This window comes from Rattus norvegicus, chromosome 15, assembly GCF_021556685.1.
Source record: "Rattus norvegicus strain SHRSP/BbbUtx chromosome 15, alternate assembly SHRSP_T2T, whole genome shotgun sequence".
Classification (NCBI taxonomy): domain Eukaryota; kingdom Metazoa; phylum Chordata; class Mammalia; order Rodentia; family Muridae; genus Rattus; species Rattus norvegicus.
The window spans coordinates 7094103-7237695 of NC_141548.1; the positions used below are offsets into that span (position 1 = coordinate 7094103).

The window sequence follows — 143593 nt, forward strand, 5'->3', positions numbered from 1 at the left end:
AGCTGAAAGGCTCAGCAAGAGGAATGGGTGCCATGGAAGGTCCTGGCCCCAAATCAGGGACCGAGAGAAGCTGCCAAGGGTGTAAACAACTTCTGGCCATAGTAGGCTGAAAGGCACAGCGAGGGGGAAGGGAAACACTCCAAGGTAGGGCCCAACAGGCTAATATAAATATATATTGGAAAAACTAAAACACTGTATATGAAGAAAAATAATTAAAAAGTGCTACATATCTAAGCATAACATTCATAATAAAAGAAACTCAAATGACAGAAATTCATAAGAAATATTCATCATCCTTCCACATCACGCAAATGCAAATCAAAATTACTCTGAGATCACTTTTCACACTTGTCAGTATGACTAAGGTTAATAACACGTGTGACAACTCAAGCTGACTGGGTTATGGAGCAAGGGGAACATTCATACTCTCCTGGTGGAAAGGCAAACTTCTACAGCAACTTCGGAGATCAGTATGATGGTTCTTCAGGAAGGTGAAAATTGTTGTACCTTAAGATACAACTCCAGGTCTCATGTCCAGATGTTGATTCATCCTAGAATACAGACCCTTGCTCAACCATGTTCAGTGAAGCTCATTTATAATGCTTAGAATTTGGAAATATTTAAGTTGTCCCTTAACGGATGAATGCATAAAGAAAAGGTGGTGCATTTACACACTGCATTGCTGCTTAACAATTACAAAAGGCAAAAAGGAAGCATGCACTATGCAGGACAATGAATGGATCTAGTAAAAGTCATTCTGGATGAGGCAATCCAGACTGAAAGAGACAAATGGGATACATATTCACTGAAATGTGGGTGTGGGTGTTAGCTGTTGATTCTTCAATCTGTGTGACTGTATGATCAGTTTAGTGTGAGGGTCTAGGGACGTGGGCCAGACTGTCCTCATTTAGGGAAGTACAAGTTCACTCATGGATGGCTGAGGGACACTATCAGGGATAGGAATGTGAAATGTGAAGAGACAGGGAGAGGGCAGCAATGGAGGGAACATAGAGAGGGACAGTAAAATGAGGCGCTGTATCGAAGCCTAAGAGAGTAGAAACCCTAATTGCTTTTTAAATTGTTTTATAAAGGTAACTAATGATTTATTATGGGTGCAAGGAGAGAAGTTAAAATGTTGATTGTGTTCATCTATGTGAAATTTCAATAATAAGTAAGTCACAACAGTTATGGATTTTGACTTTCAATGAACCTGTTACAGAAAATGAATATCTAGTCCTTATGGAGACGTCTGTTACCATCTATTATACACTAGTCATTTTATTTGTTTACATTTCAAATGTCATCCCCATCATTGGTCTCTCCACTTTGAACCCCCATACCCTCCCAATCCTCTTTGTTTCTAAGAGGGCACTCCTCCACCTACCCACCCACTTCCACTTCACCCCTCTAGCATCCCCCTTCTCTGGGACATCAAGTTTCTACAGGGCCAGTTGCCTCCCATCCCAGAGATGTCAGATGAGCCAGTTGTTGCTACACATGCTCTACACTATATGTATCAGGAGCCATAGCCGGGACCATATATCCTCTTTAGTTGGTAGTTTAGTCCCGAGGAACTCTGAAGGCCCCAGTTAATTGATATTGTTGTTCTTCATATTGGGTTCCAATCCCCTTCATCTCCTTCAGGCTTTTCCCTAACTCTTTCATTGTGGTCCCCAGGCTTAGTCCAATGGTTGGCTGTGAATATCTGCATCTATGTCTTGAACAGAGGCACATGCGAGGCTAGAAGGAAGCCTCAGACTCCAAAGTAAGGTAATAGGATGTAATTCTGTATTTTCCCAGAAGATGGCGACATAGGATCCTTTTCACAAACTTGTTTCTCACTAACCTCTTAGTTCTGTCCAGCCTGTCAGGTAAGTTCTGCAATGTGCTCTGTGACTGAAGATCCTTCTGCTTGCTGGAACTCGATCCGCTGCGTGGAATACTCTCGACCGGCGATGGGCGTCTGGGTCGGTGGACGCAAAGACTCCAGGAATTGTGAATGAATGGACTGAGTTGAGCAGACATTGAATTCATCTGAGGGGTTGGCATCTCCAGAACCTGCAGCTTAGCATCCATGGATCCAGGAGAGCACAGTGTGCAGGGCTGAAATCAGATTCTGTAATGGAGAGGCGGAAGAAACTATGGTTTTGAAGTATTTGTTCTTTTTGAAAGCACAAAGTGGGAGATCAGTCAGTTATCCTCTTTTTGCAACATCTTACTCTGAGCTGCAGGACATATCCTGGGGGATATTGCTTTCCATATTCAATGGGCTTTTCAGAAATTCCAGTTTCCTGAAACGGCATGGCCCTACTTTGGTGGACTGACTGGTAGGAAGTGGAAAGGTTCTCTGAGGGGCAGATGAGGAAAGGCCAAAAGAAGAGGAAAGAGACAGCTATGAAAGGGCTGCTGGTGGGTACAAGGAAACAACAAGCACATTTCTCAAAGCCATATTTTACTATAGCATTGTGCGAAGCATAACCAAAGCTGACAGAAACAAATTGTTAAAATAAACAATGCATTCGTTCCCATCCCCCAAACTACTCCGTTTTTAACCACCAAGGTCAATAGAAATTTAAGCCTCAAGTACACCTTCTCTTAAGGTTCCATACCTCAGCAGGCTGAAAAATCTGCCAACAGGCCTTGACCTACCTTGACTATGCCTAGCAGGCAGACCTTCTCTCTCTTTCTTTTCCTCTGTTTGAGAGCAGGAGCAAATGACTTTATACTGTGGGAGGATTTCCATTATCAACAAACATGAATTTTTCGAAGTCATTAAAGCTAGAAGGCCAATCATTGATGGGCAGGTGTGGTCAGGTCACTCTACCTAAACTATCCCATGGAGAAAAGTAAAAGTGACAGCCATACCTGTGTTTAGGAAACAAGATGTCACAGGTGATTTGAGTATGGGTGCTGTGTGGGAGAGAGGAGGTCATGAATCTAGCTGGAAAAGCCCACTCCACTTTTACATGTGTTTTGAAAGACATATAATAGAAATTTAACTGCAACAAAATTTTGTCAGCAAATGTGCTCTAATGATAGGTGGTTAGGTTTTGGGGGTCATATTGACACAGAAACTGGATTAGTGGTAATATCTTGGGAAGTAGCTTGTGTTACAAGGAGAACTTCAGTTATCCCTTGCCTAGGCCATCTACTGTCTTCTCTTCTCTTTTTCCTCGTTCACTCTTCTATCTGGGCTGATGTAGCAAAAGGCTCTTCCCAGAGACAAGTCAAAGGAGAATTAAGGTGACATCTTTAGCCTGTTTTCTTATAGACACATTGGACTGCGAAGGCTGTGAGGGAACCAGGCGGGAGGAGTGTGCAAAAGGCAGAAGGAAGCAGTGACTGCACTGGTCGTGTTTCCCATTCTGTCACAGAAGCATTTTAAGAAAGGAGGGTTCCATTGGCTCAGAGTCGGGAAGCACAGACTCCATCCTAGAAGGGGTGAGTGTAGCTGTGAGAGGTGCAGTTGGTAGAAGTGGACTGGCTGGCAGGATGTGAATGAGACTCTTACCATGTGGGTGGAGCAGGGAGCAGAAATAGGGAAATTCTAGCTCTTAGCCTCCTCTCTGTGCCATTCAGTGCAGGCACCTGGCCTGAGAGTTATGGTGTTACCACCATTCAGAGTGAGCTTTAAGTCGATTCTCTCCCCAAAACCCCTCAGAGCGACATTCAAAGGCCTGCTTCACTAACACACTAGGCAATTTTTACCTTCCTCAAGTTGTCAGTGACCAGCAGCAGAGCAAGGCAAGAAGGTTGCACGGCCATTTAGAGGGAGGAATCAAGGAGTGGTATCCGTGCAAGCCAGAAGAGACCTACAGGAAAGCTGGACATCAAAGAGCCACACACATTCTCTCATGGATTCTCATGGTTTTCCCAGGGTGAGATTCAGATGCATGTGGTAGCTAAAGGCATTTCTGGCTGAAGCCGGGTTTCCTATGTGACATTAGGAAACAGTTGTAATAAAAGAAAGTTTCAAACAGCAAACTGTTCTGATTCTGATGGACACAAGTCTGATACTAGGCTGGAATTCTCTTCATAACTTTCGATACTTTTGAAAATAAAGGATAGATAGTATAATGTACTCGAATCCTAAAATACTGTGAAGTATGCATTTCATAAATATGCATTACATGATATTCAGTTGAAATTGCTGGGAATTGTACTTTCTTCTATCCCTATAACCACTTGGCTCTGGACAGAATTACTAAAGAATATGATGACTTGGGCTGTGTGTGTCTCTGTGTGTCTTTGTGTGTTCTGTGCGTGTGTTTATGTGTGTCTCTGTGTTTCTTTAGGTATTTATGTGTTTATATATTTATGTGAAAATGGAGGCTCTGTCAACTTATGGTATTTTTCACAGTAGCTATTGTCCACAGTGTTTTATGAGATGAAGTCTTCATTATGGCAGATGGAGTCAGAGAGACTACAGAAAGATCAAAGTATGGGGTTGGGGATTTAGCTCAGTTGTAGACGCTTGCCTAGAAACCGCAAGGCCCTGGATTCGGGTCCCCAGCTCCGGAAAAGAAAAAAAAAAAGAAAGAAAGATCAAAGTATAGAGGAAGGGGCAGGGAAGATATCACAGCAGTTGAAATCACTTACTGTTCTTCCAGAGGATCTGGAATTGGTCCCTGGTAACCATACAAAGACTAACACCAACCTCGATAGGCAAAGCTGTCTCCCAGATTCTGCCCACACTTGACAACCTCGTGATCCACCCATACAAAAGGCAAAACGCAGATCCGGGTCTAGCGGCTAAGAGTGACATTGACTATCTAATCCGGAGGGGAGGAGGGTGGCGGCCAGCAGCAGGGCAGCGACAGGGGCGTCCAGAACACTCCAGGCCACCTCCCTCCCCACCCACCACTTGTTTGGGCGGCCTTAAAGAGTTGAGTAAAATCAAGCTGGTAACCAACCATGACTGAAGGAGGATTTGATCCCTGTGAATGTATTTACTCTCATGAACGCGCTATGAGAAGACTCATCAATCTGCTCCGGCAGTCCCAGTCCTATTGTACCAACACAGAATGCCTTCGGGAATTGCCAGGGCCCTCCGGTGACAGTGGCATCAGCATCACTGTGATCTTGATGGCCTGGATGGTGATCGCTGTGCTCCTCTTTCTACTGAGGCCTCCTAACCTGAGAGGCTTCAGCCTTCCTGGAAAGCCCTCCAGTCCTCACAGTGGACAGGTCCCGCCAGCCCCTCCTGTGGGCTAACATCCTGGTGTGGGAAGCAGCGATTGTTTGACACCCTGCACGACCGAACGACTGCAGAGAACCTGGCACTACCTGTCTCTCCTTTTCCATCTGCAGTTTGGATGGTATTGTTTTCATGAGCTTCTAGAAGTTTCACTTGCCAACTGCCTTTGTTTCCTGTGTTGCCACAGTCCTTGTTTACAGTATACCTGAGTAAACGATTTCTTTGAAAAGTCGAGGGCTATGTTGGTTGGCCTAAGCTTAAACATTCCACTCGTTCTCCCTGGAACACTGACCATAGCGACTGTGGTGGTTTCTGGCCCAACTGAAGGAAAATTAAGGTTTCTGCATTTAAGTATTTTAAGTGGTTTGGATAGATTTTAATTCTTTTTATAAGGTATTTATTCTGGGTTGTCTGGTATGAATGACAGAACCATGCTGTAGTCACTTTACTGTGGCAGTTTACCTGTGGGTGGCAGTTTTCTGTAGTCCTTGACACTGATGCTTTAGATCATTTTCCTTACAAAGTCCAGCTGGCTTATATGGCTAGAATAGGAAAATCGATTTGGTTGTTTAATGATTTTTTAAAATAATTCCCATTAAAAATTTCTGATGTTAATACTTTAAATAAACATGATTGATTAATATTTTTAAAAGAGGTAAAACACTCAGAGACCTAGAAAACCATGGATGGCTTCCTCTTTAGTCAACTGGAGCCACAAAAATGTCAGAATCACAGAGCCAATCAGAATTCACCTGAAACCAGACACTACAGAAATGATCTCATTTATATAGAAAGAATTGGCTGATAGGAAAGGATAAGCAAAGTTGCTCACCACAACCATGAAAGGACTCTTCACAACTGGGCATAGTGACTCAAAGTGCCAATTTCAGTGCTTGGGTACATTCCTACAGGATCAAGCCCACCCTGCTCCATCCAGTAAGTCCATGACATTTAGGTCTGCCAGATTAAACTGAGAAGTCCTATTTTTCCTTTTTTTTTTTTAGTATATAATATCTACTTGTGAGTACATTGTAGTTATCTTCAAACACACCAGAAGAGTGTATCAGATCACATTGCAGAGTTCTGTAAGTACCCATGTGGTTGTTGGGATTTGAACTCAGGATCTCTGGGAGAGCAATTGATACTCTTAATCCGTGAAGCATCTCTCCAACCCCTGACAGATCCTGTGGCAACATACTGACTAAAATTCTCTGTACATTCATTCAAAGAGTTAATATTTCCAGGCTTGAATGACAATGGTACATTTATAACTTAAATGAAGTATTTCATAAGTGACACTGGTCTCAGATATTGAAGTGGTGGGTGAACTATCAGAAATAGAAGGATGCTGCAGGCCCCTGTATATCTATGCAGGATAGCAGTAGATGTAATTGCACTTTTTATATATAATACACATAGCTTTCCAAACCTATTTATTTTTATTTTAGTTTGTTTAAGATTTATGACGTATAGAGCATTCTGCCTGCATGCATGCTTGCAGACCAGAAGAGGGCGCCAGATCTCACTTTAGATGGTTGTGAGCCACTATGTGGTTGCTGGGAATTGAACTCAGGACCGCTGGAAGAGTAGCTAGTATTAACTGTGGAACTACCTCTCCGGCACCATTACTTCTATTCTAATCTGCCTGGTGTCTCCAGCAATTTTCTTGTGGATGTTCTCTTGGCATGATAAAGTTTGATTTTAACCTGTGCGCTCAGAAGGGACACACATCTGCAATGACATGTTCATTTGGGGTTTTGTATTTGTAATCCAAGATCTTTTTGTTTGTATTTAGCATGGAACTATCTATGTAAACAAGGATGTTCTACTCCCTGCCTCTGCCCTCCTGCTTGAACTCTTGAAGTAACAGTGGACCACCACCATGAAAAATCACAAAAAATCCACAAAAAAGCAATTAAGTACCTACTAGGGCGTTATGAAATATACTATCACCTTAGATGATTCACAGCATGGCGTATAGATTAACAACTTGTAGCTGGGTATTTCGAGGCATTGTTCCATTGGACTAGACAGAAGACTCTGGCATGAATTTTCTAATGGCACTAAGTGCCCTTTCATTTTTCTGAAAGTCTTTTGGACTTACGCCAGAGTGAGGGATGTGCACGAATCTCACTGGATATTAAGTGTCCATTTCCTTTAAAGCTGAGGTTGGGTTTCTTTCGAGAGAGGAGTGCTTGTGACTGGGATGATTCAGGTCTCCTCCAGCCAAGGCAACTGTGGGAGAAGACATCACTCAGGTGCACTAAATTCTCACTTCCACAAGCTGGCACCCCATACCTAGCAAAACATATCCTCATTTCTTCAGGACAAACATGTAACACCATTTGGGTAGAAGGGGTCAGAACAAGACCACTCTTCTGTTTCCCTTTTATTTATTAAGTGGTGATCACCCTTATAGACAGCAGACTGCTGTGGTCAGAATGGAGGAAGGTGATAATTTAAGGCCCGTCACTATAGGAATTAAAAGTTGACATTTTTATCCACAGATAGTATACTAACATTTATGAAAATTCCAAGGATATAATCATTAAGGAAAATTTGCAAGCTGATTGCCCATTAATTATTATATATCAATTGTATAAAAAAATCAAAGAAAAGCTATTGCTAAGGAGTACTGATCAAAAAGACTGCATATTTTTATTTTTTCATTTTAACTTGGTTTCAAATGGCGTGTGTGTGTTCCTACATTTTAAATTGATGTCAACAACGAGAAACTGTCCAGAGGGATAAAAAGAAATGATAGAAGAGGTGAGGAAAGGAAGGACAATGGTATTGAGAGGCAGAGATTGGCGCAATATATGGTGTATACATATATGAAAATTAGACACACACACAAACACACAGACACACACACTCACACACACACTTGTGCAATAGCAGCAAGGTCCTTAGCAGGTAAAAGAACTTGCTACCCTAGTATGATATTCTGAGTTCAATACCTGGGACCCATGGTACAAACATGGACTGAATATGTGGCACATATGTGCACAGACACACACATATCCACTGGCAAAGAAAACTTTGAAAATTCATAAGCATTTGACTTTAGAGGCACAAGGATCAGGAGTTGGGAATGAGGTCACCCCAACATTCACTTACCTCAGAAAACCCAAGAACTGAAATTGAGCTAAGCTAATGAGTCCGATTAAAGTGTGGCAAATGCAAGAAAAAAGAGTTTTAATGTGCAAATATGCATGGCATAAACCACAGCAAATATTAGGTTAGAAATATCAAATTGCTGGTCCTTTATATTAGTTGATAGAAAGAAAGTAACAAAGAAACAAAAAAGAGAGAAAAGAAACTAAACGACAAACTTATGAAGGGAAGTAGAAGCCATCAAAATAAAGGCAGGGAATGAAAGAAAATGGGCTGGGGTGCCATGCTTGAAGGAGGAAAAGACTTTAGACTCTCTGCTCTGATGAAGCTGACTAAGGTGGTGCCTGCGGGTCCTTCACAGGCGCTTTTGCGCTGCCTGCTCAGCTTGGGCACAGTTGTTTGTCCTCGTGTATTCTGTGCGGTTTCCAGGTAAGGCAGGCAGTGGGAGAGCCAGGTCTCCAGCTAACTGGCTAAGCTGCTGTGCTTCAGAGCACAGGGTGCTTTGTTGCAGCTTGAGCAGGAGCTCCTGAGTCTGCACAGCCGCTGCCACAATGTTTCCACCACACTCCTGCTTTCCTCCCCTGAGAAATCCCCTCCGGAGTCAGGTTTGCTGCTTGCTGTTGTCCTGAACTGCTGCCAAAGGAAAACAAGCTCGTTCCTGAAGAACTATTGCTGAACAGGTCCTCTTCCCCCATATCCTAATAACTTTTCTCTTCCATTACCTATGATGTGGGCTACTTATTAAAAGTAGTTTGCAAAAAACTTTGCCTCCATCCTGCTGTAGTAGAAATAAGGAAAAAGGAAGCAGGTCCTTTTGTACAAAATACTTTATCAGAGGTCTTAAGCTCCTCAGGCTTCCTCAAAGAAGCTCTGAAGGCAATTTTAGGAAGTATCTAATAATATTGTATGTGATTAAAGAAGGGAGGCCCTTGGGTCAACAAAAATCCAACTTTATTAGTCTGGTCTCTTAGTCTTCGGTGAATCTATCCAGGCTCTTCTGGCTTTTAGAGTCTCTGGGAGAAGTAATGTGTGATTCTCATAGGAGGACTGACTTTGTATGTTACCAGTACTTTTTCCCTTGCAGCTTTTATTACACTTATTTGTTCTCCATGTTTACTGTCTTAGGTAATATATGCCCAGGGGAATTTCTTTTCCACTCCAGTCTATTTCATACTGTGTGCTCCTTTTACTTTGATGAGTCTCTTGTTTAAGTTAAGGACATTTTCTTCTATGATTTTGTTGATAATTTTTGTTTGTTTGTTTGTTTGTTTTTGTTTTTGTTTTTTGTTTTATTTGCCTTTGACCCAAGTTTATTTTCATCCTTCCTATATACTTTATTGTCTTTATTATATTTGTTATTTTGCAGAAAAATCCTGTCTATTTCTTGGATGTTTTCTTCCAGGATTGACTTCCTTCCTTCCTTCCTTCCCTCCCTCCCTCCTTCCTTCCTTCCTTTCTTCCTTTGCTTTTCCTTTATTCCTTTCCCCCTCCACTCTTTTCCTCCCTTTGGATTTAAGATTTCCTCTATCTACGTATCCATTCCTTCTATCATCTCTTCAATGCCTGAGGTTCTCTATTCCATCTGTTGGAGTCTGTTATTAATGTCTGCCTCTGAGAGACTATTTGAGTTCCTACATTTTACTCATCCACATCTCTCTGTTTAGGATTTCTTTATTCATTTCCTTCCACAGTTATTGTTTTCACACATTTCTTTACTTTCTCTTTAAAGGCCTCTCCCATATGTGCAAATGCTGTTTTACAGTCTGTTTTATTCTTGTTCTTCAATCATGTTGACATATTCAGGGCCTTCTGTCATAGTGTTGATGGGCTCTAATAGAGATTTGAACGCCCTGGCTGTTACTGGTTGTGTTTCTATGCTGGTCTGTAGTTATCTGGGGTTGGGAAGATTGTAATTCTAGGTGCTGAATCTGGTTTTGTGTGTAGAAAGTATTTGATCCCAACCATGGATTTCTGCCCATCCTTTGCCCAGTTAGTTTCTGGATAAAAGATTCACACTAGCTTTATATCTATGATAATCCTTAATTAGCACAAGAACTGGGCAGATAGCTATCCTCTATACTATTATGCATATTTTTCCAATAATTCTGTTATATAATTTGCCATGGTTTTGTCTGGGATGCTTTTCACTCCAATTAGCCCACTCACATGTCCATTATTTAAAGATTCTTACCTCATGGTGGCTTCTCCTCTATTTATGTTCTTCTTTCTACCCCGTCTGTCATGGTCTCCCACCCCCAATTGGAACCACCAGGGAACACCTATCTTAATTCTGCACAGCTTTTGACTATAGGCATTTTAATTTACAATTCAGAAATAACTTGGAGGTAAGGTCACATAAGAGTATGCATTGGTGTTTTCTTTCTTTCGTTTGTTGTTGTTATTGTTGCTGCTGCTCCTGTTTTTATTTTGTCTTTTTTTTTTCAGAGCTGAGAACCATATCGAGGGCCTTACGCTTGTTAGGCAAGTGCTCTACCACTGAGCTAAATCCCCAACCCCGTTGCTGCTGTTTTTAATTTGTCTTTGTTGGTTTGGTTGGTTGGTTGGTTTTTGAGACAGTGTTTTTCTGCTGTACTAGCATTTTCAAAAGCCAGTTGCTTGATTAAGATATCTGGGGTCAGAGAAAGGCCTGAGTGTTAGTATTCTGCTAGCAGCCTTCTGATGGAGAACTCACAACTCCTACAGCACCACACCTGCTTAGAGGGTGACACGTCCCCACCTTAAAGATATTGAACTAAACATCTGAACCTATAAGCCAGCCCCAATTAAATGTTGTCCTTTATAAAACTTACTTTGGTCATGCTATATGTTCTCAGCAGTAAAACCCTAACTTCATGGTCCTGTGAAGGATAATTTCCCCAATGTAGGGGACTGCCAGGGTGTTGAGGGCACATAATTTAGGGCAAACATAGTCATGAGCCTATTGAGTAGCGCTGACCTTAAGTATTAAATTATCATTTTCAGTTCTGTAATAGCTGCCAACTGTAGGCTGGATACAACGGGGGCTAGAATGCCATATACATCTAGTATAGGGCAAAGGGAAGGAGCATCATCCAGTCTCTAAGGCTAATTTAGTTAAGGTCTAATTTAGAGTTCTATTTATCCTTTCTACCTGCCCTTAACTGTGGGGATGATATGCATAATGAAGCTTCCAATTTGTCCCCAAGATCTTAGTTAGTCACTGACATTTCTGAAATATGAAGGCAGGCCCATTATCTGGTCCTATTACTTTAGGTGCTTCAAATCTGGGAAAATCTCTTCTAGTATCTCTATCCGTCTATCCAGGAGGAAATGTCCACAAAAACCAGCAGGTATTTTGAGCCATGTCTTTCTTCCTTAATCTCTATAAAATCAATTTTCCCAGTAGAGGCCTCCAGGCTCTTACCTCTCAGTCAGGAGTTTGGATATTTGGGGTGACTGGGAGTGTTGCTCAGCTGATAAGCTTTAAAGTTTGTCATTCGTTTTACTCCCAAGTGAGTGACTCTGTGGATCTTTCTGAGAAAAGTTCTTGTTAAAGAGATGGATAATATTAGCTTACATTCAGTCGATCATCACCATCCCATTTAATTTCTTTTTCTCCATATATCAGTTGATCTAGGTGGTTCAGATAGAACAGTATCCAATCTAGAGATGCTGTTTTCTTTAAGACTATGTCCTTAGCGGCCTTGTTAGCCCATGTGTTATCTCTAGCCATTGGTTTCTTTTTCCATGATGAGGGCTTGTGTTAATGTTATTAGCTTGGCCCTTTGAATTCAAGTGTCTGGAGGAACAGACTGAGTCCAGACTACCTCCATTTCCAGTGTCACCACTGCCCCTGATCTCCTCTGACCCTCATGGGTAAAGCTGCTTTTGTTAATAAACCAGATCTGTTCTGTCTCTGGCAGAGGAGAATCACTTTGATGGAGTGGACAGTCCAAGTCAGGGTCGGGCAGCAGAAATGCACGGTTCGGGGAAACAGGTGGCTGGAAAATATGTAAGCCATGGTAAATTGAGAAAGTCTGAAAATGAAGCCTGTAGGCATTACTGAACAACAATCAGAATTTTGTGTGTGTGTGTGTGTGTGTGTGTGTGTGTGTGTGTGTGTGTGTGTGATGAGTCGCAAAGTTAACTTATCTGCATCTTTATCCAACAGTGCTGTGGCAACAATAATAAGCAGGCAATCCTGCTGTCACTGAGTCCAGTTTCTATGATAAATAAGCCATTGGCCATTTCTATGGTAGTCTTTTCTCCTGGATCCAGGGCTTTGTTGGCTAGAGGGGCTCTAATTCATTCTTCTTGTCTAATGTGCACTCTTCTATAATCTTTGCAACTTTTATTAGCTTGTATCTGTAACTTTTATCTAATATTTGGCACTAACTAATTGAAGAACGCCCTGTACTAGAGTTCTCTGTTTTCTCTTATTTCATATCATATCTAAACACTGGCCAATTATTGTTTAAACCTGCTTGCAGAGCCTGGTGGCAAATCTGGAGGAGATCCCTAACCCTTACACCCATTAAATAACCAATCTGGGTGGGTTCCCTGTGGGCCCAAGGGCCAGTTTCTTGGCCTATGTCTGTGGTGAAGAGAACCTGTAAGAACTTTTTGGGGGAGTTGGTGTCATGTCCTGAATACAGTTTATTCTACATTATGCCATCCGGTGGCTGGTCCCTCAGGGGAAGAGAGGCCTCAACATGAGCCTACCAGAGGCATCCCCTTTCTTTATATAAAATAAATCTTTTTCATCTTAAAAACTCAGAGACCATATTTACTTGGACAGGGAGCATGCATTTCTCTTGGCAAGAAGGATATTCATTTACTGAACAAAAGATGTGAGCAGGAGTCAGTTGCAAACTCTGTTAATGGATACATATGACCACTTGGGGCCTCTCCTGTCATGGACCCTGGATGCCAGACTGCACTGTGTCTGCCCTAGGCAGAAGGAGAGGGGAAGAGGGGATAAACCGGTGAGAAATGTAAAACCTGGAGCTGGTCCTGAGGGAAAAAGAAACTCAACAAATGACTGCTGAGAATTGAACTCAGGACATCTGGAAGAGCAGTCAGTGTTCTTAACCACCGAGCCATCTCTCCAGCCCCAAAGCTAACACTGTCAACAAGGATGGAGCTAACTGCTAGGCTGGACTCAGATTTTGTTCACGTTGACAAAGAAGTGTTAGCAGGGAGGAGGAGGGAAAACTTCTGAAACACTATATCCTCTACTGCTGACACCTTGGGAAGGTCCTGTGGCCATTTAACATCAAAAGCAGGCCACTCTAAGTTATATTAAGTGATCATTAGTCCTAAGAACCTGTCCCATGTCAAAAAATTTCATCAGTCCAAGTCCAAGAACACAGAAAACAAAAGAACAACTAACACAAAGTACCCTCTTTCGCAGCTGAAGTACACAGACCAGCCTGTTCATGCCACGGACAGGATATCTCAGGCCTTCTGCTCCAGCCACTGGCCAGATCAAAGTCCTGTTACTGAGGCTGTCCGAGCCCTCCTTAAGCTTGCACATATGAATCTAACCAAAAGCAGAACACAAAGAAGCTAGATAGAGGAGACGTAGACAACTGTGGTACATCGCTCAGGCTGTCACTTCCCCAATTCACCACTCTCCTGTGGGTCTCCTCCAAGAGGTGAGTTTACTGGCCAATACACAAAATATGAGGTACAAATTGAACCACTACCTGAACCTCCTGAAATGTCACTCACAGAGGAGGAAATCTATGTAAAGGCAAGAGTTTAGTCATTCCAAAATATCAGGGTCATCCCATTTCAAAGAGAGAAGTCCCTGAGCAGAGTCTACCAGGGAGTTATATACTTGCAATTAGGGTAGAATTCAAACAATTGGGGCAGAATTTGGACAAAGGTAACTATATAGGGTACAATCAGGGGGGAGAGGCAACCTCCGAATAGACTGGCAGTCAGTGGGCTGTTCTGGGACTTTCTGAGGGAGTCGGATGGGGAGTCACAGGAGGCTTTTTCAACAGTCTGGTTTGCAGCTGTTGCAGGAACTACACTAGCTCTACTCCTCCTGGAAGGGAGGGGTCCTTCTGTGCTCAGAGGTTGGTGGTGGAATTTTCCCACTGGCCTCAGATTTGTTCCAACTCGTGCTCTTTCATGGGGACTTTGGATTTGGAAAGCTGTGGAAATGCTTTAAATAGGGCTTAATGGGCTATCCTAGAACAAATATGGAAGACTTTGTTGCTGAAAGTGGTTTAAATTGTGTGACTCTGTCCCAAGCATACTGTGAAGAATTTCAATATTTGCTTAGAGACTCTTTGGGGAGATTTTATGGTAAAGAATGTGGCTACCTTTTGCACTTGTCTGAAGATTCTGCATGAGACCTAGATTAAGAAAATCAGATAAATTGAATTTAAAAAGAAGTCTCAGAAACACCACTATGTGGCCCCCATAGTCTCATAGGTTTGAAGAAGCCTCTGGAAGCCTCAGAGTGGAATGAGGTTTGTATATGCTTGGCCCAGGGAGCGGTACTATTATCAGGTATGGCTCCTTTGGAGTAGGTATTTCCTTGTTGGGTCAGGTGTTTCGCTGTGGGTCTGGGCTTTAAGACCCTCATCCTAGCTGCCTGAAACTGAGTATTCTGCTAGCAAACATCAGATGAAGATGTAGAACTCTCAGCTCCTACAGCACCATATCTGCTTAGATGCTGCCAGGCTCCCACCTTGATGATAAGGAACTGAAGATCTGAACCTTTAAGCCAGTTCCAATTAAATGCTGTCCTTCATAACATTTGTCTTAGTCATGGTATCTGTTCACAGCAGTGAAACCCTAACATAAAAACTTCACATAGATGCCTGGAAGTTTAGATAATTAGCATGCATACCCCATAAATGTGTCCCTACATATCTCAAGAAACACTTTATTCAGGTGTGATCCATTGCAACTAATAAGGAACACGATGAAGGACAAACGTCCACGGTAGGGGCTGGAGAGATGGCTCATCATTTGAGAATTTGTTTCTCAAAAGGCCTGCAGGGCACCTAACAATCCTCTGTCACTTAAGTTCCAGGTGAAACCCAATGACCTCTTCTGGCCTTTGGGGAACAGCATGCACAGACCTACAGAAGGCAAAACACTCATAAATGTAAAATAAATCAACAACAACAACAAACAAAAACAAAAGCACCCAAAGGAGGGAAAACCAAAGGAGAAAACTCAAGGGCACCTTTGCCTGGATATTTTGTCCAGCTTTTAAAGAAATCTAGAAACTGAATTGTAAACTATGTGGTCTGCTTGAGTTGAAATCCCAAATGGAACATAGTACATTGTCAAGAACAAAAGTCATCATCCTAATCAAGAACAAGAAAACAACCAACCATAAAAACCCTATCCCCTGAAAGGTCTTGCAATTTATTATCTCTTCTGTGCAGTTATAATTGATATCATGTTTGAAGGAAACCAAAAGCAAGCAATTCTGTTTCATGACTGCTTCTATACTCCCTATAATATTGTTTTATTTCCTGGGAGATACCTCAGAACACCTGATGAATATTCCATTAATATGTTCAACACTCTCATCCACAAAAGAGTATATTTTAGCGGTCGCTAAATATTTGATAAGGATACAGCATTGATAATTTTTTCATCATGAAGCTGGTATTCAGAGTTGGACACACAATCTACACTGAAAGTATAATTGTCTTTGTATCTCAGTCTGACTGGGAAGTAATTATGATGCCCAATCCCTGTGAGAATGCAGAGATCCATCCCTGCCTGAGAGCTGTGGGATTTCAGATGGTTACATCACACTTCAATAAAGAAGGTTCTTAAGAGTGACGAGTTCGAGATCACTGTTTGATTCACAAGGATACATTCGATTTACTCAAAAGTAACAGGACACAAGGATCCAATATCTGCGGTGTAGATGGTCTTGCTGGCCTCCTCACAGAACCTCTTTCCCATTCTCATCTCACAGGATGCTTGCAGTTCAGTCTGCTCCACCAGCAGTTTTCTGTTCTCATTCATCAAAATCCTTACATTCTTCTTCAATTCATTGCATTCTCTCAGGAGGTGGAAGTTTCTGATGCTGAATCAAAAACAAATAATGGTAAATCCCAGGCAGTTTCTGTTTGCCTGCCACTCCTGCAAGTACAATCATCCCTTCAAGGGCCCCATCCCCAGGCATCTCCAGAATAGAGCCACCGTTTGCATGTTAGCACCAATTAGAGGCAGGTCAAATCCCGATCCGCATTCCACGGGAATCAAAGTACTTCAGAAAATCCTGACACTAGAGGGTATATATACATCAAAGCAGAGGAAATGGTGCATATGGGTGCTTATGTGTTCATGGTATTCTAAAGCCATTGGCAGGTGGAGGGCCAATCCCCTCTGAGGGATGATAGAAGACCCAGCAGCTATACAAATTTTCCATGTGTTTCTCAGGGATCCCAGATCTTTTTTCAAAGTCATAGCTGGACAGAAGTATTCCCTGCCTAGTGCTGGGGTCTCCTTTCTGTCAGTGACTCACCGGTAGGAATTATTTTCTTGTGTGAGCTCCTTGTACTTCTCCATGGCATCACTTATCCAGTTGGTCATCTTATGCATATCCATCGTTCTCATCTCATGTTGGGATTTAAGCATTGGCAATTCAACACTCAGCCTGTGTTAGAACATGACCCAAGGAACAAATAACTGTCTGAACTCTTGATTTCAGAATTAGATGAAGTGTAAATAAAAAATAGCCAATAAAAAATTCAAATTCAAGGAATGGGTGCTAGGGAAGAAAGTGGAAAACTCAAAGACCACAGCAAAAACACAACAGTGAGACTCAAACCATCACTCTCCCATAGAAAATATTTCTCTGCAAATCAGCACACATTTGTTTTGAAATAAGGGCTCCTTAAAAGGCTGGTGAGATAAGGTCCTACAAAGACCCTCTGTATAGGAGGGGGAATGCCTGAGAGCTGCATGTTTGGGAATATCAAGTGCCAAGAATTTATTCCCACAGTGACCTTTTCTAGGTCAAAATAAAACATCCTTGGATAGTTAAAAAAAGAAAAGAAAGTTCAAAGCAGGAAAATAAATAAATAAATAAATAAATAAATAAATAAATAAATAAATAAATAAATGAAATCAGACTGTTCTCTGGACTACCTAAGCCCATTTATATAACACAAACTTGCTCCTTCCAATGGTGCTGGTTAAACTAATTATCCTGGGCATTGGACGGCAGAGCCAGGGGACCAAATGTAGGGAGCAGACCTTCAAGATCTGGCCAGGTAAGCATGAAGGAATTGAACAGTTGTGTAAGAAGTATAAGATGTTTCCTCCAGTCTGTGCCATAGCCTTGGGTCCAGCAGAAAGATGTGATGACATTTCTCTTGTTTTGAATGCAGAGATTCTCAATCCTTGTTACATGACTCCCAGAGGCCATAACTACTTTTTACAGGGAAGAGGATTCATAACACCTCCTCCCCTCAGGAGAGTCCTATGTGCCAGCAAGGTAAACAGAAGGAGCAAAGTGCTCTGTTGATCAATGACGGCCTCCACAGACTTATCACTATCATGACCTGCAAACCGTTCATCAAACAAATCCTCAGACCCAATCAAAGGTCCCAGACTCCCTGATCCTGAGCAAAACACACACAAATACTTTCACATCCATCCATACATCCCAACCCATATACAAACATAATTAGAATGCCAACTTTATCGTGGAGGTGCCATAGAATCAGTGTATAACGACCAAAATCACAGTAAGAGTGAGGACATTCAGGCATTTCATTCACACACTTAGATGCAGCAAGTGTGACCAGGTCCTTCCAGCTGTTGAAAAAGACCAATCCAACTCCAAGGAGCTCAGGGTCAAGTACAAGAGAGGTTGACCCTAAACACACAGCACCTAGCTTCTCTCACAGGCCAGCACCTGCCAAGGCTCCTTAAAGTCCAGGATGAGAGGTGAAACACTTTCTTGATGTCTCTTGGCTTAGCAGAGAGAGCACAAGACAGTCAGTAGGTTACAGGACATAATGACTACCTGTAGTTCAAACCATCATTGACATAAAGGTCCAGGATTCGAGAAAGTTCATCCCGCTCAATTTTACACTTCTGGATTTCAAGTTTTAGTTCCTCCAATTTCTTTATACGCTTTTCATGGTTACTGATGAAATTTTCTGATGATGCCTTCCGAATAAACCCTGTAGATAGATAAACACAAGTGAATGTACATATTTGATAGCCCATGGGTAGAAAAGACCATTCTGAGTCTCAAAAAGGAGGTTGAGGAAGAGGAAAGGCTGGAGACTTGTTGAATCCCTGAAAGAGAAGAAACGCTATCCTTAATGTGGACTCTTAAGCTATTTCCCTCTTCCCAACCTCCATTGCCATACATAAGCCTCACTCACTATTACATGATCCCTCATACTGAAAGATAGAATCTACCTCAGACATAAAGATTTGGGACATTGTCAGCAGATATCAGACGTGCAGCAGGTAAATCCTGGAGTTCACAGCACCATCAAACCCTAATCGTGTGTTCAAGCTTAAAGTGTCTGCGACCTCAATTCATGACTAGGGGGTTCATCCTTCCTTGTTGTTGTCACCACAGACTTAGTAACCTACAGTAATCTAGAGGATGAAGTGCTTCAGCACCCAACCATGAATGGGCACATTGTTATCCTCATAGGGCTTCCTCCTGGCATTCCTTGGCAGTAGAAATTAAAAAGCTCATAGAAAAGAAACTGCAGGCCTGCCAATTCCTGGCCCTCTGTCAAATTAATCATCAGGACTCTTGACTCTTGGTCTGCAATTGACAAATTCCAAGGCTCCTGCTTGTAAGGCCGACTCCTGAAAGGCACAGCTCAAACCTACCTCCTGGAGGAAGTTCCCTGACTCTACCCAGTACTCACTGTGCCTTCCCCAGAATGATTTCATTCTTCCATACTTACAAGACAGGAGGCCAGCTTTCTTCTGCCTCAGTCTGGTCTCTCCTTGGTCTCCCCTCTCCTTCTGAACTAGCTTGAGCAGCTGATGAAACATGCCTGTTTGTGAACCCAAAAGGCACTGAGGGAATCCCACAGGCAGTTGGTGTCACCACAACACTGGTGACGTCACAGAAGATTCTAGTGCTCTCTTAGATACAAGAGATTGTCCAAGGAAGAAATTACTGATGATGTCACTGGGAAGTTCTATGGCCTCCCTGCTACCCAGCTCTCCCAAAAGCAACCAATTTCTATGGGGCCCTTTTCTGCAGCCTCTCCTGTGACCCAGGGAATATCCTTTGGCAACTTCTCCTCCAAAGTTAGATATTTCTCTCTGCTTCATCGGATGTCATCAATGCTCTTGATGGGGAGAGTTGGTTACAACCCTGAATTGGATAAGAGATTTTTGTTAGCACCCAAATCTCTAGGGACCACAAATGAGGACGATTTATATCAATAATAAATCTACACCTGAGACGATGCACATACATACAGTCCAATTCCCAAAGTTTCCCTGTTTCCTAGAGGCCAATATATTTCTCCTGTAATTTTAATTTTATAAAACCTGAATAATATTTGCTTATTGTGCATTCCTTGATAGCCAGGACTATTTCCACATACACGTCCATGTATTTCACAAAGTCAATGTTAATAATCCTACTTCTTGCAATAAAAACTCCCTTTTCTTCGGAATATAGGGGATCAACTACAGGGCAAATATAAAATCATAAATTTATGTCCATTCTTTTACATATTAAGTAGGACATCATTCCTTTCTCAAATATAGCCAGACAATTAAATTGCTCATCAGTGAGTAAAGGTCAACCTGGACTGCGTGTTCCTACATTGTAGCCCGACAGCCATCACTTGTCCAATATCTGTCTTCCTTAATTTCCAAGTCCAGGCATGAGGATATTGGGGGTTGCCCCTTGATACTTTATTCCTAACAAACATAAGAATCAGCAGGATGGGCAGGGAGTCGATTGGCCTGAGGTCAGGTTAAACCTCAATTTTAGTGGGCCCATAAGTTCAGGGGAAAGTCCATTTGGCATTGTCATCTGTGGCTTCTGTGTTCTTATCCTAGGTGTGCTCAATCTGTGCTATGACACCTCCTAACCTCACAGACATAAGAGTCTAAAACACGTCTGTCTTCTCTGGGAAGGGCTCTGCCTCTGACTCCCACCTGGAGTTGGACAACATCGCTATACAAAGCTCAAAACAGAGGAGTGGAGATGATGGATGCTTCAGAAGTTTAGGGTCATTTCTTCCAAATAAGGCACATATTTTTCCAATGTAATTTTTCCTTTGTTCTTTCACTCATGGTGGCTGGCTTCTTTCCTGGCCTGAAGTATACTGGAGTCCAATCTTTTGGATGACTGAAGCATCTTTTTTTGAGATGAAGGCCCACCAAGGGGCCTGCTGCATACAGGCTCCTATCACCAAGGAAGTTGTTGCTACAGAATCATAGCATGGTGGTAGCAGCACATGGTCTCTCACAGTCTTCTCTGCTGCAATTGCTAAAAGAATAATAGGGTTGTTTGTTTTTTAATATTTTATTGGAAATACCTACAATGCTGGTCAGAGTTGATACATGCCTTTAATCCCAGCACCCATAAAGTTTTTTTTTTCTTTTTTCTCTTCATTTTTTGCAATTGTTGTTAGAATTCCTGTTGTTTTCTTTGGTAATTCCCTCTATTTGCTCTGTACCTAGAATGTTAAGTCCACACTCTTCATGGCCCTATTCTTCATGGTAAAGATTTTGCTCATACCACCCACACCACACATGATCACATTATTTACTTTCAAAAAAGGAAAACAGGCATGAAGAAGAGAGTTAACGTGTATGGTCTCAGGTAATCAACACATCACGAGTGCAGGATGGCATCCTAGGGTTTTGGATTACCCAAGCTTCTGGTTTTGAGATTGACAGGCCTCTGCAGAAGTCTCCAGTTGAGTAGCAGAGAGTCTGGAAAGGCTGAAATAATGGCTTCCCATGCATGGAAAAGGCTGCCCTTCAGTGCCTCTGCAGCCTGAGGCAGAGGTCTGCCAAGAGCACAAGGGCACTTGACCAGAGCTGGTAAGGGACTGCCTTTTGGATGATCCGTGAGACCTGGATGAACAGAGGCCTCCAGAGTCCTGATAAAGGGAAGGAGAGTCACGTAGATGTGCTGGAAACAATCGATCTTTGGGCTGCAAGTCGTGCATTTATCTTTGCTGTGTAAATAGTATTTGTAAGTGACAAAGGCATCCTACTTTATCATGTCTAGTCACTCTAGTTGTTAAAGTGTTTGCTAGTGTAAACATAGTAGAGTTAGTACAACAATACACTGTGTCCCATTTTGTTAAAGAACTTTATTCTATTTTTTATTTATACATATTTTACTTATTCACATTGCATGCTGCACACTGCCCCCCAACACCCGGTTACTCTCTCCCACAATCCTTCCACAAATCTCCTAGTATATTCTTCTCTGGGTATATGAGGGCCAGCTATCACAGTAGATCCCTTCTTCCACCAAAGACAATTTACCCATCCTGGGGCAGGTGCCGAGGATGCTGGTAATGGATGCCTTGGGCTTTCTTCATGCTCCAATTTGCTGGCTTTGGGAAGTTCATGCAGATCTGTCTGTGAACTTGGTACTTCATATAGACAGCACACAAGAAGCACTGATTTGGATAATGTTCTTGAGAGTATATTTCAACAAACTTACCCCCACTAATATTCTAACAATGACAATGGTAATGGGACACTATACATCTATTCCAGGAGTTTCCATTTCTGAGAGCAGCAGAATAGAAGCCCACAAATTGGCAAAGCTAAGTGAGGTCACACAGGGGACCTAAGAGCACACTGCTGCTTTCCTAGAGTGTATCCTAGAGGCTTATGATATCTATACACCCACAGATCGATATGCACTGGGCACCAGGCTAATTCATTGCTTTTGTCACTCAGTTTGCCACTAATATTAGGAATCCCAAAAGTCAGAGAAATTTGGAGGTATGAATAAGTCCCAGGGGCTGGAGTAAGCTCAAAAAGTTGTGACAACAAAGCACTGATTAAGAATCAGAGAAACAAGATGCTCACCAAGACCATAGTCGTATCCCATTAAGAAAATATGAATAATAAGCCACCAGGTGAAAATATAAAGTAGGAGGTCAGAGCCCTAGAAGGTCTATCCTTTGCCCTCAGGGAAGCAACCATTCTTTCAGCCATTCCCGGTCCTCTGCCACACAATCAGAGACTTCCCCCAACAACTCACTGACCTTTTTCAAAGACCTATCTGGGCTTCTCCCTGTAGAATAGGACATGCAGAGTCCTTGAGGAGCCGCCAAGAGGTCTCCTCCACACAGGCTCCTTGTGGGCAAAGGAAAATGTTCCTGCGGAATCTGCCATGGCAGCAGGAGTTTCAACCAGGCTGCTCTTCCTTCCAGCTCACTGGATGCAGGCCTGAGGCCATGGGGTGTCTTGGAAAGGAAGAAGCACACACTACCTCACTGCTCTCTCTGCTGGCGAATGCTAGAACTGTGATAGGACGTGTGTGTTTATTAGAAGCATCCACAAAGCTGATCAAAGTCAGCACACGCATTAATCCCAGGATTCAAAATTTATGTTAATCGTTGATGTTCTTGTTTTTTGTTTGGTTTTTGTTTTTAATCCCCCCTCCACAGCTAATTGCTCTATACCTAGAATATTAAGCACATGCTCTGGAGGGACCTATTCATGTTAGGCAATGCTTTTTTTCTTACTAACCACTCCACAGATGATCCCATTATTTACTTTCAAATAAGAAGACAGTCATAGAGAAGTGACTTAACCAGTATGCTCTCACAGAAGAAACACATCACGACTATGGAATGGCACCCCAATCTTTTGCATTTGTTATGCCTTTTAATTTTTTTCATTCTTTATTTGTTTTTAGTTACATTCAAATGTTATAGCCTTTCTCTGTTTCACACCCATATCCCCCTACCCCATCCCCCTCACCCTTTTCTCTGAGGGTGTTCTCCCCCCCACCCAACCCTTCCTGCCACCCTTCCCTGACATTCTCCTACACTGGGGCATAGAGCCTTCGCAGGACCAAGGGCTTCTTCTCTCATTGACGCCCAACAAGCCAATCTTTTTCTACACATGCTGCTGGAGCCCTGGGTCTGTCCATGTGTACCATTTGAATGATGGTTTTGTCTCCTGGAGCTGTAGTTGGTTGGTATTATTGTTGTTATGGGGTTGCAAACCCCTTCAGCTCCTTCAATCCTTTCTCTGCCTCCTCCATTGTTCTCAGTTCAATGGTTGACTCCAAACATCCGCCTCTGTATTTGTCATGCTCTGGCAGTGCCTTTCAGAAGACAGCTATATCAGGCTCCTGTCAGCTCGCACTTCTTGGCATCACCAATATTGTCTGGGTTGGTGGATGTATATAGACTGGATCCCCAGTTAGGGCAGTCCCTGGGTAGCCTTTCCTCAGTCTCTGCTCCAAACTTCATCTCCACACTTCCTCCTGTGAGTATTTTTGTTCCCCCTTCTGAGAGGGACTGAAGCTTCCACACTTTGGTCATCCTTCTTGAGCTTCATGTGGTCTGTGGATTGCATCTTGGGTAATCTGAGATTTTGGGCTAATGTCCACTTATCAGTGAGTGCATATGATGTGTGCTTTCTTGTGATTGGGTTACCTCACTCAGGATGATATTTTCTAGTTCGTTCCATGGCCGTAAGATTTCTATTAAGTCTTTGTTCTTAATAGCTGAGTACTACTCCACTGTGTAAATGTACCACATATTCTGTATCCATTCCTCTGTTGAAGGGCATCTGTGTTTTCCCAGCTTCTGGCTCTTATGAATACAGCTGCTATGAACATAGTGGAGCATGTGTCTTTGTTGTATGTTGGAGCATCTTTTGGGTATATGCCCAGGAGAGGTATAGCTGGGTCCTCAGGCAGTGCAATGTTCAATTTTTGAGGAAACTCCAGACTGATTTCCAGAGAGGTTGTCCAGTTTGCAATCCAATCAACAGTGGAGGAGTGTTCCTCTTTCTCCGCATTCTCGCCAGCATCTGCTAACACCTGAGTTTTTGATCATAGCCATTCTGACTGGTGTGAGGTGGAATCTCAGAGTTGTTTTGATTTGCATTTCCCTGATGACTGAGGATTTTGAACATAACAGAAAGCCTTTTAAGAAACAACGCTACCCTAACTGGTGGTCTGCATGTGGTTGAGTGCCAATTGATCCATTTCTATCTCTTTCTACAAAGTTCAAGTCCAAGTGAATCAAGGAAATCCACATAAAACCAAACATGCAGAAGCTAATAGAAGGGAAAGTGTCGCAAAGTGCCTAGAACACATTTGCACAGGAGAAAGTTGTCAGAACAGAATACCAAAGGGTCAGGCTCTAAGATCAACAGTAAATGTATGAAATCTCAACAATCTGAAAACTTTCTTTAAAGCAAAGGACACTGCCAATAGGTAAAACAGCAAGCTACAGATTCGGAGAAGAGTTTTACCAACCCTATATCTGAGAGAGTGCCAAAATTCCAAATATACAAAGTACTCAAAAAGATAAACTCCCAGACAACCAAATAACCCAACTTTTACACTGGGACAGAGAGCTAAACCAAGAATGTTCAACTGCGGTATCTCAATGCCTGAGAAACACAACAAGAAATGTTGGACATCCTTACTTATCAGAAAAAGGCAAATCAAAACGAACCTGAGATTCTTCATTACACCAATCAGAATGGCTAAGATAAAAAACTGAGGCAGTAGCAGATTGGGCTGGGATGTAGAGAAAGTGGAACACTCCTCCATTGCTGGTGCGATTACTAGCTGTATAGCCACTCTGGATATCAATGTGGAGGATCAGGGAACATTGCAAATAGCTTTACCTGAAGACCCAGCTTTACCACTCACTTCAGGCATATACTCAAACATGATCCACATATGACAAGGACGTGTGGATGAATATGTTCATAGCAGCGTTACTTATATTAGTCAAATGCTGGAAACAACCACGATAGACCTCAACTCAACTGAGGAATGAATGTAGAATGTGTGCTCTATTTAAACAGAGGAACAGTACTCGGGTATCAAAGATGAATACACCAAGAACTTTGTAGGCAAAGGGATGGAACTGGAAAACAGTGAAATAACAGAGATTGAAAAGGACATAACATGGGATGTATTTAGTGACAAATGGATGTTAGCCCAAAAGTTCAGAAGACTCACTATACAAATCATTGATCACATGAAGGGTAACATGTTAGAAGGCCAAATTGTGGATGCTTGAAACCCACTTAGAAGGGGGAACAACATAATCATGGGAGGCAGAGGGATGGAGGGACCTAGGTAGAGGCAGGGAAGGATGGACAAGGAGGGTGGGGGAGTAGTAACAATGAAAAGAGACAAGAGAGAAACCCAGAGGAAAAGTGGGATAAATAACAATAAGCATCAGTGGTGGGTGGTGAACTTGGGTAACCCAAATGAAAAATGAAGAAGTCAAAATCTTCTCATTTGCAGATGGCGTGATACTATTTTAAAAACTCTAAAAATGTATCACCGTCTCTTAAGACTGATAAATACATTCATAAAAGCACAATACAATGGGAACACACAAAATTTCTTAGCCTTCCTTTATGCCAATCCAAATCATACCATGAGAAAATCTGGGAAAAATTTCCCTTATACTAATCTGAAAATATAAAATTAAATAATGTGGAGTAAAATACTTGAAATGCAAAGACAAATATGAATTAGTTAGAGGTGATCCTAAATAGAGACAACCTGTCTCTAAAAACTTAAGTTTCTTAAAGCTGAAAATACATTCATAAAAGTAGTAGAATGCAAAATTAACCCACAAAACTCATTACCTTTCCTGTATACCCAAAACAAACCATGGGAAAGAAATCAGGGAAATATTCTACTCCAAATAGTCTTAAAATATATAACAAAACACCCTTGATAAGCACACTTATAAAGCATACTATTAGTAAGAAGACATATGAAGTACCCACAATCCATCCTGAATACATATAAGAACTTTCCAGCTGATGTTCTGAAAGACATTAAAGACTTGAATAAATCAAAGCTTTTATATTTTTATGGATAAGTAGATAATATAATAAGGTCAGTTTTTGGTGAATTAATAAAATTAATACAATATATAGTGATTAGAAATTTTACTGCAATAAATCACCCCCTTTATAAAACTCATGAATTTGACTATAAATATTCTACTATGGGACAAAGGACAACTTTTAAAGTACAAAGAGCTAACATATTTAGAGAGATAGCTTTAAAGAGAACAAAACATGGAGGAAAAAATGTCATGTGAAAAAAATTTAATAGTTACCTAAGCAGTGTCATGTGGTTGGCAGAGCGAATATTTCAACAGTTTAGAGTGTCCAGGAACTGTGTTTATTGATTTAAAAACTGAGGTTCCATACCTGCAGGAGGAGGGACTATCAGAGCAGATCTCAAAAAAATTCCGATTGTTCAAGTTAGTTTCCTATTGTCATAGGAAACATAAAAATGCCAATGTGGGAAAGTGAAGGTTTTATTCACCCCATAAGTTACAGTTCATCATCAGTGGAATACAAGAAAAGAACAAAAGGCAGCAGCTTGACAACAGAGAGGAACTCTGCTTACTCATCTGCTCAGCTACCTTTCTCTATGACCTCTCCTCCCCTTACTAGGGCTGGTACCACCCACAGTGGGCTAAGTCCCCATACATCAACTGCCATCAAGAAAATGCCAAAGACACAGTCTGCCAGCCATTCTGATGGCGTCAATTGCTCCAGAATGCATCATTTAGACAACTACAATTAGCCATCACAGCAAGGTATAAAAGGAAAATACAAACCTTAGCCTGCTCCAGATAAAAGTAACACTTCATGAATAGAATTTGAGGTCAAAAGTGAAGTTTCATGTGAGGAAGAAATTAGAAGGAATTATGACAGAAATTGCACTTTATTTAAAATAAAAAGTGACAACAAGCTGAAGCCACAAATAAAATGTTGGTAACTTTGACTTCTTGAAACCTCTTCTGGAGGCTGCAGGGTGGATGCAGGGCATGGTTGTTGGCTGGCACCACCATGGACCATCCAGAGTTTTGGTGGAGGATTTTCCATCAGAAGCCTTAGCCTTACTACAGAGGCCAGGTCCCAGGTACAAACCATAGTCACTCAATTGGATGACAGATCTTGTGCTCCAAAGACATGGAGGAATCCATTTAGCCTTGACTTGGGGACGGCTCTAACTAACTTCAGAGTCATAGATATCGCAAGCATCTAGAACACCACAAGACCCATTGTCTAACACCAGTATTCTCTGCTGTGCCCTCAGTCACCACGGTAATAATCAGTGGTGAGCTCTATAGTATTATTTGTTCCAGTTTCCTGGTGGTGCTGCCTCCAAACCCTGTTTCTTTGACCCAGACAGAAGCTTCAAGTAAAATAATAAATACTTTTTGCATTGAAAGCCATTGGTAGCTTGTAGTTGTAGTTAACAATGAAGACCTCAAGCAATCTTCCCTCAGTCCTCCTGTTTTAGCAAGGGTTTTTTTTTTTTTTGCTTTTGCTTTTGCAGTTTGTTTCGTTTTGGTTGTTTTCTATTTTATTTTGTTTTATTTTGTTTTGTTTTCCTTTTTGTTCTATTCTTCTTAGGGTGCATGGAGTGGTCAAGAAGTGGTTGGAAAAAGGTCAAGTACAAATTCAGATGCACAGAAAGACCCCAGTCTTTCTGGCAGGTCCACTGTGTTTGCTGCATTAGGGCTTTTTCCTTTTGCCTTACATGTTACTCATTTTCACTCTCTTGGAGGCTTTTATCCAGTCATAATTAGTAACATATCTATCATAATTATTTGAATTTCAATTATCCAATTCTAACTACTCTATCTCCTATCCCAAACCAGAGAAAGGCGTTGAGTCCTGTAGGGTGTGGTTTTGATGCTTAGATCAGGAATCTTCCTGTGAACACTGATCCCTGATAGTTCAATAATGATGCTGTTGGCCAACCAGCTGGGTGGCATAGTCAGGTCTTCTAGTTTTCCTCCAGGCAGGCAAGGAGACACAAGGGAGGAGAAGGGATTTAATACTTCAGAGGGAGTAAGAACTACCAGCCATTTGAGATCTAGGGCTGAGTGGCAATTGGTGGCCTCCCAGATGGGCTTGGTGTAGCAGGCAGGAGGTTAGAAACACAATAAGCTGAGAGCAGATTTGGGTGCTGAGCTATGACTAAAGGACACTGAACAACTGAGCTGAGGGCAGATTTAGAGGTGCTGAGCTGGGAGTAAAAAGGAGGGCATCCTATTTGGAGGAGACTTAGAAGAACCTGGCCACTGAGCCATCTCATCGAAAGTATCTTAATGTATGTGTCTTTTATGTGCAATCCAAAGAGACCTGGGCAGGGTTGATAGCTTGGTCTGCCTAGAGCTTAAAGTGAGGCAGTAGAAACAACACTCTACAGAGTCCTATGTGAGCAATCCATGGGCATTAAGGAGCGAATCCAAAGTCACCTTGACTAAGAGAGTTAGAGCTGACCCAGATGTAGCTTTTCACTATAACCATCCCTTCCTTTTGATCTTTTAGTGTGCCATTTGTTCAAGAATATTAGTGAGGAAGAGAATATGACTCTAAAGGTTATTCTTGGTTGTTAAATTGTCTTCATCTGAGATTACCAAACCACAAAAGTAGAGGGGAAATCTGTGAGGGATTTCTGTTTATTGTAAATTCAAATTTACTTCTAATCTGGATATTTGATGTAGGAAGTCACACCTTAAACCCAGAACTTTAATCCTGATCTTCTTTTTTCTTTTTTAGTCATCTACAGATCCATCATTATTAGGAATGTGTCCTTCTCACTGGAGACCAGAGAAGAGACCTACAGTTCCATGATACTTAAATGTCATAGCAAGACATCAAAACAAAATGTCAAAGTGTGAATGGAGGAAATTATTTAGGACAGTGTTTTGCAAACAAGTTTTGATACAGATATTCTTGGAAGGAGAGCTCTGCAATTTTGCATTTCATATTTGACTTTGCTGGTACTCTGACTAGGATCAACATAAAACTTCTTGGGATTTTCTTAATCTCCTTTACGAATAGAGATCAATGAACCATCAGCTCTGTCGTCTATGTTATTATGGCTACAGTGAGGACCAAGTATGCTAAAGCTCTTCATCTGATTTTTCAAACAGCGTCCTCATACGAGTGTGGACTTCTGTGGGTTGTGGGAGGGCAAGGTTGAGAACACTGGCTGAGAGCTGTGAATGGAGAAGTGGGACGGTGCATGCAGGAGGGAGGGAAAGGCCTGAGTGTGGCTCATGAACAAATTCACAATATCCATTGATTTAATAACCATTCAGGAAGTGGACTTCTGCAAAATGACTTCAGCTGACCAGCATGGCAGGAAACCAGAAACAGATTCAATGGGGATTTAGATCAACTGGATGGGAAACATGGGCTTAGAGGCAGAGACGTGTCAGCACATGATGAATGGAAAATCAAGCCAGTGTTGTCTGTTAAGCTTCTCAGCCCCATGGTTAGAGGCAAACAGCAACAAGTTTTAGCACTGAGGAAAAGAAGAAATAAAAGCCAATTTGTTGAAAATCCCCATCACCAAAAAGTAGTGACATCCTCTGTGATGCACATCATCTCTCAGGGGTACTGGCCGTCGGAATGGCTGGATGATGGCTCTCGGCATGGCCTCTGCCTGCACCCCTTTTCCTAACTTCAGAGCTCAAATCTGCTTCAGCCGGGTCATCAGCTCCCCATTCTGTTGCATGGAGATCAGATCGCTGCGTCTGCCTATGCAGTCTTTCTTTACCTATGAAGACCTGAAGAACTGTTCTCCATCCAGTGAGCTGTTGTAAATAATCTTGAATCTCATTGGTGTTGTTAGTGGCTGTGATGTTCACAGATTCCAGAAGACCATGTTTGGAAGGCAGTTGACTGAGGATTTCTTGGGTCTTTCTGCAATAGGGGCAGGTGGGCTGGATGAACACGACCACCTTCCCAGATGGGAACTTGCAGTTCACAAACCACTGAGCCACGCTGACAGGCTGCAGCTTTCCAGGAAGGAACATTCGGTTGAAGGTACTGGTCCCGTGTCAAATAGGATTGGAAAACCAGATGTCTTTACTTCTGTGGACTAAGATCTGGAAAAACCCAACTACATAAAAATCTGAGGACAAGTTGTGAGGGGTTTGTTCTTTCCTTCAATCATGTAGGTCCTAGGGAAGGAGCTCAGGTGTAGGAAGTTGGCAACAATTACCTTTATCTGCTGAGCCATCTCACCTGCTGAATCCCTCATTCATGGAACTGAAGAAACTCTGTATCCATCAGGTATTCTGTGTATGTATCTATGTATCATTCGCAGAGTAGATACTTTTGTCTCTTGGTTGGAAAGCACTAGTCTGGAGGGCTCTTGGTTGGTCTCAGTAGTCCAGTCCAGGAGCTGCTTTACAAGAATCACTCACTGATCTGGAAGAAACTCTTTTTAGAGGCAGTGAGATCTTCTGGAACAATATCAACCATCCTTCTCCCTTCCCAGTTTTGAACTGAATCATTCTCCACCAAAGGCCTGTGGTCTCTGCTGCAGGCTGCATCCCCCCATGCTGTCTGAAGCTTGCTCATAGCAGTGCATTTATGGTACAGCAACATGATTTCCTTACCACTTCACCCCCAGGAAAGTCTTTCAATTCTTTATTTAATCTGATGGGTCTAATGTACATCGTCACCCAGGATGAGATGGGGGAGTTCTGCTCAACCCTTACAGTAAGAGATGCTGAGATATGATGTTGTACCCACTAATGCCCTACCTGGACGCCTGGCAGTTTAGACAATAAGCATGGCTATCCAATATGTGTGTTCCTACTGGTCTCTAGAAAGAGAGACTGAGAAAATATGCCTTGTACATATGAAGCCAGAAAAGAATTTGTGGATCTAGAAGACAAGGTACGAAGGACTGCGTGTAAATCCCAGTAACTGAGAAAGCAGCCTGGAGCCAGTTGTGTTATTGAGACTTCAGACAGCTTGGCCTTTACACATGTGACACAGCAGACTCCCATGAGCAAATTCTTAGCCTGGAAGATGTAGTTATGGTAGCCAAGAAAACAAACACAGAACTGTCCCCTCTGCCTGCCTCTTACTACTCTGATCTCCCACATCACGGGAGGCTGAATGGTCTTCCGCATACCCTGAGATGCAGCTCACAAGGGACAGCACCTGTCTTCAACAGAGCTTCATCTGAGCCTGCCCTTGGCCTGTGGTGGATGTGCAGGAAGTGAGCTGACAGGTGAAACGTAGCCTGGCTGGGTCTCAAAGTGCAGCTTGAGACTCACCCACTGTGATTGCCAACACTTCCATGTCTCCATTGGGAGGGCAGTGTCACAAGGTCCTCCTACTGTCTTCTCACTCCATTCACATGCTTCGTGTGACACAAGCTCATTCACAGTTCACAGGATGCAGCACAGCTTCAGAGCCCTCATGTCTGGGCACAGAAGCCAAGAGAGCAATGTCACAGTTCACAGTGACAATGTAGATATGCCAGGGCCTTTCCTCCAAGTTTTACTTTCAAGTGTATCCTTTTATTGCAGTTTACGCTACTCTGTCAAGAAGGCCACGTTACAGGAGAGCATTTGGATGACGTCACCGGGAACTGCCAGGGCCTCCTGCTAACCAGCTTTCCTTATGGTGACCAGATTCTGAGGTGCCATCTCCAGGAGGCTCTCCAGTGACACACTGGAACCCTTTCCATATCTCCTCCCTCTAAAGCTAGAGATTTCTCTTTGCTCCATTAGTAGTTACCTGCTCTGAAAGGGCAGATTGCGTCAGGGGCTTGCGTGGGGAGAAAGATCAAGGGACACAGGGTGGAAGATTCTTCTGCATAATAATTTTATTCCCAGATCCAGTCCTGTGACATACATTCCAATTTCCTAGGTTTTCCTGGTTTCCCAAAAGTCAGTATTTCCCTCCAGACCTTTAATTTATTGGATATTGGATTTCATTTTCTTATTGTGCATTCCTTCAAAGCCGGCTTTCTTTACATATATTCGTGGACGTGTACTCACGAAGTCTCTGTTTCGCAATTCCTTTGTTGCAATGATCTTGGTAACATAGTGAACCCAGTTACACAGTGAATATACAACTTTAAATGTTGTGCACCTACTTCAGATGATAAACTTCTGGATCCTTTCTCAAAAAAAATAACCAGATATCAGTGAGCAAAGGACAACGTGGACGGAGATTGGTCCTCTGCAGTTCCATTAGACGTCACTTCTCTAGTGTCCACCTTCCTGAGTTCCCAGGGACAGGCCTGAGGGTGTTAGAGTTTGGACCATGATCCTGTATTCATGCCAAATGTAAGATCCAGGAGGTTGGACAGGGAGTGGAAGGGCTTGAGGTCAGGTGAAAGCTCAACTTTAATAGGTCCAGAAGTTCTGGAGGGAGTCTATTTGGCATTGTCATCTGTGGCTTCTACGTTCTTGACCTAGTTGTGAGGAATCCATGTTAAAATTCCACCTAAACTCATAACTGTAAGAGTGTAAAACATCGCCACGTAGGTCCTTTGCAAATTGCTTTCATTGTCCTTTTCGATGCCCACTTGGCTCATGCAGTTTCACTACCACCAGGTCCAAATTAGGGGATATTGTTGATAGATTTAGAGGTTTACTGGGTCTCTCTGATAGTCAAAGTAATAGACTTTACAGAGAACTGGACGGACAGGATTTCAAGAATAAAATAGTTGAAGAATTCTGCCAAGTGCTGATCTCTAAGACTTAGAAGCAATGGGGGGTGTATTCTAAACATAATATTCTATGGTTCAATCCCTCCTTGTATGGAGTACAGCAGGCCCAAAATAAGAAAAGAGCCTTTCCACCCTTCCTGGACTCTAATGAAAGTTTCCATAGTGTTTCCTTTAACATCTTGTTCATTATTTCCACCTGCCCAGAATTCTGCACAACAAAGACTCCAAACTATGCATAAATCTTTGACTGTTCTTTACAGGCTTTGGCCGTGAGAGCTGGGCTATTATATGGCAGCATTCCTAGTGAGTGGCAAAATTAGCGGGAAAGTTCCTAGCAGAGCTTTCTAGTTGCTCTATGATCAGTTTCAGTCTGGTGTAGTGAGTTTCTACTCACCCAGAAAAGGTATCAATAAAACAAGCAGGTACTTTTATCTTACTCTAGGAGGCCATGTGTCAGTTAATTCAGGTTCCCATAATTTATCAGAGCATTGGCTACCTGTATGCAATCCTCTCTGGGTAAATGATCTCTGTTTTTTATTTACATAGGTGTAAATGTGACATCTGGCTTTGACATCTCCTTCTACACTGTCCAGTGTATGTGGGTATAACATACCTTGCTGATGGCAACTGAGAGAGTTCTGTGGACCCAAACAAGTAGTCTGGTAAAGCTGAATTACCAGAAACCTGCCAATTGTCTCTGGAAGAATGATCTTTCCCTCTGGTGTTCACCACCAACCTCTGGCGTCAAGCTATTCATTTGATTCTTTTGCATCCTCGCCTCTTGGTTATACTCGAAATACACAAGATCTAAGGCACAAACCACATGAAAATCAGGAAGGATGAGCAAAATGTGGATGCTTCACTCCTTCTTTAAAGGGGGAACAAAATATCCATAGGAGGGGATAGGGAGGCAAATTTTAGAGCAGAGAATGAAGGAACGCCATTCAGAGCCTGCCCCACATGTGGTCCATATCTATCTATGTATATATCTACTATATCTATATCTATCTATATCTATCTATATCTATCTATATCTATCTATATCTATCTATATCTATATCTATATCTATATCTATATCTATATCTATATCTATATCTATATCTATATCTATATCTATACCTATATCTATATCTATATCTATATCTATATCTATATCTCTATCTCCACCAAAACTTGATAAGATGGATGAAGCTAAGAAGTACATGCTGACATGAACCGGATATAGATCTCTCCTGAAAGACACAGCCAGAACATGTCAAATACAGAGTCAAATGCCAGAAGGAAACCACTGAACTGAGAACGGGACACCCATTGGAGGAATTAGGGAAAGGACTGAAGGAGCTGAAGGGGCTTGCAACCCCATAAGAACCAACCAGAGCTTCCAGGGACCAAACCACTACCCAAAGACTACACATGGACTGACCCTGCGTAGGTAACAGTAAATAGCATTGTTGGGGCAACAGTGGAAGGGGAAGCCTTTGGTACTACCAAGGTTGAACCTCCAGTGTAGGGAATGTTGGAGAGGGCAGTAATGGGGGTTGGACGGGGAGGGTACACCCATTTAGATCGGGAAGGGGAGGGGCTAAGGGGCTGATGGACAGGAAACTGGGAAAAGGAATAACATTTGAAATGTAAATAAGAAATGCCCAATTTAATAAAAATGGGAGAAAAAGAATAACAACAAACAAACCAACAAAACAATAAAGAAAATGTTCCAGGAGCAGTGCAGGGGAATAGTGGTGAACAATAAGGGGGATGTATAGGGGATACACATATGGGGTAGGGAGAGGGAAGGGAATGGGGGCTTAAGGAAGGAAACAAGGGAGGGGAATAATGTTTAAAATGTAATAAAGAACTGTATCTAATAAAAATTTTAAAAGTATCGTTCCTCCAAAATTGCTGGAATTCAATAAATCTGCAGTCATAACCGATGCTGTATTAAAAGGAATGCAGAGGCATACAGCTCCATGTGTCCTGATCGCTTTTTATATTCCCATACTGAATGGTTTTATTTCCTCTAAGGTATTAGAGAAATACTTCTCTGTTTCTCCTTTGTTTGTCATTATAAAGGAAGCTAAATTTGTGAGCACAAGGATAAAGCAAGGATATTTTTCATCATGAAAGTGGGTTCCACAGAGCATGACAAACTGTCTACATCAAGAGCACAGGTTCCTGTGCAGCTCTGGCTGGCTGTGAACTGATGATGAAGCCTAAGCTGCATGAGACTTGCAGAACACCACTGTTGCCTTACACTTGTGCTGCTACAGGAGGAAGAACCACAGACGACTCAGGACGGTCTTGTGAGTGAAGGGTTAAAGGTCACATTTTTATTTATAGGCAAGCATTAATTTATTCAAGAACATTTTAAAGTGGGGAGTCAATGAGTTCAATGTATATAGCATTAGGAATATAGCATATTAATTAAAAAACTAAAGTTAACAAATAAATAACAAAACTTCAAACTTAAACAAATAAAACCAAATGCATAAAACCAAACTTCAAACTAAATATCAAATATAACAAGTAAATTAGTCAGCATTCAATTGCTACACAGTTTTCAACATATAACTCCAGCCTGTTGCTGGCCTTGCAAACACAGCAGAACGGCAGGTAAGATGGTAAAAATCTCCTCAAGATGAATGTAGACGCCTCATTCCGGGTGGTTGGTTGTTGATGGACAAGTCGTCAAAAGGTTAAATGTGAGGCGTGTTCCAGGCCACATCTCAAGGTCTTTCAAATGCAGCCCAAGATTGCTATGGTTACAAGGACTGAGATGGGGGAGGTGGTGTCAATCTTTGCACCCTCTGTGCTCCTGGTGGACAGTCCTGTCTCTGAGAGCTGTAGTCCTGCTCTGTGCCCTGGGAAACCTTCTGCTGCAGTGTTCAGACCTAGGGGTGGAAAAGACCTGGTGAGGACCTGCCATGTCACTTATCCCATACACAGCAGCACAATTCAGCAGGATAATCCAGGATGATCTTTCATCTGAGGTCATTCTCTCATGCCCAAGAGAGAAGGGGAAGAGATCCCACAGGCCTGCATATTTTCTCAGCTTTTAAAACTGCTAAAAATTGAACAGTGGAGAGCAGATAAATCCAATCATACATATACATTATATTTTCATATCATGTAGCAATGGCTAAATGTCAGTTGAGGAGAGATATGAACAACCTAGAAAACAATAGGAAGGCCTTGGAAACCCGGCCATCTCTGAAATGAAGACTATTATTATTCCTCCAGTGCAGGAATATGCCTGGGGTCCACTTGACAACCTCAATATCAGCAAAGACCCAGAGAAACAATATCGCAAGAAGTACATGCACACTGAAGTGATATTATATTTGGCAAGAATATGCGGCATGGAAATCTTGCCGAGGGTAGGCATTGAACTCTAAAGCACATATTCATGCAGACAATAAACTATACCACTCCTTTGTTTATGGGTATCGTAAAACTATTTGTGGGGAGACTTAAAGGCACTGGGCTCAGATAATACTAGAGAGCTCAGACTGGAGGGATCAGTACACAATAGCCAGAATCTCTATGGATCACATACACTTCATGGACGGAATGTCTTTTAAAATGGACAAGAATAATATTCTGATCTGCTCCTAGCTGACAGATGCTGAGAACTATGGAGAAAGTCACACACCCAATAAGACAGTTTATAAGTACAGGGAATCTACTTGGGTCCTCTCATCCTGTGCTTTCAAACCATCTCAGTGACACCGAAATGATGCTGCATCTTCTCAGACAAGGCCTTTTGCTCAGTGACCAGTTTTTGCTGATTCAGGGGCTCCTGCAGACTTTCCTCCATGCTCTCCTCATCCTGGTCATTAGAAGATTATATTGCCCATGGAGGCATGCATGTATACAGACACAGACAGACAGATACCCAGACATACACACTTTTGAACTCACCCAATTATATTTGTTCACACATACAAGCAGAGTATTTTGCAGAATGTGGTTAGTTTCCCAGTTAATGGTAATAGAAGAGATCACCCAGTCTACTATTGTGGCATAAGAAAAAAAAACCTGGAATGGGGTAAGTACACAGTGAGCATAGCCTAAAGACAGCTCAGCCAATAAAGTGTATTCCCATGAAAATCAGAAATTAGAAATGTGACATCTAGGCCTGTTAGCCAAGCCTCCTTAGCAAGGTCACAAGGCTGTGCACAGGAGGCTGATTTCAGGCAACAGAGCACTGGGTGGGGGCAGGTGAGCCTCTTCAGTCCTCTGCTCACTGTTTCCCAGTGCATGCAAAGTGAGCTGCATTTTTCAATATGAGGTCCCTTTACCATACAGTACCTGACAGGGGAGCCAAACTACCAGCACAAACAGCTAGGAAATCTCCATAACCACAATCCAAGGTAAAACTTGTACTGGGATGCTATCAGATATAATTCGAGTAAGAGAAGGCTAATTCAAAGCCAAATGCTGGCAGGTATAATCAAACTCAGCCACAGTCCATGGAAGGGTGGACAACATTGTACCTTTTCACTTTCTGACTGGTGGACATCTGCATAATTTTACTTCATGGCTGCTCTGAGGTGAACCCCTACAACACTAATGTGCCACAGTTTCTCTGCTCACACCTACTTCTTCTTCTGGAACCCTGTGTCAAAAGGTTGAACTTTCACAAGAGTTGTACATGGTGTCTCACAGGGCTACCCATTTGATACCTCCAGCAATGTCTGAGGGTCTCACTGTTCTAAACCCTCCTTACAGATGATTTTCACTCAGATCAAATGATTTTGAATAACAATGGTTAAGAGTGCCACAGACCCAACACAGGGTGAGTGCTGTGGACTATTTTGAGCCTCAGTTTCTGTCTGAGGCAAAGATGTGATTCCACCTCAGCATAACTCCTGGACATCTTGTGCTGCAGATTCAACTCTAAGCAAATTAATCTTTCAAATAACAAATTCCAGGCCAAACTCCAAAGCCAAGGTATATTCAACCAAGTTTAGGCCAATCTGGAAAGAAAGTGGTGGCAGGAAATGATTAACATAACCAGGATGTTGAGAAGACACAACAAGCCACATGACCTTCCATTGTTACTATACACCGAGAGCAAAGAAGGCAGAAGAGCCCTCAGTCATCAGTTTCCACACTCAGGTACATGGATTTCACACAGCAGCCTCTCCTCACATCCCTGTACCCTATTCCTGAGTTTTTCTCCAAGTAATGTCAATGTTGATGAATAGTTTTCCCAGTTTAAATAGTTTGAATAGTGATCAAGACCCCATTAAGAACAGTTTAAAATGTAATTGGAAAGATTAGGTTTTCTCTTCTTCTCTCTCTCTCAGAGTGTTTGTGTGTGTGTGTGTGTGTGTGTGTGTGTGTGTGTGTGTATACTTTTACATGTTTCTAAATATGTACATATAGACTTATACAATATATATAAATACATGTATATGTGTCTGCGTTCAGAAACTTGATGAGTTCACACACACATGCGAAAAAACACACATATACACACACTTCTATATATAAGACACCCATATCACAAACAATTAAAACAAACAACTTCCAAAGTACAATATGCATCATAGCCATAAACATGATCACACATGTATGTGCCCACAGACACAAACACACAAAAAAACACCCCCCCACACACACAGAGTCAGAGAGAGATGGAGAGGGGAAGGGAGAGAGAGAGAGAGAGAGAGAGAGAGAGAGAGAGAGAGAGAGAGAGAGAGAGAGACAGAAATCATAAGTGAGAAGCAGAAAAGAATGGGGAGGCCATCAGGCTGGAAGAACAGTTGTTGAATACAGATTAGGCAAAGGAAATGTGTCAAGTGAGAGCTTAGACACTGCTATCCCTCCCTTATAGAGTAAACCTGTGTAGAGAATGCACTTCTTGGGCACACTAGGTTGAGAGAGCTGGACAAAAAATCCCTCTAATCCTCACATATCTCACACAAACCCTCACCCTGAGAGAAGTCTTTCCTACATCCCTGTTCATCCAGTCAGCTCCAGGACATAAGCCACAGGAAAGAACACTAAAACACTGACATAAAACAGGACGGACAAACTGCTTCTCAAGCTCTGTCACTAGAAATCACGATTTGGACAGGCAGGAGGGACCATTTTCAATGTACGGGGAAAAGGAGAGAAAGTCCACAAGCCCCATCATAATTGACAATGAGAGCCATTCTTTTGGCAATTGAACTGAACTCTAATCAGTTCTGTGCACTACAAAGATGGCTACCTCATGGCATCCCTCTAGCATAATGGCATGTAAGTGTGCAGTGTGTGATCAACAGATCCCCCTTAAGGAAATGCATTTTCTAGTTGAGCAGGAGGATTTGGTTGTCAATCCTCCAGTTTCTTGCATGAAGCTAACATCACAGAGAGTTTTGTAAATGTTCAAAGAGATGAACAACTGGATGAGACCTAGGAGAGTGTCTGGATAAGGTGGAGAAGGTTAAACTGGTTTGACTTGGTTTATGCTTAGATATCAGGAAAACCTGCCCTTGATGCTTCATTCATCCTACCTGAGGCTGCTTGTTACACGGATTTTCATACTGGCTTCCCCACAGAACCTTGTTGTTTCCTTAATAGACTCTTTCAGTGCAATCTGTTCCCATAGAAGCTCCCTGTTCTCATGCCGTGCTCTCTGGGCATTGTTCTTCAGCTCAAACAACTCAGTTAGGAGGGGGCAGAAGCTGCGGCTGAGACACAAAGAAAAAATGGTGACTCCCAGCCAGTCTCCAACTTCCTCCCACGTCTCCAAGTCCATTACTCCTTCTAGGGTCCTGATCTGAAGAGAGCCCCAGATTATAGTCCAAGTCCACAGTAGCCATGGAGCATGACCTAGAGACAGGTCAAATGGAGAAAAGAGCCACATTCCAGAAGACTCAGGGCACTTCTCAAAAACCTGACACCATTGATTCAAGTTTTTCCCAGAAGAGGACTTAATCCCCATGTGTGCTTATTTGTCCATTTTATTAGAATGTCGCTTGGAGGCCAATCTTTCTGTGTCCTGTGTGTCCTAGAGCCTTCCTTAGACACAGGCTTCCTTGTCTGCTTCAAACACTAAAAAGCCTGATCCTCATTTTACTTCAAAGATAAGAATGGACTGACACATGCTGTGCCCTGTGCTGTTGTCACAACCTTGTAAGTTACTCACCAGTACCAGTCATTTTCCAGTGTGAGGTGTGTACATTTGACCAAAGCTCTATTGACCTGCTCACTCATTTTCTTCATGTCGGTCATCACTTCCTGGTGCTGCATCGTGAGCATCTCAGACTCAAAGTTGTTCCTGTGGTAAGGCATGGTCCAAGGATGAAATAACATTATGAATGAAGGATTCAAGAATTACATGAATTCAGACTGAATCCTGAACTACCCCAGCCTAGGACATGCCACGCCCTTGCTTCTTGGTACTGGGTCATTTGATATTTATTAAGTTTATTATTGTGAACACGGAGACAGCAGTGCCAGGAAACAGAAGGAGGGAGCTGATTTGCTTGAGCTCCCTGAGGGGGTTTGAAGGAATAGACTAGCTTGCCAAGAACATTCGAGGACCCTGTGTCACAATCCAGGCTCCAACTTAAGCCCATGAAGACTATTCTCCTGTTCTTAGGTAACAATTCTCAATCATAGAATCTATTGCTACATGAAAACCCAAAGGAATATGAACAGTATTTACAGGGAAAAGAATTTATAACACGCACCAGGAGATTCCCATGTGCGTCCACCTGAGCAGATGTGAAATGTTCTACTGCTCACAGTGAGGCTCTCACCCTCATCATTATCATGCCATGGAAATTGACACAGGATAATTCTCAGGCCAAATCAGTACATAGAATACCCAGATCTTAAGTGATACACACAAACACACTCACACATGCATACACACACACAAACTCACACAAAACACACTCTCTCTCTCTCTCTCTCTCTCAAATACAATTAGAATGCCAATTAAATATAAGGATGTGGCATTATCTCCAAATACAATGAATAAAACCAGAGAAAACCAATGATCCCCTGTTGTCAGTCCAGTCACACACTGTGAGGCAGCAAGTGGGATTGGGTCCCTCCAGCTCTTCACAGGAACTATTGAACCCAAAGCACCTCCAAGTCAATTACAACAATGATTGGTCATAATCAGAGCACCTAGAAATTCCCACTAGCCAACACCTGTCCAGTCTCCTTAAACCACACAATGAGAGCTCACACACTACTACCCTCACTCCCAGACTGTGATTCAATCAGGCCACAGGCTATGATTTCCGTTTGTAGGAATTAAAATAGCCTGTGCCACCATCCCATTCCCATCTGAACTTCACATTCTGATGCAATCAGGAAAGTGATTTTGACCATGAGGACACCCTGGAGTTGTAGCCTACTGTGATGTGAGGAAATGTGGATTTAACAGAACTTGCATTGTGACTACCTGTCATTTAAATTCTTTCTCGGGTAATCGGCCAGGATTCTCCTGAGTTCATCTCTCTCCTTCTGCATCTTCTGGAGAGCAATTTTGATGTTCTCCAAACGCTTCATTCTCTCCTCTTCAACAGGTGTCGTGGAGGGTTGGGACGATGCCTTCTGATCAAACTCTGTAGGTAGATAAACACCAGTAAACAGGCATATATGTGGACACAGTGTCAAGAAAAACTATGCTTACTCTAAACAGAAGTCTGAGGATGAACAGTTCTACAGATACAGTGAATCCCTGACAGAGCAAGAAAGCTATCTTTAAGCTGAACTCAGCTAGTTCCCTTTTCCCACCATCATAGCCATATGATGACATATGCCATCATAGATATAGACCACACCTCCTAAAGCCATTCCTCTGTCACTGAAATTCTAAAGCTGGCCTAAACAAGAAGAATTGGAGGACCTTCTCAGCTAATGTCTGATGTGAGGCAGGTAAGTCCTTGAGTTCAAACTGCTTAACATCTTGAATCCCTAATCATGTGTGTTCAAGGACAAAGTAACTGAGACCTTGATATATGACCAGGAGAGTATCCCTCTTGGCATCAATTACCCAAGTAATCTACAGGACACTGCTGAGAATGAAGTGTTTCAACAGCCGATCCTGGAAGAGACACTTTGTTATTCTTATAAAGGCTCATCCTGGTATTCTTTGACACTGCCCAGGACACTAAAGACATCCAAGGAAAGCCCCTTGACATATAACAGTTGTTGGTTTTCTGTCAAACTAATGATCAGAAATTATTGTGTCTGGGTCAGCCATTAGGAAGACTGAGGCTCTAAATCATACGTCCTACTCCTGGAAGGACCAACACAAACCAACCTCCTCCAGGGAGCTCCCCTTGCCCTGCCCAGTACTCACTTGACCTCCTCAAGGACCTTTCCATTCGTCTTCTTCTCCAACATGATAGAAGGCTGGCCTCCCTCTGCCTTGGTCTGGTGCCTGAATGGATATGATTGTCCCTCCGAAAGAGACTGAGGATCCTGGAGAACATGCCTCCTCGGGAACCCATTAGGAAATGAAGGGAAATCGCTCAGGCAGTTGGTGTCACCACAACACTGCTGACATCACAGAACATTCTAGTGTCTCCTGGATACAAGAGAATTTCCAGGGAAGACACTACCGGTGATGTCACTGGGAAATGCCATAGCTTACCTGCTAACTACCTCCACCCAGACTGACCAGTTTCTGCAGTGGCTTTTCCAGAGACTCACTTTTGAGCCAGGAACACCCATTCGCTCACTCTCCTTCCAGAGCTTCAGAGTTCTCACTCCTTCATTACAACTCAGTTGCTGAGGAGAGGGAGAGTTGTATCAGACCTTGAAATGGATAGAACATCTTTGTTAACAGCCAAAGGTCTAAAGACCGTGGATGAGGGATATTCTTCTTCCTGAAATGTATAAACCCAGGGTCCATGCATGTGACATATAGTCCAATTTCTACAGGTGTTACTGTTCCCCAGAGGCCAATATTTTTTTCCTTCACCTTTAAATGTATGCAAGTTGGAGTATGTTGTTTCATGGAGTGTGCCTTGAGAGGGGTCATGGTTTCAATATATTCACCCATGTTTTTTCCTGAAATCTCTGTCTTACCATCCCATTTTGTGCAATGGAAACTCCCTTTTCCTGGCAAAAAAGCTTCTCAGGTATAGAGCAAACATCAAATTGTAAACTTTCTGTCCATTCTTAAAGTTAAAATCCCCAAAAGTGAGGGAGGAACTGAGACCCAAGCGAGAGCCATGGAGGGGCAGAATGCAGAGGTGCTGCTGGCCAAGGAAGAGCAGGAGGAAGCAGAGAAGCTGTAGCACATCATGGTGCACTGGGAGCTAGAATTGGAGTTCGACCTGGGCAACCTGCTGGCTTCACTCTGAGGACCTACAGGGTGCTTAACCATCATTTATAACTCAGTATCTGGTGTCTCTCTGGCCACCGTTGGAACTGCATTCAGAGGAACCACAGACAAAAGTCATCCAAAGAACAATTCACCAAAATAAATAAAAATTAGTACATTTTTCTTTCAAAAAGGCATACAAATGTATGGTCAAGTCAAACAAAACCCAAGGAAACACAAGAAATGAAATATTTTACAACAACCCAAGAGTGCAAGAAACAGTATAAAAACAATCTCTTAGGGGTTGGGAATTTAGCTCAGTGGTAGAGCAAGGCCCCGGGTCGGTCCCCAGCACCAAAAAAAAAAAAAAAACAAAAAAACAAAAAAAAAAAAAGAAAAGAAAAGGAAAGAAAAAAAAGACCAATCTTTTAAATCTATAATAATTCTATATGTATTTCTTGAAATAGCAGTTGGAGGAAGCAGGCTGTCATGCTCTTATAAGTTCCATAGCCTCATCAACCCTTGTGACAATCTCCACCTGTTTGATTTTTTCTTAAGCACAGATATGTGTGAGTTAGAATCCCGAGTCTGTCTGGGATCAGACTGTAAACTGTAGTCAATGTAACACTGGCAATCATTAGCCACAATCTTTAAGTTTCCCTTGTAACATCAGAGCACAGCCATATCTTTGGAAAGCAAAACTCACCCTCCACCAAACTATCCTCCAAAATCCAGTCTCTCCAAAACACCAAGTCCATTCCTCATGCTATAAAGTATGACGGCCAAGCCTTGCATATGAAGGATCGATATTGCAGGCTCTAATACCTCACCAAAGAGACATTGCCCTAAATTCTTTTACAAGTCCGGTTTCCATGATAAGAGTTATATTAAAATATTATCCCAATCTAGACCTGTTTCCCTGGGTTGGCACATGCCACGTGTTTTCTCGAATGACTCCTTTTTTAAGCCAACATTCTATTACAAATATTACAAATTTTCAACCATACCCAATAACTTAAAAGCCAGTCACCTATAGCCAAGACATGTAAAGCTTATTATACATTTAAAACCAAACAGAAAAAAATGAAGTGACTACACATATCTTTAGTACTTAGATCAAACACCATTTTTACTTCTTTAGCTGTCATTTTAAAAGAAGCACCTTGTTACCTGTTGATTCCAAATATCACAGTCAAAGATTTCTCTAAGAGAAACAGCTAACAGCTCCATTACCATAGAAGCTTTGAAGCTGCTGGCACCTTTAAGGCCAGCTAGTGTAGACATTGAGCCAGCCCCCTGGGGAGCTTCCCCAGTGGACAGACCTAGGCTCCTAGCTACATTCCTCCATTGAGGCAGGATTCAGTCAGAGACACACATGACAGTTAACACCAGAGATAACCAGTTATCTAGGATGCTGGGCTCCAAAGGTCAATTGAAACTGTTTTATTTATTTGTTCCTTTCTTGAAAGGACTTAAAACTAAATCAAGGGGAATCAACCAGCATTTAAAGTTTTCACCATTTTTTCTTTTAAACATAAAACACAAAACATTCAAGCAACAAGAAGCACAACCCAGACATACATTGACATCCATGGACAGTTTGGTGCAACAAGGACAGACAATAGACATAGAGGGAAGGAGCTAGATGGTGTCCCACCAAAAGGACTCAGATAACCTACCTAAAGGACATAGAACCAGAAATAAGCACTTCTCCAATAGGAGCCAGCAAGGAGGCAGGATGTCCCTAGGAGAGCTCTTAAAAAGCTTAATCTCACTTTCCTTCTTTTGCCAAAGGATCTGGAGAGTCTGGGAGGAATGTTTTTCTCAAACCATTTTCTCTCTTGTCTAGGGTGTAAACTGTCTCTAATCAGGGTCCAAAGACTAAAAGCATCTATGAGAATTAACTTTGCTTCTCTAGATTTTAGCATAACTCTAAAAGAACACGTACACAAAAACATTTGACCATTATTACCTTGTCCCTTTTTACAAGGTTTACTCACCAGTACCCCAAATCTTTATTTTTCTTTGCAAGTGCTTTCAATGCCCACGGTGCTTCTGTATCCTGCTTACTGGGACTTTTCCTGGCCCATTTTCCCCAATACGTCCCTCCTTCACTGGCCGGCTTCCTGGGACCATCTTGTCAGGTTGTCCTCTCTTTTCCAATCTTGGTGGGACCTCCATTTGATGATGCCTGTGTCATCAGGACACTCAGAACCGGGCATAGGCCTATAAGAGTTAAGAAGAAACACACACTCGGGTCATTCGTGTTAAAAGAAGGCTGTCCACGCTTTACTGAGATCTCCTTATATACCAGAGGCAAAAGCCGTGGAAAAACAATAAAGCAGGTGAAAACCCCAACCAGGAAAATAGGAAAACAGGAAAAATCTGCATCGTGGCAAGTCCCGGCCCCAACACAGGGGCGTAAACAACTTCTTAACATCAATAAGCTGAAAGGCTCAGCAAGAGGAATGGGTGCCATGGAAGGTCCTGGCCCCAAATCAGGGACCGAGAGAAGCTGCCAAGGGTGTAAACAACTTCTGGCCATAGTAGGCTGAAAGGCACAGCGAGGGGGAAGGGAAACACTCCAAGGTAGGGCCCAACAGGCTAATATAAATATATATTGGAAAAACTAAAACACTGTATATGAAGAAAAATAATTAAAAAGTGCTACATATCTAAGCATAACATTCATAATAAAAGAAACTCAAATGACAGAAATTCATAAGAAATATTCATCATCCTTCCACATCACGCAAATGCAAATAAAAATTACTCTGAGATCACTTTTCACACTTGTCAGTATGACTAAAGTTAATAACACATGTGACAACTCAAGCTGACTGGGTTATGGAGCAAGGGGAACATTCATACTCTCCTGGTGGAAAGGCAAACTTCTACAGCAACTTCGGAGATCAGTATGATGGTTCTTCAGGAAGGTGAAAATTGTTGTACCTTAAGATACAACTCCAGGTCTCATGTCCAGATGTTGATTCATCCTAGAATACAGACCCTTGCTCAACCATGTTCAGTGAAGCTCATTTATAATGCTTAGAATTTGGAAATATTTAAGTTGTCCCTTAACGGATGAATGCATAAAGAAAACGTGGTGCATTTACAGACTGCATTGCTGCTTAACAATTACAAAAGGCAAAAAGGAAGCATGCACTATGCAGGACAATGAATGGATCTAGTAAAAGTCATTCTGGATGAGGCAATCCAGACTGAAAGAGACAAATGGGATACATATTCACTGAAATGTGGGTGTGGGTGTTAGCTGTTGATTCTTCAATCTGTGTGACTGTATGATCAGTTTAGTGTGAGGGTCTAGGGACGTGGGCCAGACTGTCCTCATTTAGGGAAGTACAAGTTCACTCATGGATGGCTGAGGGACACTGTCAGGGATAGGAATGTGAAATGTGAAGAGACAGGGAGAGGGCAGCAATGGAGGGAACATAGAGAGGGACAGTAAAATGAGCGCTGTATCAAAGCCTAAGAGAGTAGAAACCCTAATTGCTTTTTAAATTGTTTTATAAAGGTAACTAATGATTTATTATGGGTGCAAGGAGAGAAGTTAAAATGTTGATTGTGTTCATCTATGTGAAATTTCAATAATAAGTAAGTCACAACAGTTATGGATTTTGACTTTCAATGAACCTGTTACAGATAATGAATATCTAGTCCTTATGGAGACGTCTGTTACCATCTATTATACACTAGTCATTTTATTTGTTTACATTTCAAATGTCATCCCCATCATTGGTCTCTCCATTTTGAACCCCCATACCCTCCCAATCCTCTTTGTTTCTAAGAGGGCACTCCTCCATCTACCCACCCACTTCCACTTCACCCCTCTAGCATCCCCCTTCTCTGGGACATCAAGTTTCTACAGGGCCAGTTGTCTCCCTTCCCAGAGATGTCAGATGAGCCAGTTGTTGCTACACATGCTCTACACTATATGTATCAGGAGCCATAGCCGGGACCATATATCCTCTTTAGTTGGTAGTTTATTCCCGAGGAACTCCTAAGGCTCCAGTTAATTGATATTGTTGTTCTTCATATTGGGTTCCAATCCCCTTCATCTCCTTCAGGCTTTTCCCTAACTCTTTCATTGTGGTCCCCAGGCTTAGTCCAATGGTTGGCTGTGAATATCTGCATCTATTCTTGAACAGAGGCACATGGGAGGCTAGAAGGAAGCCTCAGACTCCAAAGTAAGGTAATAGGATGTAATTCTGTATTTGCCCAGAAGATGGCGACATAGGATCCTTTTCACAAACTTGTTTCTCACTAACCTCTTAGTTCTGTCCAGCATGTCAGGAAAGTTCCGCAATGTGCTCTGTGACTGAAGATCCTTCTGCTTGCTGGAACTCGATCCGCTGCGTGGAATACTCTCGATCGGCGATGGGCGTCTGGGTCGGTGGACGCAAAGACTCCAGGAATTGTGAATGAATGGACTGAGTTGAGCAGACATTGAATTCATCTGAGGGGTTGGCATCTCCAGAACCTGCAGCTTAGCATCCATGGATCCAGGAGAGCACAGTGTGCAGGGCTGAAATCAGATTCTGTAATGGAGAGGCGGAAGAAACTATGGTTTTGAAGTATTTGTTCTTTTTGAAAGCACAAAGTGGGAGATCAGTCAGTTATCCTCTTTTTGCAACATCTTACTCTGAGCTGCAGGACATATCCTGGGGGATATTGCTTTCCATATTCAATGGGCTTTTCAGAAATTCCAGTTTCCTGAAACGGCATGGCCCTACTTTGGTGGACTGACTGGTAGGAAGTGGAAAGGTTCTCTGAGGGGCAGATGAGGAAAGGCCAAAAGAAGAGGAAAGAGACAGCTATGAAAGGGCTGCTGGTGGGTACAAGGAAACAACAAGCACATTTCTCAAAGCCCTATTTTACTATAGCACTCTGGGAAGCATAACCACAAGCTGACAGAAACAAATTGTTAAAATAAACAATGCATTCGTTCCCATCCCCCAAACTACTCTGTTTTTAACCACCAAGGTCAATAGAAATTTAAGCCTCAAGTACACCTTCTCTTAAGGTTCCATACCTCAGCAGGCTGAAAAATCTGCCAACAGGCCTTGACCTACCTTGACTATGCCTAGCAGGCAGACCTTCTCTCTCTTTCTTTTCCTCTGTTTGAGAGCAGGAGCAAATGACTTTATACTGTGGGAGGATTTCCATTATCAACAAACATAAATTTTTCGAAGTCATTAAAGCTAGAAGGCCAATCATTGATTGGCAGGTGTGGTCAGGTCACTCTACCTAAACTATCCCATGGAGAAAAGTAAAAGTGACAGCCATACCTGTGTTTAGGAAACAAGATGTCACAGGTGATTTGAGTATGGGTGCTGTGTGGGAGAGAGGAGGTCATGAATCTAGCTGGAAAAGCCCACTCCACTTTTAGATGTGTTTTGAAAGACATATAATAGAAATTTAACTGCAACAAAATTTTGTCAGCAAATGTGCTCTAATGATAGGTGGTTAGGTTTTGGGGGTCATATTGACACAGAAACTGGATTAATGGTAATATCTTGGGAAGTAGCTTGTGTTACAAGGAGAACTTCAGTTATCCCTTGCCTAGGCCATCTACTGTCTTCTCTTCTCTTTTTCCTCTTTCACTCTTCTATCTGGGCTGTTGTAGCAAAAGGCTCTTCCCAGAGACAAGTCAAAGGAGAATTAAGGTGACATTTTTAGCCTGTTTTCTTATAGACACATTGGACTGCGAAGGCTGTGAGGGAACCAGGCGGGAGGAGTGTGCAAAAGGCAGAAGGAAGCAGTGACTGCACTGGTCGTGTTTCCCATTCTGTCACAGAAGCATTTTAAGAAAGGAGGGTTCCATTGGCTCAGAGTCGGGAAGCACAGACTCCATCCTAGAAGGGGTGAGTGTAGCTGTGAGAGGTGCAGTTGGTAGAAGTGGACTGGCTGGCAGGATGTGAATGAGACTCTTTCCATGTGGGTGGAGCAGGGAGCAGAAATAGGGAAATTCTACCTCTTAGCTTCCTCTCTGTGCCATTCAGTGAAGGCACCTGGCCTGAGAGTTATGGTGTTACCACCATTCAGAGTGAGCTTTAAGTCGATTCTCTCCCCAAAACCCCTCAGAGCGACATTCAAAGGCCTGCTTCACTAACACACTAGGCAATTTTTACCTTCCTCAAGTTGTCAGTGACCAGCAGCAGAGCAAGGCAAGAAGGTTGCACGGCCATTTAGAGGGTGGAATCAAGGAGTGGTATCCGTGCAAGCCAGAAGAGACCTACAGGAAAGCTGGACATCAAAGAGCCACACACATTCTCTCATGGATTCTCATGGTTTTCCCAGGGTGAGATTCAGATGCATGTGGTAGCTAAAGGCATTTCTGGCTGAAGCCGGTTTTCCTATGTGACATTAGGAAACAGTTGTAATAAAAGAAAGTTTCAAACAGCAAACTGTTCTGATTCTGATGGACACAAGTCTGAACTAGTCCTGAATTCTCTTCATAACTTTCGATACTTTTGAAAATAAAGGATAGATAGTATAATGTACTCGAATCCTAAAATACTGTGAAGTATGCATTTCATAAATATGCATTACATGATATTCAGTTGCAATTGCTGGGAATTGTACTTTCTTCTATCCCTATAACCACTTGGCTCTGGTCAGAATTACTAAAGAATATGATGACTTGGGCTGTGTGTGTCTCTGTGTGTCTTTGTGTGTTCTGTGCGTGTGTTTATGTGTGTCTCTGTGTTTCTTTAGGTATTTATGTGTTTATATATTTATGTGAAAATGGAGGCTCTGTCAACTTATGGTATTTTTCACAGTAGCTATTGTCCACAGTGTTTTATGAGATGAAGTCTTCATTATGGCAGATGGAGTCAGAGAGACTACAGAAAGATCAAAGTATGGGGTTGGGGATTTAGCTTAGTTGTAGACGCTTGCCTAGAAACCGCAAGGCCCTGGATTCGGGTCCCCAGCTCCGGAAAAGAAAAAAAAAAAAAAGAAAGATCAAAGTATAGAGGAAGGGGCAGGGAAGATATCACAGCAGTTGAAATCACTTACTGTTCTTCCAGAGGATCTGGAATTGGTTCCTGGTAACCATACAAAGACTAACACCAACCTCGATAGGCAAAGCTGTCTCCCAGATTCTGCCCACACTTGACAACCTCGTGATCCACCCACCCATACAAAAGGCAAAACACAGATACGGGTCTAGCGGCTAAGAGTGACATGGCCTATCTAATCCGGAGGGGAGGAGGGTGGCGGCCAGCAGCAGCGGCAGCCACAGGGGCGTCCAGAACACTCCAGACCACCTCCCTCCCCACCCACCACTTGTTTGGGTGGCTTTAAAGAGTTGAGTAAAGTCAAGCTGGTAACCAACCATGACTGAAGGAGGATTTGATCCCTGTGAATGTATTTGCTCTCATGAACGCACTATGAGAAGACTCATCAATCTGCTCCGGCAGTCCCGGGCCTATTGTACCAACACAGAATGCCTTCGGGAATTGCCAGGGCCCTCCGGTGACAGTGGCATCAGCATCACTGTGATCTTGATGGCCTGGATGGTGATCGCTGTGCTCCTCTTTCTACTGAGGCCTCCTAACCTGAGAGGCTTCAGCCTTCCTGGAAAGCCCTCCAGTCCTCACAGTGGACAGGTCCCGCCAGCCCCTCCTGTGGGCTAACATCCTGGTGTGGGAAGCAGCGATTGTTTGACACCCTGCACGACCGAACGACTGCAGAGAACCTGGCACTACCTGTCTCTCCTTTTCCATCTGCAGTTTGGATGGTATTGTTTTCATGAGCTTCTAGAAGTTTCACTTGCCAACTGCCTTTGTTTCCTGTGTTGCCACAGTCCTTGTTTACAGTATACCTGAGTAAACGATTTCTTTGAAAAGTCGAGGGCTATGTTGGTTGGCCTAAGATTAAACATTCCACTCGTTCTCCCTGGAACACTGACCATAGCGACTGTGGTGGTTTCTGGCCCAACTGAAGGAAAATTAAGGTTTCTGCATTTAAGTATTTTAAGTGGTTTGGATAGATTTTAATTCTTTTTATAAGGTATTTATTCTGGGTTGTCTGGTATGAATGACAGAACCATGCTGTAGTCACTTTACTGTGGCAGTTTACCTGTGGGTGGCAGTTTTCTGTAGTCCTTGACACTGATGCTTTAGATCATTTTCCTTACAAAGTCCAGCTGGCTTATATGGCTAGAATAGGAAAATCGATTTGGTTGTTTAATGATTTTTTAAAATAATTCCCATTAAAAATTTCTGATGTTAATACTTTAAATAAACATGATTGATTAATATTTTTAAAAGAGGTAAAACACTCAGAGACCTAGAAAACCATGGATGGCTTCCTCTTTAGTCAACTGGAGCCACAAAAATGTCAGAATCACAGAGCCAATCAGAATTCACCTGAAACCAGACACTACAGAAATGATCTCATTTATATAGAAAGAATTGGCTGATAGGAAAGGATAAGCAAAGTTGCTCACCACAACCATGAAAGGACTCTTCACAACTGGGCATAGTGACTCAAAGTGCCAATTTCAGTGCTTGGGTACATTCCTACAGGATCAAGCCCACCCTGCTCCATCCAGTAAGTCCATGACATTTAGGTCTGCCAGATTAAACTGAGAAGTCCTATTTTTCCTTTTTTTTTAGTATATAATATCTACTTGTGAGTACATTGTAGTTATCTTCAAACACACCAGAAGAGTGTATCAGATCACATTGCAGAGTTCTGTAAGTACCCATGTGGTTGTTGGGATTTGAACTCAGGATCTCTGGGAGAGCAATTGGTACTCTTAATCCGTGAAGCATCTCTCCAACCCCTGACAGATCCTGTGGCAACATACTGACTAAAATTCTCTGTACATTCATTCAAAGAGTTAATATTTCCAGGCTTGAATGACAATGGTACATTTATAACTTAAATGAAGTATTTCATAAGTGACACTGGTCTCAGATATTGAAGTGGTGGGTGAACTATCAGAAATAGAAGGATGCTGCAGGCCCCTGTATATCTATGCAGGATAGCAGTAGATGTAATTGCACTTTTTATATATAATACACATAGCTTTCCAAACCTATTTATTTTTATTTTAGTTTGTTTAAGATTTATGACGTATAGAGCATTCTGCCTGCATGCATGCTTGCAGACCAGAAGAGGGTGCCAGATCTCACTGTAGATGGTTGTGAGCCACTATGTGGTTGCTGGGAATTGAACTCAGGACCTCTGGAAGAGTAGCTAGTATTAACTGTGGAACTACCTCTCCAGCACCATTACTTCTATTCTAATCTGCCTGGTGTCTCCAGCAATTTTCTTGTGGATGTTCTCTTGGCATGATAAAGTTTGATTTTAACCTGTGCCCTCAGAAGGGACACACATCTGCAATGACATGTTCATTTGGGGTTTTGTATTTGTAATCCAAGATCTTTTTGTTTGTATTTAGCATGGAACTATCTATGTAAACAAGGATGTTCTACTCCCTGCCTCTGCCCTCCTGCTTGAACTCTTGAAGTAACAGTGGACCACCACCATGAAAAATCACAAAAAATCCACAAAAAAGCAATTAAGTGCCTACTAGGGCATTATGAAATATACTATCACCTTAGATGATTCACGGCATGGCGTATAGATTAACAACTTGTAGCTGGGTATTTCGAGGCATTGTTCCATTGGACTAGACAGAAGACTCTGGCATGAATTTTCTAATGGCGCTAAGTGCCCTTTCATTTTTCTGAAAGTCTTTTGGACTTATGCAAGAGTGAGGGATGTGCACGAATCTCACTGGATATTAAGTGTCCATTTCCTTTAAAGCTGAGGTTGGGTTTCTTTCGAGAGAGGAGTGCTTGTGACTGGGATGATTCAGGTCTCCTCCAGCCAAGGCAACTGTGGGAGAAGACATCACTCAGGTGCACTAAATTCTCACTTCCACAAGCTGGCACCCCATACCTAGCAAAACATATCCTCATTTCTTCAGGACAAACATGTAACACCATTTGGGTAGAAGGGGTCAGAACAAGACCACTCTTCTGTTTCCCTTTTATTTATTAAGTGGTGATCACCCTTATAGACAGCAGACTGCTGTGGTCAGAATGGAGGAAGGTGATAATTTAAGGCCAGTCACTAGTAGGAATTAAAAGTTGACATTTTTATCCACAGATAGTATACTAACATTTATGAAAATTCCAAGGATATAATCATTAAGGAAAATTTGCAAGCTGATTGCCCATTAATTATTATATATCAATTGTATAAAAAATCAAAGAAAAGCTATTGCTAAGGAGTACTGATCAAAAAGACTGCATATTTTTATTTTTTCATTTTAACTTGGTTTCAAATGGCGTGTGTGTGTTCCTACATTTTAAATTGATGTCAACAACGAGAAACTGTCCAGAGGGATAAAAAGAAATGATAGCAGAGGTGAGGAAAGGAAGGACAATGGTATTGAGAGGCAGAGATTGGCGCAATATATGGTGTATACATATATGAAAATTAGACACACACACAAACACACAGACACACACACACACACACACACACTTGTGCAATAGCAGCAAGGTCCTTAGCAGGTAAAAGAACTTGCTGCACTAGTGTGATTATCTGAGTTCAATACCTGGGACCCATGGTACAAACATGGACTGAATATTGTGGCACATATGTGCACAGACACACACATATCCACTGGCAAAGAAAACCTTGAAAATTCATAAGCATTTGACTTTAGAGGCACAAGGATCAGGAGTTGGGAATGAGGTCACCCCAACATTCACTTACCTCAGAAAACCCAAGAACCGAAATTGAGCTAAGCTAATGAGTCCGATTAAAGTGTGCCAAATGCAAGAAAAAAGAGTTTTAATGTGCAAATATGTACGGCATAACCACAACAAATATTAGGTTAGAAATATCAAATTGCTGGTCCTTTATATTAGTTGATAGAAAGAAAGTAACAAAGATAGAAAAAAGAGAGAAAAGAAACTAAACGACAAACTTATGAAGGGAAGTAGAAGCCATCAAAATAAAGGCAGGGAATGAAAGAAAATGGGCTGGGGTGCCATGCTTGAAGGAGGAAAAGACTTTAGACTCTCTGCTCCGATGAAGCTTTCTAAGGTGGTGCCTGCGGGTCCTTCACAGGCGCTTTTGTGCTGCCTGCTCAGCTTGGGCACAGTTGTTTGTCCTCGTGTATTCTGTGCGGTTTCCAGGTAAGGCAGGCAGTGGGAGAGCCAGGTCTCCAGCTAACTGGCTAAGCTGCTCTGCTTCAGAGCACAGGGTGCTTTGTTGCAGCTTGAGCAGGAGCTCCTGAGTCTGCACAGCCGCTGCCACAATGTTTCCACCTCACTCCTGCTTTCCTCCCCTGAGAAATCCCCTCCGGAGTCAGGTTTGCTGCTTGCTGTTGTCCTGACCTGCTGCCAAAGGAAAACAAGCTCCTTCCTGAAGAACTATTGCTGAACAGGTCCTCTTCCCCCATATCCTAATAACTTTTCTCTTCCATTACCTATGATGTGGGCTACTTATTAAAAGTAGTTTGCAAAAAACTTTGCCTCCATCCTGCTGTAGTAGAAATAAGGAAAAAGGAAGCAGGTCCTTTTGTACAAAATACTTTATCAGAGGTCTTAAGCTCCTCAGGCTTCCTCAAAGAAGCTCTGAAGGCAATTTTAGGAAGTATCTAATAATATTGTATGTGATAAAAGAAGGGAGGCCCTTGGGTCAACAAAAATCCAACTTTATTAGTCTGGTCTCTTAGTCTTCGGTGAATCTATCCAGGCTCTTCTGGCTTTTAGAGTCTCTGGGAGAAGTAATGTGTGATTCTCATAGGAGGACTGACTTTGTATGTTGCCAGTACTTTTTCCCTTGCAGCTTTTATTACACTTATTTGTTCTCCATGTTTACTGTCTTAGGTAATATATGCCCAGGGGAATTTCTTTTCCACTCCAGTCTATTTCATACTGTGTGCTCCTTTTACTTTGATGAGTCTCTTGTTTAAGTTAAGGACATTTTCTTCTATGATTTTGTTGAGAATTTTTGTTTGTTTGTTTGTTTGTTGGTTTTTGTTTTTGTTTTTTGTTTTATTTGCCTTTGACCCAAGTTTATTTTCATCCTTCCTATATACTTTATTGTCTTTATCATTATTATATTTGTTATTTTGCAGAAAAATCCTGTCTATTTCTTGGATGTTTTCTTCCAGGATTGACTTCCTTCCTTCCTTTCTTCCTTTGCTTTTCCTTTATTCCTTTCCCCCTCCACTCTTTTCCTCCCTTTGGATTTAAGATTTCCTCTATCTACGTATCCATTCCTTCTATCATCTCTTCAATGCCTGAGGTTCTCTATTCCATCTGTTGGAGTCTGTTATTAAGGTCTGCCTCTGAGAGACTATTTGAGTTCCTACATTTTACTCATCCACATCTCTCTGTTTAGGATTTCTTTATTCATTTCCTTCCACAGTTATTGTTTTCACACATTTCTTTACTTTCTCTTTAAAGGCCTCTCCCATATGTGCAAATGCTGTTTTACAGTCTATTTTATTCTTGTTCTTCAATCATGTTGACATATTCAGGGCCTTCTGTCATAGTGTTGATGGGCTCTAATAGAGATTTGAATGCCCTGGCTGTTACTGGTTGTGTTTCTATGCTGGTCTGTAGTTATCTGGGCTTGGGAAGATTGTAATTCTAGGTGCTGAATCTGGTTTTGTGTGTAGAAAGTATTTGATCCCAACCATGGATTTCTGCCCATCCTTTGCCCAGTTAGTTTCTGGATAAAAGATTCACACTAGCTTTATATCTATGATAATCCTTAATTAGCACAAGAACTGGGCAGATAGCTATCCTCTATACTATTATGCATATTTTTCCAATAATTCTGTTATATAATTTGCCATGGTTTTGTCTGGGATGCTTTTCACTCCAATTAGCCCACTCACATGTCCATTATTTAAAGATTCTTACCTCATGGTGGCTTCTCCTCTATTTATGTTCTTCTTTCTACCCCGTCTGTCATGGTCTCCCACCCCCAATTGGAACCACCAGGGAACACCTATCTTAATTCTGCACAGCTTTTGACTATAGGCATTTTTATTTATAATTCAGAAATAACTTGGAGGTAAGGTCACATAAGAGTATGCATTGGTGTTTTCTTTCTTTCGTTTGTTGTTGTTATTGTTGCTGCTGCTCCTGTTTTTATTTTGTCTTTTTTTTTTCAGAGCTGAGAACCACATCCAGGGCCTTACGCTTGTTAGGCAAGTGCTCTACCACTGAGCTAAATCCCCAACCCCGTTGCTGCTGTTTTTAATTTGTCTTTGTTGGTTTGGTTGGTTGGTTGGTTTTTGAGACAGTGTTTTTCTACTGTACTAGCATTTTCAAAAGCCAGTTGCTTGATTAAGATATCTGGGGTCAGAGAAATGCCTGAGTGTTAGTATTCTGCTAGCAGCCTTCTGATGGAGAACTCACAACTCCTACAGCACCACACCTGCTTAGAGGGTGACACGTCCCCACCTAAAGATATTGAACTAAACATCTGAACCTATAAGCCAGCCCCAATTAAATGTTGTCCTTTATAAGACTTACTTTGGTCATGCTATATGTTCTCAGCAGTAAAACCCTAACTTCATGGTCCTGTGAAGGATAATTTCCCCAATGTAGGGGACTGCCAGGGTGTTGAGGGCACATAATTTAGGGCAAACATAGTCATGAGCCTATTGAGTAGCGCTGACCTTAAGTATTAAATTATCATTTTCAGTTCTGTAATAGCTGCCAACTGTAGGCTGGATACAATGGGGGCTAGAATGCCATATACATCTAGTATAGGGCAAAGGGAAGGAGCATCATCCAGTCCCACCAGTCTCTAAGGCTAATTTAGTTAAGGTCTAATTTAGAGTTCTATTTATCCTTTCTACCTGCCCTTAGCGGTGGGGATGATATGCATAATGAAGCTTCCAATTTGTCGCCAAGATCTTAGTCAGTCACTGACATTTCTGAAATATGAAGGCAGGCCCATTATCTTGTCCTATTACTTTAGGTGCTTCAAATCTGGGAAAATCTCTTCTAGTATCTCTATCCGTCTATCCAGGAGGAAATGTCCACAAAAACCAGCAGGTATTTTGAGCCATGTCTTTCTTCCTTAATCTCTATAAAATCAATTTTCCCAGTAGAGGCCTCCAGGCTCTTACCTCTCAGTCAGGAGTTTGGATATTTGGGGTGACTGGGAGTGTTGCTCAGCTGATAAGCTTTAAAGTTTGTCATTCGTTTTACTCCCAAGTGAGTGACTCTGTGGATCTTTCTGAGAAGAGTTCTTGTTAAAGAGATGGATAATATTAGCTTACATTCAGTCGATCATCACCATCCCATTTAATTACTTTTTCTCCATATATCAGTTGATCTAGGTGGTTCAGATAGAACAGTATCCAATCTAGAGATGCTGTTTTCTTTAAGACTATGTCCTTAGCGGCCTTGTTAGCCCATGTGTTATCTCTAGCCATTGGTTTCTTTTTCCATGATGAGGGCTTGTGTTAATGTTATTAGCTTGGCCCTTTGAATTGAAGTGTCTGGAGGAACAGACTTAGTCCAGACTACCTCCATTTCCAGTGTCACCACTGCCCCTGCTCTCCTCTGACCCTCATGGGTAAAGCTGCTTTTGTTAATAAACCAGATCTGTTCTGTCTCTGGCAGAGGAGAATCACTTTGATGGAGTGGACAGTCCAAGTCAGGGTCGGGCAGCAGAAATGCACGGTTCGGGGAAACAGGTGGCTGGAAAATATGTAAGCCATGGTAAATTGAGAAAGTCTGAAAATGAAGCCTGTAGGCATTACTGAACAACAATCAGAATTTTGTGTGTGTGTGTGTGTGTGTGTGTGTGTGTGTGTGTGTGTGTGATGAGTCGCAAAGTTAACTTATCTGCATCTTTATCCAACAGTGCTGTGGCAACAATAATAAGCAGGCAATCCTGCTGTCACTGAGTCCAGTTTCTATGATAAATAAGCCATTGGCCATTTCTATGGTAGTCTTTTCTCCTGGATCCAGGGCTTTGTTGGCTAGAGGGGCTCTAATTCATTCTTCTTGTCTAATCTGCACTCTTCTATAATCTTTGCAACTTTTATTAGCTTGTATCTGTAACTTTTATCTAATATTTGGCACTAACTAATTGAAGAACGCCCTGTACTATAGTTCTCTGTTTTCTCTTATTTCATATCATATCTAAACACTGGCCAATTATTGTTTAAACCTGCTTGTAGAGCCTGGTGGCAAATCTGGAGGAGATCCCTAACCCTTACACCCATTAAATAACCAACCTGGGTGGGTTCCCTGTGGGCCCAAGGGCCAGTTTCTTGGCCTATGTCTGTGGTGAAGAGAATGTAAGAACTTTTCGGGGGAGTTGGTGTCATGTCCTGAATACAGTTTACTCTACATTATGCCATCTTGTGGCTGGTCCCTCAGGGGAAGAGATGCCTCAACATGAGCCTACCAGAGGCATCCCCTTTCTTTATATAAAATAAATCTTTTTCATCTTAAAAACTCAGAGACCACATTTACTCGGACAGGGAGCATGCATTTCTCTTGGCAAGAAGGATATTCATTTACTGAACAAAAGATGTGAGCAGGAGTCAGTTGCAAACTCTGTTAATGGATACATATGACCACTTGGGGCCTCTCCTGTCATGGACCCTGGATGCCAGACTGCACTGTGTCTGCCCTAGGCAGAAGGAGAGGGGAAGAGGGGATAAACCGGTGAGAAATGTAAAACCTGGAGCTGGTCCTGAGGGAAAAAGAAACTCAACAAATGACTGCTGAGAATTGAACTCAGGACATCTGGAAGAGCAGTCAGTGTTCTTAACCATTGAGCCATCTCTCTAGCCCCAAAGCTAACACTGTCAACAAGGATGGAGCTAACCGCTAGGCTGGACTCAGATTTTGTTCCCGTTGACAAAGAAGTGTTAGCAGGAAGGAGGAGGGAAAACTTCTGAAACACTATATCCTCTACTGCTGACACCTTGGGGGGGGGTCCTGTGGCCATTTAACATCAAAAGCAGGCCACTCTAAGTTACATTAAGTGGTCATTAGTCCTAAAAACCTGTCCCATGTCAAAAAATTTCATCAGTCCAAGTCCAAGAACACAGAAAACAAAAGAACAACTAACACAAAGCGCCCTCTTTCGCAGCTGAAGTACACAGACCAGCCTGTCCATGCCACGGACAGGATAACTCAGGCCTTCTGCTCCAGCCACTGGCCAGATCAAAGTCCTGTTACTGAGGCTGTCCGAGCCCTCCTTAAGCTTGCACATATGAATCTAACCAAAAGCAGAACACATGGAAGCTAGATAGAGGAGAAGTAGACAACTGTGTTACATTGCTCAAGTTGTCACTTCCCCGATTCACCACTCTCCTGTGGGTCTCCTCCAAGAGGTGAGTTTACTGGCCAATACACAAAATATGAGGTACAAATTGAACCACTACCTGAACCTCCTGAAATGTCACTCACAGAGGAGGAAATCTATGTAAAGGCAAGAGTTTAGTCATTCCAAAATATCGGGGTCATCCCATTCAGAGAGAGAAGTCCCTGAGCAGAGTCTACCAGGGAGTTATATACTTACAATTAGGGTAGAATTCAAACAATTGGGGCAGAATTTGGACAATGGTAACTATATAGGGTACAATCAGGGGGGAGAGGCAACCTCCAAATAGACTGGCAGTCAGTGGGCTGTTCTGGGACTTTCTGAGGGAGTCGGATGGGGAGTCACAGGAGGCTTTTTCAACAGTCTGGTTTGCAGCTGTTGCAGGAACTACACTAGCTCTACTCCTCCTGGAAGGGAGGGGTCCTTCTGTGCTCAGAGGTTGGTGGTGGAATTTTCCCGCTGGCCTCAGATTTGTTCCAACTCGGGCTCTTTCATGGGGACTTTGGATTTGGAAAGCTGTGGAAATGCTTTAAATAGGGCTTAATGGGCTATCCTAGAACAAATATGGAAGACTTTGTTACTGAAAGTGGTTTAAATTGTGTGACTCTGTCCCAAGCGTTTTGTGAAGAATTTCAATATTTGCTTAGAGACTCTTTGGGGAGATTTTATGGTAAAGAATGTGGCTACCTTTTGCACTTCTCTGAAGATTCTGCGTAAGACCTAGATTAAGAAAATCAGATAAATTGAATTGAAAAAGGAAGTCTCAGAAACACCACTATGTGCCCCCCATAGTCTCATATGTTTGAAGAAGCCCCTGGAAGCCTCAGAGTGGAATGTGAAGGTTTGTATATGCTTGGCCCAGGGAGTGGTACTATTATACGGTACGGCTCCTTTGGAGTAGGTATTTCCTTGTTGGGTCAGGTGTTTCGCTGTGGGTCTAGGCTTTAAGACCCTCATCCTAGCTGCCTGAAACTGAGGATTCTGCTAGCAAACATCAGATGAAGATGTAGAACTCTCAGCTCCTACAGGACCATATCTGCTTAGATGCTGCCAGGCTCCCACCTTGATGATAAAGAACTGAAGATCTGAATCTTTAAGCCAGCTCCAATTAAATGCTGTCCTTTATAACATTTGTCTTAGTCATGGTATCTGTTCTCGGCAGTGAAACCCTAACTAAAAACTTCACATAGATGCCTGGAAGTTTAGATAATTAGCATGCATACCCCATGAATGTATCCCTACATATCTCAAGAAACACTTTGTTCAGGTATGATCCATTGCAACTAATAAGGAACACGATGAAGGACAAACGTCCATGGTAGGGGCTGGAGAGATGGCTCATCATTTGAGAATTTGTTTCTCAAAAGGCACCTAACAATCCTCTGTCATTTAAGTTCCAGGTGAAACACAATGACCTCTTCTGGCCTTTGGGGAACAGCATGCACAGACCTACAGAAGGCAAAACACTCATAAATGTAAAATAAATCAACAACAACAACAAACAAAAACAAAAGCACCCAAAGGAGGGAAAACCAAAGGAGAAAACTCATAGGGCACCTTTGCCTGGATATTTTGTCCAGCTTTTAAAGAAATCTAGAAACTGAATTGTAAACTATGTGGTCTGCTTGAGTTGAAATCCCAAATGGAACATAGTACATTGTCAAGAACAAAAGTCATCATCCTAATCAAGAACAAGAAAACAACCAACCATAAAAACCCTATCCCCTGAAAGGTCTTGCAATTTATTATCTCTTCTGTGCAGTTATAATTGATATCATGTTTGAAGGAAACCAAAACCAAGCAATTCTGTTTCATGACTGCTTCTATACTCGCTATAATATTGTTTTATTTCCTGGGATATACTACAGAAAGCCTGATGAATATTCCATTAATATGTTCAACACTCTCATCCACAAAAGAGTATATTTTAGCGGTCGCTAAATATTTGATAAGGATACAGCATTGATAATTTTTTCATCATGAAGTTGGTATTCAGAGTTGGACACACAATCTACACTGAAAGTACAATTTTCTTTGTATCTCAGTCTGACTGGGAAGTAATTATGATGCCCAATCCCTGTGAGAATGCAGGGTCCATCTCTGCCTGAGAGCTGTGGGATTTCAGATGGTTACATCACACTTCAATAAAGAAGGTTCTTAAGAGTGACGAGTTCGAGATCACTGTTTGATTCACAAGGATACATTCGATTTACTCAAAAGTAACAGGACACAAGGATCCAATATCTGCGGTGTAGATGGTCTTGCTGGCCTCCTCACAGAACCTCTTTCCCTCCTCACAGGATGCTTGCAGTTCAGTCTGCTCCACCAGCAGTTTTCTGTTCTCATTCATCAAAATCCTTACATTCTTCTTCAATTCATTGCGTTCATTCAGGAGGTGGAAGTTTCTGATGCTGAATCAAAAACAAATAATGGTAAATCCCAGGCAGTTTCTATTTGCCTGCCACTCCTGCAAGTACAATCATCCCTTCAAGGGCCCCATCCCCAGGCATCTCCAGAATAGAGCCACGGTTTGCATGTTAGCACCAATTAGAGGCAGGTCAAATCCCGAGTCCGCACTCCATGGGAATCAAAGTACTTCAGAAAATCCTGACACTAAGAGGGTATGTGCACATCAAAGAAGAGGAAATGGTGCATATGGGTGCTTATGTGTTCATGGTATTCTAAAACCATTGGCAGGTGAAGGGCCAATCCCCTCTGAGGGCTGATAGAAGACTCAGCAGCTATACAAACTTTCCATGTGTTTCTCATGGACCACAGATCTTTTTTCAAAGTCATAGCTGGACAGAAGTATTTCCCGCCTAGTGCTGGGGTCTCCTTTCTGTCAGTGACTCACCGGTAGGAATTGTTCTCTTGCATGAGCTCCTTGTACTTCTCCATGGCATCACTTATCCAGTTGGTCATCTTATGCATATCCATCGTTCTCATCTCATGTTGGGATTTAAGCATTGGCAATTCAACACTCAGCCTGTGTTAGAACATGACCCAAGGAACAAATAACTGTCTGAACTCATGATTTCAGAATTAGATGAAGTGTAAATAAAAAATACCCAATAAAAAATTCAAATTCAAGGAATGGGGGCTAGGGAAGAAAGTGGAAAACTCAAAGACCACAGCAAAAACACAACAGTGAGACTCAAACCATCACTCTCCCATAGAAAATATTTCTCTGCAAATCAGCACACATTTGTTTTGAAATAAGGGCTCCTTAAAAGGCTGGTGAGATACGGTCCTACAAAGACCCTCTGTAAAAGAGGGGGGAAAGTCTGAGAGCTGCATGTTTGGGAATAACAAGTGCCAAGAATTTATTCCCACAGTGACCTTTTCTAGGTCACAATAAACCATTCTTGGATAATTAGAAAAAAGAAAATAAAGTTCAAAGCAGGAAAATAAATAAATAAATAAATAAATAAATAAATAAATAAATAAATGAAATCAGAGTGTTCTCTGGACTACCTAAGCCCATTTATATAACACAAACTTGCTCCTTCCTATTGGTGCTGGTTAAACTCATTATCCTGGGCATTGGACGGCAGAGCCAGGGGACCAAATGGAGGGAGCTGACCTTCAAGATCTGGCCAGGTAAGCATGGAGGAATTGAACAGTTGTGTAAGAAATATAAGATGTTTCCTCCAGTCTGTGCCACAGCCTTGGGTCCAACAGAAAGATGTGTGATGACTTTCTCTTGTTTTGAAAGCAGAGATTCTCAATCCTTGTTACATGACTCCCAGAGGCCGTAACTACTTTTTACAGGGAAGAGGATTCATAACACCTCCTCCCCTCAGGAGAGCCCTATGTGCCAGCAAGGTAAACAGAAGGAGCAAAGTGCTCTGTTGATCAATGACGGCCTCCACGGACTCATCACTATCATGACCTGCAAACTGTTCATCAAACAAATCCTCAGACCCAATCAAAGGTCCCAGACTCCCTGATCCTGAGCAAAACACACACAAATACTTTCACATCCATCCATACATACCAACCCATATACAAACATAATTAGAATGCCAACTTTATCATAGAGGTGCCATAGAATCAGTGTATAAGGCCCAAAATCAGAGTAAGAGTGATGACATTCAGGCATTTCATTCACACACTTAGATGCAGCAAGTGTGACCAGGTCCTTCCAGCTGTTGAAAAAAATCCAATCCAACTCCAAGGAGATCAGGGTCAAGTACAAGAGAGGTTGACCCTAAACACACAGCACCTAGCTTCTCTCACAGGCCAGCACCTGCCAAGGCTCCTTAAAGTCCAGGATGAGAGGTGAAACACTTTCTGGATGTGAGGAAATCTTGGCTTAGCAGAGAGAGCACAAGACAGTCAGTAGGTTACAGGGCATAATGACTACCTGTAGTTCAAACCATCATTGACATAAAGGTCCAGGATTTGAGAAAGTTCATCCCGCTCGATTTTACACTTCTGGATTTCAGATTTTAGTTCCTCCAAATTCTTTATACGCTTTTCATGGTTACGGATGAAATTTTCTGATGATGCCTTCCGAATAAACCCTGTAGATAGATAAACACAAGTGAATGTACATATTTAATAGCCCATGGGCAGAAAAGACCATTCTGAATCTCAAAAAGGAGGTTGAGGAAGAAGAAAGGCTGGAGACTTGTTGAATCCCTGAAAGAGAAGAAAAGCTATCTCTAATGTGGACTCTTAAGCTATTTCCCTCTTCCCAACCTCCAGTGCCATACATAAGCCTCACTCACTATTACATGATCCCTCATACTGAAAGATAGAATCTACCTCAGACATAAAGATTTGGGACATTTTCAGCAGATATCAGTTGTGGAGCAGGTCAATCCTGGAGTTCACAGCACCATCAAACCCTAATCGTGTGTTCAAGCTTAAAGTGTCTGCGACCTCAATTTATGACTAGGGGGTTCATCCTTCCTTGTTGTTGTCACCACAGGCTTAGTAACCTACAGGAATCTAGAGGATGAAGTGCTTCAGCACCCAACCATGAATGGGCACATTGTTATCCTCATAGGGCTTCCTCCTGGCATTCCTTGGCAGTAGAAATTAAAAAGCTCATAGAAAAGAAGCTGCAGGCCTGCCAATTCCTGGCTCTCTGTCAAATTAATCATCAGAACTCTTGACTCTTGGTCTGCAATTGACAATTTCCAAGGCTCCAGCTTGTAAGGCCGACTCCTGAAAGGCACAGCTCAAACCTACCTCCTGGAGGAAGTTCCCTGACTCTACCCAGTACTCACTGTGCCTTCCCCAGAATGATTTCATTCTTCCATACTTACAAGACAGAAGGCCAGCTTTCTTCTGCCTCGGTCTGGTCTCTCCTTGGTCTCCCCCCTCCTTCTGAAGGAGCTTGAGCAGCTGGTGAAACATGCCTGTTTGTGAACCCAAAAGGCACTGAGGGAATCCCACAGGCAGTTGGTGTCACCACAACACTGGTGACATCACAGAAGATTCTAGTGCTCGCTTAGATACAAGAGATTGTCCAAGGAAGACATTACTGATGACGTCACTGGGAAGTTCTATGGCCTCCCTGCTACCCAGCTCTCCTAAAAGCAACCAATTTCTATGGGGCCCTTTTCTGCAGCCTCTCCTGTGACCCAGGGAATATCCTTTGGCAACTTCTCCTCCAAAGTTAGATATGTCTCTCTGCTTCATCGGATGTCATCAATGCTTTTGATGGGGAGAGTTGGTTACAACCCTGAATTGGAGAAGAGATTTTTGTTAGCACCCAAATCTCTAGGGACCACAAATGAGGACGATTTCTATCAATAATAAATCTACACCTGAGACGATGCTCATACATACAGTCTAATTCCCAAAGTTTCCCTGTTTCCTAGAGGCCAATATATTTCTCCTATAATTTTAATTTTATAAAACCTGAATAATATTTGCTTATTGTGCATTCCTTGATGGCCAGGACTATTTCCACATACATGTCCATGTATTTCACAAAGTCAATGTTAATAATCCTACTTTTTGCAATAAAAACTCCCTTTTCTTCGGAATATAGGGGATCAACTACAGGGCAAATATAAAATCATAAATTTCTGTCCCTTCTTTTACACATTAAGTAGGACATCATTCCTTTCTCAAATATAGCCAGATAATTAAATTGGTCATCAGTGAGTAAAGGTCAACCTGGACTGCGTGTTCCTCCATTGTAGCCCGACAGCCATCACTTCTCCAATATCTGTCTTCCTTAATTTCCAAGTCCAGGCATGAGGATATTGGGGGTTGCCCCTTGATACTTTACTCCTAGCAAACATAAGAATCAGCAGGATGGGCAGGGAGTCGAATGGCCTGAGGTCAGGTTAAACCTCAATTTTAGTGGGTCCATAAGTTCAGGGGAAAGTCCATTTGGCATTGTCATGTGTGGCGTCTGTGTTCTTCTCCTAGGTGCGCTCAGTCTGTGCTATGACGCCTCCTAACCTCACAGAGTGAAAATCACGTCTGTCTATTCTGGGAAGGGCTCTGCCTCTGACTCTCACCTGGAGTTGGACAACATCGCTATACAAAGCTCAAAACAGAGGAGTGGAGATGATGGATGCTTCAGAAGTTTAGGGTCATTTCTTCCAAATAAGGCACATATTTTTCCAATGTAATTTTTCCTTTCTTCTTTCACCCATGGTAGCTGGCTTCTTTCCTGGCCTGAAGTATACTGGAGTCCAATCTTTTGGATGACTGAAGCATCTTTTTTTGAGATGACAGGCCCACCAAGGGGCCTGCTGCATACAGGCTCCTATCACCAAGGAAGTTGTTGCTACAGAATCATAGCATGGTGGTAGCAGCACATGATCTCTCACAGTCTTCTCTGCTGCACTTGCTAAAAGAATAATCGGGTTGTTTGTTTTTTAATATTTTATTGGAAATACCTACAATGCTGGTCAGAATTGATACATGCCTTTAATCCCAGCACCCATAAAGTTTTTTTTTCTTTTTTCTCTTCTTTTTTTTTGCAATTGTTAGAATTCCTGTTGTTTTCTTTGGTAATTCCCTCTATTTGCTCTGTACCTAGAATGTTAAGTCCACACTCTTCATGGCCCTATTCTTCATGGTAAAGATTTTGCTCATACCACCCACACCACACATGATCACATTATTTACTTTCAAAGAAGGAAAACAGGCATGAAGAAGAGAGTTAACGTGTATGGTCTCAGATAATCAACACATCATGAGTGCAGGATGGCATCCTAGGGTTTTGGATTGACAAGCTTCTGGTTTTGAGATCGACAGGCCTCTGCAGAAGTCTCCAGTTGGGTAGCAGAGAGTCTGGAAAGGCTGACATAATGGCTTCCCACGCATGGAAAAGGCTGGCCCTTCAGTGCCTCTGCAGCCTGAGCAGAGGTCTGCCAAGAGCACAAGGGCACTTGATCAGAGCTGGTAAGGGACTGCCTTTTGGATGATCCGTGAGACCTGGATGAACAGAGGCCTCCAGAGTCCTGATAAAGGGAAGGAGAGTCACATAGATGTGCTGGGAACAATCGATCTTTGGGCTGCAAGTCGTGCATTTATCTTTGCTGTGTAAATAGTATTTGTAAGTGACAGAGGCATCCTACTTTATCATGTCTAGTCACTCTAGTTGTTAAAGTGTTCGCTAGTGTAAACATAGTATAGTTACTACAACATTACACTGTGTCCCATTTTGTTAAAGAACTTTATTTTATTTTTTATTTATACATATTTCACTTATTCACATTGCATGCTGCTCACTGCCCACTGACACCCGGTTACTCTCTCCCACAATCCTTCCCCAACTCTCCTAGTATATTCTTCTCTGGGTGTATGAGGGCCAGCTATCACAGTAGATCCCTTCTTCCACCAAAGCCAATTTACCCTGTCCTGGGGCAGGTGCTGAGGATGCTGGTAATGGATGCCTTGGGCTTTCTTCATGCTCCAATTTGCTGGCTTTGGGAAGTTCATGCAGATCTGTCTGTGAACTTGGTACTTCATATAGACAGCACACAAGAAGCACTGATTTGGATAATGTTCTTGAGAGTATATTTCAATCAAACTTACTCCCACTAATACCCTAAGAATGACAAAGGTAATGGGACACTATACATCTATTCCAGGAGTTTCCATTTCTGAGAGCAGCAGAATAGAAGCCCACAAATTGGCGAAGTTAAGTGAGGTCACACAGGGGACCTAAGAGCACACTGCTGCTTTCCCAGAGTGTATCCTAGAGGCTTATGATATCTATACACCCACAGATCCATATGCACTGAACACCAGGCTATTCATTGCTTTTGTCACTCAGTTTGCCACAAATATTAGAAATCCCAAAAGTCAGAGAAATTTGGAGGTATGAATAAGTCCCAGGGGCTGGAGTAAGCTCAAAAAGTCTGTGACAACAAAGAACTGATTGAGAATCAGAGAATCAAGATGCTCACCAAGACCATAGTCGTATCCCATTAAGAAAATATGAATAAGAAGCGACCAGGTGAAAATATAAAGTAGGAGGTCAGAGCCCTAGAAGGTCTATCCTTTGCCCTCAGGGAAGCAACCATTCTTTCAGCCATTCCAGGCCCTTGGCCACACAATCAGAGACTTCCCCCAACAACTCACTGACCTTTCTCAAAGACCCATCTGGGCTTCTCCCTGTAGAATAGGACATGCAGAGTCCTTGAGGACCCCGCCAAAAGGTCCCCTCCACACAGGCTCCTTGTGGGCAAAGGAAAATGTTCCTGCGAATCTGCCATGGCAGCAGGAGTTTCAACCAGGCTGCTCTTAGTTCCAGCTCACTGGATGCAGGCCTGAGGCCATGGGGTGTCTTGGAAAGGAAGAAGCACACACTACCTCACAGCTCCCTCTGCTGGCGACTGCTAGAACTGTGATAGGACGTGTGTGTTTATTAGAAGCATCCACAAAGCTGATCAAAGTCAGCACACGCATTAATCCCAGGATTCAAAATTTATGTTAATCGTTGATGTTCTTGTTTTTTGTTTGGTTTTTGTTTTTAATCCCCCCTCCACAGCTAATTGCTCTATACCTAGAATATTAAGCATATGCTCTGGAGGGACCTATTCATGTTAGGCAATGCTTTTTTTCTTACTAACCACTCCACAGATGATCCCATTATTTACTTTCAAATAAGAAGACAGTCATAGAGAAGTGACAACCAGTATGCTCTCACAGAAGAAACACATCACGACTATGGAATGGCACCCCAATCTTTTGCATTTGTTATGCCTTTTAATTTTTTTCATTCTTTGTTTTTAGTTACATTCAAATGTTATAGGCTTTCTCTGTTTCACACCCATATCCCCCTACTCCATCCTCCTCACCCTGTTTCTCTGAGGGTGTTCTCCCCCCCACCCAACCCTTCCTGCCACCCTGCCCTGACATTCTCCTACACTGGGGCATAGAGCCTCGCAGGACCAAGGGCTTCTTCTCTCATTGATGCCCAACAAGCCAATCCTTTTCTACACATGCTGCTGGAGCCCTGGGTCTGTCCATGTGTACCATTTGAATGATGGTTTAGTCTCCTGGAGCTGTAGTTGGTTGGTATTATTGTTGTTATGGGGTTGCAAACCCCTTCAGCTCCTTCAATCCTTTCTCTGCGTCCTCCATTGTTCTCAGTTCAATGGTTGACTCCAAACATCCGCCTCTGTATTTGTCATGCTCTGGCAGTGCCTTTCAGAAGACAGCTATATCAGGCTCCTGTCAGCTTGCACTTCTTGGTATCACCAATATTGTCTGAGGTTGGTGGATGTATATAGACTGGATCCCCAGTTAGGGCAGTCCCTGGGTAGCCTTTCCTCCAGTCTCTGCTCCAGACTTCATCTCCACACTTCCTCCTGTGAGTATTTTCGTTCCCCCTTCTGAGAGGGACTGAAGCTTCCACACTTTGGTCATCCATCTTCACCTTCATGTGGTCTGTGGATTGGATCTTGGGTAATCTGAGATTTTGGGCTAATATCCACTTATCAGTGAGTGCATACCATGTGTCTTTTCTTGTGATTGGGTTACCTCACTCAGGATGATATTTTCTAGTTCCTTCCATTGCCGTAAGATTTCTATTAAGTCTTTGTTCTTAATAGCTGAGTAGTATTCACTGTGTAAATGTACCCCATTTTCTGTATCCATTCCTCTGTTGAAGGGCATCTGTGTTTTCCCAGCTTCTGGCTCTTATGAATACGGCTGCTATGAACATAGTGGAGCATGTGTTTTTGCTGTATGTTGGAGCATCTTTTGGGTATTGCCCAGGAGAGGTATAGCTGGGTCCTCAGGCAGTGCAATGTTCAATTTTTGAGGAAACTCCAGACTGATTTCCAGAGAGGTTGTCCAGTTTGCAATCCTACCAACAGTGGAGGAGTGTTCCTCTTTCTCCACATTCTCACCAGTATCTGCTAACACCTGAGTTTTTGGTCTTAGCCATTCTCACTGGTGTGAGGTGAAATCTCAGGGTTGTTTTGATTTGCATTTCCCTGATGACTGAGGACTTTGAACATAACAGAAGACATTTTAAGAAATGATGCTACCCTAACTGGTGGTCTGCATGTAGTTGAGTGCCAATTGATCCATTTCTCTCTCTTTCTACAAAGTTCAAGTCCAAGTGAATCAAGGAAATCCACATAAAACCAAACATGCAGATGCTAATAGAAGAGAAAATGTCACAAAGTTTCTAGAACACATTTGCAGAGGAGAAAGTTTTCAGAACAGAATACCAAAGGGTCAGGTTCTAAGATCAACAGTAAATGTATGAAATCTCAACAATCTGAAAACTTTCTTTAAAGCAAAGGACACTGCCAGTAGGACAAATCAGCAAGCTACAGATTCGGAGAAGGGTTTTACCAACCCTATATCTGAGAGAGTGCCAACATTCAAAATAAACAAAATACTCAAAAAGGTAAACTCCCAGACTAACAAATAACCCGACTTTTACACTGGGACAGAGAGCTAAACCAGAAATTCTCAACTGAGGATCTCAGTGCCTAAGAAACTCATCATGAAATGTTCGACATCCTTAGTTATCAGAAAAAGGCAAATCAAAACGAACCTGAGATCCTTCATTACACCAATCAGAATGGCTAAGATAAAAACTGAGGCAGCAGCAGAGTGGGCTGGGATGTAGAGGAAGGGGAACGCTCCTCCATTGCTGGTGCGATTACTAGCTGTATAGCCACTCTGGATATCAATGTGGAGGATGATGGGAACAATGCAAATAGCTTTACCTGAAGACCCAGCTTTACCACTCACTTCAGCCCATATACTCAAACATGATCCACATATGACAAGGACGTGTGGATGAATATGTTCATAGCAGCCTTACTTATATTAGTCAAATGCTGGAAACAACCACGATAGACTTCAACTCAACTGAGGAATGAATAGAGAAAGTGCGCTCTATTCAAACAGAGGAACAGTACTCGGGTATCAAAAATGAATACACCAAGAACTTTGTAGGCAAAGGGATGGAACTGGAAAATAGTGAAGTAACAGAGATCAAAAGGATATGAAATGGGATGTATTTAGTGACAAATAGATGTCAAAAGTTCCAGAAGACCCACTATACAATTCATTGATCACCTGAAGGGTAACATGTCAGAAGGCCAAATTGTGGATGCTTGAAACCCACTTAGAAGGGGGGACAACATAATCATGGGAGGCAGAGGGATGGAGGGACCTAGGTAGAGGCAGGGAAGGATGGACAAAGGGGGGAAGAGAGTAGCAATAATGAAAAGAGACAAGAGAGAAACCCAGAGGAAAAGTGGAAAAAATAACAATAAGCATCAGTGGTGGGTGGTGAACTTGGGTAACCCAAATGAAAAATGAAGAAGTCAAAATGTTCTCATTTGCAGAAGACATGATACTATTTTAAAAACTCTAAAAATGTATCACCGTCTCTTAAGACTGATAAATACATACATAAAAGCACAATACAATGTGAACACATAAAATTTCTTAGCCTTCCTTTATGCCAATCTAAATCATACCGTGAGAAAATCTGGGAAAAATTCCCCTCATAATAATCTGAAAATATTAAATAAAATAATGTGGATTAATATATTTAAAATGCAAAGACAACCATGAATTAGCTAGAGGTGATGCTAAATAGAGACAATTTGTCTCTAAAAAATGTTCTTAAATCTGAAAATACATTCATAAAAGTAGTAGAATGCAAAATAGCACACAAAACTCTTTATCTTTCCTGTATACCAATAAAAAACCATGGGAAAGAAATCAGGGAAATATTCTACTCAAAATACTCTTAAAATATATAACAAAATACTGTGGATTAGCTTACTTATAAAGCATACTATTAGTAAGAAGACATATGAAGTACCCACGATCCATCCTGAATACATTTAAGAACTTTCCGGCTGATGTTCTGAAAGACCTTAAAGACTTGAATAAATCAAAGCTTTTATATTTTTATGGATAAGTAGATAATATATTAAGGTCAGTTTTTGATGAATTAATAAAATTAATACAATAAATAATGATTAGAAAATTTTACTGCAATAAATCACCCACTTTTATGAAATGCATGAATGTAACTATAAATATTCTACTATGGGACAAAAGACAACTTTTAAAGTACAAAGAGCTAACATGTCTAGAGAGATAATTTTAAAGAGAAAAAAAAAGGAGGAAAAAATGTAATGAGATAAAAAATGTAATAGTTACCTAAGCAGTGTGATGCGGTTGGCAGAGCGAATATTTCAACAGTTTAGAGTGTCCAGGAACTGTGTTTATTGATTTAAAAACTGAGGTTCCATACCTGCAGGAGGAGGGACTATCAGAGCAGATCTCAAGAAAATCCCGAATGTTCAAGTTAGTTTCCTATTGTTATAGGAAACATAAAAATGCCAATGTGGGAAAGTGAAGGTTTTATTCACCCCATAAGTTACAGTTCATCATCAATGGAATACGAGATAAGAACACAAGGCAGCAGCTTGACAACAGATAGGAACTCTGATTATTCATCTGCTCAGCTACCTTTCTCTATGACCTCTCCTCCCCTTACTAGGGCTGGTTCCACCCACAGTGGGCTAAGTCCCCATACATCAACCAACCATCAAGAAAATGCCAAAGACACAAGCCTGCCAGCCATTCTGATGGCCTCAATTGCTCAACAGTGCACCATTTAGACAGCTACAATTAGCCATCACAGTAAGGTATAAAAGGAAAATACAAACCTTACCCTACTCCAGATAAAAGTAACACTTCATGAATAGAATTTGCGGTCAAAAGTGAAGTTTCATGTGAGGAAGAAATTAGAAGGAATTATGCCAGAAATTACACAGTATTTAAAATAAAATGTGATATCAAGTCAAAGCCACAAATAAAATGTTGGGAACTTTGACTTCTTGAAACGACTTCTGGAGGCTGCAGGGTGGACTCAGGGCATGGTTGTTTGCTGGCACCACCATGGACCATCCAGAGTTTTGGTGAAGGATTTTCCATCAGAAGCCTTAGCCTTACTACAGAGGCCAGGTCCCAGATACAAACCATAGTCAGTCAATTGGATGACAGATCTTGTGCTCCAAAGAAATGGAGGAGTCCATTTAGTCATGATTTCAGGGTGGCTCTAACACATTTCAGAGTCATAAATATCGCAAGCATCCAGAACACCACAAGACCCATTGTCTCACACCAGTATTCTCTGCTGTGCCCTCAGTCACCACGGTAATATCAGTGGTGAGCTCTATAGTATTATTTGTTCCAGTTTCCTGGTGGTGCTGCCCCCAAACCCTGTTTCTTTGACCCAGAGAGAAGCTTCAAATAAAATAATAAATAATTTTTGCATTGAAAGCCATTGGTAGTTGTAGTTGTAGTTAACAATGAAGACCTCAAGCAATCTTCCCTCAGTCCTCCTGTTTTAGCAAGGGTTTTTTGTTTGTTTGTTTGTTTGTTTTGTTTTGGTTTGGTTTTTTGTTTGTTTGTTTCTTGTGCTTTTGGTTTTACTTTTTGTTTTGTTTTGGTGGTTTTGTATTTTATTTTGTTTTTTTTTTTGCTTTGTTTTTGTTTTTGGTCTATTCTTAGGATGCATGGAGTGATCAAGAAGTTGTCGAAAGAAGTTCAAGTACAAACCCCAGTCTTTCTGGCAGGTCCACTGTGTTTGCTGCATTAGGATTTTTTCCCTTTTGCCTTAAATGTTACCAATTTTCACTCTCTTGGAGGCTTTTATCCAGGCGTAATTAGTAACATATCTATCATAATTATTTGAATTTCAATGATCCAATTCTAACTACTCTATCTCCCACTCCAAACCAGAGACAGGCGTTGAGTTCTGTAGGGTGTGGTTTTGATGCTTAGAATCTTCCTGTGAACACTGATTCTTGATAGTTCAATAATGATGCTGTTGGCCAAGCAGCTGGGTGGCATAGGCAGGTCTTCTATTCCCTGCAGGCAGGCTATTATAAACAAGGGAGGAGAAGGGATTTAAACTTCAGAGGGAATAAGAGCTACCAGCCATTTGATATCTAGGATTCAGTGGCCATTGATGGCCTCCCAGACTGGGCTTGGTGTAGCAGGCAGGAGGCTATAAACACAATAAGCTGAGAGCAGACTTGGGGTGCTGAGCTATGACTAAAGGCAACTGAGCGACTGAGCTGTAAAAAGGAGGGCATCCCAATTCGAGGAGACTTAGAAGAACCTGTCCACTGAGCCGTCTCATCAAAAGTATCTTAATGTATGTGTCTTTTATGTGCAATCCAAAGAAACCTGGGCAGGGTTGATAGCTTGGTCTGCCTAGAGCTTAAAGTGAGGCAGTAGAAACAGCACTCTACAGAGTCCTATGTGAGCAATCCATGGGCATTAAGGAGCGAATCCAAAGTCACCTTGACTAAGAGAGTTAGAGCTGACCCAGATGTTGCTTTTGATTATAACCATCCCTTCCTTTTGGTCTTTTAGTGTTCCATTTGCTCAAGAATATTAGTGAGGAGGGGCATATGAGTCTAAAGGTTGTTCTTGGTTGTTAAATTGTCTTCATCTGAGATTAACCAAACCACAAAAGTAGAGGGAAAATCTGTGAGGAATTTCTGCTTAATATAAAGTCAAATTTACTTCTAATATTTGAGGTGGGAAGTCACACCTATAACCCAGAACTTTAATCCTGATCTTTTTTTTTTCCTTTTTAGTCATCTACAGATACATCATTATTAGGAATGAGTCCTTCTCACTGGAGACCAGAGAAGAGACCTACAGTTCCATGATAATTAAATGTCATAGCAAGACATCAAAGCAAAATGTCAAAGTGTGAATGGAAGAAATTATTTAGGATAGTGTTTTGCAAACAAGTTTTGATACAGATATTCTTGGTAGGAGAGCTCTGCAATTTTGCATTTCATATTTGACTTTGCTGGTACTCTGACTAGGACCAACATAAAACTTCTTGGGATTTTCTTAATCTCCTTTACGAATAGAGATGAATGTACCATCTGCTCTGTCGTCTATGTTATTATGGCTACAGTGAGGACCAAGTATGCTAAAGCTCTTCATCTGATTTTCCAAACAGCGTCCTCATACGAGTGTGGACTTCTGTGGGTTGTGGGAGGGCAAGGTTGAGAACACTGGCTGAGAGCTGTGAACGCAGAAGTGGGACGGTGCATGCAGGAGGGAGGGAAAGGCCTGAGTGTGGCTCATGAACAAATTCACAATATCCATTGATTTAATAACCATTCAGGAAGCAGACTTCTGAAAAATGACTTCAGCTGACCAGCATGGCAGGAAACCAGAGACAGATTCAATGGGGATTTAGATCAACTGGATGAGAAACATGGGCTTAGAGGCAGAGACATGTCAGCACATGAAGAGTGGAAAAGCCAGTGTTGTCTGTTAAGCTGCTCACCCCCATGGTTAAAGGCAAACGGCAACAGGTTTTAGCACTGAGGAAAAGAAGAAATAAAAGCCAATTTGTTGAAAATCCCCATCACCAAAAAGTAGTGACATCCTCTGTGATGCACATCATCTCTCAGGGGCACTGGCCGTCGGAATGGCTGGATGATGGCTCTCGGCATGGGCTCTGCCTGCACCCCTTTCCTAACTGCAGAGCTCAAATCTGCTTCAGCCAGGTTATCACCTCTCCATTCTGTTGCATGTAGATCAGATCGCTGTGTCTGCCTATGCAGTCTTTCTTTACCTATGAAGACCTGAGGAACTGTTCTCCATCCAGTGAGCTGTTGTAATTAATCTTGAATCTCATTGGTGTTGTTAGTGGCTGTGATGTTCACAGATTCCAGAAGACCAGGTTTGAAAGGCAGTTGACTGACGATTTCTTGGGTCTTTCTGCAATAGGGGTAGGTGGGCTGGGTGAACACGACCACCTTCCCAGACAGACACTTGCAGTTCACAAACCACTGAGCCACGCTGACAGGCTGCAGCTTTCCAGGAAGGAACATTCGGTTGAAGGTACTGGTCCCGTGTCAAATGGAATTGGAAAACCTGATGTCTTTGCTTCTGTGAACCAAGACCTGGAAAAGGCAACTACATAAAAATCTGAGGACAAGTTGTGAGGGGTTTGTTCTTTCCTCCAATCATGTAGGTCCTAGGAAGGAGCTCAGGTGTAGGAAGTTGGCAACAATTACCTTTATCTGCTGAGCCATCTCATCTGCTGAATCCCTCATTCATGGAACTGAAGAAACTCTGTATCCATCCTGGTATTCTGTGTATATATCTAAGTATCATTCTCAGAGTGGATACTTTTGTCTGTTGGTTGGAAAGCACCAGTCTGGAGGGCTCATGGTTGGTCTCAGTAGTCCAGTCCAGGAGCTGCTTTACAAGAATCACTCACTGATCTGGAAGAAACTCTTTTTATAGGCAGTGAGATGTACTGGAACAATATCAACCATCCTTCTCCCTTCCCAGTTTTGAACTGAATCATTCTCCACCAAAGACCTGTGGTCTCGGCTGCAGGCTGCATCCCCCCAGGCTGTCTGAAGCTTGCTCATAGCAGTGCATTTATGGGATGGCAACATGATTTCCTTACCACTTTACCCCCAGGAAAGTCTTTCAATTCTTTATTTAATCTGCTGGGTCTAATCTACATCATCACCCAGGATGAGATAGGGGAGTTCTACTCAACCCTTACAGTAAGAGATGCTGAGATATGATGCTGTACCCACTAATGCCCTACATGGACACCTGGCAGTTTAGACAATAAGCATGGCTATCCAATAAATGTGTTCCTACTGGTCTCTAGAAAGAGAGAGTGAGAAAATATGCCTTGTACACATGAAGCCAGAAAAGAATTTGTGGATCTAGAAGACAAGGTACGAAGGACTGCGTGTAAATCCCAGTAACTGAGAAAGCAGCCTGGAGCCAGTTGTGTTACTGAGACTTGAGACAGCTTGGCCTTTACAAAAGTGACACAGCAGACTTCCATGAGCAAATCCTTAGCCTGGAAGATGTAGTTATGGTAGCCCAGAAGAACTAACACAGAACTGTCTCCTCTGTCTGCCTCTTACTACTCTGATCTCCCACATCACAGGAGGCTGAATGGTCTTCCGCATACCCTGAGACCCAGCTCACAAGGGACAGCGCCTGTCTTCAACAGAGCTTCATCTGAGCCTGCCCTTGGCCTGTGGTGGATGTGCAGGAAGTGAGCTGACAGGTGAAACGTAGCCTGGCTGGGTCTCAAAGTGCAGCTTGAGACTCACCCACTGTGATTGTCAACACTTCCATGTCTCCATTGGGGGGCAGTGTCACAATGTCCTCCTACTGTCTTCTCACTGCATTCATATGCTTTGTGTGACACAAGCACATTCACAGTTCACAGGAGGCAGCATAGCTTCAGAGCCCTCATGTCGGGCCACAGAAGCCAAGAGAGCAATGTCACAGTTCACAGTGACAATGTAGATAAGCCAGGGCCTTTCCTCCAAGTTTTACTTTCAAGTGTATCCTTTTATTGCAGTTTACTCTACTCTGTCAAGAAGGCCACGTTACAGGAGATCATTTGGATGACGTCACCGGGAACTGCCAGGGCCTCCTGCTAACCAGCTTTCCTTATGGTGACCAGATTCTGAGGTGCCATCTCCAGGAGGCTCTCCAGTGACACACTGGAACCCTTTCCATATCTCCTCCCTCTAAAGCTAGAGATTTCTCTTTGCTCCATTAGTAGTTACCTGCTCTGAAAGGGCAGATTGCGTCAGGGGCTTGGCATGGGGAGAAAGATCAAGGGACATGGGGTGGAAGATTCTTCTGCATAATAATTTTATTCCCAGATCCAGTCCTGTGACATACATTCCAATTTCCTAGGTTTTCCTGTTTCCCAAAAGGCAGTATTTCCCTCCAGACCTTTAATTTATTGGATATTGGATTTCATTTTCTTATTGTGCATTCCTTCAAAGCGGGCTTTCTTTATATATATTCATGGATGTGTACTCACAAAGTCTCTGTTTTGCATCCCTCTGTTGCAATGATCTTGGTAACATAGTGAACCCAGTTACACAGTGAATATACAACTTTAAATGTTGTGCACCTACTTCAGATGATAAACTTCCAAATCCTTTCTCCAAAAAATAACCAGATATCAGTGAGCAAAGGACAACGTGGACGGAGATTGGTCCTCTGCAGTTCCATTAGACGTCACTTCTCTAGTGTCCACCTTCCTGAGGTCCCAGGGCCAGGCCTGAGGGTGTTAGAGTTTGGACCATGATCCTGTATTCATGCCAAATGTAAGATCCAGGAGGTTGGGCAGGGAGTGGAAGGGCTTGAGGTCAGGTGAAAGCTCAACTTTAATAGGTCCAGAAGTTCTGGAGGGAGTCTATTTGGCATTGTCATCTGTGGCTTCTACGTTCTTGACCTAGTTGTGAGGAATCCATGTTAAAATTCCACCTAACCTCATAGCTGTAAGAGTGTAAAACATCGCCACGTACGTCCTTTGCCAATTGCTTTCATTGTCCTTTTCGTTGCCCACTACCACCAGGTCCAAATTAGGGGATATTGTAGATAGATTTAGAGGTTCACTGGGTCTCTCTGATAGTCAAAGTAATAGACTTTACAGAGAACTGGACAGACAGGATTTCAAGAATAAAATAGTTGAAGAATTCTGCCAAGTGCTGATCTCTAAGACTTAGAAGCAATGGGGCGTGTATTCTAAACATAATATTATAGGGTTCAATCCCTCCTTGTATGGAGTACAGCAGGCCCAAAATAAGAAAAGAGCCTTTCCACCTTTCCTGGACTCTAATGAGAGTTTTCTTAGTGTCTCCTTTAATGTCTTGTTCATTATTTCCACCTACCCAGAATTCTGCACAACAAAGACTCCAAACTATTCATACATCTTTGACTGTTATTCATAGGCTTTGGCCGTGAGAGCTGGGCTATTATAGGACAGCATTCCTAGTAAGTGGCAAAATTAGGAGGAAAGTTCCTAGCAGAGCTTTCTAGTTGCTCTATGATCAGTTTCAGTCCGATGTAGTGAGCTTCTACTCACCCAGAAAGGGTATCAATAAAAACAAGCAGGTACTTTTATCTGACTCTAGGAGGCCATGTGTCAGTTAATTCAGGTTCCCATAATTTATCATAGCGTTGGCTACCTGTATGCAATCCTTTCTGGGTAAATGATTTCTGTTTTTTATTTACCTAGGTGTAAATGTGACATCTGGCTTTGACATCTCCTTCTACACTGTCCAGTGTATGTAGGTGTAACATACCTTGGTGTTGGCAACTCAGAGTGTTCTGTGGACCCAAGACAAGTAGTCTGGTAAAGCTGAGTTACCAGAAGCCTGCCAATTCTTTCTGGAAGAATGATCTTTCCCTCTGGTGTTCACCACTAACCTCTGGCCTCAAGCTATTCATTTGATTCTTTTGCATCCTCGCCTCTTAGTTATACTCGAAATACACAAGATCTAAGGCACAAACCACATGAAACTCAAGAAGGATGATGAAAATGTGGATGCTTCACTCCTTCTTTAAGGGGGGAACAAAAATATTCACAGGAGGGGATAGGGAGGAAAATTTTAGGGCAGAGAATAAAGGAACGGCCATTCAGAGCCTGCCCCACATGTGGTCCATATAGGTAGATAGATAGATAGATGTATAGATAGATAGATAGATAGATGATAGATATATAGATATATAGATATAGATATAGATATAGATATAGATATAGATATAGATATAGATATAGATATAGATATAGATATAGATATAGATATGGATATATATCCACCAAAACTAGATAAGACGGATGAAGCTAAGAAGTGCATGCTGACATCAACTGGATATAGATCTCTCCTGAAAGACACAGCCAGAACATGTCAAATACAGAGTCAAATGCCTGAAGCGAACCACTGAACTGAGAACGGGACACCCATTGGAGGAACTAGGGAAAGGACTGAAGGAGCTGAAGGGGTTTGCAACCCCATAAAAACCAACCAGAGCTTCCAGGGACCAAACCACAGCCCAAAGACTACACATGGACTGACCCTGCGTAGGTAGCAGTAAATAACATTGTTGGGGCAACAGTGGAAGGGGAAGCCCTTGGTACTACCAAGGTTGAACCCCCAGTGTAGGGAATGTTGGGGAGGGCAGTAATGGGGGTTGGACAGGGAGGGGACACCCATTTAGAACGGGAAGGGGAGGGGTTAGGGGGCTGATGGACAGGAAACCGGGAAAAGGAATAACATTTGAAATGTAAATAAGAAATGCCCAATTTAATAAAAATGGGAGAAAAAGAATAACAACAAACAAACCAATAAAACAATAAAGAAAATGTTCCAGGGGCAGTGCAGGGGAATATGGGTGAACAATAAGGGGGATGTATAGGGGATACACATATGGAGAAGGGAGAGGGAACGGAATGGGGGCTTAAGGAAGGAAATAAGGATGGGGAATAACGTTTGAAATGTAAGTAAAGAAATATATCTAATAAAAAATTTAAAAATATCGTTCCTCCAAAATTGCTGGAATTCAATAAATGTGCAGTTATAACCGATGCTTTATTATAAGGAATGCAGAGGCATACAGCTCTGTGTGTCCTGATCGCTTTTTATATTCCTATACTGAATGGTTTTATTTCCTCTAATGTATTAGAGAAATCCTTCTGTTTCTCCTTTGTCTGTCAGTATAAAGGAAGCTAAATTTGTGAGCACAAGGATAAAGCAAGGATAATTTTCGTCATGTATGTGGGATCCACAGAGCACGATACACTGTCTACATCAAGAGCACAGTTTCCTGTGCAGTTCTGGCTGGCTGTGAACTGATGGTGAAGCCTAAGCTGCATGAGACTTGTAGAACACCACTGTTGCCTTACACTTGTGCTGTTACAGGAGGAAGAACCACACACGACTCAGGACGGTCTGGTGAGTGAAGGGTTAAAGGTCACATTTTTATTTATTGGCAAAAATTAATTTATTCGAGAACATTTTAAAGTGGGGAGTCAATGAGTTCAATGTATATAGCCTTAAGAATATAGCATATTAATTAAAAAACTAAAGTTAACAAATAAATAACAAAACTTCAAACGTAAACAAATAAAACCAAATGCATAAAACCAAACTTCAAACTAAAAACAAATATAACAAGTAAATTAGTCAGCATTCAATTCCTGCTGATTCTTCAACATATAACTCCAGCCTGTTGCTGGCCTTGCAAACACAGCAGAACGGCAGGTAAGATGGTAAAAATCTCCTCAAGATGAATGTAGACCTCCCTCACTCGGAGTGGTTGGTTGTTGATGGACAAGTCGTCAAAAGGTTAAACGTGAGGCGTGTTCCAGGTCACATCTCAAGGTCTTTCAAATTCAGCCCAGGATTGGTATGGTTACAAGGACTGAGATGCGGGAGGTGGTGTCAATTTTTGCACCCTCAGTGCTCCTGGTGGACAGTCCTGTCTCTGAGAGCTGTAGTCCTGGTCTGGGCCCTGGGAAAGCTTCTGCTGCAGTGTTCAGACCTAGGGGTGGAAAAGACCTGGTGAGGACCTGCCATGTCACTTATCCCATACACAGCAGCACAATTCAGCAGGATAATCCAGGATGATCTTTCATCTGAGGTCATTCTCTCATGCCCAAGAGAGAAGGGTAAGAGATCCCACAGGCCTGCATATTTTCCCAGCTTTTAAAACTGCTAAAAATTAAACAGTGAACAGCAGATAATTCCAATCATACGTATACATTATATTTTAATATCATGTAGCAATGTCTCAATGTCAGATGAGGAGAGATATGAACAAACTAGAAAACAATAGGAAGGCCTTGGAAGTCTGGCCATCACTGAAATGAAGACTATTATTATTCCTCCAGTGCAGGAATATGCCTGGGGTCCACATGACAACCTCAAAATCTGCAAAGATCCAGAGAAACAATATCTCAAGAAGTACATGCACACTGAAGTGATATTATACTTGGCAAGAATATGCTGCATGGAAATCTTGCCGAGGGTAGGCATTGAAGTCCAAAGGAGATACTCATGCAGAAAATAAACTATACCACTCCTTTGTTTATGTGTATCGTAAAACTATTTGTGGGGAGACCTAAAGGCACTGGGCTCAGATAATACAAGAGAGCACAGACTGGAGGGATCAGTACACAATATCCAGAATCTCTATGGATCACATACACTTCATGGACGGAATTTCTTTTAAAATGGACAAGAAAAATATTCTGAGCTGCTCCTAGGTGACAGGTGCTGAGAACTATGGAGAAAGCCACACACCCAATAAGACAGTTTATAAGTACAGGGAATCTACTTGGGTCCTCTCATCCTGTGCTTTCAAATCCTCTCAGTGACACCGAAATGATGCTGCATCTTCTCAGAAAAGGCCTTTTGCTCAGTGACCAGTTTTTGCTGATTCAGGGGGTCCTGCAGACTTTCCTCCATTCTCTCCTCATCCTGGTCATTAGAAGATTATATTGTCCATGGAGACATACATGTATACAGACACAGACAGACAGACACCCAGACATACACACTTTTGAACTCACCCAAATATATTTGTTCACATATACAAGCAGAGTATTTTGCAGAATGTGGTTAGTTTCCCAGTTAATGGTAATAGAAGGGATCACCCAGTCTACTATTGTGGCATAAGAAAAAAAAAACCTGGAGTGGAGTAAGTACACCATGAGCATAGCCTAAAGACAGCTCAGCCAATAAAGTGTATTCCCCTGAAAATCAGAAATTAGAAATGTGACATCTAGGCCTGTTAGCCAAGCCTGTTTAGCAAGGTCACAAGGCCGTGCACAGGAGGCTGATTTCAGGAATCAGAGCACTGGGGGGGGGGGGGGGGGGCAGCTGAGCCTCTTCAGTCCTCTGCTCACTGTTTCCCAGTGCATGCAAAGTGAGCTGCATTTTTCAATATGAGGTCCCTTTACCATACAGTACCTGACAGGGGAAACAAACTACCAGCACAAACAGCTAGGAAATCTCCATAACCACAATCCAAGGTAAAACTTGTACTGGGATGCTATCAGATATAATTCCAGTAAGATAAGGCTGACTAATTCAAAGCCAAATGCTGGCAGGTATAATCAAACTCAGCCGCAGTCCATGGAAGGGCTGGACAACATTGTACCTTTTCACTTTCTGACTGATGGACATCTGGGTAATTTTGCTTCATGGCTGCTCTGAGGTGAACCACTAAACACTAATGTGCCACAGTTTCTCTGCTCACACCTACTTCTTGTTCTGGAATCGCTGTGTCAAAAGGTTGAACTTTGACAAGAGTTGTACACTGCTTCTCACAGGGCTACCCATTTGACACCTCCAGCAATGTCTGAGGGTCATCACTGTTCTAAACCCTCCTTACAGATGATTTTCACTCAGATCAAATGATTTTGAATAACAATGGTTAAGATTGCCACAACACAACACAGGGTGAGTGCTTTGGACGATTTTGAGCCTAAGTTTCTGTCTGAGGCAAAGATGTGATTCCACCTCAGCATAACTCCTGGACATCTTCTGCTTGCAGATTCAACTCTAAGCAAATTAATCTTCCAATTAACAAATTCCAGGCCAAACTCCAAAGCCAAGGTATATTCAACCAATTAGGCCAATCTGGAAAGAAAGTGGTGGCAGGTAACGATTAACATAACCAGGATGTTGAGAAGACACAACAAGCCACATGACCTTCCAGTGTTACTATACACCGAGAGCAAAGAAGGCAGAAGAGCTCTGAGTCATCAGTTTCTATACTGAGGTATATAGATTTCACACAGCAGCCTCTCCTCACATCCCTGTACCCTATTCCTGAGTTTTCTCCAAGTAATATCAATGTTTATGAATAGTTTTCCCAGTGTAAATAGTTTGAATAGTGATCAAGACCCCATTAAGAACAGTTTAAAATGTAATTGGAAAGATTATGTTTTCTCTTCTTCTTTCTCTCTCAGAGTGTTTGTGGTGTGTGTGTGTGTGTGTGTGTGTGTGTGTGTGTGTGTGTGTGTATACTTTTACATGTTTCTAAATATGCACATATAGACTTATACAATATATATAAATATATATATGTGTCTGTGTTCAGAAACTTGATGACTTCACACACACATGTGAAAAAGCACACATATACACACACTTATATATATAAGACCCCCATATCACAAACAATTAAAACAAACAACTTCCAAAGTACAATATGCACCATAGTCATAAACATGATCACACATATATGTACCCACAAACACACAAAAAACACCACCCCACACACAGAGTCAGAAAGAGATGGAGAGAGGGGGGGGGAGAGAGAGAGAGAGAGAGAGAGAGAGAGAGAGAGAGAACAGAAATCATAAGTGAGAAGCAGAAAAGAATGGGGAGGCCATCATGCTGGAAGAACAGTTTTTGAATGCAGATTAGGCAAAGGAAATGTGTCAAGTGAGAGCTTAGACACTGCTATCCATCCCTTATAGAGTAAACCTGTGTAGGGAATGCACTTCTTGGGCACACTAGGTTGAGAGAGCTGGACAAAAATATCCCTCTAATCCTCACATATCTCACACAAACCCTCACCCTGAGAGAAGTCTTTCCTACATCCCTGTTCATCCAGTCAGCTCCAGGACATAAGCCACAGGAAAGAACACTAAAACACTGACATAAAACAGGACGGACAAAACCGCTTCTCAAGCTCTGTCACTAGAAACCACGATTTGGACAGGCAGGAGGGACCATTTTCAATGTACGGGGAAAAGGAGAGAAAGTCCACAAGCCCCATCATAATTGACAATGAGAGCCATTCTTTTGGCAATTGAACTGAACTCTAATCAGTTCTGTGCACTACAAAGACGGCTACCTCATGGCATCCCTCTAGCATAATGGCATGTAAGTGTGCAGTGTGTGATCAACAGATCCCCCTTAAGGAAATGCATTTTCTAGTTGAGCAGGAGGATTTGGTTGTCAATCCTCCAGTTTCTTGCATGAAGCTAACATCACAGAAAGTTTTGTAATTGTTCAAAGAGATGAAAAACTGGATGAGACCTAGGAGAGTGTCTGGATAAGGTGGAGAAAGGTTAAACTGGTTTGACTTGGTTTATGCTTAGATATCAGGAAAACCTGCCCTTGATGCTTCATTCATCCTACCTGAGGCTGCTTGTTACACGGATTTTCATACTGGCTTCCCCACAGAACCTTGTTGTTTCCTTAATAGACTCTTCCAGTGCAATCTGTTCCCATAGAAGCTCCCTGTTCTCATGCCGTGCTCTCTGGGCATTGTTCTTCAGCTCAAACAACTCAGTTAGGAGGGGGCAGAAGCTGCGGCTGAGACACAAAGAAAAAATGGTGACTCCCAGCCAGTCTCCAACTTCCTCCCACGTCTCCAAGTCCATTACTCCTTCTAGGGTCCTGATCTGAAGAGAGTCCCAGATTATAGTCCAAGTCCACAGTAGCCATGGAGCATGACCTAGAGACAGGTCAAATGGAGAAAAGAGCCACATTCCAGAAGACTCAGGGCACTTCTCAAAAACCTGACACCATTGATTCAAGTTTTTCCCAGAAGAGGACTTAATCCCCATGTGTGCTTATTTGTCCATTTTATTAGAATGTCGCTTGGAGGCCAATCTTTCTGTGTCCTGTGTGTCCTAGAGCCTTCCTTAGACACAGGCTTCCTGGTCTGCTTCAAACACTAAAAAGCCTGATCCTCACTTTACTTCAAAGATAAGAATGGGCTGACACATGCTGTGCCCTGTGCTGGGGTCACAACCTTGTAAGTTACTCACCAGTACCAGTCATTTTCCAGTGTTAGGTGTGTACATTTGACCAAAGCTCTATTGACCTGCTCGCTCATTTTCTTCATGTCGGTCATCACTTCCTGGTGCTGCATCGTGAGCATTTCAGACTCAAAGTTGTTCCTGTGGTAAGGCATGGTCCAAGGATGAAATAACATTATGAATGAAGGATTCAAGAATTACATGAATTCAGACTGAATCCTGAACTACCCCAGCCTAGGACATGCCACGCCCTTGCTTCTTGGTACTGGGTCATTTGATATTTATTAAGTTTATTATTGTGAACACGGAGACAGCAGTGCCAGGAAACAGAAGGAGGGAGCTGATTTGCTTGAGCTCCCTGAGGGGGTTTGAAGGAATAGACTAGCTTGCCAAGAACATTCGAGGACCCTGTGTCACAATCCAGGCTCCAACTTAAGCCCATGAAGACTATTCTCCTGTTCTTAGGTAACAATTCTCAATCATAGAATCTATTGCTACATGAAAACACAAAGGAACATGAACAGTATTTACAGGGAAAAGAATTTATAACACGCACCAGGAGATTCCCATGTGCGTCCACCTGAGCAGATGTGAAATGTTCTACTGCTCACAGTGAGGCTCTCACCCTCATCATTATCATGCCATGGAAATTGACACAGGATAATTCTCAGGCCAAATCAGTACATAGAATACCCAGATCTTAAGTGATACACACAAACACACTCACACATGCCTACACACACACAAACTCACACAAAACACACACACTCTCTCTCTCTCTCAAATACAATTAGAATGCCAATTAAATATAAGGATGTGGCATTATCTCCAAATACAATGAATAAAATCAGAGAAAACCAGTGATCCCCTGTTGTCAGTCCAGTCACACACTGTGAGGCAGCAAGTGGGATTGGGCCCCTCCAGCTCTTCACAGGACCTATTGAACCCAAAGCACCTCCACGTCAATTACAACAATGATTGGTCATAATCAGAGCACCTAGAAATTCCCACAAGCCAACACCTGTCCAGTCTCCTTAAACCACACAATGAGAGCTCACACACTACTACCCTCACTCCCAGACTGTGATTCAATCAGGCCACAGGCTATGATTTCCGTTTGTAGGAATTAAAATAGCCTGTGCCACCATCCCATTCCCATCTGAACTTCACATTCTGATGCAATCAGGAAAGTGATTTTGACCATGAGGACACCCTGGAGCTGTAGCCTACTGTGATGTGAGGAAATGTGGATTTAACAGAACTTGCATTGTGACTACCTGTCATTTAAATTCTTTCCTGGGTAATCGGCCAGGATACTCCTGAGTTCATCTCTCTCCTTCTGCATCTTCTGGAGAGCAATTTTGATGTTCTCCAAACGCTTCATTCTCTCCTCTTCAACAGGTGTCGTAGAGGGTTGGGACGATGCCTTCTGATCAAACTCTGTAGGTAGATAAATACCAGTAAACAGGCATATATGTGGACACAGTGTCAAGAAAAACTATGCTTACTCTAAACAGAAGTCTGAGGATGAACAGTTCTACAGATACAGTGAATCCCTGACAGAGCAAGAAAGCTATCTTTAAGCTGAACTCAGCTAGTTCCCTGTTCCCACCATCAGAGCCATATGATGACATATGCCATCATAGATATAGACCACACCTCCTAAAGCCATTCCTCTGTCACTGAAATTCTAAAGCTGGCCTAAACAAGAAGAATTGGAGGACCTTCTCAGCTAATGTCTGATGTGAGGCAGGTAAGTCCTTGAGTTCAAACTGCTTAACATCTTGAATCCCTAATCATGTGTGTTCAAGGACAAAGTAACTGAGACCTTGATATATGACCAGGAGAGTATCCCTCTTGGCATCAATTACCCAAGTAATCTACAGGACACTGCTGAGAATGAAGTGTTTCAACAGCCGATCGTGGAAGAGACACTTTGTTATTCTTATAAAGGCTCATCCTGGTATTCTTTGACACTGCCCAGGACACTAAAGAGATCCAAGGAAAGCCCCTTGACATATAACAGTTCTTGGTTTTCTGTCAAACTAATGATCAGAAATTATTGTGTCTGGGTCAGCCATTAGGAAGACTGAGGCTCTAAATCATACGTCCTACTCCTGGAAGGAACAACACAAGCCAACCTCCTCCAGGGAGCTCCCCTTGCCCTGCCCAGTACTCACTTGACCTCCTCAAGGACATTTCCATTCGTCTTCTTCTCCAACATGATAGAAGGCTGGCCTCCCTCTGCCTTGGTCTGGTGCCTGCATGGATATGATTGTCCCTCCGAAAGAGACTGAGGATCCTGGAGAACATGCCTCCTCGGGAACCCATTAGGAAATGAAGGGAAATCGCTCAGGCAGTTGGTGTCACCACAACACTGCTGACATCACAGAACATTCTAGTATCTCCTGGATACAAGAGAATTTCCAGGGAAGACACTACCGGTGATGTCACTGGGAAATGCCATAGCTTACTTGCTAACTACCTCCACCCAGACTGACCAGTTTCTGCAGTGGCTTTTCCAGAGACTCGCTTTTGAGCCAGGAACACCCATTCGCTCACTCTCCTTCCAGAGCTTCAGAGTTCTCACTGCTTCATTACAACTCAGTTGCTGAGGAGAGGGAGAGTTGTATCAGACCTTGAAATGGATAGAACATCTTTGTTAACAGCCAAAGACCTAAAGACCGTGGATGAGGGATATTCTTCTTCCTGAAATGTATAAACCCAGTGTCCATGCATGTGACATATAGTCCAATTTCTACAGTTGTTACTGTTCCCCAGAGGCGAATATTTTTTTCCTTCACCTTTAAATGTATGCAAGTTGGAGTATGTTGTTTCATGGAGTGTGCCTTGAGAGGGGTCATGGTTTCAATATATTCACCCATGTTTTTTCCTGAAATCTCTGTCTTACCATCCCATTTTGTGCAATGGAAACTCCCTTTTCCTGGCAAAAAAGCTTCTCAGGTATAGAGCAAACATCAAATTGTAAACTTTCTGTCCATTCTTAAAGTTAAAATCCCCAAAAGTGAGGGAGGAACTGAGACCCAAGCGAGAGCCATGGAGGGGCAGAATGCAGAGGTGCTGCTGGCCAAGGAAGAGCAGGAGGAAGCAGAGAAGCTGTAGCACATCATGGTGCACTGGGAGCTAGAATTGGAGTTCGACCTGGGCAACCTGCTGGCTTCACTCTGAGGACCTACAGGGTGCTTAACCATCATTTATAACTCAGTATCTGGTGTCTCTCTGGCCACCGAGGGAACTGCATTCAGAGGAACCACAGACAAAAGTCATCCAAAGAACAATTCACCAAAATAAATAAAAATTAGTACATTTTTCTTTCAAAAAGGCATACAAATGTATGGTCAAGTCAAACAAAACCCAAGGAAACACAAGAAATGAAATATTTTACAACAACCCAAGAGTGCAAGAAACAGTATAAAAACAATCTCTTAGGGGTTGGGAATTTAGCTCAGTGGTAGAGCAAGGCCCCAGGTTGGTCCCCAGCACCAAAAAAAAAAAAAAAAAAAAAAAAAGAAAAGAAAAAAAAAGACCAATCTTTTAAATCTATAATAATTCTATATGTATTTCTTGAAATAGCAGTTGGAGGAAGCAGGCTGTCATGCTCTTATAAGTTCCATAGCCTCATCAACCCTTGTGACAATCTCCACCTGTTTGATTTTTTCTTAAGCACAGATATGTGTGAGTTAGAATCCCGAGGTCTGTCTGTGATCAGACTGTAAACTGTAGTCAATGTAACACTGGCAATCATTAGCCACAATCTTTAAGTTTCCCTTGTAACATCAGAGCACAGCCATATCTTTGGAAAGCAAAACTCACCCTCCACCAAACTATCCTCCAAAATCCAGTCTCTCCAAAACACCAAGTCCATTCCTCATGCTATAAAGTATGACGGCCAAGCCTTGCATATGAAGGATCGATATTGCAGGCTCTAATACCTCACCAAAGAGACATTGCCCTAAATTCTTTTACAAGTCCGGTTTCCATGATAAGAGTTATATTAAAATATTATCCCAATCTAGACCTGTTTCCCTGGGTTGGCACATGCCACGTGTTTTCTCGAATGACTCCTTTTTTAAGCCAACATTCTATTACAAATATTACAAATTTTCAACCATACCCAATAACTTAAAAGCCAGTCACCTATAGCCAAGACATGTAAAGCTTATTATACATTTAAAACCAAACAGAAAAAAATGAAGTGACTACACATATCTTTAGTACTTAGATCAAACACCATTTTTACTTCTTTAGCTGTCATTTTAAAAGAAGCACCTTGTTACCTGTTGATTCCAAATATCACAGTCAAAGATTTCTCTAAGAGAAACAGCTAACAGCTCCATTACCATAGAAGCTTTGAAGCTGCTGGCACCTTTAAGGCCAGCTAGTGTAGACATTGAGCCAGCCCCCTGGGGAGCTTCCCCAGTGGACAGACCTAGGCTCCTAGCTACATTCCTCCATTGAGGCAGGATTCAGTCAGAGACACACATGACAGTTAACACCAGAGATAACCAGTTATCTAGGATGCTGGGCTCCAAAGGTCAATTGAAACTGTTTTATTTATTTGTTCCTTTCTTGAAAGGACTTAAAACTAAATCAAGGGGGAATCAACCAGCATTTAAAGTTTTCACCATTTTTTCTTTTAAACATGAAACACAAAAACATTCAAGCAACAAGAAGCACAACCCAGACATACATTGACATCCATGGACAGCTTGGTGCAACAAGGACAGACAATAGACATAGAGGGAAGGAGCTAGATGGTGTCCCACCAAAGGGACCCAGATATCCTACCTAAAGGACCCAGAACCAGAAATAAGCACTTCTCCAATAGGAGCCAGCAAGGAGGCAGGATGTCCCTAGGAGAGCTCTTAAAAAGCTTAATCTCACTTTCCTTCTTTTGCCAAAGCATCTGTGGAGAGTCTGGGAGGAATGTTTTTCTCAAACCATTTTTTCTCTTGTCTAGGGTGTAAACTGTCTCTAATCAGGGTCCAAAGACTAAAAGCATCTATGAGAATTAACTTTGCTTCTCTAGATTTTAGCATAACTCTAAAAGAACACGTACACAAAAACATTTGACCATTATTACCTTGTCCCTTTTTACAAGGTTTACTCACCAGTACCCCAAATCTTTATTTTTCTTTGCAAGTGCTTTCAATGCCCACGGTGCTTCTGTATCCTGCTTACTGGGACTTTTCCTGGCCCATTTTCCCCAATACGTCCCTCCTTCACTGGCCGGCTTCCTGGGACCATCTCGTCAGGTTGTCCTCTCTTTTCCAATCTTGGTGGGACCTCCATTTGATGATGCCTGTGTCATCAGGACACTCAGAACCGGGCATAGGCCTATAAGAGTTAAGAAGAAACACACACTCGGGTCATTCGTGTTAAAAGAAGGCTGTCCACGCTTTACTGAGATCTCCTTATATACCAGAGGCAAAAGCCGTGGAAAAACAATAAAGCAGGTGAAAACCCCAACCAGGAAAATAGGAAAACAGGAAAAATCTGCATCGTGGCAAGTCCCGGCCCCAACACAGGGGCGTAAACAACTTCTTAACATCAATAAGCTGAAAGGCTCAGCAAGAGGAATGGGTGCCATGGAAGGTCCTGGCCCCAAATCAGGGACCGAGAGAAGCTGCCAAGGGTGTAAACAACTTCTGGCCATAGTAGGCTGAAAGGCACAGCGAGGGGGAAGGGAAACACTCCAAGGTAGGGCCCAACAGGCTAATATAAATATATATTGGAAAAACTAAAACACTGTATATGAAGAAAAATAATTAAAAAGTGCTACATATCTAAGCATAACATTCATAATAAAAGAAACTCAAATGACAGAAATTCATAAGAAATATTCATCATCCTTCCACATCACGCAAATGCAAATAAAAATTACTCTGAGATCACTTTTCACACTTGTCAGTATGACTAAAGTTAATAACACATGTGACAACTCAAGCTGACTGGGTTATGGAGCAAGGGGAACATTCATACTCTCCTGGTGGAAAGGCAAACTTCTACAGCAACTTCGGAGATCAGTATGATGGTTCTTCAGGAAGGTGAAAATTGTTGTACCTTAAGATACAACTCCAGGTCTCATGTCCAGATGTTGATTCATCCTAGAATACAGACCCTTGCTCAACCATGTTCAGTGAAGCTCATTTATAATGCTTAGAATTTGGAAATGTTTAAGTTGTCCCTTAACGGATGAATGCATAAAGAAAACGTGGTGCATTTACACACTGCATTGCTGCTTAACAATTACAAAAGGCAAAAAGGAAGCATGCACTATGCAGGACAATGAATGGATCTAGTAAAAGTCATTCTGGATGAGGCAATCCAGACTGAAAGAGACAAATGGGATACATATTCACTGAAATGTGGGTGTGGGTGTTAGCTGTTGATTCTTCAATCTGTGTGACTGTATGATCAGTTTAGTGTGAGGGTCTAGGGACGTGGGCCAGACTGTCCTCATTTAGGGAAGTACAAGTTCACTCATGGATGGCTGAGGGACACTGTCAGGGATAGGAATGTGAAATGTGAAGAGACAGGGAGAGGGCAGCAATGGAGTGAACATAGAGTGGGAGAGTAAAATGAGGCGCTGTATCGAAGCCTAAGAGAGTAGAAACCCTAATTGCTTTTTAAATTGTTTTATCAAGGTAACTAATGATTTATTATGGGTGCAAGGAGAGAAGTTAAAATGTTGATTGTGTTCATCTATGTGAAATTTCAATAATAAGTAAGTCACAACAGTTATGGATTTTGACTTTCAATGAACCTGTTACAGATAATGAATATCTAGTCCTTATGGAGACATCTGTTACCATCTATTATACAGTAGTCATTTTATTTGTTTACATTTCAAATGTCATCCCCATCATTGGTCTCTCCACTTTGAACCCCCATACCCTCCCAATCCTCTTTGTTTCTAAGAGGCCACTCCTCCATCTACCCACCCACTTCCTCTTCACCCCTCTAGCATCCCCCTTCTCTGGGACATCAAGTTTCTACAGGGCCAGTTGCCTCCCATCCCAGAGATGTCAGATGAGCCAGTTGTTGCTACACATGCTCTACACTATATGTATCAGGAGCCATAGCCGGGACCATATATCCTCTTTAGTTGGTAGTTTAGTCCCGAGGAACTCTGAAGGCTCCAGTTAATTGAAATTGTTGTTCTTCATATTGGGTTCCAATCCCCTTCATCTCCTTCAGGCTTTTCCCTAACTCTTTCACTGTGGTTCCCAGGCTTAGTCCAATGGTTGGCTGTGAATATCTGCATCTATGTCTTGAACAGAGGCACATGCGAGGCTAGAAGGAAGCCTCAGACTCCAAAGTAAGGTAATAGGATGTAATTCTGTATTTGCCCAGAAGATGGCGACATAGGATCCTTTTCACAAACTTGTTTCTCACTAACCTCTTAGTTCTGTCCAGCATGTCAGGAAAGTTCCGCAATGTGCTCTGTGACTGAAGATCCTTCTGCTTGCTGGAACTCGATCCGCTGCGTGGAATACTCTCGATCGGCGATGGGCGTCTGGGTCGGTGGACGCAATGACTCCAGGAACTGTGAATGAATGGACTGAGTTGAGCAGACATTGAATTCATCTGAGGGGTTGGCATCTCCAGAACCTGCAGCTTAGCCTCCATGGATCCAGGAGAGCACAGTGTGCAGGGCTGAAATCAGATTCTGTAATGGAGAGGCAGAAGAAACTATGGTTTTGAAGTATTTGTTCTTTTTGAAAGCACAAAGTGGGAGATCAGTCAGTTATCCTCTTTTTGCAACATCTTACTCTGAGCTGCAGGACATATCCTGGGGTATATTGCTTTCCATATTCAATGGGCTTTTCAGAAATTCCAGTTTCCTGAAACGGCATGGCCCTACTTTGGTGGACTGACTGGTAGGAAGTGGAAAGGTTCTCTGAGGGGCAGATGAGGAAAGGCCAAAAGAAGAGGAAAGAGACAGCTATGAAAGGGCTGCTGGTGGGTACAAGGAAACAACAAGCACATTTCTCAAAGCCCTATTTTACTATAGCACTCTGGGAAGCATAACCACAAGCTGACAGAAACAAATTGTTAAAATAAACAATGCATTCGTTCCCATCCCCCAAACTACTCCGTTTTTAACCACCAAGGTCAATAGAAATTTAAGCCTCAAGTACACCTTCTCTTAAGGTTCCATACATCAGCAGGCTGAAAAATCTGCCAACAGGCCTTGACCTACCTTGACTATGCCTAGCAGGCAGACCTTCTCTCTCTTTCTTTTCCTCTGTTTGAGAGCAGGAGCAAATGACTTTATACTGTGGGAGGATTTCCATTATCAACAAACATAAATTTTCCGAAGTCATTAAAGCTTGAAGGCCAATCATTGATGGGCAGGTGTGGTCAGGTCACTCTACCTAAACTATCCCATGGAGAAAAGTAAAAGTGACAGCCATACCTGTGTTTAGGAAACAAGATGTCACAGGTGATTTGAGTATGGGTGCTGTGTGGGAGAGAGGAGGTCATGAATCTAGCTGGAAAAGCCCACTCCACTTTTACATGTGTTTTGAAAGACATATAATAGAAATTTAACTGCAACAAAATTTTGTCAGCAAATGTGCTCTAATGATAGGTGGTTAGGTTTTGGGGGTCATATTGACACAGAAACTGGATTAGTGGTAATATCTTGGGAAGTAGCTTGTGTTACAAGGAGAACTTCAGTTATCCCTTGCCTAGGCCATCTACTGTCTTCTCTTCTCTTTTTCCTCTTTCACTCTTCTATCTGGGCTGATGTAGCAAAAGGCTCTTCCCAGAGACAAGTCAAAGGAGAATTAAGGTGACATCTTTAGCCTGTTTTCTTATAGACACATTGGACTGCGAAGGCTGTGAGGGAACCAGGCGGGAGGAGACTGCAAAAGGCAGAAGGAAGCAGTGACTGCACTGGTCGTGTTTCCCATTCTGTCACAGAAGCATTTTAAGAAAGGAGGGTTCCATTGGCTCAGAGTCGGGAAGCACAGACTCCATCCTAGAAGGGGTAAGTGTAGCCGTGAGAGGTGCAGTTGGTAGAAGTGGACTGGCTGGCAGGATGTGAATGAGACTCTTACTATGTGGGTGGAGCAGGGAGCAGAAATAGGGAAATTCTAGCTCTTAGCTTCCTCTCTGTGCCATTCAGTGCAGGCACCTGGCCTGAGAGTTATGGTGTTACCACCATTCAGAGTGAGCTTTACGTCGATTCTCTCCCCAAAACCCCTCAGAGTGACATTCAAAGGCCTGCTTCACTAACACACTAGGCAATTTTTACCTTCCTCAAGTTGTCAGTGACCAGCAGCAGAGCAAGGCAAGAAGGTTGCACGGCCATTTAGAGGGAGGAACCAAGGAGTGGTGTTCGTGCAAGCCAGAAGAGACCTACAGGAAAGCTGGACATCAAAGAGCCACACACATTCTCTCATGGATACTCATGGTTTTCCCAGGGTGAGATTCAGATGCATGTGGTAGCTAAAGGCATTTCTGGCTGAAGCCGGGTTTCCTATGTGACATTAGGAAACAGTTGTAATAAAAGAAAGTTTCAAACAGCAAACTGTTCTGATTCTGATGGACACAAGTCTGATACTAGGCTGGAATTCTCTTCATAACTTTCAATACTTTTGAAAATAAAGGATATATAGTATAATGTACTTGAATCCTAAAATATTGTGAAATATGTATCTCATAAATATGCATTACATGGTATTCAGTTGAAATTGCTGGGAATAGTACTTTCTTCTATCCCTATTACCACTCTGCTCTGGACAGAATTACCAAAGAATATGATGACTTGGGCTGTGTGTATGTGTGTCTTTGTGCGTTCTCTGTGTGTGTTTATGTGTGTCTGTTTGTTTCTTTGGGTATGTTTGTGTATTTATGTGTTTATATATTTATGTGAAAATGGAGGTTCTGTCAACTTACGGTATTTTTTCATAGTAGCTATTGTCCACAGTGTTTTATGAGATGAAGTCTTTCGTTATGGCAGATGGAGTCAGAGAGACTACAGAAAGATCAAAGTAAGGGGTTGGGGATTTAGCTTAGTTGTAGCCACTTGCATAGAAACGGCAAGGCCCTGGATTCGGTCCCCAGCTCCGGAAAAGAAAGAAAAAAAAAAAAAAGAAAGAAAGATCAAAGTATAGAGGAAGGGGCAGGGAAGATATCACAGCAGTTGAAATCACTTACTGTTCTTCCAGAGGATCTGGAATTGGTTCCTGGTAACCATACAAAGACTAACACCAACCTCGATAGGCAAAGCTGTCTTCCAGATTCTGCCCACACTTGACAACCTCGTGATCCACCCACCCATACAAAAGGCAAAACACAGATCCGGGTCTAGTGGCTAATAGTGACATTGACTATCTAATCCGGAGGGGAGGAGGCTGGCGGCCAGCAGCAGCCGCAGCGACAGGGGCGTCCAGAATACTCCAGGTCACCACCCTCCCCACCCACCACTTGTTTGGGCGGCTTTAAAGAGTTGAGTAAAATCAAGCTGGTAACCAACCATGGCTGAAGGAGGATTTGATCCCTGTGAATGTATTTGCTCTCAGGAACGCGCTATGAGAAGACTCATCAATCTGCTCCGGCAGTCCCGGGCCTATTGTACGGACACAGAATGCCTTCGGGAATTGCCAGGGCCCTCCGGTGACAGTGGCATCAGCATCACTGTGATCTTGATGGCCTGGATGGTGATCGCTGTGCTCTTCTTTCTACTGAGGCCTCCTCACCTGAGAGGCTTCAGCCTTCCTGGAAAGCCCTCCAGTCCTCACAGTGGACAGGTCCCGCCAGCCCCTCCTGTGGGCTAACATCCTGGTGTGGGAAGCAGCGATTGTTTGACACCCTGCACGACCGAAGGACTGCAGAGAACCTGGCACTACCTGTCTCTCCTTTTCCATCTGCAGTTTCATGAGCTTCTAGAAGTTTCACTTGCCAACTGCCTTTGTTTCCTGTGTTGCCACAGTCCTTATTTACAGTATACCTGAGTAAACGATTTCTTTGAAAAGTCGAGGGCTATGTTGGTTGGCCTAAGCTTAAACTTTCCACTCGTTCTCCCTGGAACCCTGACCATAGCGTCTGTGGTGGTTTCTGGCCCAACTGAAGGAAACTTAAGGTTTCTGCATTTAAGTATTTTAAGTGGTTTGGATAGATTTTAATTCTTTTCATAAGGTATTTATTTTGGGTTCTCTGGTATGAGTGACAGAGCTGTGCTGTAGTCACTTTACTGTGGCAGTTTACCTGTGGGTGGCAGTTTTCTGTAGTCCTTGACAGTGATGCTTTAGATCATTTTTCTTACAAACTCCAGCTGGCTTATATGGCTAGAATAGGAAAATCGATTTGGTTGTTTACTCATTTTTCTTTTTTCTTTTCTTTTTTTTTTTTCGGAGCTGGGGACCGAACCCAGAGCCTTGCGCTTCCTAGGCAAGCGCTCTACCACTGAGCTAAATCCCCAACGTTTACTCATTTTTTAAAAAATTCCCATTAAAAATTTCTGACGTTAGGAATACTTTAAATAAACATGATTGATTAATATTTTTAAAAGAGGTAAAACACTCAGAGACCTAGAAAACCATGGATGGGTTCCTCTTTAGTCAACTGGAGTCACAAAAATATCAGAATCACACAGTCAATCAGAATTCACCTGAAACCAGACACTACAGAAATGGTCTCATTTACATAGAAAGAATTGGCTGATGGGAAAGGATAAGCAAAGTTGCTCACCATGACCATGAAAGGACTCTTCACAACTGGGCATAGTGACTCAAAGTGCCAATTTCAATACTTGGAATAAAGAAATGGGTAGATTCCTGTAGGATCAAGGCCACCCTGTTTCACACAGCAAGTCCATTATGTTCAGTTCTGTCAGATTGTACTGAGAGGTCCCGTTTTTCCTTTTTTTTTTAATATTTAATTTTTACTTGTGTGAGTACATTGTAGTTATCTTCAAACACACCAGAAAAGGGCGTCAGGTCCCATTGCAGATGGCTGTAGGTAGCCATGTGGTTGTTGAGATTTGAACTCAGGATCTCTGGGAGAGCAGTTGGTACTCTTAATCCCTGAACCATCTCTCCAACCCCTGACAGATCCTGTGACAACATACTAAAACTCTTTATACATTCCTTCAAAGGGTTAATATTTCCAGGCTTGAATGACAATGGTGCATTATAACTTAGATGAAGTATAACATAAGTGACACTGGTCTCAGATATTGAAGTGGTGAGTAAACGATCAGAAATAGAAGGACGCCGCAGGCCACTAGATATCTATGCAGGATAGCAGGAGATGTAGTTGCACTTTTTACATAAAACACACAGAGCTTTCCAAACCTATTTACTTTTATTATAGTTTGTTTAAGATTTATGACGTATACCGCATTCTGCCTGCATGCATGCTTGCAGGCCAGAAGAGGGCGCCAAATCTCACTCTAGATGGTTGTGAGCCACTGTGTGGTTACTGGGAATTGAACTCCGACCTCTGAAACAGTAGCCAGTATTAACTGTGGAACCACCTCTCCGGCACCATTACTTCTATTCTAATCTGCCTGGTGTCTCCAGTAATTTTCTCATGAATGTTCTCTTGGCATGATAAAGTTTGATCTTAACCTATGCGCTCAGAAGGGACACACATCTGCAATGACATGTTCATTTTGAGTTTTGTATTTTGTAATCGAAGATCTTTTTGTTTGTATTTAGCATGGAACTATCTATGTAAACAAGGATGTTCTACTCCCTGCCTCTGCCCTCCTGCTTGAACTCTTGAACTAACAGTGGACCACCACCATGAAAGGCACTTTCTTCTTTGTGTCCCAAATCCACAAAAAAGCAATTAAGTGCCTACTAGGGCGTTATGAATATGCTATCACCTTAGATGGTTCACGGCATGGCGTATAGATTAACAACTTGTAGCTGGCCATTTCGAGGCATTGTTCAATTGGACTAGACAGAAGACTCTGGCATGAATTTTCTAATGGCGCTAAGTGCCCTTTCATTTTTCTGAAAGTCCTTTGGACTTATGCCAGAGTGAGGGATGTGCATGAATCTCACTGGAAATTAAGTGTCTGTTTCCTTTAAGGCTGAGGTTGGGTTTCTTTTGAGAGAGGAGTGCTTGTGACTGGGATGATTCAGGTCTCCTCCAGCCAGGGCAACTGTGGGAGAAGACATCCCTCAGGTGCACTGAATTCTCACTTCCACAAGGTGGCACCCATACCTAGCAATCCATATCCTCATTTCTTCAGGACAAACACATAAGGGCCATTGGCTAGAAGGGGTCAGAACAACACCACTCTTCTGTTCCCCTTTCATTGAGCAGTAAGTGGTGATCGCCCTTATAGACAGCAGACTGCTGTGGTCAGAATGGAGGAAGGTGATAATTTAAGGCCTGTCACTAGTAGGAATTAAAAGTTGACATTTTTATCTGCAGATAGTATAATAACATTTATGAAACATTTATGAAAATTCCAAGGATATAATCATTAAGGAAAATTTTCAAGCTGATTTCCCATTAATTATTATATATCAATTGTATAAAAAAATCAAAGAAAAGCTATTGCTAAGGAGTACTGATCAAAAAGACTGCATATTTTTATTTTTTCATTTTAATTTGCTTTCAAACAGTGTGTGTGTGTTCCTACATTTTAAACTGATGTGAACAAAGAGAAACTGTCCAGAGGGATAAAAAGAAATGATAGAAGAGGTAAGGAAAGGAAGGACAATGGTATTGAGACGCAGAGATAGGCAAAATATATGGTATATACATATATGAAAATTAGACACACACACACACACACACACACACGTGCAATAGCAGCAAGGTACTCAGCAGGTAAAGAACTTGCGGCACTAGTGTGATTATCTGAGTTCAATACCTGGGACCCATGGTAGAAACATGAACTGAATATTGTGGCACATATGTGCACAGACACACACATATCCACTGGCAAAGAAAACTTTGAAAATTCATAAACATTTGACTTTAGAGGCACAAGGATCAGGAGTTGGGAATGAGGTCACCCCAACATTCACTTACCTCAGAAAACCCAAGAACCGAAATTGAGCTAAGCTAATGAGTCCAATTAAAGTGTGGCAAATGCAAGAAAAAAGAATTTTAATGTGCAAATATGCATGGCATAAACCACAACAAATATTAGGTTAGAAATATCAAATTGCTGGTCCTTTATATTAGTTGATAGAAAGAAAGTAACAAAGAAACAAAAAAGAGAGAAAAGAAACTAAACGACAAACTTCTGAAGGGAAGTAGAAGCCATCAAAATGAAGGCAGGGAATGAAAGAAAATGGGCTGGGGTGCCATGCTTGAAGGAGGAAAAGACTTTAGACTCTCTGCTCCTATGAAGCTGACTAAGGCGGTGCCTGCGGGTCCTTCACAGGCGCTTTTGCGCTGCCTGCTCAGCTTGGGCACAGTTGTTTGTCCTCTTGTATCCTGTGCGGATTCCAGGTAAGGCAGGCAGTGGGAGAGCCAGGTCTCCAGCTAACTGGCTAAGCTGCTGTGCTTCAGAGCACAGGGTGCTTTGTTGCAGCTTGAGCAGGAGCTCCTGAGTCTGCACAGCCGCTGCCACAATGTTTCCACCTCACTCCTGCTTTCCTCCCCTGAGAAATCCCCTCTGGAGTCAGGTTTGCTGCTTGCTGTTGTCCTGAACTGCTGCCAAAGAAAAACAAGCTCGTTCCTGAAGAACTATTGTGAACCGGTCCTCTTCCCCCATATCCTAATAACTTTTCTCTTCCATTAACTATGATGTGGGCTACTTATTAAAAGTAGTTTGCAAAAAACTTTGCCTCCATCCTGCTGTAGTAGAAATAAGGAAAAAGGAAGCAGGTCCTTTTGTACAAAATACTTTATCAGAGGTCTTAAGCTCCTCAGGCTTCCTCAAAGAAGCTCTGAAGGCAATTTTAGGAAGTATCTAATAATTTTGTATGTGATAAAAGAAGAGAGGCCCTTGGGTCAACTAAAATCCAACTTTATTAGTCTGGTCTCTTAGTCTTCGGTGCATCTATCCAGGCTCTTCTGGCTTTTAGAGTCTCTAGCGAGAAGTGATATGTGATTCTCATGGGAGGACTGACTTTGTATGTTACCAGTACTTTTTCCCTTGCAGCTTTTATTATACTTATTTGTTCTCCATGTTTACTGTCTTAGGTAATATATGCCCAGGGGAATTCCTTTTCCACTCCAGTCTATTTCATACTGTGTGCTCCTTTTACTTTGATGAGTCTCTTGTTTAAGTTAAGGACATTTTCTTCTATATTTTGTTGAGAATTTTTTTTGTTTGTTTGTTGGTTGGTTTTTGTTTTCTGTTTTATTTGCCTTTGACCCAAGTTTATTTTCATCCTTCCTATATACTTTATTGTCTTTATCATTATTATATTTGTTATTTTGCAGAAAAATCCTGTATATTTCTTGGATGTTTTCTTCCAGGATTGACTTCCTTCCTTCCTACCCTCCCTCCCTCCCTCCTCCTTCCTTTCTTCCTTTGCTTTTCCTTTATTCCTTTTCCCCCTCCACTCTTTTCCTCCCTTTGGATTTAAGATTTCCTCTATCTATGCATCCATTCCTCCTATGATCTCTTCAATGCCTGAGGTTCTCTATTCCATCTCTTGTAGTCTGTTATTAAGGTCTGCCTCTGAGAGACTACTTGAGTTCCTACATTTTGCTCATCCACATCTCTCTGTTTAGGTTTTCTTTATTCATTTCCTTCCACCGTTATTGTTTTCACACATTTCTTTACTTTCTCTTTAAAGGCCTCTCCCATATGTGCAAATGCTGTTTTACAGTCTTTTTTTATTATTGTTCTTCAGTCATGTTGACATATTCAGGGCCTTCTGTCATAGTGTTGATGGGCTCTAATAGAGATTTGAATGCCCTGGCTGTTACTGGTTGTGTTTCTATGCTGGTCTGTAGTTATCTGGGGTTGGGAAGATTGTAATTCTAGGTGCTGAATCTGGTTTTGTGTGTAGAAAGTATTTGATCCCAACCATGGATTTCTGCCCATCCTTTGCCCAGTTAGTTTCTGGATAAAAGATTCACACTAGCTTTATATCTATGATAATCCTTAATCAGCACAAGAGCTGGGCAGATAGCTATCCTCTATACTATTATGCATATTTTTCCAATAATTCCGTTATATAATTTGCCATGGTTTTTTCTGGGATGCTTTAAACTCCAATTAGAACACTCACATGGCCATTATTTAAAGATTCCTACCTCATGGTGGCTTCTCCTCTATTTATGTTCTTCTTTCTACCCCTGTCTGTCATGGTCTCCTCCCACCCCCAAGCTGGGAACACCAGGGAACACCTGTCTTAATTCTGTACAGCTTTTGACTATAGGCATTTTAATTTACAATTCAGAAATAACTTGGAGGCAAGGTCACATAAGAGTATGCATTGGTGTTTTCTTTCTTTCGTTTGCTGTTGTTATTGTTGCTGCTGCTCCTGTTTTTATTTTGTCTTTTTTTTTTCAGAGCTGAGAGCCATATCCAGGGCCTTACGCTTGTTAGGCAAGTGCTCTACCACTGAGCTAAATCCCCAACCCCGTTGCTGTTGTTTTTAATTTGTCTTTGTTGGTTTGGTTGGTTGGTTGGTTGGTTTTTGAGACAGTGTTTTTCTACTGTACTAGCATTTTCAAAAGCCAGTTGCTTGATTAAGATATCTGGGGTCAGAGAAATGCCTGAGTGTTAGTATTCTGCTAGCAGCCTTCTGATGAAGATGTAGAACTCACAACTCCTGCTGCACCACACCTGCTTAGAGGGTGACACGCCCCCACCTTAAAGACATTGAACTAAACATCTGAACCTATAAGCCCAGCCCCAATTAAATGTTGTCCTTCATAAGACTTACTTTGGTCATGCTATATGTTCTCAGCAGTAAAACCCTAACTTCACGGTCCTGTGAAGGATCATTTCCCCAATGTAGGGGACTGCCAGGGCGTTGAGGGCACATGATTTAGGGCAAACATAGTCATGATCCTATTGGGTAGCGCTGACCTTAAATATTAAATCATCCTTTTTCAGTTCTGTAATAGCTGCCAACTGTAGGCTGGATACAATGGGGGCTAGAATGCCATATACATCTAATGCAGGGCAAAGGAAGGAGCGTCATCCAGTCCCACCAGTCTCTAAGGCTAATTTAGTTAAGGTCTAATTTAGAGTTCTATGTATCCTTTCTACCTGCCCTTAACTGTGGGGATGATATGCATAATGAAGCTTCCAATTAGTCCCCAAGATCTTAGTCAGTCACTGACATTTCTGAAATATGAAGGCAGGCCCTTATCTGGTCCTATTACCTTAGGTGCTCCAAACCTGGGAAAATCTCTTCTAGTATCTCTATCCGTCTATCCAGGAGGAAATGTCCACAAAACCCAGCAGGTATTTTGAGCCATGTCTTTCTTCCTTAATCTCTATAAAATCAATTTTCCCAGTAGAGGCCTCCAAGCTCTTACCTCTCAGTCAGGAGTTTGGATATTTGGGGTGACTGGGAGTGTTGCTCAGCTGATAAGCTTTAAAGTTTGTGATTCGTTTTACTCCCAAGTGAGTGACTGTGTGGATCTTTCTGAGAAGAGTTCTTGTTAAAGAGATGGATAATATTAGCTTACGTTCACTCGATCATCACCATCCCATTTAATTTCTTTTTCTGCATATATCAGTTGATCTAGGTGGTTCAGGTAGAACAGTATCCAATCTAGAGATGCTGTTTTCTTTAAGACTATGTCCTTAGCGGCCTTGTTAGCCCATGTGTTATCTCTAGCCATTGGTTTCTTTTCCCATGATGAGGGCTTGTGTTAATGTTATTAGCTTGGCCCTTTGAATTGAAGTGTCTGGAGGAACAGACTGAGTCCAGACTACCTCCATTTCCAGTGTCACCACTGCCTCTGCTCTCCTCTGACCCTCATGGGTAAAGCTGCTTTTGTTAAAAAACCAGATCTGTTCTGTCTCTGACAGAGGAGAATCACTTTGATGGAGTGGACAGTCCAAGTCAGGGTTGGGCAGCAGAATTGCATGGTTCGGGGAAACAGGTGGCTGGAAAATATGTAAGCCAAGATAGATTAATAAAGTCTGATAATGAAGCCTTAGGCATTACTGAACAGCAATCAGGATGTGTGTGTGTGTGTGTGTGTGTGTGTGTGTGTGTGTGTGTGTGTGTGTGATGAGTCCCAAAGTTAACTTATCCGCATCTTTATCCAACAGTGCTGTGGCAACAATAATAAGCAGGCAATACTGCTGTCACTGAGTCCAGTTTCTATGATAAATAAGCCATTGGCCATTTCTATGGTAGTCTTTTCTCCTGGATCCATGGCTTTGTTGGCTAGAGGGGCTCTAATTAATTCTTCTTGTCTAATCTGCACTCTTCTATAATCTCTGCAACTTTTATTAGCTTGTATCTGTATCTTTTATCTAATATTTGGCACTAACTAATTGAAGAAAGCCCTGTACTAGAGTTCTCTGTTTTCTCTTATTTCATATCATATCTAAACACTGGCAAATTATTGTTTAAACATGCTTACAGAGCCTGGTGGCAAATCTGGAGGAGATCCCTAACCCTTACACCCATTAAATAACCAATCTGGTTGGGTTCCCTGTGGGCCCAAGGGCCAGTTTCTTGGCCTATGTCTGTGGTGAAGAGAACCTGTAAGAACTTTTCGGGGGAGTTGGTGTCATGTCCTGAATACAGTTTATTCTACATTATGCCATCCGGTGGCTGGTTCCTCAGGGGAAGAGATGCCTCAACATGAGCCTACCAGAGGCATCCCCTTTCTTTATATAAAATAAATCTTTTTCATCTTAAAAACTCAGAGACCACATTTACTCGGACAGGGAGCATGCATTTCTCTTGGCAAGAAGGATATTCATTTACTGAACAAAAGATGTGAGCAGGAGTCAATTGCAAACTCTGTTAATGGATACATATGACCACTTGGGGCCTCTCCTGTCATGGACCCTGGATGCCAGACTGCACTGAGTCTGCCCTAGGCAGAAGGAGAGGGGAAGAGGGGATAAACCGGTGAGAAATGTAAAACCTGGAGCTGGTCCTGAGGGAAAAAGAAACTCAACAAATGACTGCTGAGAATTGAACTCAGGACATCTGGAAGAGCAGTCAGTGTTCTTAACCACCGAGCCATCTCTCTAGCCCCAAAGCTAACACTGTCAACACGGATGGAGCTAACTGCTAGGCTGGACTCAGATTTTGTTCACGTTGACAAAGAAGTGTTAGCAGGGAGGAGGAGGGAAAACTTCTGAAACACTATATCCTCTACTGCTGACACCTTGGGGGGGGGTCCTGTGGCCATTTAACATCAAAAGCAGGCCACTCTAAGTTACATTAAGTGGTCATTAGTCCTAACAACCTGTCCCATGTCAAAAAATTTCATCAGTCCAAGTCCAAGAACACAGAAAACAAAAGAACAACTAACACAAAGTGCCCTCCTTGGCAGCTGAAGTACACAGACCAGCCTGTCCATGCCACGGACAGCATAACTCAGGCCTTCTGCTCCAGCCACTGGCCAGATCAAAGTCCTGTTACTGAGGCTGTCCGAGCCCTCCTTAAGCTTGCACATATGAATCTAACCAAAAGCAGAACACATGGAAGCTAGATAGAGGAGACGTAGACAACTGTGGTACATTGCTCAAGCTGTCACTTCCCCGATTCACCACTCTCCTGTGGGTCCCCCACAAGAGGGGAGTTTACTGGCCAATACACAAAATATGAGGTACAAATTGAACCACTACCTGAACCTCCTGAAATGTGACTCACAGAGGAGGAAATCTATGTAAAGGCAAGAGTTTAGTCATTCCAAAATATCATGGTCATCTCATTTCAAAGAGAGAAGTCCCTGAGCAGAGTCTTCCAGGGAGCTATATACTTGCAATCAGGGTAGAATTCAAACAATTGGGGCAGAATTTGTACAAAGGTAACTAGATAGGGTACAATCAGGGGGGAGAGGCAACCTCCAAATAGACTGGCAGTCAGTGGGCTGTTCTGGGACTTTCTGAGGGAGTCGGATGGGGAGTCACAGGAGGCTTTTTCAACAGTCTGGTTTGCAGCTGTTGCAGGAACTACACTAGCTCTACTCCTCCTGGAAGGGAGGGGTCTTTCTGTGCTCAGAGGTTGGTGGTGGAATTTTCCCGCTGGCCTCAGCTTGGCCCCAACTCGGGCTCTTTCATGGGGACTTTGGATCTGGAAAGCTGTGGAAATGCTTTAAATAGGGCTTAATGGGCTATCCTAGAACAAATATGGAAGACTTTGTTACTGAAAGTGGTTTAAATTGTGTGACTCTGTCCCAAGCCTTCTGTGAAGAATTTCAATATTTGCGTAGAGACTCTTTGGGGAGGTTTTATGGTAAAGAATGTGGCCACCTTTTGCACTTGTCTGAAGAATCTGCCTGAGACCAAGGTTATGAGAATCAGATAAATTGGATTGAAAAAGGAAGTCTCAGAAACACCACTATGTGGCCCCCATAGTCTCATATGTTTGAACAAGCCTCTGGAAGCCTCAGGGTGGAATGTGAAGGTTTGTATATGCTTGGCCCAGGGAGCGGTACTATTATGAGGTATGGCTCCTTTGGAGTAGGTATTTCCTTGTTGGGTCAGGTGTTTAGCTGTGGGTCTGGGCTTTAAGACCCTCATCCTAGGTGCCTGAAACTGAGTATTCTGCTAGCAAACATCAGATGAAGATGTACAACTCTCAGCTCCTACAGCACCATATCTGCTTAGATGCTGCCAAGCTCCCACCTTGATGATAAAGAACTGAAGATCTGAACCTTTAAGCCAGCTCCAATTAAATGCTGTCCTTTATAACATTTGTCTTAGTCATGGTATCTGTTCTCGGCAGCGAAACCCTAACTAAAAACTTCACATAGATGTCTGGAAGTCTAGATAATTAGCATGCAGACCCCATAAATGTGTCCCTACATATCTCAAGAAACACTTTATTCAGGTATGATCCATTGCAACTAGTAAGGAACACGATGAAGGACAAAAGTCCATGGTAGGGGCTGGAGAGATGGCTCATCATTTGAGAATTTGTTTCTCAAAAGACCTGCAGGGCACCTAACAATCCTCTGTCACTTAAGTTCCAGGTGAAACACAGTGACCCCTTCTGGCCTTTGGGGAACAGCATGCACAGACCTACAGAAGGCAAAACACTCATAAATATAAAATAAATCAACGACAACAACAAACAAAAACAAAAGCACCCAAAGGAGGGAAAAACAAAGGAGAAAACTCATATGGCACCTTTGCCTGGATATTTTGTCCAGCTTTTAAAGAAATCTAGAAACTGAATTGTAATCTATGTGGTCTGCTTGAGTTGAAATCCCAAATGGAACATAGTACATTGTCAAGAACAAAAGTCATCATCCTAATCAAGAAGAACAAGAAAACAACCAACCATAAAAACCCTATCCCCTGAAAGGTCTTGCAATTTATTATCTCCTCTGTGCAGTTATAATTGATATCATGTTTGAAGGAAACCAAAAGCAAGCAATTCTGTTTCATGACTGCTTCTATACTCCGTATAATAATATTGTTTTATTTCCTGTGAGGTACTAGAGAACACCTGATGAATATTCCATTAATATGTTCAACACTCTCATCCACAAAAGAGTATATTTTAGTGGTCACTAAATATTTGATAAGGATACAGCATTGATAATTTTTTCATCATGAAGTTGGTATTCAGAGTTGGACACACAATCTACACTGAAAGTACAATTGTCTTTGTATCTCAGTCTGACTGGGAAGTCATTATGATGCCCAATCCCTGTGAGAATGCAGAGATCCATCTCTGCCTGAGAGCTGTGGGATTTCAGATGGTTACATCTCACTTCAATAAAGAAGGTTCTTAAGAGTGACGAGTTCGAGATCACTGTTTGATTCACAAGGATACATTCCATTTACTCAAAAGTAACAGGACACAAGGATTCAATATCTGCATTGCAGATGGTCTTGCTGGCCTCCTCACAGAACCTCTTTCCCTCCTCACAGGATGCTTGCAGTTCAGTCTGCTCCACCAGCAGTTTTCTGTTCTCATTCATCAAAATCCTTACATTCTTCTTCAATTCATTGCATTCATTCAGGAGGTGGAAGTTTCTGATGCTGAATCAAAAACAAATAATGGTAAATCCCAGGCAGTTTCTATTTGCCTGCCACTCCTGCAAGTACAATCATCCCTTCAAGGGCCCCATCCCCAGGCATCTCCAGACTAGAGCCACAGTTTGCATGTTTGCACCAATCAGAGGAAGGTCAAATCCCGAGTCCGCACTCCACGGGAATCAAAGTACTTCAGAAAATCTTGACACTAGAGGGTATATATACATCAAAGCAGAGGACATGGTGCATATGGGTGCTTATGTGTTCATGGTATTCTAAAACCATTGGCAGGTGGAGGGCCAATCCCCTCTGAGGGCTGATAGAAGACCCAGCAGCTATACAATCTTCCCATGTGTTTCTCATGGATCCCAGATCTTTTTTCAAAGTCACAGCTGGACAGAAGTATTCCCTGCCTAGTGCTGGGGTCTCCTTTCTGTCAGTGACTCACCGGTAGGAATTGTTCTCTTGTATGAGCTCCTTGTACTTCTCCATGGCATCACTTAACCAGTTGGTCATCTTATGCATGTCCATCGTTCTCATCTCATGTTGGGATTTAAGCATTGGCAATTCAACACTCAGCCTGTGTTAGAACATGACCCAAGGAACAAATAACTGTCTGACCCCATGATTTCAGAATTAGGTGAAGTGTAAATTAAAAATAGCCAATAAAAAATTCAAATTCAAGGAATGGGGGCTAGGGAAGAAAGTAGAAAACTTAAAGACCACAGCGAAAACACAACAGTGAGACTCAAACCATCACTCTCCCATAGAAAATATTTCTCTGCAAATCAGCACACATTTGTTTTGAAATAAGTAATCCTTAAAAGGCTAGTGAGATACGGTCCTACAAAGACCCTCTGTATAGGAGGGGGAGAGCCTGAGAGCTGCATGTTTGGGAATAAAAAGTGTCAAGAATTTATTCCTACAGTCACCTTTTCTAGGTCACAATAAACCATCCTTGGATAGTTAAAAAAAGAAAAGAAACTTCAAAGCAGGAAAATAAATAAATAAATAAATAAATAAATAAATAAATAAATAAACAAACAAACAAACAAACAAACAAACTCAGACTGCTCTCTGGACTACCTAAGCCCATTTATATAACACAAACTTGCTCCTTCCTATTGGTGCTGGTTAAACTCATTATCCTGGGCATTGGACGACAGAGCTAGGGGACCAAATGGAGGGAGCAGACCTTCAAGATCTGGCCAGGTAAGCATGAAGGAATTGAACAGTTGTGTAAGAAGTATAAGATGTTTCCTCCAGTCTGTGCCATAGCCTTGGGTCCAACAGAAAGATGTGATGACATTTCTCTTGTTTTGAAAGCAGGGATTCTCAATCCTTGTTACATGACTCCCAGAGGCCGTAACTACTTTTTACAGGGAAGAGGATTCATAACACCTCCTCCCCTCAGGAGAGTCCTATGTGCCAGCAAGGTAAACAGAAGGAGCAAAGTGCTCTGTTCATCAATGACGGCCTCCACGGACTCATCACTATCATGAGCTGCAAACTGTTCATCAAACAAATCCTCAGACCCAATCAAAGGTCCCAACTCCCTGATCCTGAGCAAAACACACAAATACTTTCACATCCATCCATACATACCAACCCATATACAAACATAATTAGAATGCCAACTTTATCGTGGAGGTGCCATAGAATCAGTATATACGATCTAAATCAGAGTAAGAGTGAGGACATTCAGGCATTTCATTCACACACTTAGATGCAGCAAGTGTGACCAGGTCCTTCCAGCTGTTGAAAAAAATCCAATCCAACTCCAAGGAGGTCAGGGTCAAGTACAAGAGAGGTTGACCCTAAACACAGCACCTAGCTTCTCTCACAGGCCAGCACCCGCCAAGGCTCCTTAAAGTCCAGGATGAGAGATGAAACACTTTCTGGATGTGAGGAAATCTTGGCTTAGCAGAGAGAGCACAAGACAGTCAGTAGGTTACAGGGCATAATGACTACCTGTAGTTCAAACCATCATTGACATAAAGGTCCAGGATTTGAGAAAGTTCATCCCGCTCGATTTTACACTTCTGGATTTCAAGTTTTAGTTCCTCCAATTTCTTTATACGCTTTTCATGGTTACTGATGAAATTTTCTGATGATGCCTTCCGAATAAACCCTGTAGATAGATAAACACAAGTGAATGTACATATTGGATAGCCCATGGGTAGAAAAGACCATTCTGAGTCTCAAAATGGAGGTTGAGGAAGAGGAAAGACTGGAGACTTGTTGAATCCCTGAAAGAGAAGAAAAGCTATCTCTAATGTGGACTCTTAAGCTATTTCCCTCTTTCCAACCTCCATTGGCATACATAAGCCTCACTCACTATTACACGATCCCTCATACTGAAAGATAGAATCTACCTCTGACATAAAGATTTGGGACATTGTCAGCAGATATCAGACGTGGAGCAGGTCAATCCTGGAGTTCATAGCACCATCAAACCCTAATCGTGTGTTCAAGCTTAAAGTGTCTGCGACCTCAATTCATGACTAGGGGGTTCATCCTTCCTTGTTGTTGTCACCACAGACTTAGTAACCTACAGGAATCTAGAGGATGAAGTGCTTCAACTCCCAACCATGAATGGGCACATTGTTATCCTCATAGGGCTTCCTCCTGGCATTCCTTGGCAGTAGAAATTAAAAAGCTCATAGAAAAGAAGCTGCAGGCCTGCCAATTCCTGGCTCTCTGTCAAATTAATCATCAGGACTCTTGACTCTTGGTCTGCAATTGACAAATTCCAAGGCTCCTGCTTGTAAGGCCGACTCCTGAAAGGCTCAGCTCAAACCTGCCTCCTGGAGGAAGTTCCCCGACTCTACCCAGTACTCACTGTGCCTTCCCCAGAATGATTTCATTCTTCCGTACTTACAAGACAGGAGGCCAGCTTTCTTCTGCCTCCGTCTGGTCTCTCCTTGGTCTCCCCTCTCCTTCTGAACGAGCTTGAGCAGCTGGTGAAACATGCCTGTTTGTGAACCCAAAAGGCACTGAAGGAATCCCACAGGCACTTGTTGTCACCACAACACTGGTGACGTCACAGAAGATTCTAGTGCTCTCTTAGATACAAGAGATTGTCCAAGGAAGAGATTACTGATGACGTCACTGGGAAGTTTTTTGGCCTCCCTGCTACCCAGCTCTCCCAAAAGCAACCGATTTCTATGGGACCCTTTCCTGCAGCCTCTCCTGTGACCCAGGGAATATCCTTTGGCAACTTCTCCTCCAAAGTTAGATATTTCTCTCTGCTTCATCGGATGTCATCAATGCTTTTGATGGGGAGAGTTGGTTACAACCCTGAATTGGATAAGAGATTTTTGTTAGCACCCAAATCCCTAGGGACCATAAATGAGGGAGATTTCTCTTAATAATAAATCTACACCTGAGACAATGCACATACATACAGTCCAATTCCCAAAGTTTCCCTGTTTCCTAGAGGCCAATATATTTCTCCTATACTTTTAATTTTATAAAACCTGAATAATATTTGCTTACTGGGTATTCTTTGATAGCCGGCACTATTTCCACATAAACGTCCATGTATTTCACAAAGTCAGTGGTTGATAATCCTACTTTTTGCAATAAAAACTTCCTTTTCTTGGGAATATAGGGGGATTAACTACAGGGCAAATATAAAATCATAAATTTCTGCCCCTTCTTTTACATATTAAGTTGGACATCATCCCTTTCTCAAATATAGCCAGACAATTAAATTGGTCATCAGTGAGCAAAGGTCAACCTGGACTGCGTGTTCCTACATTGTAGCCCGACAGCCATCACTTCTCCAATATCTGTCTTCCTTCATTTCCAAGTCCAGGCACGAGGATATCGGAGGTTGCCCCTTGATACTTTACTCCTAGCAAACATAAGAATCAGCAGGATGGGGAGGCAGTCGAAGGGCCTGAGGTCAGGTTAAACCTCAATTTTAGTGGGTCCATAAGTTCAGGGGAAAGTCCATTTGGCATTGTCATCTGTGGCTTCTGTGTTCTTATCCTAGGTGCGCTCAATCTGTGCTATGACGCCTCCTAACCTCACAGACGTAAGAGTGAAAATCACGTCTGTCTTCTCTGGGAAGGGCTCTGCCTCTGACTCCCACCTGGAGTTGGACAACATCGCTATGCAAAGTTCAAAAAAGAGGGGTGGAGATGGTGGACGCCTCAGAAGTTTAGGGTCATTTCTTCCAAATAAGGCACACATTTTTCCAATGTAATTTTTCCTTTGTTCTTTCACTCATGGTGGCTGGCTTCTTTCCTGGCCTGAAGTATACTGGAGTCCAATCTTTTAGATGACTGAAGCATCTGTTTTTGAGATGACAGGCCCACCAAGGGGCCTGCTGCATACAGGCTCCTATCACCAAGGCAGTTGTTGTTACAGGATCATGGCATGGCGGCAGCAGCACACGATCTCTCAGTCTTCTCTGCTGCAATTGCTAAAAGAATAATAGGGTTGTTTGTTTTTAAAAATATTTTATTGGAAATACCTACAATGCTGGTCAGAGTTGATACATGCCTTTAATCCCAGCACCCATAAGGGTTTTTTTCTCTTTTTTTTTCTCTTCTTTTTTTTGCAATTGTTGTTAGAATTCCCATTGTTTTCTTTGGTAATTCCCTCTATTTGCTCTGTACCTAGAATGTTACCCACACTCTTCATGGCCCTATTCTTCATGTTAAAGATTTTACTCTTACCACCCACACCACACATGATCACATTATTTACTTTCAAATAAGAAAAAAAGGCATGAAGAAGAGAGTTAACTCATATGGTCTAGGGTAATCAACACATCAGGAGTTTCAACTAGGCTGCTCTACGTTCCAGCTCACTGGATGCAGGCCTGAGGCCATGGGGTATCTTGGAAAGGAAGAAGCACACACTACCTCACAGCTCTCTCTGCTGGCGACTGCTAGAATTGTGACAGGACCTGTGTTTGTTGGCACACGCCTTAATCCCAGCATTCAAAATTTATTTTAATCGTTGATGTTGTTTTTTGTTTGTTTTTTGTTTTTAATCCCCCCAGCTAATTGCTCTATACCTAGAATATTAAGCTCACGCTCTGGAGGGACCTATTCATGTTAGGCGATGCTTTTATTCTTACTAACCACTCCACAGATGATCCCATTATTTCCTTTCAAATAAGAAGACAGTCATAGAGAAGTGAGTTAACCAGTATGCTCTCACAGAAGAAACACATCACGAGTATGGAATGGCACCCCAATCTTTTGCATTTGTTATGCCTTTTAAATTTTTTTATTCTTTATTTGTTTTTAGTTACATTCAAATGTTAAAGCCTTTCTCTGTTTCACACCCATATCCCCCTACCTCATCCCCCTCACCCTGTTTCTCTGAGGGTGTTCTCCCACCCACCCAACCCTTCCTGCCACCCTGCCCTACATTCTCCTACACTGGGGCATAGAGCCTTCGCAGGAACAAGGGCTTCTTCTCTCATTGAAGCCCAACAAGCCAATCCTTTTCTACATATGCTGCTGGAGCCCTGGGTCTGTCCATGTGTACCATTTGAATGGTGGTTTAGTCTCTTGGAGCTATAGTTGGTTGGTATTATTGTTGTTATGGGATTGCAAACCCTTTCAGCTCCTTCAATCCTTTCTCTGCCTCCTCCATTGTTCTCAGTTCAATGGTTGACTTCAAACATCCGCCTCTGTATTTGTCATGCTCTGGCAGTGCCTTTCAGAAGACAGCTATATCAGGCTCCTGTCAGCTCGCACTTCTTGGCATCACCAATATTGTCTGAGGTTGGTGGATGTATATAGACTGGATCCCCAGTTAGGGCAGTCCCTGGGTAGCCTTTCCTTTAGTCTCTGCTCCAAACTTCATCTCCACACTTCCTCCTGTGAATATTTTTGTTTCCCCTTCTGAGAAGGACTGAAGCTTCTACACTTTGGTCATCCTTCTTGAGCTTCATGTGGTCTGTGGATTGCGTCTTCGGTAATCTGAGATTTGTGCTAATGTCCACTTATCAGTGAGTGCATACAATGTGTGTTTTCTTGTGATTGGGTTTCCTCACTCAGGATGATATTTTCTAGTTCCTTCCATTGCTGTAAGATTTCCAGGAAGTCATTGTTCTTAATAGCTGAGTAGTACTCCACTGTGTAGATGTACTCCATTTTCTGTATCCATTCCTCTGTTGAAGGGCATCTGCGTTTTCCCCAGCTTCTGGCTGTTATGAATACGGCTGCTATGAACTTAGTGGACCATGTGCCTTCATTGTATGTTGGAGCATCTTTTGGGTATATGCCCAGGAGAGGTATAGCTGGGTCCTCAGGCAGTGCAATGTTCAATTTTTGAGGAAACTCTAGACTGATTTCCAGAGAGGTTGTCCAGTTTGCAATCCTATGAAAAGTGGAGGAGTGTTCCTCTTTCTCCGCATTCTCGCCAGCATCTGCTGACACCTGAGTTTTTGATCTTAGCCTTTCTGACTGGTGTGAGGTGGAATCTCAGGGTTGCTTTGATTTGCATTTCCCTGATGACTGAGGATTTTGAACATAACAGAAGGCATTTTAAGAAGTGATGCTACCCTAACTGGTGGTCTGCATGTAGTTGAGTGCCAATGGATCCATTTCTCTCTCTTTCTACAAAGTTCAAGTCCAAGTGAATCAAGGAAATCCACATAAAACCAAACATGCAGAAGCTAATAGAAGGGAAAGTGTCGCAAAGTTCCTAGAACACATTTGCACAGGAGAAAGTTTTCAGAAAACAATACCAAATGGTCAGGCTCTAAGATCAACAGTAAATGTATGAAATCTCAACAATCTGAAAACTTTCTTTAAAGCAAAGGACACTGCCAATAGGACAAAACAGCAAGCTACAGATTCAGAGAAGAGTTTTACCAACCCTACATCTGAGAGAGTGCCAAAATTCAAAATAAACAAAATACTCAAAAAGGTAAACTCCCAGACTAACAAATAACCCGACTTTTACACTGGGACAGAGAGCTGAACCAGGAATTCTCAACTGAGGATCTCAGTGCCTAAGAAACTCATCAAGAAATGTTTGACATCCTTATTTATCAGAAAAAGGCAAATCAAAATGAACCTGAGATTCTTCATTACACCAATCAGAATGGCTAAGATAGAAAACTGAGGCAGCAGCAGATTGGGCTAGGATGTAGAGGAAGGGGAACGCTCCTCCATTGCTGGTGCGATTACTCGCTGTATAGCCACTCTGGATATCAATGTGGAGGATCAGGGAATATTGCAAATAGCTGTACCTGAAGACCCAGCTTTACCACTCACTTCAGTGCATATACTCAAACCTGATCCACATATGACAAGGACATGTGGTTGAATATGTTCATAGCAGCCTTACTTATATTAGTCAAATGCTGGGAACAACCGCGATAGACCTCAACTCAACTGAGGAATGAATAGATAAAGTGCGCTCTATTCATACAGAGCAACAGTACTCGGGTATCAAAAATGAATACGCCAAGAACTTTGTAGGCAAAGGGATGGAACTGGAAAATAGTGAAGTAACAGAGATCAAAAAGATATAAAATGGGATGTATTTAGTGACAAATGGATGTTAGTCCAAAAGTTCCAGAAGACCCACTATACAATTCATTGATCACCTGAAGGGTAACATGTCAGAAGGCCAAATTGTGGATGCTTGAAACCCACTTAGAAGGGGGGACAACATAATCATGGGAGGCAGAGGGATGGAGGGACGTAGGTAGAGGCAGGGAAGGATGGACAAAGGGGGGAAGAGAGTAGCAATAATGAAAAGAGACAAGAGAGAAACCCAGAGGAAAAGTGGAAAAAATAACAATAAGCATCAGTGGTGGGTGGTGAACTTGGGTAACCCAAATGAAAAATGAAGAAGTCAAAATGTTCTCATTTGCAGAAGACATGATACTATTTTAAAAACTCTAAAAATGTATCACCGTCTCTTAAGACTGATAAATACATTCATAAAAGCACAATACAATGTGAACACATAAAGTTTCTTAGCCTTCCTTTATGCCAATCTAAATCATACCGTGAGAAAATCTGGGAAAAATTCCCCTCATAATAATCTGAAAATATTAAATAAAATAATTTGGATCAACTGGATGGGAAACATGGGCTTAGAGGCAGAGCCATGTCAGCACATGAAGAGTGGAAAAGCCAGTGTTGTCTGTTAAGCTGCTCACCCCCATGGTTAAAGGCAAACGGCAACAGGTTTTAGCACTGAGGAAAAGAAGAAATAAAAGCCAATTTGTTGAAAATCCCCATCACCAAAAAGTAGTGACATCCTCTGTGATGCACATCATCTCTCAGGGGCACTGGCCGTCGGAATGGCTGGATGATGGCTCTCGGCATGGGCTCTGCCTGCACCCCTTTCCTAACTGCAGAGCTCAAATCTGCTTCAGCCCGGTTATCAGCTCTCCATTCTGTTGCATGTAGATCAGATCGCTGTGTCTGCCTATGCAGTCTTTCTTTACCTATGAAGACCTGAGGAACTGTTCTCCATCCAGTGAGCTGTTGTAATTAATCTTGAATCTCATTGGTGTTGTTAGAGGCTGTGATGTTCACAATTCCAGAAGACCAGGTTTGAAAGGCAGTTGACTGAGGATTTCTTGGGTCTTTCTGTAATAGGGGCAGGTGGGCTGGATGAACACGACCACCTTCCCAGATGGACACTTGCAGTTCACAAACCACTGAGCCACGCCGACAGGCTGCAGCTTTCCAGGAAGGAACATTCGGGTGAAGGTACTGGTCCCGTGTCAAATGGAATTGGAAAACCTGATGTCTTTGCTTCTGTGGACCAAGACCGGAAAAGACAACTACATAAAAATCTGAGGACAAGTTGTGAGAGGTTTGTTCTTTCCTTCAATCATGTAGGTCCTAGGAAGGAGCTCAGGTGTAGGGAGTTGGCAACAATTACCTTTATCTGCTGAGCCATCTCACCTGCTGAATCCCTCATTCCTGGAACTGAAGAAACTCTGTATCCATCTGGTATTCTGTGTATGTATCTATGTATCATTCGCAGAGTGGATACTTTTGTCTGTTGGTTGGAAAGCACCAGTCTGGTGGGCTCATGGTTGGTCTCAGTAGTCCAGTCCAGGAGCTGCTTTACAAGAACCATTCATTGATCTAGAAGAAACTCTTTTTATAGGCAGTGAGATCTACTGGAGCAATATCAACCATCCTTCTCCCTTCCCAGTTTTGAACTGAATCATTCTCCACCAAAGGCCTGTGGTCTCTGCTGCAGGCTGCATCCCCCCAGGCTGTCTGAAGCTTGCTCATAGCAGTGCATTTATGGGATGGCAACATGATTTCCTCACCACTTCACCCCCAGGAGAGTTTTTCAATTCTTTATTTAATCTGATGGGTCTAATCTACATCATCACCCAGGATGAGATGGGGGAGTTCTGCTCAACCCTTACAGTAAGAGATGCTGAGATATGATGCCATACCCACTAATGCCGTACATGGACACCTGCAGTTTAGACAATAAGCATGGCTGTCCAATATATGTGTTCCTACTGGTCTCTAGAAGGAGAGAGTGAGAAAATATGCCTTGTACACATGAAGCCAGAAAAGAATTTGTGGATCTAGAAGACAAGGTACGAAGGACTGCCTAGAAGACAAGGTACAAAGGACTGCGTGTAAATCCCAGTGACTGAGAAAGCAGCCTGGAGCCAGTTGTGTTATTGAGACTTCAGACAGCTTGGCCTTTACACATGTGACACAGCAGACTTCCATGAGCAAATCCTTAGCCTGGAAGATGTAGTTATGGTAGCCAAGAAAACAAACACAGAACTGTCCCCTTTGCCTGCCTCCTACTACTCTGCTCTCCCACATCACGGGAGGCTGAATGGTCTTCCGCATACCCTGAGACGCAGCTCACAAGGGACAGCGCCTGTCTTCAACAGAGCTTCATCTGAGCCTGCCCTTGGCCTGTGGTGGATGTGCAGGAAGTGAGCTGACAGGTGAAACTTTCAAATCCTTTCTCCAAAAAATAACCAGATATCAGTGAGCAAAGGACAACGTGGACGGAGATTGGTCCTCTGCAGTTCCATTAGACGTCACTTCTCTAGTGTCCACCTTCCTGAGGTCCCAGGGACAGGCCAGAGGGTGTTAGAGTTTGGACCATGATCCTGTATTCATGCCAAACATAAGATTCAGGAGGTTGGGCAGGGAGTGGAAGGGCTTGAGGTCAGGTGAAAGCTCAACTTTAATAGGTCCAGAAGTTCTGGAGGGAGTCTATTTGGACTTGTCATCTGTGGCTTCTACCTTCTTGACCTAGTTGTGAGGAATCCATGTTAAAATTCCACCTAACCTCATAACTGTAAGAGTGTAAAACATCACCACGTAGGTCCTTTGCAAATTGCTTTGTCCTTTTCGATGCCCAGTTGGCTCATGCAGGTTCGCTACCACTAGGTCCAAATTAGGGGATATTGTAGATAGATTTAGAGGTTCACTGGGTCTCTCCGATAGTCAAAGTAATAGACTTTACGGAGAAGTGGACGAATAGGATTTCAAGAATAAAATAGCTGAAGAATTCTGCCAACTGCTGATCTCTAAGAGTCAGAAGCAATGGGGGGTATATTCTAAACATAATATTCTATGGTTCAATCCCTCCTTGTATAGTACAGCAAGCCCAAAGTAAGAAAAGTGCCTATCCACACTTCCTGGACTCTAATGTGAGTTTTGATAGTGTTTCCTTTAATGTCTTGTTCATTATTTCCACCTGCCCAGAATTCTGCACAACAAAGACTCCAAACTATGCATACATCTTTGTTATTCACAGGCTTTGGCAGTGAGATCTGGGCTATTATATGACAGCATTCCTAGTGAGTGGCAAAATTAGGGGGAAAGTTCCTAGCAGAGCTTTCTAGTTGCTCTATGATCAGTTTCAGTCTGATGTAGTGAGCTTCTACTCACCCAGAAAAGGAATCAATAAAAACAAGCAGGCACTTTTGTCTTACTCTAGGAGACCATGTGTCAGTAAAATCAGGATCCCATAATTTATCAGAGCATTGGCTACCTGTATGCAATCCTCTCTGGGTAAATGATCTCTGTTTTTTATTTACATAGGTGCAAATGTGACATCTGGCTTTGACATCTTCTTCTACACTGTCCAGTGTATTAGGTAGAACATACCTTGGTGTTGGCAACTCAGAGAGTTCTGTGGGCCCAAGACAAGTAGTCTGGCAAAGCTGAGTTACCAGAAACCTGCCAATTGTCTCTGGAAGAATGATCTTTTCCTCTGGTGTTCACCACCAACCTCTGGCATCAAGCTATCCATTTGATTCTTTTGCATCCTCGCCTCTTGGTTATACTCGAAATACACAAGATCTAAGGCACAGACCACATAAAACTCAAGAAGAATGACGAAAATGTGGATGCTTCACTCCCTCTTTTTTTTTTTTTATTAACTTGAGTATTTCTTATATACATTTCGAGTGTTATTCCCTTTCCTGGTTTCCGGGCAAACATCCCCCTCCCCCCTCCCCTTCCTTATGGGTGTTCCCCTCCCAAACCCTCCCCCCATTGCCGCCCTCCCCTCAACAGTCTAGTTCAGTGGGGGTTCAGTCTTAGCAGGACCCAGGGCTTCCCCTTCCACTGGTGCTCTTACTAGGATATTCATTGCTACCTATGAGGTCAGAATCCAGGGTCAGTCCATGTATAGTCCTTAGGTAGTGGCTTAGTCCCTGGAAGCTCTGGTTGCTTGGCATTGTTGTACATATGGGGTCTCGAGCCCCTTTAAGCTCTTCCAGTTCTTTCTCTGATTCCTTCAAGTGGGTCCTATTCTCAGTTCAGTGGTTTGCTGCTGGCATTCGTCTCTGTATTTGCTGTATTCTGGCTGTGTCTCTCAGGAGCAATCTACATCCGGCTCCTGTCGGTCTGCACTTCTTTGCTTCATCCATCTTGTCTAATTGGGTGGCTGTATATATATGGGCCACATGTGGGGCAGGCTGTGAATGGGTGTTCCTTCAGTCTCTGTTTTAATCTTTGCCTCTCACTTCCCTGCCAAGGGTATTCTTGTTCCCCTTTTAAAGAAGGAGGCTTCACTCCTTCTTTAGAGGGGGAACAAAAATATCCACAGGAGGGGATAGGGACGCAAATTTTAGAGCAGAGAATGAAGGAACGCCATTCAGAGCCTGCCCCACATGTGGTCCACACCTATCTTTCTATCATCTATCTATCTATCTATCTATCTATCTATCTATCTATCTATCTATCTCCACCAAAACTAGATAAGAGGGATGAAGCTAAGAAGTGCAGGCTGACATGAACCGGATATAGATCTCTCCTGAAGACACAGCCAGAACATGTCAAATACAGAGTCAAATGCCTGAAGCGAACCACTGAACTGAGAACGGGACACCCATTGGAGGAACTAGGGAAAGGACTGAAGGAGCTGAAGGGGCTTGCAACCCCATAAGAACCAACCAGAGCTTCCAGGGACCAAACCACTACCCAAAGACTACACATGGACTGACCCTGCGTAGGTAGCAGTAAATAGCATTGTTGGGGCAGCAGTGGAAGGGGAAGCCTTTGGTACTACCAAGGTTGAACCCCCAGTGAAGGGAATTTTGGAGAGGGCAGTAATGGGGGTTGGACAGGGAGGGGACACCCATTTAGAACGGGAAGGGGAGGGGTTAGGGGGCTGATGGACAGGAAACTGGGAAAAGGAATAACATTTGAAATGTAAATAAGAAATGCCCAATTTAATAAAAATGGGAGAAAAAGAATAACAACAAACAAACCAACAAAACAATAAAGAAAATGTTCCAGGGGCAGTGCCGGGGAATAGTGGTGAACAATAAGGGGGATGTATAGGGGAATACACATATGGGGAAGGGAGAGGGAAGGGAATGGGGGCTTCAGGAAGGAAACAAGGATGGGGAATAACGTTTGAAATGTAAGTAAAGAAATATATATAATAAAAAATTTTTAACATATTGTTCCTCCAAAATTGCTGGAATTCAATAAATCTGCAGTAATAACCGATGCTATATTACAAGGAATGCAGAGGCATACAGCTCTGTGTGTCCTGATCGCTTTTTATATTCCTATACTGAATGGTTTTATTTCCTCTAATGTATTAGAGAAACACTTCTGTGTGTCTCCTTTGTTTGTCATTATAAAGGAAGCTAAATTTGTGAGCACAAGTATAAAGCAAGAATATTTTTCATCATGAATGTGGGATCCACAGAGTATGACACACTGTCTACATCAAGAGCACAGTTTCCTGTGCAGCTCTGGCTGGCTGTGAACTGATGGTGAAGCCTATGCTGCATGAGACTTGCAGAAAACCACTGTTGCCTTACACTTGTGCTGTTACAGGAGGAAGAACCACACACGACTCAGGACGGTCTTCTGAGTGAGGGATTAAAGGTCACATTTTTATTTATAGACAAACATTAATTTATTCAAGAACATTTTAAAGTGGGGAGTCAATGAGTTCAATGTATATAGCCTTAAGAATATAGCATATTAATTAAAAAACTAATGTTAACAAATAAAGAACAAAACTTCAAATGTAAACAAATAAAACCAAATGCATAAAACAACCAAATTTCAAACTAAAAACTAAATATAACAAGTAAATTAGTCAGCATTCAATTCCTGATGATTTTTCAACATATAACTCCAGCCTGTTGCTGGCCTTGCAAACACAGCAGAACGGCAGGTAAGATGGTAAAAATCTCTTCAAGAGGAATGTAGACGCCTCATTCGGTGTAGTTGATTGTTGGTGGACAAGTCGTCAAAAGGTTAAACGTGAGGCATGTTCCAGTCCACATCTCAAGGTCTTTCAAATTCAGCCCAGGATTGCTATGGTTACAAGGACTGAGATGCGGGAGGTGGTGTCAATCTTTGAACCCTCAGTGCTCCTGGTGGACAGTCCTGTCTCTGAGAGCTGTAGTCCTGGTCTGGGCCCTGGGAAAGCTTCTGCTGCAGTGTTCAGACCTAGGGGTGGAGAAGACCTGGTGAGGACCTGCCATGCCACTTATCCCATACACAGCAGCACAATTCAGCAGGAAAATCCAGGATGATCTTTCATCTGAGGTCATTCTCTCATGCCCAAGAGAGAAGGGTAAGAGATCCCACAGGCCTGCATATTTTCTCAGCTTTTCAAAATGCTAAAAATCGAACAGTGAAAAGCAGATAATTCCAATCGTACATATATATTATATTTTAATATCATGTAACAATGTCTCAATGTCAGATGAGGAGAGATGTGAACAACCTAGAAAACAATAGGAAGGCCTTGGAAGCCTGGCCATCACTGAAATGAAGACTATTATTATTCCTCCAGTGCAGGAATATGCCTGGGGTCCAAATGACAACCTCAATATCTGCAAAGACCCAGAGAAACAATATCTCAAGAAGTACATGCACACTGAAGTGATATTATATTTGGCAAGAATATGCTGCATGGAAATCTTGCCAAGACTAAGCATTGAACTCTAAAGGAGATACTCAAGCAGAAAATAAACTATACCACTCCTTTGTTTATGGGTATCGTAAAACTATTATGGGGAGACTTAAAGGCACTGGGCTCAGATAATACAAGAGAGCACAGCCTGGAGGGATCGGTACACAAGAGCCAGAATCTCTATGGATCACATACACTTCATGGACGGAATTTCTTTTAAATGGACAAGAACAATATTCTGAGCTGCTCCTAGCTGACAGATGCTGAGAACTCTGGAGAAAGTCACACACCCGATAAGACAGTTTATAAGTACAGGAAATCTACTTGGGTCCTCTCATCCTGTGCTTTCAAATCCTCTCAGTGACACCGAAATGATGCTGCATTGTCTCAGACAAGGCCTTTTGCTCAGTGGCCAGTTTTTTCTGATTCAGGGCGTCCTGCAGACTTTCCTCCATGCTCTCCTCATCCTGGTCATTAGAAGATTATATTGTCCATGGAGACATGCATATATACAGACACAGACAGACAGACACCCAGAAATACACACTTTTGAACTCACCCAAATATATTTGTTCACACATACAAGCAGAGTATTTTGCAGAATGTGGTTAGTTTCCCAGTTAATGGTAATAGAAGAGATCACCCAGTCTACTATGGTAGCATAAGAAAAAAAACCTGGAATGGGGTAAGTACACAGTGAGCATAGCCTAAAGACAGCTCAGCCAATAAAGTGTATTCCCCTGAAAATCAGAAATTAGAAATGTGACATCTAGGCCTGTTAGCCAAGCCTGCTTAGCAAGTTCACAATGCTGTGCACAGGAGGCTGATTTCAGGGAACAGAGCACTGGGTGGGGGCAGGTAAGCCTCTTCAGTCCTCTGCTCACTGTTTCCCAGTGCATGCAAAGTGAGCTGCATTTTTCAATATGAGGTCCCTTTACCATACAGTACCTGACAGGGGAAACAAACTACCAGCACAAACAGCTAAGAAATCTCCATAACCACAATCCAAGGTAAAACTTGTACTGGGATGCTATCAGATATAATTCGAGTAAGAGAAGGCTAATTCAAAGCCAAATGCTGGCAGGTATAATCAAACTAGCCACAGTCCATGGAAGGGCTGGACAACATTGTACCTTTTCACTTTCTGACTGATGGACATCTGGATAATTTTGCTTCATGGCTGCTCTGAGGTGAACCCCTACAACACTAATGTGCCCCAGTTTCTCTGCTGACACCTACTTCTTATTCTGGAATCACTGTGTCAAAAGGTTGAACTTTCACAAGAGTTGTACATGGTTTCTCACAGGGCTACCCATTTGACACCTCCAGCAATGTCTGAGGGTCATCACTGTTCTAAACCCTCCTTACAGATGATTTTCACTCAGATCAAACGATTTTGAATAACAATGGTTAAGAGTGCCACAACACAACACAGGGTGAGTGCTTTGGACGATTTTGAGCCTAAGTTTCTGTCTGAGGCAAAGATGTGATTACACCTCAGCATAACTCCTGGACATCTTCTGCCTGAATATTCAACTCTAAGCAAATTAATCTTTCAAATAACAAATTCCAGGCCAAACTCCAAAGCCAAGGTATATTCAACCAAGTTTAGGCCAATCTGGAAAGAAAGTGGTGGCAGGTTAATGATTAACATAACCAGGATGTTGAGAAGACACAACAAGCCACATGACCTTCCAGTGTTACTATACACCGAGAGCAAAGAAGGCAGAAGAGCCCTGAGTCATCAGTTTCGACACTCAGGTACATGGATTTCACACAGTAGCCTCTCCTCACATCCCTGTACCCCATTCCTGAGTTTTTCTCCAAGTAATGTCAATGTTGATGAATAGTTTTCCCAGTGTAAATATTTTGAATAGTGATCAAGACCCCATTAAGAACAATTTAAAATGTAATTGGAAAGATTATGTTTCTCTTCTTCTCTCTTTCTCAGAGTGTTTGTGGTGTGTGTGTGTATCTATATATATAGTTTTACATGTTTCTAAATATGCACATATAGATTTATACAATATATATAAATATATATATGTGTCTGTGTTCAGAAACTTGATGAGTTCACACACACACATGCGAAAAAACACACATATACACACACTTCTATATATAAGACACCATATCACAATTAAAACAAACAACTTCCAAAGTACAATATGGACCATAGTCATAAACATGATCACACATATATGTGCCCACAGACAAAAAACACACAAAAAAACACGCCCACAAACACACACACAGAGTCAGAGAGAGATGGAGAGGGGAAGGGAGAGGGAGAGGGAGAGGGAGATGACAGAAATCATAAGTGAGAAGCAGAAAAGAATGGGGAGGCCATCATGCTAGAACAACAGTTGTTGAATACAGATTAGGCAAAGGAAATGTGTCAAGTGAGAGCTTAGACACTGCTATCCATCCCTTATAGAGTAAACCTGTATAGGGAATGCACTTCTTGGGCACACGAGGTTGAGAGAGTTGGAGAAAAATTTCCCTCTAATCCTCACATATCTCACACAAACCCTCACCCTGAGAGAAGTCTTTCTTACATCCCTGTTCATCCAGTCAGCTCCAGGACATAAGCCACAGGAAAGAACACTAAAACACTGACATAAAACAGGACGGACAAACTGCTTCTCAAGCTCTGTCACTGTAAACCACGATTTGGACAGGCAAAAGGGACCATTTTCAATGTACAGGGAAAAGGAGAGAAAGTCCACAAGCCCCATCATGATTGACAATGAGAACCATTCTTTTGGCAATTGAACTAAACTCTAATCAGTTCTGTGCACTACAAAGACGGCTACCACATGGCATCCCTCTAGCATAATGGCATGTAAGTGTGCAGTGTGTGATCAACAGATCCCCCTTAAGGAAATGCATTTTCTAGTTGAGCAGGAGGATTTGGTTGTCAATCCTCCAGTTTCTTGCATGAAGCTAACATCACAGAAAGTTTTGTAAATGGTCAAAGAGATGAACAACTGGATGAGACCTAGGAGAGCGTCTGGATAAGTGGGAGAAAGTTTAAACTGGCTTGACTTGGTTTATGGTTAGATATCAGGAAAACCTGCCCTTGATGCATAATTCATCCTACCTGAGGCTGCTTGTTACGTGGATTTTCATACTGGCTTCCCCACAGAACCTTGTTGTTTCCTTAATGGACTCTTCCAGTGCAATCTGTTCCCATAGAAGCTCCCTGTTCTCATGCCGTGCTCTCTGGGCATTGTTCTTCAGCTCAAACAACTCAGTTAGGAGGGGGCAGAAGCTGCGGCTGACACACAAAGAAAAAATGGTGACTCCCAGCCAGTCTCCAACTTCCTCCCACATCTCCATGTCCATTACTCCTTCTAGGGTCCTGATCCAAAGAGAGCCCAGATTATAGTCCAAGTCCACAGTAGCCATGGAGCATGACCTAGAGACAGGTCAAATGGAGAAAAGAGCCACATTCCAGAAGACTCAGGGCACTTCTCAAAAACCTGACACCATTGATTCAAGTTTTTCCCAGAAGAGGACATAATCCCTATGTGTGCTTATTTGTCCATTTTATTAGAATGTCGCTTGGAGGCCAATCTTTCTGTGTCCTGTGTGTCCTAGAGCCTTCCTTAGAGACAGGCTTCCTGGTCTGCTTCAAACACTATAAAGCCTGATCCTCACTTTACTTCAAACATAAGAATGGGCTGACACATGCTGTGCCCTGTGCTGGGGTCACAGCCTTGTAAGTTACTCACCAGTACCAGTCATTTTCCAGTGTGAGGTGTGTACATTTGACCAAAGCTCTATTGACCTGCTCGCTCATTTTCTTCATGTCAGTCATCACTTCCTCGTGCTGCATCGTGAGCATCTCGGACTCAAAGTTGTTCCTGTGGTAGGGCATGGTCCAAGGATGAAATAACATATGAATGAAGGATGCAAGAATTACATGAATTCAGACTGAATCCTGAACTACCCCAGCCTAGGACATGCCACACCCTTGATCCTTGGTACTGGGTCCATTTGGTATTTACTAAGTTTATTATTATGGACACAGGGACAGCAGTGCCAGCAAACAAAAGGAGGGAGCTGATTTGCTTGAGCTCCCTGAGGGTGTTTGAAGGAATAGACTAGCATGCCAAGAACTTTGGAGGACCCTGTGCCACGATCCAGGCTCCAACTGAAACCCATGAAGACTATTGTCCTGTTCTTAGGTAACAATTCTCAATCATAGAATCTATTGCTACATGAAAACCCAAAGGAACATGAACAGTATTTACAGGGAAAAGAATTTATAACACACACCAGGAGATTCCCATGTGCGTCCACCTGAGCAGATGTGAAATGTTCTACTGCTCACTGTGAGGCTCTCACCCTCATCATTATCATGCCATGAAAATTGACACAGGATAATTCTCAGGCCAAATCAGAACATAGAATACCCAGATCTTAAGTTATACACACAAACGCACTCATATACAGACACACACACAAACTTACACAAAACTCTCTCTCTCTCTCTCTCTCTCTCTCTCTCTCTCTCTTTCTCTCTCTCTCTCTCAAATACAATTAGAATGCCAAATAAATACAAGGATGTGGCATTATCTCAAAATACAATGAATAAAATCAGAGAAAACCAATGATCCCCTGTTGTCAGTCCAGTCACACACTGTGAGGCACCAAGTGGGATTGGGTCCCTCCAGCTCTTCACAGGACCTATTGAACCCAAAGCACCTCCACGTCAATTACAACAATGATTGGTCATAATCAGAGCACCTAGAAATTCCCACAAGCCAACACCTGTCCAGGCTTCTTAAACCACACAATGAGAGCTCACACACTACTACCCTTATTCCCAGACTGTCATTCAGGCCACAGGCTATGATTTACGTTTGTAGGAATTAAAATAGCCTGTTCCACCATCCCATTCCCATCTGAACTTCACATTCTGATGCAATCAGGAAAGTGATTTTGACCATGAGGATACCCTGGAGTTGTAGCCTACTGTGATGTGAGGAAATGTGGATTTAACAGAACTTGCATTGTGACTACCTGTCATTTAAATTCTTTCCCGGGTAATCAGCCAGGATTCTCCTGAGTTCATCTCTCTCCTTTTGCATCTTGTGGAGAGCAATTTTGAGGTTCTCCAGACGCTTCATTCTCTCCTCTTCAACAGGTGTCATGGAGGCTTGGGATGATGCCTTCTGATCAGACTCTGTAGGTAGATAAACACCAGTAAACAGGCATGTATGTGGACACAGTGTCAAGGAAAACTATGCTTAGTCTAAAACAGAAGTCTGAGGATGAACAGTTCTACAGATACAGTGAATCCCTGACAGAGCAAGAAAGCTATCTTTAAGCTGAACTCAGCTAGGTCCCTGGTCCCCACCATCATAGCCATAGGATGACATATGCCATCATAGATATAGAACACACCTCCTAAAGCCATTCCTCTGGCTCTGAAATTCTAAAGCTGGGCTAAACAAGAAGAATTGGAGGACCTTCTCAGCTAATGTCTGATATGAGGCAGGTAAGTCCTTGAGTCCAAACTGCTTAACATCTTGAATCCCTAGTCTGTGTGTTCAAGGACAAATAACTGAGACCTTGTTATATGACCAGGAGAGTATCCCTCTTGGCATCAATTACCCAAGTAATCTACAGGACACTGCTGAGAATGAAGTGCTTTGATAGCCTATCCTGGGAGAGACACTGTGTTATTCTTACAGAGGCACATCCTGGTATTTTTTGACACTGCCCATGACAGTAAAGAGATTCAAGGAAAGGCCCTTGACATATAACAGTTCTTGGTTTTCTGTCAAACTAATGATCAGAAATTGTTGAGTCTGAGTCAGCCATTTAGGAAGACTGAGGCTCTAAATCATACGTCCTACTCCTGGAAGGACCAGCTCAAGCCAACCTCCTCCAGGAAGCCCCCCTTGCCCTGCCCAGTACTCACGTGACCTCCTCCAGGACCTTTCCATTCGTCTTCTTCTCCAACGTGATGGAGGGCTGGCCTCCCTCTGCCTTGGTCTGGTGTCTACATGGATATGATTGTCCCTCCGAAAGAGACTGAGGATCCTGGAGAACATGCCTCCTCGGGAACCCATTAGGAAATGAAGGGAAATCGCTCAGGCAGTTGGTGTCACCACAACACTGCTGACATCACAGAACATTCTAGTGTTTCCTGGATACAAGAGAATTTCCAGGGAAGACACTACCGGTGATGTCACTGGGAAATGCCATAGCTTACTTGCTAACTACCTCCAACCAGACTGACCAGGTTCTGCAGTGGCTTTTCCAGAGACTCACTTTTGAGCCAGGAACACCCATTCGCTCACTGTCCTTCCAGAGCTTCAGAGTTCTCACTGCTTCATTACAACTCAGTTGCTGAGGAGAGGGAGAGTTGTATCAGGCCTTGAAATGGATAGAACATCTTTGTTAACAGCCAAAGACCTAAAGACCATGGTGATGGATATTCTTCTTCCTGAAATGTATAAACCCAGGGTCCATGCATGTGACATATAATCCAATATCCACAATTTTTACTGTTCCCTAGATGCCAATATTTTTTTCCTACACCTTTAAATGTATGCAAGCTGGAGTACATTGTTTCATGGACTGTGCCTTGAGAGGTGTCATGGTTTCAATATATTCACCCATGTTCTTTCCTGAAATCTCTGTCTTACCATCCCATTTTGTGCAATGGAATCTCCCCTTTCCTGGCAACATAGGTTCTCAGGTATAGGGCAAACATCAAATTGTAATCTTTCTGTCCCTTCTTAAAAGTTAAAATCTCCAAAAGTGAGGGAACTGAGACCTAAGCAAGAGCCATGGAGGGGCAGAATGCAGAGGTGCTGCTGGCCAAGGAAGAGCAGGAGGAAGCAGAGAAGCTGTAGCACATCATGGTGCACACCTGGGCAACCTGCTGGCTTCACTCAGAGGACCTACAGGGTGCTTAACCATCATTTGTAACTCGGTATCTGGTGCCCTCCTCTGGCCACCGTTGGAACTGCATTCAGAGGAACCACAGACAAAAGTCATCCAAAGAACAATTCACCAAAATAAATACAGTTTTCTTTCAAAAAGACATACAAATGTATGGTCAAGTCAAACAAAACCCAAGGAAACACAAGAAATGAACTATTTCACAACAACCCAAGAGTGCAAGAAACAGCATAAAAACAATCTCTTAAACCTATAATCATTCTATATGTATTTCTTGAAATAGCAGTTGGAGTAAGCAACCGGGCTGTAATGCTCTTATATGTTCCATAGCCTCATCAACCCTTGTCACAGTCTCCACCTGTTTGACTTTTTCTTAAGCACAAATATGTACGAGTTAGAATCCCGAGTCTGTCTGGGATCAGACTGTAAACTGTAGTCAATGTAACACTGGCAATCATTAGCCACAATCTTCAAGTTTCCCTCCTAACCCCAGAGCACAGCCATAACTTTGGAAAGCAAAACTCACCCTCCACCAAACTATCTATCCTCCAAAATCCAGTCTCTCCAAAACACCAAGTCCTATCCTCATGCTATAAAGTATGGCGGCCAAGCCTTGCATATGAAGGAACGATGGTGCAGGCTCTAATATCTCAGCAAAGAGACATTGCCCTAAATTCTTTTATTAGTCCAGTTTCCATGATAAGAAATATATTAAAATATTATCCCAATCTAGACCTGTTTCCCTGGGTTGGCTCATGCCACGTGTTGTCTAGAATGACTCCTTTTTTAAGCCAACTTTCTATTACCAATGTTACAAATTTTCAACCATAACCAATAACTTAAAAGCCAATCACCTATAGCCAAGACATGTAAAGCGTATTATACATTTAAAACAAAAAAATGAAGTGAGTACACATATCTTTAGCATTTAGATCAAACACCATTTTCACTTTTTTAGGTGTCATTTTAAAAGAAGCACCTTGTTACCTGTTGATTCCAATAATCACAGTCACAGATTTCTCTAAGAGAATCAGACATCAGCTCCCTTACCATAGAAGCTTTGAAGCTGCTGGCACCTTTAAGATCAGCTAGTGTAGACATTTAGCCAGCCCCCTGGGGAGCTTCCCCAGTGGACAGACCTAGGCTCCTAGCTACATTCCTCTTTTGAGGCCGGATCCAGTCAGAGACACACATGACAGTTAACACCAGAGATAACCAGTTATCTAGGATGCAGGGCTCCAAAGGTCAATTGAAACTGTTTTTGTTTATTTGTTCCTTTCTGGAAAGGACTTAAAACTAAATCAAGGTGGGAATCAACCAGCATTTAAAGTTTTCACCATTTTTCCTTTTAAACATGAAACATAAAACATTCAAGCAACGAGAAGCAAAACCCAGACATAAATTGACATCCATGGACAGCTTGGTACACCAAGGACAGACAATAGACATAGAGGGAAGGAGCTAGATGGTGTCCCACTAAAAGGACCCAGATACCCTACTTGAAGGACACAGAACCAGAAATAAGCACTTCTCCAATAGGAACCAGCAAGGCGGCAGGATGTCCCTAGGAGAGCTCTTAAAAAGCTTAATCTCATTTTCCTTCTTTTGCCAAAGCATCTGTGGAGCGTCTGGGAGGAATGCTTTTCTCAAAGCATTTTCATTCTTATGTAGGGTGTAAACTGTCTCTAATCAGGGTCCAAAGACTAAAAGCATCTATGAGAATTGACTTTGCTTCTCTAGATTGTAGCATAACTCTAAAAGAACACACACAAAAAAAACATTTTACCATTATTACCTTGTCCCTTTTTACAAGGTTTATTCACCACCTCCCCAAATCTTTATTTTTCTTTGCATGTGCTTTCAATTCCCACGGTGCTTCTGTATCCTGTTCACTGGGACCTTTCCTGGCCCATTTTCCCCAATACGTCCCTCCTTCACTGGCCGGCTTCCTGGGACCATCTCGTCAGGTTGTCCTCTCTTTCCCAATCTTCGTGGGACCTCCATTTGATGATGCCTGTGTCATCAGGACACTGAGAACCAGGCATAGGCCTATAAGAGTTAAGAAGAAACACACACTGGGGTCATTCGTGTTAAAAGAATGCTGTCCGGGCTTTACTGAGATCTCCTTATATACCAGAGGCAAAAGCTGTGGAAAAACAATAAAGCAGGTGAAAATCCCCAACCAGGAAAATAGGAAAACAGGAGAAATCTGCATTGTGACAAGTCCTGGCCCCAACACAGGGGCGTAAACAACTTCTTAACAACAATAAGCTGAAAGGCTCAGCAAGAGGAATGGGTGTCATGGAAGGTCCTGGCTCCAAATCAGGGGCAGAGAGCAGCTGCCAAGAGGGTAAACAACTTTTGGCTGAAAGGCACAGCGAGGGGGAAGGGAAACACTCCAAGGTAGGGCCCAACAGGCTAATATAAAAATATATTTGAAAAATGAAAACACTATATATCAAGAAAAATAATTAAAATGTGCTACATATCTAAGCATAACATTCATAATAGAAGAAACTCAAATGACTGAGAAATTCATAAGAAATATCCATCATTCTTGTACATCACACAAATGCAAATCAAAATTACTCTGAATCACTTTTCACACTTGTCAGTATGACTAAGGTTAATAACACATGTGACAACTCAAGCTGACTGGGTTATGGAGCAAGGGGAACATTCATATTCTCCTGGTGGAAAGGCAAACTTCTACAACAACTTCTGAAATCAGTACGATGGTTCTTCAGGAAGGTGAAAATTGTTATACCTTAAGATACAACTCCAGGTCTCATGTCCAGATGTTGATTCATCCTAGAATAGAGACCTTTGCTCAAACATGTTCAGTGAAGCTCGTTTATAATACTTAGAATTTGGAAATATTTAAGTTGTCCCTTAACGGATGAATGCATAAAGAAAACGTGGTGCATTTACAGACTGCATTGCTGCTTAACAATTACAAAAGGCAAAAGGAAGCATGCAATATGCAGGACAATGAATGGATCTAGTAAAAGTCATTCTGGATGAGGTAATCTAGACTGAAAAAGACAAATGGGATACATATTCACTTAAATGTGGATGTTAGCTGTTAATTCTTCAATCTGTGTAACTGTATGATCAGTTTAGTGTGAGGGTCTAGGGACGTGGGCCAGACTGTCCTCATTTAGGGAAGTACAAGTTTACTCATGGATGGCTGAGGGACACTGTCAGGGATAGGAATGTGAAATGTGAAGAGACAGGGAGAGGGCAGCAATGGAGGGAACATAGAGAGGGACAGCTAAAATGAGGCACTGTATCGAAGCCTAAGAGAGTAGAAACCCTAACTGCTTTTTAAATTGTTTTATAAAGGTAACTAATGATTTATTATAGGTTCAAGGAGAGAAGTTAAAATGTTGATTGGGTTCATCTATGTGAAATTTCAATAATAAGTAAGTCACAACAGTTATGGATTTTGACTTTCAATGAACCTGTTACACATAATGAACATCTGGTCCTTATGGAGACATCTGTTACCATCTATTATACAGTAGTCATTTTATTTGTTTACATTTCAAATGTCATCCCCATCATTGGTCTCTCCACTTTGAACCCCCATACCCTCCCAATCCTCTTTGTTTCTAAGAGGCCACTCCTCCATCTACCCACCCCCTTCCACTTCACCCCTCTAGCATCCCCCTTCTCTGGGACATCAAGTTTCTACAGGGCCAGTTGCCTCCCTTCCCATAGATGTCAGATGAGCCAGTTGTTGCTACACATGCTCTACACTATATGCATCAGGAGCCATGGCCAGGACCATATATCCTCTTTAGTTGGTAGTTTAGTCCCGAGGAAATCTGAAGGCTCCAGTTAATTGATATTGTTGTTCTTCATATTGGGTTCCAATCCCCTTCATCTCCTTCAGGCTTTTCCCTAACTCTTTCACTGTGGTTCCCAGGCTTAGTCCAATGGTTGGCTGTGAATATCTGCATCTATGTCTTGAACAGAGGCACATGCGAGGCTAGAAGGACTCCAAAGTAAGGTAATAGGATGTAATTCTGAATTTGCCCAGCAGATGGCGACATAGGATGGTATTCACACACACTTGTTTCTCACTAACCTCTTAGTTCTGTCCAGCGTGTCAGGTAAGTTCAGCAATGTGCTCTGGGACTGAAGATCCTTCTGCTTGCTGGAACTCGATCCGCTGCGTGGAATACTCTCGATCGGCGATGGGTGTCTGGGTCGGTGGACACAATGACTCCAGGAACTGTGAATGAATGGACTGAGTTGAGCAGACATTGAATTCATCTGCGAGGTTGGCATCTCCAGAACCTGCAGCTTAGCATCCACGGATCCAAGAGAGCACAGTGTGCAGGGCTGAAATCAGATTCTGGAATGGGGCGGAGGGAGAAACTAAGTTTTGAAGTATTTGTTCTGTTTGAAAGCACAAAGTGGGAGATCAGTCAGTTTTCCTCTTTTTGCAACATCTTACTCTGAGCTGCAGGACATATCCTGGGGTACATTGCCTTCCAGATTCAGTGGGCTTTTCAGAAATTCCAGTTTCCTGAAATGGCATGGCCCTACTTTGGTGGACTGAGTGGTAGGAAGTGGAAAGGTCCTCTGAGGGGCAGATGAGGATCAGAATATGAAAGGCCAAAAGAAGAGGGAAGACACAGTTATGAAAGGGCTGCTGGTGGGTACAAGGTAACAACAAGCGTAATTCTCAAAGCCCTGTTTTACTGTAGTACTGTGGGAAGCATAACCACAAGCTAACAGGAACAAATTGTTAAAATAAACAATGCATTCGTTCCCGTTCCCCAAAATTCTCCATTTTTTCCACCAAGGTCAATAGAATTTTAAGCCTCAAGTACACCTTCTCTTACGGTTCCATACCTCAGCAGGCTGAAAAATCTGCCCACGGGCCTTGACTTACCTTGACTATGCCTAGCAGGCAGACCTTCTCTCTCTTTCTTTTCCTCTGTTTGAGAGCAGGAGCAAATGACTTTATACAGCGGGCGATTTCCATTATCAACAAATAAAAATTTTCCTAAGTCATTAAAGCTAGAAGGCCAGTAATTGATGGGCTGGTGCAGTAAGGTCATTCTAACTAAACTATCCCATGGGGAAAAGTAAAAGAGACAGCCACACCTGTGTTTAGGAAACAAGATGTCACAGGTGATTTGAGTATGGGTGCTGAGTGGGAGAGAGGAGGTCATGAATCCAGCTGGAAAAGCCCACCCCACTTTTAGATGTGTTTTCAAAAGTCATGTATTAGAAATTGAACTGCAATAAAAGTGTGTCAGCAAATGTGCTCTAACGATAGGTGATTAGGTTTTGGGGGCCATATTGACACAGAAACTGGATTAATGGTAATATCTTGGGAAGTAGCTTGTGTTACAAGGAGAACTTCAGTTATCCCTTGCCTAGGCCATCTACTGTCTTCTCTTCTCTTTTTCCTCTTTCACTCTTCTACCTGGGCTGATGTAGCAAAAGGCTCTTTCCAGAGACAAGTCAAAGGAGAATTAAGGTGCAATCTTTAGCCTGTTTTCTTGGAGACACATTGGACTGGAAAGGCTGTGAGGGAACCAGGCGGGAGGAGACTGCAAAGGGCAGAACGAAGCAGTGACTGCACTGGTCGTGTTTCCCATTCTGTCACAGAAGCATTTTAAGAAAGGAGGGTTCCATTGGCTCAGAGTCTGGAAGCACAGACTCCGTCCTAGAAGGGGTGAGTGTAGCCGTGAGAGGTGCAGTTGGTAGAAGTGGACTGGCTGGCAGGATGTGAATGAGACTCTTTCCATGTGGGTGGAGCAGGGAGCAGAAATAGGGAAATTCTAGCTCTTAGCTTCTTCTCTGTGCCATTTAGTGCAGGCTCCTAGCCTGAGAGTTATGGTGTTACCACCATTCAGAGTGAGTTTTACGTCGATTCTCTCCCCAAAACCCCTCAGAGTGACATTCAAAGGCCTGCTTCACTAACACACTAGGCACTTTTTACCTTCCTCAAATTGTCAATGATCATCAGCAGAGCAAAGACAAGAAGGTAGCACGGCCATGTAGAGGGAGGAATCAAGGAGTGGTGTCCGTGCAAGCCAGAAGAGACCTACAGGAAAGCTGGACATCAAAGAGCCACACACATTCTCTCATGGATTCTCATGGTTTTCCCAGGGTGAGATTCAGATGCATGTGGTAGTTACAGGCATTTCTGGCTGAAGCCGGTTTTCCTATGTGACATTAGGAAACAGTTGTAATAAAAGAAAGTTTCAAACAGCAACCTGTTCTGATTCTGATGGACACAAGTCTGATACTAGGCTGGAATTCTCTTCATAACTTTCGATACTTTTGAAAATAAAGGATAGATAGTATAATGTACTCTAATCCTAAAATTCTGTGAAATATGTATTTCACAAATATGCGTTACATGATATTCAGTTGAAATTGCTGGGAATTGTACTTTCTTCTATCCCTATAAGCACTCTGCTCTGGACAGAATTACTAAGGAATATGATGACTTGTGTTGTATGTGTGTGTGTTTTGTGCGTTCTGTGTGTGTGTTTATGTGCAGTGGTTTCTGGCCCAACTGAAGGAAAATTAAGGTTTCTGCATTTAAGTATTTTAAGTGGTTTGGATAGATTTTAATTCTTTTCATAAGGTATTTATTCTGGGTTGTCTGGTATGAGTGACAGAGCTGTGCTGTAGTCACTTTACTTTGACAGTTTACCTGTGGGTGGCAGTTTTCTGTAGTCCTTGACAGCGATGCTTTAGATCATTTTTCTTACAAACTCCAGCTGGCTCTTATGGCTAGAATAGGAAAATCGATTTGGTTGTTTACTGGTTTTTTTAAAAAAATTCCCATTAAAAATTTCTGATGTTAATACTTTAAATAAACATGATTGATTAATATTTTTTTAAAGAGACTGTTCCTCAGAAAGGCATAGTCACCATTTATTTATTTATTTATTTATTTGTTTGTTTGTTTGTTTATTTATTTTTAGATTTATTCATTTATTATAAGTACACTGTAGCTGTCTTCAGATACACCAGAAGAGGGCATTGGATTTCTTTACAGATGGTTGTGAGCCACCATGTTGTTGCTGGGAATTGAACTCAGGACCTCTGGAAGAGTAGTCGGGTGCTCTTAACCGCTGAGCCATCTCTCCAGCTCCTGATTAATATTTTTAAAAGAGGTAAAAACACTCAGAGACCTAGAAAACAATGGATGGGTTCCTCTTTAGTCAACTGGAGCCACAAAAATGTCAGAATCACACAGCCAATCAGAATTCACCTGAAACCAGACACTACAGAAATAGTCTCATTTACATAGAAAGAATTGGCTGATGGGAAATGATAAGCAAAGTTGCTCAGCACGACCACGAAAGGACTCTTCACAACTGGGCATTGTGACTCAAAGTGCCAATTCCAGTACTTGGGATAAAGAAGTAGGTAGATTCCTGTAGGATCAAGGCCACCCTGCCCCACCCACCAAGTCCATGACATTTAGTTCTCCCTGATTATACTTAGAGGTCCTGCGTTTCTTCCTTTCTATTTTTTTAATATTTAATTTTTACTTGTGTGAGTACATTGCCGCTAACTTCAGACACACCAGAAGAGGGCGTCAGATCCCATACCAGAGGGCTGTAAGTAGCCATGTGGTTGTTGGGATTTGAACTCAGGATCTCTGGGGGAGTGGTTGGTGCTCTTAATCACTGAACAATCTCTTCAACCCTTGACAGATCCTGTGGCAACATACCGACTAAAACTCTTTGTACATTCCATCAAATGGTTATTATTTCCAGGCTTGAATAACAATGGTACATTTATAACTTAGATGAAGTTATTTCATAAGTGACACTGGTCTCAGTTATTGAAGTGATGGGTGAACTATCAGAAATAAAAGAACGCTACAGGCCACTGGATATATATGCAGGATAGCAGTAGCTGTAGTTGCACTTTTTATACTTATATATAATTATACACATAGTTTTCCAAACCTATTTATTTTTATTTTAGTTTGTTTAAGATTTTTGACATATACAGCATTCTGCCTGCATGCATGCCTGCAGGCCAGAAGAGGGCGCCAGATCTCACCATAGATGATTGTGAGGCACTATGTGGTTGCTGGGAATTGAACTCCGACCTCTGGAACAGTAGCCAGTATTAACTGTGGAACCACCTCTCCGGCACCATTACTTTTTTTTTTTCTTTTCTTTTTTTCGGAGCTGGGGACCCAACCCAGGACCTTGTGCTTACTAGGCAAGCGCTCTACCACTAAGCTAAATCCCCAACCCCCGTACTTCTATTCTAATCTGCCTGGTGTCTCCAGTAATTTTCTTATGAATGTTCTCTCGGCATGATAAAGTGTGATCTTCACCTGTGCACTCAGAAGGGACACACATCTGCAGCGACATGTTCATTTGGGGTCTTGTATTTGTAATCCAAGATCTTTTTGTTTGTATTTAGCATGGAACTATCTATGTAAACAAGGATGTTCTCCTCCCTGCCTCTGCCCTCCTGCTTCAACTCTTGAACTAACAGTGGACCACCACCATGAAAGGAACTTCCTTCTTTGTGTCCTAAAACCACAAAAAAAGCAATTAAGTGCCTAAGAGGGCATTATGAAATATGCTATCACCTTAGATGGTTCACGGCATGGCTGGGTATTTCGAGGCATTGTTCCATTGGACTAGACAGAAAACTCTGGCATGAATTTTCTAATGGTGTTAAGTGCCCTTTTATTTTTCTGAAAGTCCTTTGGACTTATGCCAGAGTGAGGGATGTGCACGAATCTCACTGGAAATTAAGTGTCCGTTTCCTTTAAGGCTGAGGTTGGGTTTCTTTTGAGAGAGGAGTGCTTGTGACTGGGATGATTCAGGAATCCTCCAGCCAAGGCAACTGTGGGAGAAGACATCGCTCAGGTGCACTAAATTCTCACTTCCACAAGGTGGCACCCCATACCTAGCAATCCATATCCCCATTTCTTCAGGACAAACACATAAGGGCCATTGGCCAGAAGGGGTCAGAACAACACCACTCTTCTGTTCCCCTTTCATTGAGCACTAAGTGGTGATCGCACTTATAGACACTAGAGGGCTGTGGTCAGAATGGAGGATCGTGATAATTTAAGGCCTGTAACTAGTAGGAATTAAAAGTTGACATTTTTATCTGCAGACAGTATAACATTTATGAAACATTTATGAAAATTCCAAGGATATAATCATTAAGGAAAAATTTCAAGCTGCTTGCCCATTAATTATTATATATCAATTGTATAAAAAAATCAAAGGCCGGCCCGCAGCAGCTCTCTGCTCCCAGACCCTGTGAGAGAGAGACCCAACCGCCTGGTCAGGTGGGCACTCCTGAGGCTGCAGAGCGGAAGAAACCACCAACACTGCTCACCCCTGCCCACATCCCTGGCCCAAGAGGAAACCGTATAAGGCCTCTGGGCTCCCGTGGGGGAGGGCCCAGGAGCCGCAGGACCCCTGCCAGAGACACCGCCGGACCCTGAAGGAAACAGACCGGATAAACAGTTCTCTGCACCCAAATCCCGTGGGAGGGAGAGCTAAACCTTCAGAGAGGCAGACAAGCCTGGGAAACCAGAAGAGACTGATCTCTGTACATACATCTCGGACGCCAGAGAAAAACACCAAAGGCCATCTGGAACCCTGGTGCACTGAAGCTCCCGGAAGAGGCGGCACAGGTATTCCTGGTTGCTGCCGCCACAGAGAGCCCGTGGGCAGCACCCCACGAGCGAACTTGAGCCTCGGGACCACAGGTAAGACCAACTTTTCTGCTGCAAGAAAGCTGCCTGGTGAACTCAAGACACAGGCCCACAGGAACAGCTGAAGACCTGTAGAGAGGAAAAACTACACGCCCGAAAGCAGAACACTCTGTTCCCATAACTGGCTCAAAGAAAACAGGAAAACAGGTCTACAGCACTCCTGACACACAGGCTTATAGGACGGTCTAGCCACTGTCAGAAATAGCAGAACAAAGTAACACTAGAGATAATCTGATGGCGAGAGGCAAGCGCAGGAACCCAAGCAACAGAAACCAAGACTACTTGGCATCATCGGAGCCCAATTCTCCCACCAAAACAAACATGGAATATCCAAACACACCAGAAAAGCAAGATCTAGTTCCAAAATCATATTTGATCATGATGCTGGAGGACTTCAAGAAAGATGTGAAGAACTCCCTTAGGGAAACACAGGAAAACATTAATAAATAAGTAGAAGCCTACAGAGAGGAATCGCAAAAATCCCTGAAAGAATTCCAGGAAAACACAATCAAACAGTTGAAGGAATTAAAAATGGAAATAGAAGCAATCAAGAAAGAACAGATGGAAACAACCCTGGATATAGAAAACCAAAAGAAGAGACAAGGAGCTGTAGATACAAGCTTCACCAACAGAATACAAGAGATGGAAGAGAGAATATCAGGAGCAGAAGATTCCATAGAAATCATTGACTCAACTGTCAAAGATAATGTAAAGCGGAAAAAGCTACTGGTCCAAAACATACAGGAAATCCAGGACTCAATGAGAAGATCAAACCTAAGGATAATAGGTATAGAAGAGATTGAAGACTCCCAGCTCAAAAGACCAGTAAATATCTTCAACAAAATCATAGAAGAAAACTTCCCTAATCTAAAAAAAGAGATACCCATAGGCATACAAGAAGCCTACAGAACTGCAAATAGATTGGACCAGAAGAGAAACACCTCCCGTCACATAATAGTCAAAACACCAAACGCACAAAATAAAGAAAGAATATTAAAAGCAGTAAGGGAAAAAGGTCAAGTAACATATAAAGGCAGACCTATCAGAATCACACCAGACTTCTCGCCAGAAACTATGAAGGCCAGAAGATCCTGGACTGATGTCATACAGACCCTAAGAGAACACAAATGCCAGCCCAGGTTACTGTATCCTGCAAAACTCTCAATTAACATTGATGGAGAAACCAAGATATTCCATGACAAAACCAAATTTACACAATATCTTTCTACAAATCCAGCACTACAAAGGATAATAAATGGTAAAGCCCAACATAAGGAGGCAAGCTATAACCTAGAAGAAGCAAGAAACTAATCGTCTTGGCAACAAAACAAAGAGAATGAAAGCACACAAACATAACCTCACATCCAAATATGAATATAACGGGAAGCAATAATCACTATTCCTTAATATCTCTCAACATCAATGGCCTCAACTCCCCAATAAAAAGACATAGATTAACAAACTGGATACGCAACGAGGACCCTGCATTCTGCTGCCTACAGGAAACACACCTCAGAGACAAAGACAGACACTACCTCAGAGTGAAAGGCTGGAAAACAACTTTCCAAGCAAATGGTCAGAAGAAGCAAGCTGGAGTAGCCATTCTAATATCAAATAAAATCAATTTTCAATTAAAAGTCATCAAAAAAGATAAGGAAGGACACTTCATATTCATCAAAGGAAAAATCCACCAAGATGAACTCTCAATCCTAAATATCTATGCCCCAAATACAAGGGCACCTACATACATAAAAGAAACCTTACTAAAGCTCAAAACACACATTGCACCTCACACAATAATAGTGGGAGATTTCAACACCCCACTCTCATCAATGGACAGATCATGGAAACAGAAATTGAACAGAGATGTAGACAGACTAAGAGAAGTCATGAGCCAAATGGACTTAACGGATATTTATAGAACATTCTATCCTAAAGCAAAAGGATATACCTTCTTCTCAGCTCCTCATGGTACTTTCTCCAAAATTGACCATATAATTGGTCAAAAAATGGGCCTCAACAGGTACAGAAAGATAGAAATAATCCCATGCGTGCTATCGGACCACCACGGCCTAAAACTGGTCTTCAATAACAATCAAGGAAGAATGCCCACATATACTTGGAAATTGAACAATGCTCTACTCAATGATAACCTGGTCAAGGAAGAAATAAAGAAAGAAATTAAAAACTTTTTAGAATTTAATGAAAATGAAGGTACAACATACCCAAACTTATGGGACACAATGAAAGCTGGGCTAAGAGGAAAACTCATAGCGCTGAGTGCCTGCAGAAAGAAACAGGAAAGAGCATATGTCAGCAGCTTGACAGCACACCTAAAAGCTCTAGAACAAAAAGAAGCACATACACCCAGGAGGAGTAGAAGGCAGGAAATAATCAAACTCAGAGCGGAAATCAACCAAGTAGAAACAAAAAGGACCATAGAAAGAATCAACAAAACCAAAAGTTGGTTCTTTGAGAAAATCAACAAGATAGATAAACCCTTAGCCAGACTAACGAGAGGACACAGAGAGTGCGTCCAAATTAACAAAATCAGAAATGAAAAGGGAGACATAACAACAGATTCAGAGGAAATTCAAAAAATCATCAGATCTTACTATAAAAACCTATATTCAACAAAACTTGAAAATCTTCAGGAAATGGATAATTTCCTAGACAGATACCAGGTATCGAAGTTAAATCAGGAACAGATAAACCAGTTAAACAACCCCATAACTCCTAAGGAAATAGAAGCAGTCATTAAAGGTCTCCCAACCAAAAAGAGCCCAGGTCCAGACGGGTTTAGTGCAGAATTCTACCAAACCTTCATAGAAGACCTCATACCAATATTATCCAAACTATTCCACAAAATTGAAACAGATGGATCACTACCGAATACCTTCTACGAAGCCACAATTACTCTTATACCTAAACCACACAAAGACACAACAAAGAAAGAGAACTTCAGACCAATTTCCCTTATGAATATCGATGCAAAAATACTCAACAAAATTCTGGCAAACCGAATCCAAGAGCACATCAAAACAATCATCCATCATGACCAAGTAGGCTTCGTCCCAGGCATGCAGAGATGGTTTAATATACGGAAAACCATCAACGTGATCCATTATATAAACAAACTGAAAGAACAAAACCACATGATCATTTCATTAGACGCTGAGAAAGCATTTGACAAAATTCAACACCCCTTCATGATAAAAGTCCTGGAAAGAATAGGAATTCAAGGCCCATACCTGAACATAGTAAAAGCCATATACAGCAAACCAGTTGCTAACATTAAACTAAATGGAGAGAAACTCGAAGCAATCCCACTAAAATCAGGGACTAGACAAGGCTGCCCACTCTCTCCCTACTTATTCAATATAGTTCTTGAAGTTCTAGCCAGAGCAATCAGACAACAAAAGGAGGTCAAGGGGATACAGATCGGAAAAGAAGAAGTCAAAATATCACTGTTTGCAGATGATATGATAGTGTATTTAAGTGATCCCAAAAGTTCCACCAGAGAACTACTAAAGCTGATAAACAACTTCAGCAAAGTGGCTGGGTATAAAATTAACTCAAATAAATCAGTAGCCTTCCTCTACACAAAAGAGAAACAAGCCGAGAAAGAAATTAGGGAAACGACACCCTTCATAATAGACCCAAATAATATAAAGTACCTCGGTGTGACTTTAACCAAGCAAGTAAGAGATCTGTACAATAAGAACTTCAAGACACTGAGGAAAGAAATTGAAGAAGACCTCAGAAGATGGAAAGATCTCCCATGCTCATGGATTGGCAGGATTAATATAGTAAAAATGGCCATTTTACCAAAAGCGATCTACAGATTCAATGCAATCCCCATCAAAATACCAATCCAATTCTTCAAAGAGTTAGACAGAACAATTTGCAAATTCATCTGGAATAACAAAAAACCCAGGATAGCTAAAGCTATCCTCAGCAATAAAAGGACTTCAGGGGGAATCACTATCCCTGAACTCAAGCAGTATTACAGAGCAATAGTGATAAAAACTGCATGGTATTGGTACAGAGACAGACAGATAGACCAATGGAATAGAATTGAAGACCCAGAAATGAACCCACACACCTATGGTCACTTGATTTTTGACAAAGGAGCCAAAACCATCCAAGGGAAAAAAGATAGCATTTTCAGCAAATGGTGCTGGTTCAACTGGAGGTCAACATGTAGAAGAATGCAGATCGATCCATGCTTATCACCCTGTACAAAGCTTAAGTCCAAGTGGATCAAGGACCTCCACATCAAACCAGACACACTCAAACTAATAGAAGAAAAACTAGGGAAGCATCTGGAACACATGGGCACTGGAAAAAATTTCCTGAACAAAACACCAATGGCTTATGCTCTAAGACCAAGAATCGACAAATGGGATCTCATAAAACTACAAAGCTTCTGTAAGGCAAAGGACACGGTGGTTAGGACAAAACGGCAACCAACAGATTGGGAAAAGATCTTTACCAATCCTACAACAGATGGAGGCCTTATATCCAAAATATACAAAGAACTCAAGAAGTTAGACCGCAGGGAAACAAATAACCCTATTAAAAATGGGGTTCAGAGCTAAACAAAGAATTCACAGCTGAGGAATGCCGAATGGCTGAGAAACACCTAAAGAAATGTTCAACATCTTTAGTCATAAGGGAAATGCAAATCAAAACAACCCTGAGATTTCACCTCACACCAGTGAG

At 42.3% G+C, this 143593-nt stretch overlaps 6 protein-coding genes and 3 pseudogenes across 8 annotated transcripts; 2 read left to right on the forward strand and 7 right to left on the reverse strand.

The window, feature by feature from the left end:
* The first annotated feature begins 4914 nt into the window (after nt 1-4914).
* Nucleotides 4915-5214, forward strand: LOC134481932 (small integral membrane protein 14-like; annotated as a pseudogene).
* Nucleotides 5215-15174: 9960 nt separating this feature from the next.
* On the reverse strand, nt 15175-19390 carry LOC148000765 (uncharacterized). Its single transcript, XM_087587048.1, has 4 exons — nt 19225-19390; nt 18315-18474; nt 16806-16937; nt 15175-16364 (listed from the first exon to the last, which is right to left on the reverse strand). Exons 1-4 carry the CDS (start codon nt 19313-19315, stop codon nt 16157-16159), a joined length of 591 nt encoding a protein of 196 aa, XP_087443174.1. The 5' UTR covers nt 19316-19390; the 3' UTR covers nt 15175-16156.
* A 10417-nt stretch (nt 19391-29807) lies between these two features.
* On the reverse strand, nt 29808-30327 carry LOC148000766 (glutaredoxin-1 pseudogene; annotated as a pseudogene).
* A 4960-nt stretch (nt 30328-35287) lies between these two features.
* Nucleotides 35288-54520, reverse strand: LOC148000767 (disks large homolog 5-like). Of its 2 annotated transcripts, XM_087587161.1 has the most exons (6): nt 42658-42762; nt 42305-42532; nt 41402-41564; nt 40130-40261; nt 39495-39671; nt 35288-35879 (listed from the first exon to the last, which is right to left on the reverse strand). In XM_087587161.1, the coding sequence occupies exons 2-6, from the start codon at nt 42453-42455 to the stop codon at nt 35780-35782; spliced, it is 723 nt and encodes a 240-aa protein (XP_087443287.1). In that variant the 5' UTR covers nt 42456-42532; nt 42658-42762; the 3' UTR covers nt 35288-35779. The 2 variants fall into 2 exon arrangements, with proteins under 2 accessions (XP_087443287.1, XP_087443288.1); XM_087587162.1 differs by lacking the exons at nt 41402-41564; nt 42305-42532; nt 42658-42762 and adding an exon at nt 54038-54520 and having other exon boundaries at nt 35297-35879.
* A 6842-nt stretch (nt 54521-61362) lies between these two features.
* LOC148000768 (uncharacterized) lies at nt 61363-65083 on the reverse strand. 2 transcript variants are annotated; one of them, XM_087587049.1, is made up of 4 exons: nt 64918-65083; nt 64008-64167; nt 62496-62627; nt 61363-62052 (listed from the first exon to the last, which is right to left on the reverse strand). In XM_087587049.1, exons 1-4 carry the CDS (start codon nt 65006-65008, stop codon nt 61851-61853), a joined length of 585 nt encoding a protein of 194 aa, XP_087443175.1. In that variant the 5' UTR covers nt 65009-65083; the 3' UTR covers nt 61363-61850. The 2 variants fall into 2 exon arrangements, with proteins under 2 accessions (XP_087443175.1, XP_087443176.1); XM_087587050.1 differs by having other exon boundaries at nt 61460-62052; nt 65011-65080.
* Nucleotides 65084-80885: 15802 nt separating this feature from the next.
* Nucleotides 80886-88100, reverse strand: LOC148000769 (disks large homolog 5-like). Its single transcript, XM_087587163.1, has 5 exons — nt 87899-88100; nt 86996-87158; nt 85728-85859; nt 85093-85269; nt 80886-81478 (listed from the first exon to the last, which is right to left on the reverse strand). The coding sequence occupies exons 1-5, from the start codon at nt 88047-88049 to the stop codon at nt 81394-81396; spliced, it is 708 nt and encodes a 235-aa protein (XP_087443289.1). The 5' UTR covers nt 88050-88100; the 3' UTR covers nt 80886-81393.
* An 8118-nt stretch (nt 88101-96218) lies between these two features.
* On the forward strand, nt 96219-96529 carry LOC148000770 (small integral membrane protein 14 pseudogene; annotated as a pseudogene).
* Nucleotides 96530-107212: 10683 nt separating this feature from the next.
* Nucleotides 107213-110859, reverse strand: LOC148000771 (uncharacterized). The gene is made up of 4 exons (XM_087587051.1): nt 110696-110859; nt 109786-109945; nt 108263-108394; nt 107213-107820 (listed from the first exon to the last, which is right to left on the reverse strand). Exons 1-4 carry the CDS (start codon nt 110784-110786, stop codon nt 107619-107621), a joined length of 585 nt encoding a protein of 194 aa, XP_087443177.1. The 5' UTR covers nt 110787-110859; the 3' UTR covers nt 107213-107618.
* A 10275-nt stretch (nt 110860-121134) lies between these two features.
* On the reverse strand, nt 121135-128473 carry LOC148000772 (disks large homolog 5-like). Its single transcript, XM_087587164.1, has 5 exons — nt 128135-128473; nt 127231-127393; nt 125937-126068; nt 125303-125479; nt 121135-121730 (listed from the first exon to the last, which is right to left on the reverse strand). The coding sequence occupies exons 1-5, from the start codon at nt 128283-128285 to the stop codon at nt 121646-121648; spliced, it is 708 nt and encodes a 235-aa protein (XP_087443290.1). The 5' UTR covers nt 128286-128473; the 3' UTR covers nt 121135-121645.
* Nucleotides 128474-143593: the final 15120 nt, after the last annotated feature.

What these genes read in the sequence shown, in the direction of transcription:
- LOC148000771 (XM_087587051.1), bottom strand. Translation starts at nt 110,786, where the DNA reads ATGTTTCACCAGCTGCTCAAGCTCGTTCAGAAGGAGAGGGGAGACCAA. An exon ending in GAAAGCTGGCCTCCTGTCTT is followed by an intron (nt 109,946 to 110,695) that starts GTAAGTACGGAA and finishes ATCTATCTACAG; the next exon opens with GGTTTATTCGGAAGGCATCA. An exon ending in AATGATGGTTTGAACTACAG is followed by an intron (nt 108,395 to 109,785) that starts GTAGTCATTATG and finishes GTTCTAACACAG; the next exon opens with GCTGAGTGTTGAATTGCCAA.
- LOC148000769 (XM_087587163.1), bottom strand. Translation starts at nt 88,049, where the DNA reads ATGGGTTCCCGAGGAGGCATGTTCTCCAGGATCCTCAGTCTCTTTCGG. An exon ending in CTGGAAAATGACTGGTACTG is followed by an intron (nt 85,270 to 85,727) that starts GTGAGTAACTTA and finishes TTTGTGTCTCAG; the next exon opens with CCGCAGCTTCTGCCCCCTCC. An exon ending in CGTGTAACAAGCAGCCTCAG is followed by an intron (nt 81,479 to 85,092) that starts GTAGGATGAATG and finishes TTCCACCCCTAG; the next exon opens with GTCTGAACACTGCAGCAGAA.
- LOC148000765 (XM_087587048.1), bottom strand. Translation starts at nt 19,315, where the DNA reads ATGTTTCATCAGCTGCTCAAGCTAGTTCAGAAGGAGAGGGGAGACCAA. An exon ending in AATGATGGTTTGAACTACAG is followed by an intron (nt 16,938 to 18,314) that starts GTAGTCATTATG and finishes GTTCTAACACAG; the next exon opens with GCTGAGTGTTGAATTGCCAA. An exon ending in CAAGAAAATAATTCCTACCG is followed by an intron (nt 16,365 to 16,805) that starts GTGAGTCACTGA and finishes TTTTTGATTCAG; the next exon opens with CATCAGAAACTTCCACCTCC.
- LOC148000768 (XM_087587049.1), bottom strand. Translation starts at nt 65,008, where the DNA reads ATGTTTCACCAGCTGCTCAAGCTCCTTCAGAAGGAGGGGGGAGACCAA. An exon ending in AATGATGGTTTGAACTACAG is followed by an intron (nt 62,628 to 64,007) that starts GTAGTCATTATG and finishes GTTCTAACACAG; the next exon opens with GCTGAGTGTTGAATTGCCAA. An exon ending in CAAGAGAACAATTCCTACCG is followed by an intron (nt 62,053 to 62,495) that starts GTGAGTCACTGA and finishes TTTTTGATTCAG; the next exon opens with CATCAGAAACTTCCACCTCC.
- LOC148000767 (XM_087587161.1), bottom strand. Translation starts at nt 42,455, where the DNA reads ATGGGTTCCCGAGGAGGCATGTTCTCCAGGATCCTCAGTCTCTTTCGG. An exon ending in AGAAAGAATTTAAATGACAG is followed by an intron (nt 40,262 to 41,401) that starts GTAGTCACAATG and finishes GCCTTACCACAG; the next exon opens with GAACAACTTTGAGTCTGAGA. An exon ending in CGTGTAACAAGCAGCCTCAG is followed by an intron (nt 35,880 to 39,494) that starts GTAGGATGAATG and finishes TTCCACCCCTAG; the next exon opens with GTCTGAACACTGCAGCAGAA.
- LOC148000772 (XM_087587164.1), bottom strand. Translation starts at nt 128,285, where the DNA reads ATGGGTTCCCGAGGAGGCATGTTCTCCAGGATCCTCAGTCTCTTTCGG. An exon ending in GGAAAGAATTTAAATGACAG is followed by an intron (nt 126,069 to 127,230) that starts GTAGTCACAATG and finishes GCCCTACCACAG; the next exon opens with GAACAACTTTGAGTCCGAGA. An exon ending in CACGTAACAAGCAGCCTCAG is followed by an intron (nt 121,731 to 125,302) that starts GTAGGATGAATT and finishes CTCCACCCCTAG; the next exon opens with GTCTGAACACTGCAGCAGAA.